This window comes from Phoca vitulina, unplaced genomic scaffold (assembly GCF_004348235.1).
Source record: "Phoca vitulina isolate PV1807 unplaced genomic scaffold, GSC_HSeal_1.0 scaffold82, whole genome shotgun sequence".
In the NCBI taxonomy this organism is placed as follows: domain Eukaryota; kingdom Metazoa; phylum Chordata; class Mammalia; order Carnivora; family Phocidae; genus Phoca; species Phoca vitulina.
Window position 1 is genome coordinate 3,512,153 of NW_022589785.1, and position 137,432 is coordinate 3,649,584.

The 137,432-nt window shown below is 51.4% G+C and overlaps 6 protein-coding genes across 36 annotated transcripts in view; 3 read left to right on the forward strand and 3 right to left on the reverse strand.

Moving 5' to 3' along the window:
* The first annotated feature begins 17,658 nt into the window (after nucleotides 1-17,658).
* EMID1 (EMI domain containing 1) lies at nucleotides 17,659-73,710 on the forward strand. 12 transcript variants are annotated; one of them, XM_032394970.1, is made up of 15 exons: nucleotides 28,586-28,713; nucleotides 34,908-35,021; nucleotides 35,404-35,507; nucleotides 43,095-43,178; nucleotides 44,210-44,271; nucleotides 46,212-46,332; nucleotides 46,688-46,777; nucleotides 47,553-47,708; nucleotides 48,728-48,817; nucleotides 48,962-49,014; nucleotides 49,516-49,578; nucleotides 49,683-49,727; nucleotides 63,597-63,641; nucleotides 68,487-68,571; nucleotides 72,998-73,218. In XM_032394970.1, the coding sequence occupies exons 1-15, from the start codon at nucleotides 28,613-28,615 to the stop codon at nucleotides 73,120-73,122; spliced, it is 1,338 nt and encodes a 445-aa protein (XP_032250861.1). In that variant the 5' UTR covers nucleotides 28,586-28,612; the 3' UTR covers nucleotides 73,123-73,218. The 12 variants fall into 12 exon arrangements, with proteins under 12 accessions (XP_032250870.1, XP_032250861.1, XP_032250859.1 ...); XM_032394968.1 differs by lacking the exon at nucleotides 68,487-68,571 and adding an exon at nucleotides 69,571-69,661; XM_032394971.1 differs by lacking the exons at nucleotides 68,487-68,571; nucleotides 72,998-73,218 and adding exons at nucleotides 69,571-69,661; nucleotides 72,867-72,991.
* A 203-nt stretch (nucleotides 73,711-73,913) lies between these two features.
* RHBDD3 (rhomboid domain containing 3) lies at nucleotides 73,914-79,382 on the reverse strand. 5 transcript variants are annotated; one of them, XM_032394983.1, is made up of 7 exons: nucleotides 78,948-79,188; nucleotides 78,615-78,763; nucleotides 76,809-76,991; nucleotides 75,789-76,172; nucleotides 74,676-74,838; nucleotides 74,299-74,586; nucleotides 73,915-74,212 (listed from the first exon to the last, which is right to left on the reverse strand). In XM_032394983.1, the coding sequence occupies exons 3-7, from the start codon at nucleotides 76,948-76,950 to the stop codon at nucleotides 74,035-74,037; spliced, it is 1,155 nt and encodes a 384-aa protein (XP_032250874.1). In that variant the 5' UTR covers nucleotides 76,951-76,991; nucleotides 78,615-78,763; nucleotides 78,948-79,188; the 3' UTR covers nucleotides 73,915-74,034. The 5 variants fall into 5 exon arrangements, with proteins under 5 accessions (XP_032250871.1, XP_032250874.1, XP_032250873.1 ...); XM_032394982.1 differs by having other exon boundaries at nucleotides 78,063-78,763; XM_032394980.1 differs by lacking the exon at nucleotides 76,809-76,991 and having other exon boundaries at nucleotides 73,914-74,212; nucleotides 77,058-78,763.
* Nucleotides 79,383-79,454: 72 nt separating this feature from the next.
* On the forward strand, nucleotides 79,455-109,202 carry EWSR1 (EWS RNA binding protein 1). Of its 5 annotated transcripts, none has more exons than XM_032394961.1 (18): nucleotides 79,455-79,548; nucleotides 83,924-83,960; nucleotides 84,104-84,155; nucleotides 85,651-85,774; nucleotides 86,199-86,216; nucleotides 90,567-90,753; nucleotides 92,782-92,949; nucleotides 95,072-95,283; nucleotides 96,469-96,649; nucleotides 99,438-99,475; nucleotides 100,012-100,044; nucleotides 100,357-100,475; nucleotides 105,723-105,852; nucleotides 106,869-106,991; nucleotides 107,473-107,635; nucleotides 108,072-108,169; nucleotides 108,461-108,713; nucleotides 108,804-109,202. In XM_032394961.1, exons 1-18 carry the CDS (start codon nucleotides 79,536-79,538, stop codon nucleotides 108,841-108,843), a joined length of 1,989 nt encoding a protein of 662 aa, XP_032250852.1. In that variant the 5' UTR covers nucleotides 79,455-79,535; the 3' UTR covers nucleotides 108,844-109,202. The 5 variants fall into 5 exon arrangements, with proteins under 5 accessions (XP_032250852.1, XP_032250853.1, XP_032250854.1 ...); XM_032394962.1 differs by having other exon boundaries at nucleotides 99,441-99,475; XM_032394963.1 differs by having other exon boundaries at nucleotides 86,202-86,216.
* A 6,116-nt stretch (nucleotides 109,203-115,318) lies between these two features.
* On the forward strand, nucleotides 115,319-120,885 carry GAS2L1 (growth arrest specific 2 like 1). 4 transcript variants are annotated; one of them, XM_032395106.1, is made up of 7 exons: nucleotides 115,319-115,442; nucleotides 115,940-116,025; nucleotides 116,210-117,059; nucleotides 118,404-118,511; nucleotides 118,600-118,696; nucleotides 118,798-118,969; nucleotides 119,545-120,885. In XM_032395106.1, the coding sequence occupies exons 1-7, from the start codon at nucleotides 115,434-115,436 to the stop codon at nucleotides 120,578-120,580; spliced, it is 2,358 nt and encodes a 785-aa protein (XP_032250997.1). In that variant the 5' UTR covers nucleotides 115,319-115,433; the 3' UTR covers nucleotides 120,581-120,885. The 4 variants fall into 4 exon arrangements, with proteins under 4 accessions (XP_032250997.1, XP_032250998.1, XP_032251000.1 ...); XM_032395107.1 differs by lacking the exon at nucleotides 115,940-116,025; XM_032395109.1 differs by lacking the exon at nucleotides 115,940-116,025 and having other exon boundaries at nucleotides 116,381-117,059.
* Nucleotides 120,886-120,975: 90 nt separating this feature from the next.
* Nucleotides 120,976-123,837, reverse strand: RASL10A (RAS like family 10 member A). 4 transcript variants are annotated; one of them, XM_032395110.1, is made up of 4 exons: nucleotides 123,148-123,837; nucleotides 122,806-122,879; nucleotides 121,929-122,071; nucleotides 120,976-121,676 (listed from the first exon to the last, which is right to left on the reverse strand). In XM_032395110.1, the coding sequence occupies exons 1-4, from the start codon at nucleotides 123,341-123,343 to the stop codon at nucleotides 121,409-121,411; spliced, it is 681 nt and encodes a 226-aa protein (XP_032251001.1). In that variant the 5' UTR covers nucleotides 123,344-123,837; the 3' UTR covers nucleotides 120,976-121,408. The 4 variants fall into 4 exon arrangements, with proteins under 4 accessions (XP_032251001.1, XP_032251002.1, XP_032251003.1 ...); XM_032395111.1 differs by having other exon boundaries at nucleotides 121,947-122,071; nucleotides 123,148-123,831; XM_032395112.1 differs by lacking the exon at nucleotides 122,806-122,879 and having other exon boundaries at nucleotides 123,125-123,825.
* Nucleotides 123,838-132,639: 8,802 nt separating this feature from the next.
* Nucleotides 132,640-137,432, reverse strand: part of AP1B1 (adaptor related protein complex 1 subunit beta 1) — an 89,669-nt gene continuing 84,876 nt past the window's right edge. For 4 of the 6 annotated variants that reach the window (XM_032394992.1, XM_032394993.1, XM_032394995.1 and 1 more), the window contains 6 exons: nucleotides 136,895-137,024; nucleotides 136,513-136,597; nucleotides 135,695-135,781; nucleotides 135,434-135,588; nucleotides 134,744-134,752; nucleotides 132,640-133,881 (listed from right to left, as the gene is read on the reverse strand). In XM_032394992.1, coding sequence (XP_032250883.1) covers nucleotides 133,807-133,881; nucleotides 134,744-134,752; nucleotides 135,434-135,588; nucleotides 135,695-135,781; nucleotides 136,513-136,597; nucleotides 136,895-137,024 — 541 coding nt within the window. In that variant the 3' untranslated portion in view covers nucleotides 132,640-133,806. The remainder of the gene's footprint in view (nucleotides 133,882-134,743; nucleotides 134,753-135,433; nucleotides 135,589-135,694; nucleotides 135,782-136,512; nucleotides 136,598-136,894; nucleotides 137,025-137,432) is intronic. The other 2 variants (XM_032394996.1, XM_032394994.1) reach the window with 1 other exon arrangement.

The window sequence follows — 137,432 nt, forward strand, 5'->3', positions numbered from 1 at the left end:
TGTGGAGCAATAAGAATTTTCATTCATTGCTGGTGGAAATGCAAAATGGTACAACCACTTTGGAAGACAGTTTGGTGGTTTCTTAAAAATTAAACATACTCTTACTGAATGATCTAGCAATCATTATCCTTGGTATTTACTAAAAGGAGTTGAAAACGTATGTCCACACAAACCGCTGAACATGGATATTTATAGCAGCTTTATTCATAATTGTCAAAATTTGGACACAACCAAGATATCCTTCAGTAGGTGAATGGATAGATAAACTGTGGTGTACCCAGACAGTGGAATATTATTCAGCACTAAAAAAGAAATAAGCTATCAAGCCATGAAAAGATGTGGAGGTAACTTAAATGCATATTACTAAGTGAAAGGAGCCAATTTGAAAAGGCTATATACTGTATGATTCCAACTCTATGACATTCTCAACAAGGCAAAACTATGGAGACGGCAAAAATCAGTGGTTTCCAGGAGTTTAGGGGGAAGGAGGAATGAATAGGCGGAGAAAAGAGGACAGTAAAAATACTCTGTATGATATTATGATGGTGAATACATGTCATTATACATTTGCCCAAACCCACAGAATGTACCACATCCAGAGTGAACCCTAATGTGAACTATGGACTTTGGAGAATAATGATGTGTCAATATAGGTTCATCGATTGTAACAAATGTCCCACTCTGCAGGATAGTAACTATGGGGAAGGCTATACATGTTGATGATGGGGCAGGGGGTATATGGGAAATCTCTGTACCTTCCTTTCAGTTTTGCTGTGAACCTGAAACTGCACTTGACTTTCATGAAGCCTATGATCATGCACCCTGAGTGGCCTTCCGGGTGTCCCTGCTCCTCCTATCACACCTGCTGCCCTCACTCACCCCTTCCATTCAGCGTTGGCCACAGGCATGGGGGAGGCCCCCTAGACCTAGAGCCTGAGTCTTGGACTCTGCCCAGTTTGCCAGAGGTCCACATTATGGAATTGACCATTAGCTTAGTTAACGGTAACATGCATTGTAGAACCTGCCAAAGTTACAGATGCCCATCCCTTCTTGACTCTTTGAGTCACAGTGAGATGGAACTTTCCAGAAATCAGGAGACCAAGGTCAAAGGGTTTTTACCGTTCTTTCCTTCTCTGCCCAAGACTGTGCTAAGCAGCTTGTAGATATGACTCGTTTCTGCTTCCTGCCTTCTGCTGGTGGTGGGATTTCTTTACCCAGGCAATGCAGGACTCTACAGTGGTGAAACTCAGCATCGCCTAGCTCTGTGGGCACAGCTCGTGGTGACTTCAAAGGACAGAGGGGACATCTTCATGACCCCTCCTCAGACAGAAAGAGTGGGCTCAGCAGAACCCTCTGACTCACTTGAGGCAGGTCACAACTTTCTTAGCTCATGTGGGACCCCCAGAGGTGAGTCTCCCTTTGCTCTCTCATCAGAACAGCGCACAGCAAGCCACAGATGCTGGGGCAGGAGGAGGAAGTTCCCACAGGAATTCAGCCCTGGTTGCAATATGTTTTATCATCTGGAAGGCCACATAAACCCTTGTGTGGCTTTCTCAGGATCAGTGGTCACAGTTGTTTAATCCCAAAGAAGGCTTGTCACCCGGTGACATCAAAGTGCAATGCAGGCTTTTCTGAGAGTCCCAGAACCAAGTTCCTATTGATTTCCTTTTTGTCAATGTCTTTGTGCATTTCACTAACTGGGGACCTCCCTGGAAGCGGGATTTGAGCATTCCTGGAGCTCCTAGCCAGACACCAGCTCTGAGAACTACAATCCCATGATGACTTCAGCCACAGGACTATGGGCAGCAGGAGCACCCAGCAGAAGCAGAAAGCGAGGTTGGTGGACGATGCCAGGTGGAGTGTGCATTTGGTGGGTGCGTCTGTAAGCGCTTGTGAGAGAGCCTTGGGATCCTCAGATAGCACACTGGGACCACCCCATCTATAGACCAGACCTACCTAAGTTACCTCTGGTTCCAGGTATAAATGCCAGGGCCAAGTAATTTAAAATAACAATCCAGAAATTCTGCCCATCCGTCCCAGGGCAGGCACCCCTGCAGTATTCTGGGCAAGTGGCCCTCTACCTCTGCTTGCACCTTCCTGCGGGAGGAAGCTCATACCCCTCCAGGCAGCTGGGCCTGCATTCGACAGGTGGAACTCATGTCTGTCCAGCCCTTGGACTCCTGTTGGCCCAGAAATAGGGGCCTTGTCCTGACCAGTCTCCCAATCCCCTCTATTACCTTTTATCCCTCTGCCACCAATGAAGTGAAGCTGTAATCATCCCTTGCTGGGTGGCCATAACAGCATCCTCAGTGGTCTTCCTCCTCCCACCTATTCTCCACCCTCCCCCACAGGGGGGTCCTTCCTGAACATAGGGCTGACCAGCTCTTTCCTGCCTAAAGCCTTCCATGGCTTCCCAGTGCTCCCGGGATAGCAGGGCTTCCAGGGCTTTCATGAACTGGCCTCAACTGGCCTCTCCAACCTCAGTAATAATAATAATAATAATGATATGATGATGATGATGATGATGATGATTGTCAACACTTACTCAGCACCTATCAAGTTCCAGGCACTGTTAAATGTCCTGAAAGCACCGACTCACTTCATCTTCTCAATAGCTACAAGTCTGGGGTCTCCAGCATCCCTAGCTTATGCCCAGCTTCAATCCTTGTACAGCCCACACTCTTTCTCCTCTGGCCCTCAGACACACTCTTCCCTCTGACCTGACCACACCTCTACCTCCTCTTTGGCAGGCTAAGACCATCCCTCCCTCAGTCCCCCATAAGGCCACCCCTGGGCATCTGTCTATCCCCATTGGAGCCCCAGGACCAGCTACAAAATCTGCAGGGCTCAGTATGACATTAAAATAAGGGGCCCTTATTCAAAAATCATGAAGAATTTCAAAACAGTGACAGCAGAGCATTAAACCAAGTGCAGGGCCCTTCTGAGCTCGGGGTCCTGTGTGACTATGCAGGTCACACACCCATGACATCTGCCCAAGGGTCCCTGCCACAATTTGGTAATAGCCTTGCATTAAGTCCTGTGCAGTTAGCCCTTTGAGAGTCTGGCCCCGACTGATACCAGTGTCCTATCTATGCTGCCAAGGTCTCCTGGCTGAGCCACTAGATGGAGAGCGTTGCTGGCTTGACTCCCCAGGAGAGCAGGGTCCCTGGATTCCCATGCCTGTCCCAGCGCTAGCTACACATTAGAGGCCCCCTGGTACTGGTTGGGGGCACGAATGAGTCCACACAGAGACCTCAGGAATCATGAGCAGGCCCACCCTGGGTCCTTGCACAGGGCATGGTGTGTAATGCCTGTGGTGGGGGCCAGCCCTCCTGAGACGCCCCACTACTCTGCACCCTGGACTCCTTAAGCCAATGGGGGAGACTCAAGGTGGGTTTTAGGGCGGACTGGCTGAGCTGGGGGAGGAGAAGGGGTTGTCTGGCAAGTATGGACAGGAACAGGCCAGAAGAGGAGGCCCTTCCCAGAGGAGAGGTGGTGAGAAGTGAGGGAGAAGGAGTGGACATAGGGATGTGCAGAAATCTCAGAGGTCCGGGGGGCAGGAGCTTGAGAAACACACATGCATGTGACAGGCACATCCAATTATCCAAGGAGAACCTTCTGAGGATATCTGGGACCCCAGAGAGTATTTTGCTAAGTCCAGAAGGGAGGACATGAGATTGGCTACAAGAACCCACCCCAACCCTGTGGATGTGTCCCTAGATGTGGCCTCCTCAGGGTTGTGTCCCCTTAGCTATATTCCTGTGGCTGTGTCATAGAACTGTGACTGTGTGACAGACACCCTTCTGGAAATAGAGAAGCCAGGACACAAACATACAGTGCCCGTACCCCACCCAAGTGGGCACAGAATCCAGTGTGACTATGTGGCCAGAGGTTCATTAGTAGCCCAGTCACCATGTCAAGGCTCTGGGCCCTCAGGAGGGTGGAAATTGAAACTTGGGCACCAGCCCAGCCCAGTAGAGAGGACCTGTGACAGGGGCAATCAGGGAGGCAGCCATGGGAGCCAAAATATAGTCAGGCCCAAGGCCAAGGTGACATTGAATCTGCACCTCCCTCCTGGACCTCTCCTTGCCATAGGCAGGTGTTTGCCCACAGGCCCTGGACAGGCCATCCCTGCACAGCCTGAACCTTCACCATGACTGAGAAATACTCCTGCAATCTCTGTAACAACCCTTGACCTTCTCTTCATTGCTTGGACTGGCTCAGGGTTTCTCCACATTCAACCTAATTGACCTTTATACAACTCCCTACCCAACAGCCGCAGAACGCACACCTCTGCAAGTGCACATGGAACATTTACCAAGACAGACCATATTCTGGGCCATGAAACAAATCTCAGTGAATTAAAAAAAGAAAAAACTGAAGAGAACTTCCACCTTAAGAAACTAGAGGAAGAAGGAGGAGGAGGAGGAAGAGGAGGAGATTAGTGAGATTAGTGAGACCCAAAGTAAGTAGAAAAAAGGCATAAAAATCAAAGTGGAAATCAAATAAATGGAAAACAGAAAAACAGTAGAGAAAATCACTGAACCAAATCTGGTTCTTGGAGAATTAGAATAAATTGATTAGCCTCTAGCCAGATTGACCAGTAAAAAAAAAAAGAAAGACACACTAGAGAAGTGACATCACTATAGATTTTGCAGATATTTAAAAGACAAAAAGGGAGTATTTTGGACAACTTTATGCCAACTGACTTGGCAATTTAGATGAAATGGACAAGTTCCTTGAAAGACATGATTTACCAAAGTTGATTCAAGAACTGAGAGTAACCAGAATACCTCTCTATCTGTTAAAGACTTGGAATATGTAGTTAAAAGTCTTCCTACAAACAAAACTTTAAGTCTAAATGGCTTCTGGGGCTGGGATTCTACCAAATATTTAAGGAAAAAATAATACCAATTCTATACAAACTCCCAGAAAATTGAATAGGAAGGCATATTTCCCAATTCATTCTAGGCCATTATTTCCCTGATACCAAACTGGACAAGGGTATTATAAGAATAGAAAAATTGTAGTCCAATATCACTCATGAACAGCAAAACAAAAGCACTTAACACAGTTTTGGCAAGTTGAATCCACTAATATGTAGCAAATTCTCTCAGTTCTTGTTTTTCTGGGAATGTCTTTATTCTACCTTCAGTTTTGAAAGATAGTTTTTGCTGGATATAAGATTCTTGGTTGACTTATTTTTCCTTTCATTGCTTTACCTTCAAGTGTTGTTTTTTTTTTTTTTTTGAAGATTTATTTATTTATTTTAGAGACAGAGAGAGGGAGAAAGAGAATGGGGGAGAGGCAGAGGGAGAGGGAGAGAGAGAATCCCAAGCAGACTCCCCACCAAGCCTGGAACCTGATGCTGGGCTCAATTCCAGGACCCCAGGGTCATGACCCAAACCGAAATCAAGAGTCAGACGTTCAACTGACTGAGCCACCAAGGCACTCCTCTAGCATTGTTTCTGATGAGAAGTCAGCTGCTAGTCTTATTGAGGCTCTCTTGTAGATGATGACTCATTTTTCTTTCTGCTGTCAAGAATTTCTTTGTCTTTGAACATTTTTACTCTGATGTGTTTGGTGTGGATCTATTCACATTTTTCCTGCTTGGAGTCCATTAAGCTTTTTGGATGTGTGAATTAATGTTTTCATCAAATCTGGGGATGTTTTCAGCCATTATTTCTCTAAATAGTTTTTCTTCTCCTTTACCTGTCTCCTCTCCTCTGGGGCTCCCATTATGCACCTTTCTGCATTCTTTTCTCTCTGTGTTCGTCAGATTGCATAATCTCCATCTGTCTATCCAAAAGTTTGCCGATTCTTTCTGAGTTGAGGTGGGTAGGGGAGGGAGGGAATGAGCCATTGCTCAAATGCTACAGACTCTTGCTCTTCTGAGATTTAGTAGATTTTCTTGAATAAATGTTTATTTGTTTGCTATATGCCCTTAGGGGCATTTTCAGAGATTTTAAATGGTTGGTTTTTTTCAAATAAATTTTACCAATTATAGTTGTTTCTCTGGAGAGAGGGGCCACAGAGCTCCTCACACCACTATTCCAGAAGCCATCTCTGAATATATAATCAATATATATAATCTATAAAAAGAGTAATACATCACAACCACGTGGATTTCTCTGAAGAATGCAAAGTTGCTTTAACATTGGAAAATCAGTCAGTGTAATTTATCATATTAACAGACTTAAAAATAAACACTATAATATCATTTCAATAAATGCTGAAAAACATTTATTCCTGATAAAAACTTTAAGCAAACCAGGAATAGAAGTGAACTTTCTTACCTAATAAAAGATACCTACAAAAACCAAAACCAAAACAAACAAAAAACACACAGCCAGCATCATCTTTAATGGGAAAACACCGAACACTTTCCCCTTAAGATCATGAACAAGACAGGCCTATCTACTCTCATCTTCTATTCAGCACTGTACTGGAGGTTCTAACCAATATAATCAGGCAGGAAAAAGAAATAAAAGGCATCCGTATTTGAGAGAAAGAAGAAAAACTGCTTTTATTTACAAATAACGTGTATATTTATGTTGAAGATCTGATGAAATTTACAAAAAAGCTACTGGAACTAGTGAATATGATAAGGATGCAAGATACAAAATCAACATATAAAAAATAATAGTATTACTAGCAACAAACAATTGGAAATTTAAAATTTTTAAATACTATTGAGGCACCTGGGTGCCTCAGTCAGTTAAGCGTCCACTCTTGGTTTTGGCTCAGGTCGTGATCTCAGCGTCATGAGATTGAATGCCGTCATGTCAGGCTCCACGCTCCACAGGGAATCTACTTGAGATTCTCTCCCTCACCTTCTACCTCTCCCCCCACTCGAGTTCATGTGCTCTCTCTCTTTCTAAAATAAATAAATAAAATCTTTTAAAAATATTTTAAATACTATTTACAGTAGCATAAAATATGAAATATTTAGGGATAAAAAAATCAAAATGTTAAACATTGTACAGAATATTCTTGTGAAAAATTTTAAAAGTCTAAATAAGTGGAGAGGTATACCATGTCCATGGGTTGAAAGACTCCATATTGTCAAGATGTCAGTTCCCCCTAAATCAGTCTATATATTTCAATATAAACCTAGTCAAAATCCCAACATGCTTTTTTGTAGAGATCAACAAGCTGATTCTAAAATTTACATGGAGGGGCACCTGGGTGGCTCAGTTGGTTAAGTAACTGCCTTCAGCTCAGGTCATGAGCCCGGGGTCCTGGGATCGAGCCCTGCATCGGGCTCCCTGCTCAGCCGGGAGCCTGCTTCTCCCTCTGCCTCTGCCTGCCACTCCCCCTGCTTGTGCTCTCTTGCTCTGTCAAGTAAATAAATAAAGTCTTAAAAAAATAAAATAAAATAAAATAAAATTTATATGGAAATGCAAATGCCTTAGAATAGTCAAAATAACTTTTTTTTTTTAAAAAAAGAACAAAGTTGGAGGACTCAAATCCCTGGTCTTAAGACTTATTTTAAAGCTATAGCAATTAAGACAGTGTAGCATTGGTATAAAAATAGACAAGCAGCTTAATGGAACAGAACAAAGAGTCCAGAAAAAAGACCCATATATGCATATGGTCAATTGATTTTTTAAAAGGTACAAAGGCATTTTTGTAGAGAAAGGGTAATACTTTCAACAAATGGTGCTGAAACAATTATAGTATGCTGAATGGTACCCCTTTTCTGAAGATATGTCCGCATCCTAATTCCTGGAACCTGTGAATATTAACTTATTTGGGGGGAAAAATGGTCTTTGCAGATGAAATTAAGTTAAGGGTCTTGAAATGAGAAGATTATCCTGGATTATCTGCATGGGTCCTACATCTGATGACAAGTATTTTTTTTTTTAAGATTTTATTTATTTATTTGAGAGAGAGAGCAAGAGAGAGTGGGGTGAAGAGCAGAGGGAGAAGCAGACTCCCCGCTGAGCAGGGAGCCCAATGCGAGACTTGATCCTGGGACTCCAGGATCATGACCCAAGCCGAAGGCAGATGCTTAACCAACTGAGCCATCCAGGCACCCCTGATGACAAGTATTTTTATAAGGGACACACAGAGGACAGGCACACGAGGGGAAGATGGTGTGAACTCAGAGGCACAGTTGGGAGTGATGTGGCCACAAGCCAATGAATGCCGAGCAGCCACCAGCAGCTAGAAGACATGATGAATGGATTTTCCTATAGAGTTCCCAGAAAAAGCATGGCTCTGGCACCACCTTGATTTCAGACTTCTAACCTTCAGAACTGTTACACAATAAATTTCTACTGTTTTAAGCCACCAAGTATGTGGTAATTTGTCTTGGCATCCTTGGGAAATGAATACAGACATCCATATGCAATTTTTTTTTTTTTTTTTAAGATTTTTATTTATTTATTTGACAGAGAAAGACACAGCGAGAGAGGGAACACAAACGAGGAGTGGGAGAGGGAGAAGCAGGCTTCCCGCCGAGCAGGAAGCCTGATGCGGGACTCGATCCAGGGACTCCAGGATCATGACCTGAGCCGAAGGCAGTCGCTTAACCAACTGAGCCACCCAGGCGCCCTCCATATGCAATTTTTAAAAAAAGAATTTTTGATCCACACCATGCACTATCTATGAAAATTAACTCAAACATAGATCATAAACCTAGATGTAAAACCTAAAACTATAAAACTTCTAGAAGAAAACATCGGAGAAAAAAATCTTTGCAACTTTGGGTTAGGCAAAGATTTTTGAGATATGACACCAAAAACACAATCCACAAATCAAATATCAATAAACTGAACTTCACCAACATTGGGAACATCTGCTTCTTGAAAGACAATGTTGAGAGAATGAAAAGACAAGTCACAGAATAAAAGAAAATATTTGAAAATCACAGATCTTATAAAAGACTTGTATCCAGAATATATAAAGAACTCTCAAAACACAACAACACAGAAATAAACAACTCAGTTAAAAAGTGTGTGTGTGTCGGGGGGGACAAAAAAATGTGAACAAATGTTTTACAAATAAAAAAACAAAAAAAACCCCATCCATTTATTAATGGCAAATAAGCACATGAAAAGGACCTCAATATCATCAGTCATTAGGAAAATGCAAATTAAAACCACATGAGGCCACTACACACAGAATGAGCTAAAAAAATTTTTAACTTTTATTTAAAGATATTTATTTATTTATTTATTTATTTTTAAAGATTTTTTATTTATTTGACAGAGAGACACAGCGAGAGAGGGAACACAAGCAGGGGGAGTGGGAGAGGGAGAAGCAGGCTCTCTGCCAAGCAGGGAGCCTGATGCGGGGCTCGATCCCAGGACCCTGGGATCATGACCTGAGCCGAAGGCAGACGCTTAACGACTGAGCCACCCAGGCGCCCCTAAAGATATTTATTTATTTATTTATTTACTTACTTATTTATTTTTAAAGATTTTATTTATTTATTAGAGTGAGAGAGAGCACAAGTGGGGGGGCAAAGGGAAGGGCCGAGGGAGAAGCAAGCTCCCCACTGAGCAGGGAGCCCGATGCAGGGCTCGATCCCAGGGCCCTGAGATCATGACCTGAGCAGAAGGCAGATACTCAACCGACCGAGCCACCCAGGCACCCCTAAAGACTTTTTATTTTTATTTTTTATTTATTTAAGATTTTATTTATTTGACAGAGAGAGACACAGTGAGAGAGGGAACACAAGCAGGGGGAGTGGGAGAGGGAGAAGCAGGCTTCCCACGGAGCAGGGAGCCCAATGCGGGACTCGATCCCAGCACCCTGGGATCATGACCTGAGCTGAAGGCAGACGCTTAACCGACTGAGCCACCGAAGCACCCAAGATTTTTTATTTTTATTTTTAAAGAATCTCTACACCCAACATGGGGCTTGAACCCACAACCTCAAGATCAAGAGTCACATGCTCCACCAACTGAGCCAGCCAGGCACCCCTAGAATGGCTAAAATTAATGACTGACAATACCAGCAGTTGGTGAGGATGAGGAGCAACCGTAGCTCTCGTGTAGACTGTTTTATAACCGCTCTGGAAAACAGTTTGGCAGTTTCTTTACAAGTTCACATACTCCTTCTCTATGACCCAGCAATTCCACTCCTGGGTCTCTCTGCCCAAGGGAACTGAAAAGTCATGTCCACACAAACACTTGTATGCAAATGATCAGAGCAGGTTTATTCATGAGAGCCTCACACTGGAAACCCCCGTCTGTATCATCAACAGGTGAATGGATAAGCAAGCTGTGGAATAGCTTTAGCAACAAGAGGGAATGAACTCTTGATGGACATTTCAATGGAGGAACCCTATAATAATTGTGTAGAGTGAAAGACGCTGGACCAAAAAAAAAAAAAAAAGAGTACAAACAGTATGATTCCATTTATACAAAATCCTAGAAAATGCAAAATAATCTATAGTGACAGAAAGCAGATCAGTGGTTGCCTGGGGTTCGGGGAAGGGTGGGGGAAGGAAGGGAATACAAAGAGCACTAGGAAGCTTTGTGGGGCACGGGGGGCAGGTGGGGGGTGGATAGGTTCATTATCTTGATTGTGAGGAAGGTTTTCCAGATTTAGACATATGTCACATCTGATCAAATTGTACGCTCTAAGTGTGTACAGTTTATTGTAGTCAATTTTACCCTCATTAACACTGCTTAAAATAATGTCATATGATATATGATATAATACAATTTTTTAAATAAAGCGGCTTCTGTGCTGAGGGTTGGAGGCCTTCTCTTCTCTCTTAAAAGGGGCATCAGGAGGTAAAGTCAGGTCATCTGACCCAAAGCCTGTGCCCTTCACTGTCTCCTGCCTCTTGATATTCACCAAGGCTGGTCTTTTTGGGGGCCAAAATGGAATCCAGATTCCTCTGAATAGCACAGCACCTGGAGCACATGAGCCCATATGAAGCATTTATGATATTTCACTTTCATCTGTGATGATGATGATGATGGTGACGATCATGATTTTGCTTTTCTTGTCCCATGTTCCTCAGTCCCTGTAAGCCCCCTTGAAAATAGCTCCTAGCTCCCGGAACAGTATTTCTACCTCAGGGCCTTTGCACAGAGTGTCTCCTCGCCCAGTGGCAGCAGTCTCTTCCCTCTCCACCAGTTAATTCCCCTTATCCTTCAGCTGTCAACTTACAAAGATTTTCCTCTGACCTGCACCCCCACCCCTAAGCCCTGCCATCTAAATTAGGTCTTTATTACTTGCTACACATACCCTGCCTCACTCCCTGCCATTCTTTCCTTATCGTGACGTACAGTTAGGGTTATCTGACTATGGGTTTGCCTCTGGTCTGTGTTCTGGGCTGGTCGTGCCTGCTCCTGCATGGCCGACACCAAACCTGAGCTTGGGCTCCGAGTGGGCACTCAGCAAACGTGTGTGGGGCGAGTGAGGACATTCCCCACACAGCGCCCGGTATGCCCGGGGCCACAGAGCCCGCATTGACTCTCCCAGGGATTCAGTCCGCCACGTTCCACCCAGCAGGCAAATATCAGAGCTGACATTAATTCAGACCCCACATACATGATTCTTACTGAGTAAGACATCAAGACAATCTCGCCCTTTGTCAGAACTGTGGGAGTTTCGCGGACGCGTAGAGAGAAGCCAGTCTAAAATCAGTTGCTTTTTGAAACCATCAGCTCAAGAAATTAAGGATTCTGTCAGCGTGCCCTGAATTTCTGGGCCCAGCAATTAATTCCTTTGAGATTAAAGGATTGTTGTGTTGCTGATACATTATTATGCGGAGTGGGCTTGCTGTGAATTTTAAAACTTTAACCAGAATCCTCATTAACTGGGACCTTTTATCTGTGTGCAACTTCTAGAAGAGGCCAGTGGCCAGAAAGTGAACTGACACATCCAAAAAAAAAAAAAAAACCAAACCATTCCAGGGGGTGTCCCGATGCACATTCAGTCTGGGCAGCTGTCTTCCCTCCTAATGGTAACAGGGCCATTTACTCTTAACGCTCCGGGCACAGTTGTACATCATCCCACTGAATCCTCGCCCGCCCTATCAGGAGGCCAGGTTAATACAATCTCCAGTTTATAGGTAAGGCGACTACAGCTGATGAAGGTGGGTCGGATGCCCCGCTCAGGCCCATGAGGGGCCCAGGTCTGTTTGACCTCCAGGCCCCATGCTCAGCCCCATCTTCCACTGCATCCCCTTCTCCCTAGACGCTGAAGATCACTGTGCAGAAGGATGACCCCAAGGCCTTTTGAGTATACCATCCTTCCAAGAACCACTCCATCTCACTTGTGTGCTGGGAGGAAGGCTCTGCTGGGCACTGGGAGCTGGACGTCAGAGGAAGCAATGCAAGCCTGGCCATGTGTGAGGCTGAGAGTGACCCAGGGGCCAGGGGCTCCATCCTATGTCTGGGAATTTGGGGGTTCTCTCAGGCAGAGTTCAGCCTGCCTGCATTTATGGCAGAACTTGAACTCAGAGGCAACCCCGAAGGGAAGATTTCTAGGACCCCTCTCAGATGCTGGCTGAGACACTCCAAATTAGACTGGGTCCCCCTAGCATTTTAGCCACTCCCCCTTATTAGTTTCCACAGATTTATACACGTAGGCTTCACGAGCACACAGCCATGTTCTCACCCCACCCCACCCCTGCTCCAGCCCCATGTGGCTTCCCAGAACCCTAGGACCTCCTTTTTTTTTTTTTTTTAAAGATTTTATTTATTTATTTGAGAGAGAGAGTGAGAGATTGAGAATGAGTACGGGGAGAGGCAGAGGGAGAAGCAGACTCCCCGCCGAGGAGGGAGCCCGATGTGGGGCTTGATCCCAGAACCCTGAGATCAGGACCTGAGCTGAAGGCAGATGCTTAGCCGACTGAGCCACCCAGGCGCCCCCCAGGACCTCCTTTTAGAAACTTTAGAAACTCAAAAGGAAACAGGTCAGGAGCTCCAGCATCCCTAAGAAAATGCCCCCTTCCAGCTCCCCAAACGAGAGTTAGGGGTGCAGGCGGCCCCAAGAGCAAACACTGTCGAGGAAGCAAGCTTCTTCCAGAACCAGAGTACCCACTTGTCCCTCAGCCATATAAGCAGAGGGGCTGCTCGGCGCCTCCACCCAAGGTGGCTAGGAGCCCGCCACAGCACAAAGCACTAATATTTTTCTCATTAAAAAAGAAAAACCAAAAGCCGAAAGGAAATGCTGACACATGCTACAACATGGGTGAACCTTGAGGACATTCTAAGTGAAGTTAGTCACAAAAGGATTGTATGTTTGGGGCCCCTGGGTGGCTCAGTCGTTAAGCGTCTGCCTTCGGCTCAGGCCATGATCCCAGGGTCCGGGGATCGAGCCCCGCATCGGGCTCCCTGCTCGGAGGGAAGCCTGCTTCTCCCTGCTTGTGTTCCCTCTCTCGCTGTGTCTCTCTCTGTCAAATAAATAAATAAAATCTTTAAAAAAAAAAAAAGGATTGTATGTTTACTGTATACTCAATGTTTCCACTGATACCTAGAATGGTCAAGTCCATAGACAGAAAGAAGAATGATGGGGGCCGGGGGCTGGGGGGTGGCGAGGGGGAATGAGGAGTTAGCGTTTAATGGTGACACAGTTTCAATCTTGCAAGACGAAAAGACTTCTAGAGACACATGGCATGGTAGCACAACAGTGGGAGCATAGTTAAAGCCCCTGAACCACTTACAAATGGTTACAATGGTAAATTTTATATTCTGTGTATTTACCCCAATTTTTGTTAAAGAATAATAAAAAAAAATCTCAAGATTTTTTTTCCCTTCATCAAGCATCTTGCTATTCGCGTTATCCCATTGAATCCTGGAAGCAACCTCTGGAGGTAAATTCTACTATTGTCCTTATTTTACAGGCGAGAAAACCAAGACTGGGAAGGTGCCACGAGTGGCCTGAGGTGAACCAGCAAGTAAGTGGCAGGGCCCAGGGCCCGACTACAAGGCCTGCTGTCTCCCCACCCGGGGCCCTGGCCACAAAGGGAGCCACCCCCTCCCTGACCACGTTCCACAGTTCTGCTCACATTCCCCTGCCAGGGGACAGCAAACAGGATCCAGATGGCAGATCCCCCGCTGACCGGGATGGGGCCGAACTTGAAACCCCTCTGCCAGGGTTTCCAAATGCATCCCAGACTTCTGTCCTGGAAGTGTCTGGTGCCCTCCTGCTGGGGTGGTGGGGAGCAGAGAGGCAGCCAAGCCTGGCCGCAGGCCTTGTCGGTGACTGTTGGGGGCTGGGGGGTTGGCACTGGCCCCCAGGTATTCCCACAGGCCCTGGAATGCCTGGTTCCCCCCGACAGTGAGACTCCTCTTATTCCCACTGGCATCAGCGCCCTGGGGCGGCCAGGACAAAGTACCACAAATTGGGCGTTTAAACAACGTAATTCATTGTGTCACAAGTCTGGAGGCTGGAAGACTGAAACTGAGGTGTCAGCAGGGTTGGTTCCTTCTGAGGGCCGTGGGGGAGAATCGGTTCCATGCTGTCTCCTGGCGTCGGGTGGCCTCAGGCGTTCCCTGGCCCAAAGATGGCCTCCCTGTGTCTTCACGTCATCTCCCCGCCATGCATGCCTGTCTGTGTCCAAATTCCCCCTTTGATAAGGACATGGTCATGTTGGATTAGGGCCACCCTAGTGACCTCATCTTAACTTGGTCTTCTGCAAAGACTACTTCTACAATAGGTCCCATCCACAGGTTCCGTGGAATTGGACTACAACATCTTTTGGGGGGACACAATTCAACCCATAACTCCGTCCACGACGCCATTACTCCACTCAGTGCCCAGGAGGCCAGAGGGGAAGGTTCTGAGGCTCGGGGAAAACTGGCAAAGCCAAATACTATTTCACATACTCTCTAAGGTTTCAGGACTTTATAACCATCGTGGTCACACACTGAATGCTTGTGGTGTGGCAGGCACCAGGCCTACGCACTCCCGGAGCCTCAGCGGCTGGGCGGCTGTCACCAACTACCTCATTTTACAGGTGAGTGACGTAGCTCTCAGTTGGAGGAATGAGGCCCAAATTATTGCCTCATTGGAGTAAAAGGCTATGCCGGGGGATTCAGGAGAGGAGGTGTGTGAAAGGTTATTTCAACCTCCTAAAAATATCTCTAGATTCTGGTGACTTCTCTCCATCCCCCATTGTGACCTCCTGTATCAGGGTCCAGGACCTGCTGTAACAAATTACCTCAAAGTGGGTGACTTAAGACATCAGAAATGTATTCTCTCACAGTTCTAGAGGCCAGAAGTCTGAAGTCAAGATGTCGGCAGCGCCTCCCTCCCTCCCAAGGCTCTGGGTGGGGTTGGGGGGGTAGGGGGTGGGAGGGGGGTGGGGTGGTCCCTCCTTGCCTCTTACAGCCTCTGGTGGCTCCAGGCGTTCGTTACCCTGTGGCTGCAGCCCTCTGTCTTCCCGAGGCCTTCTCCGCTTCTCTGTCTCTCCTCTGGGTGTCTCTTATTAGGATATTTGTCATTGGATTTAGGGCCCACCCAGGTAATGTAGGATGAGCTGATTTCACAATCCTTAATTATATCTGCAAAGACCCTTTGTCCCAAAAAGTTCACATTCACAGGTTCTAGGACCTGGGGGTCACCCTTCAACCCCTGTGTACAGCTCCGGACACCATCATCCAAGCCGGGCCACTGCAACAACCTGTCTCCCAGCCTCCAGCCCGTGCAGCCAGAGAGGTCTTACAAAACCAGAGGCCAGCCCCATATCCCTCCCGAATTAACTCTCACAGCAGCTCACTGGGCCTCGGCAAGCAGCCTGGACCCAGCGCTTGGCCCCGGGAACCCCTCAGGCATCCGTCCCTCTGCTGCCCTCCCCCAACCCCGTTCCCACCACACTGCCCTGCCCTTGGTTCCCACGGGGGGGGGGGTCTAAGCCTGCTCTTGCCCTCAGGCCTCCTCCGTGTTTCCACAACCTGGGACTGCCCTGGGCTCCACCTGGATGACTCGCTCATCGCTCATCAGCCAAACCTCAGTTCAGATGCCCCTCCCTTGCCAGCCTCGGCTGAGTTAGGGGCCTCCTCTGAGCTCCCACAGCCCCTGGGCCACCGCTGTCATGAGTTATGGCGGTGGGTTATAGCATGGGCTCACTAGTCTTCGCTGTCTGCGCGGGGAGCTCGGCCAGAGAAGGCCCATGTCGCCCACACCCATCTCGCTCACTGCAGATGGTCGCCAGCCACCATCCAGCTGGTGTCCTATGTTGTTCCTGGGGGGCATGAATGTCAGCCGCGGCTGGACCTTTCCCTCCACCTCCCACCCCTGCCCATCTTCCTTCCTCAGAGTCTTGAGGAACACTTTTTTTTCACCTTTAAAATCTTAAGTTCCATTTGAATGTGTGTTTTATTGCAGCTTTATTGCAATATAATTTACATATCATACAATTGGGCTATTTAAAGCGTACAAGTCGATGGTCTTTAGTATATTCAGAGTTGTGCAACCATCACTGCAATCAAATTTAGAATATTTTCATTGTCCCCAAAAGAAATCCTATACATATTAGCAGTCACTCCTCATTTCCCTCCAACTGCTCCTTCTCCCCAGCCCTTGGCAACCACTAACCTGCTTTCTGTCTCTAGAGATTTCCCTATTCTGGACATTCCATGGCAATGGAATCCGACAATCTGTGGTCTTTTGTGACTGGTTTCTTTCACTTAGCGTCCTGTTTTTGAGGCTCATCCACATTGTAGCATGTATCAGGACCTCATTCTCTTTTATTGTCTGACTAATATTCCATTGCATGGATAAACCATAAATGTTTACCCATTCACCAGTGATGGGCACTGGGTTGTTTCCACTTTTGGATTATGAACAAGGCTGCATGCAAGTTTTTGTGTGGTTGTATGTTTTCACTTCTCTTGAGTATATACCTTGGAGTGGTGAATGTGGGTTTTTTTTCCTTTTTTCTTTTTTTTAAGCAGACTCCACAACCAACCCAGGACCCTGGGATCATGACCTGAGCAGAAGGCGGACTCTTAACTGACGGATCCACCCAGGCGCCCCTAAAAATAACTTCTATTTTAAATTGCAAACATGATACATTAGGGATCACCCAAATGACCAATTAGAAACAAGAAAATATAGACACAGCCCATAATCCCCACAAACAAAGATATCTGGTGTCCGGCCCTGCAGACACCCTCTTTGCTCGCATTTACTCACGTTGTGCCTGAACAGGCCGCCGTGTGTGTAGAAACTGACAACCCCCGGCCCGTGCAGAAGACAGCCTATATCTGCCTCGGCCTGATCCCTCCTGTGACCATCCATAAAGAGCCATTCAGTACAGAGGAGAAATGAAACCAGATTTGACTTCAAAGGACAAACAGCTAGGAGAATGGAGGATTTTCAGCTGTCTAAAGACAGCTTTTCAGGGGGCTAAAACCTCTCTTTGGGGAAAAAGAAAAAAGGCCTTAAAAACAAAGGAGGCCAAATCCCAACAAAAACCTGGGGAATCATTATATCAAGGTGGATGGATTACAAGTGACTTATTTTCTTTTAAGAAATGTTAATGATACGATATTGTTGTTTCAATGTTTTACCACTAAAAAAGATTCTAAGAAGCCTTTGAGGGTTTCCTGATGAAAAAGAATGATTTTATAAAACTCAGCAATTCTTAAGAAGGGTGCAGCCAAAAAGGCTTTCTTGCTCCTTTATAGTTTCTTCCAAGAACTGGCTCTCGGAGACAGAGGCCGAGCTAGCAGACAGCCGCAGACCTGTGGGAAGCTGTAAAGATCTCAGCTCCAAGACAGAGCTGCTTAGGAGCATGGAGGAAAAAGCAGGTAAGAAGAGGCATTAAAATTCTCTCCCTTGGGGCACCTGGGTGGCTCAGTCGTTAAGCGTCTGCCTTCGGCTCAGGTCATGGTCCCAGGGTCCTGGGATCGAGCCCCGCATCGGGCTCCCTGCTCTGTGGGAAGCCTGCTTCTCCCTCTCCCACTCCCCCTGCTTGTGTTCCCTCTCTTGCTATGTCTCTGTCTGTCAAATAAATAAAGAAAATCTTAAAAAAAAAAAAAAGTTCTCTCCCTTATGGGGCCCTGGGTGGCTCAGTCAGTTAAGCGTCTGCCTTCAGCTCAGGTCATGATCCCAGGGTCCTGGGATCGAGGCCCGCATCAGGCTCCCTGCTCAGCAGGAAGCCTGCTTCTCCCTCTCCCACTCCCCCTGCTTCTGTTCCTTCTCTCGCTGTGTCTCTCTCTGTCAAATAAATAAATAAAATCTTGAAAAAAAAAATTCTCTCCCTTTAAAACAACTGTGGGGAAAAAAAATAAAATAAATCTACTGTGGGGAAAAATTGGAAATTTTTTTTTTTTTAAGATTTTATTTATTTGGGGCACCTGGGTGGCTCAGTCGTTGAGCGTCTGCCTTCGGCTCAGGTCATGATCCCAGGGTCCTGGGATCGAGCCCCACATCGGGCTCCCTGCTCCGCGGGAAGCTTGCTTCTCCCTCTCCCACTCCCCCTGCTTGCGTTCCCTCTCTTGCTGTGTCCTTCTCTGTCAAAGAAATAAATAAAATCTAAAAAAAAAAAGATTTTATTTATTTATCTGAGAGAGAGAATGGGAGACAGAGAGCATGAGAGGGGGAGGATCAGAGGGAGAAGCAGACTCCCCGCTGAGCAGGGAGCCCGATGTGGGACTCGATCCCGGAACTCCAGGATCATGACCTGAGCCGAAGGCAGTTGCTTAACCAGCTGAGCCACCCAGGCGCCCCAAAATTGGAAATTCTTAACCGTTCATGACCAGTAAGGAAGGCTGTACCTACATATTTTTTTTTAATGCCTTGCTGTGTAAGTATCCATTCCCAAACTGTATGTTCTTATGAGCATCCCTTCTTAAACAGTGATGAGCAATTGTAATATTTATACCCAAGTGTTTGAGAAAGAGCCCTACTTGGGCGCCAGGTGCCTCAGTCGGTTAAGCATCTGATTCTTTTTTTTTTTTTGTAAAGATTTTATTTATTTATTTGAGAGAGAGAATGAGAGACAGAGAGCATGAGAGGGAGGAGGGTCAGAGGGAGAAGCAGACTCCCTGCCGAGCAGGGAGCCCGATGCGGGACTCGATCCCGGGACTCCAGGATCATGACCTGAGCCGAAGGCAGTCGCTCAACCAACTGAGCCACCCAGGCGCCCTAAGCATCTGATTCTTGATTTTGACTCAGGTCATGATCTCCCAGTTGTGGGATCGAGCCCTGCTTTGGGCTCAGGCGTGGGTGTGGAGCCTGCTTAAGATTCTTTCTCTTCCTCTCCCTCTGCCCCTCCCCCTTCTAAAAAAAAAAAAAAATATATATATATATATATAAAAGAGTCCCACTATTCTAAAAAGTACCATTAAGTAGAAAAACATGCTTATTTACTCAACCGCACAATGTAGAGGTGGCAGGATGCCTGGCAGAGAAGCTGCTACCTTCCCCACCTTCACCCAGGACAGACATTGCTAAGTGATGACAGCACTCTTTCCCACAAATCTGAAGAAAGTCGCGGTAGCCCTGTTCTTCTCAAAAGGCAGCTTCTAGGAGTGGATGGATGTGGGTGCAAACCCAAGACGCCACCTACTGGCAAAGCTTCCTAATTGCAGGCTGAGTACCTAGAGAGGACCAGTTCTGAGCCCCCAAAGCCAGACAAAATGACAGGACGTGAACTCTTCAGCCTAGTCTTGCATAAATACGATAGCCCTCATAGAGAAGAGCTTTGAATTTCAACATGAAGTTTCCTTGCTTTAGGAAATCAAGAGATTGGCCAATAGAAGCATTTCAAGCAACAATGAGTAGTAGCAAAAAGCCTTTAGGAAACCCTAGATTTTCCCCCGACGTTCTCTTTTCCAAAGGCTGACCCTTCTGTCTGTCCCAGCCCTCAGGTCCCCAGGCTGCCCAGATGCCTCATTCTGCAAACTATGTGTCACATGCTTCAGATTCAACATGGGCACTTTTCCCTGAGCAGAGGTGCCAGCCACTGGGCAAGAAGCTCATTTAAATGCTTCTCATAGGAGGGCCTGGGTGGCTCAGTCCTTAAGCATCTGCCTTCGGCTCAGGTCATGATCCCAGGGTCCTGGGATCGAGCCCCACATCAGGCTCCCTGCTCTGCGGGAAGCCTGCTTCTCCCTCTCCCACTCCCCCTGCTTGTGTTCCCTCTCTTGCTATGTCTCTCTCTGTCAAATAAATAAAACCTTTTTTAAAAAAGTAAATGGTCCTCATAGCAATCTACCCTGGGAGGTAGCTGCTGCTATCTCCGTTTTCCAAGCAAGAACACTGAGGCTCAGGGAGGGGAAGCAACGTGGCCAAGGTCACACAGGGAGGAAGACAAAGGCAGGACTGAAACATCCTCCTGGTCAACCAGGGCTACAAATCTCACAACGTTAGCCCCATATTGGGCCCCTTCCTGAAAACAGGCTGTCCTTCTTGCTGAAGGACTCCAAGGCAGGTAGGTGTGCCCCTGGGAATGTCCCCCTGGGACAGGGCACAAGCAGCCCAGATGGGCCGGGGGCCCCTATCAGGAGGGAGATGGCCACAGGGCAGGGGACCACAGGGCCGATTCTGGACCTGGACAGCCCTGACCACACGCTCCAGGGGTCTGGAGCCAGACGTTGGGTCCCACTCTGCCACGGCTAGCTAAGCAGTTCATCAGCCTCCCTGGCTTCACTTGCTTGGGCAGAATACCTCTGCATGGGCCGCTGTGATAATGTGTGCAGTCTGCAGTCCCGTAGATAACGGCCTGGGGTTGACCCAGTAGGAAGCAGGTCAATGCTGACCCCCCTTTTCCCCACCCCCATGTTCCTCTCCACCACCCTCTCCTCCTTCAGACTCATATCTCTGTCTCTGCCTGTGTGACTCTATGAGGACCTGCCCTCTCTCCGTGTCAGGCTCAAGCTCCTCTATGCGGACCTGAGGACTCAGTCTCTCTCCATCTCTGACCCTCCTCTTCTCTGTTTCCGTCTTCCCTCCCCCCTCTCCCGCCCACCCTGGGATCAGGGGGACGACTCAGCCAATTTCAGCTTTGCGTGGCTCTGGCCTGCAGACACAGCGGGGGGGGGGGGGGGGGGGGGGGGGGGGCTGCCCTGGCTGTCTGCCAACCCAATTCCTGGGACGGGCCTTTCCCTCTGGCCCTTCCCACCTCTCTGTCACCTCCCTGAACAATGTCCATTCGGGTGTGTCCTGAGCAACCAGAAGCCCTGGGCCAGGCCTGCTGAGGACAGGAGCTTGGGGGTCCTCCCGGGGAGAGCAGGGAGGGGGCCGCCTCCCAGCTCAGAGCTACAGTTCCTGATGCAGCCTTGGTCTAGTGCACCTCTGCCTGCCCAGCGGTGGAAATCTGCGGAGAAACCTCACCCCGGCACCCAGGGGCCCCCCCAAGCTGCAGGAAATTGCTACCAGGGCTGGAATGATGACTATGTCATGTGTACTTTGGGGTATTAATTTTTTTTTCAAACCATGTCAAAGGATTCACAGTGAAAACAAACACCCTCAATCCCACAGTTCACCTTCCCAAAGGCAGCTGGTTACCAATTGCTCGTGAATCCTTCTTGAGACAGTGAGTGCGAGATCCAAGTATTCACGGGTATATATTCCTGGAATTTCCCCCCAAGCAGCAGCAGCATTTATATACAGCTCTACTTAACGTTTTTCACTTCACAGCTGATCTTGGAAAGTGTTCCCTAATCTACCTCATCTTTATATATGTATTTCACATACCACAAAACTCATCTTTAACACGTTCGAGTCAGTGGTTTTTAGTGTATTCAGAGTCGTGGGACCACCATTGCTATCTAATTTTGGAACATTTTCATCACCCTAAAAATCCAGGTAGCCGGGAGCAGTCCCTCCCCATCCCCCGTCCCCAGCCCCTGGCAACCATTTATCTACTGTCTGTCTCTATGGATTTGCCTGTTCTGGACATTACGTATGAATACAATATGTGGACTTTTTTGTCTGGCTTCTTTAACTCAGCATAATGTTTTCAAGGTTTATCCATTATCCTTGCTATAGCATGTGTCAGTACTGTTTCTTCAATGGCTGACTAATATTCCACTGTAAGAGTGTACCACAGTTCATTTCTGCCCTCATTCTGTTTAGTGGCAACTTAGCATTCCCCTGATGGATGTGCCTTGATTTACCAGTCTCCTGCAATGGGCGTTTAGGTTGCTCCCAGTCTTTTACTACTACAAATAGCGCTAGAGTCCTTCTGTTCTTTGCAAATATAGGTATAAGAGACCTTCTCGGTGTGGAATTGCTAGGTCGAAGGAGTATATATTTTGCCTTTTATTGCATATTACAAACTGCTCCAAAGAGGGCATAGGTGAAGTGACATTTTTCCCACACCCTTGCCAACCCATCTCATCAAAAATGGTTTAAGTGTGTAGCATTAGTTTTGGAGGGTGCTATCTTATCATAGCTTTCATTTGCATTGCTTTTCTTTTGAGTGAAAGTGAATGCCTTTTCATTCCGAGTGGTTTGTTCATACCTTTTGCTCATTTCTCTACTGGGTCATTGATGATATTGATTTGTAAGGGCTCTTTATATGTGGAGGAAATTAACCTTTTTTTTCTGACTGATACGTTGCTAATTTTCCCACAGTTAATCACATTACCTTTATGCAGAAATTTTAAAGTACCCAAATGTATCTTTGATGGTGTCTGGGGTATGTATCTTTCCTAGAACTCTTAGAAAAATTACAAAAGGGCCCAGCATCTATGCCTATTTATGGATCTATCAAGGGAACCAGACAAATCAACAGATGGCTCCAGCACAGAATGCTGTGAGTGGGGAAACCCAGGACACATGACCCAGTCTTGGGGGGGGGTATAGGACATCTTTCTAGAGGCAAAGGGGGTGATAGCTGAGCTGAGACTGATGGTGAGTGGGCATTGGCAGGCAGAAGGGACAGGATAGGAAAGCTGTGTGGCCAGCTGGAGAGCACAGGGTGGTCGGGAGAACTGAGACACATTTGGTGTCCCAGGGTCGGGAGCAGAGAGAGGATGAGCAGGCCAGGCCATATTCAGTTCTCAACCTGAGGGCAACAGGGAGGCCGAAGGTTTCCCCACATGGTGAATTAGCTTCATTTGCCTTTGGGAAGATCCTGAAGTACTGGAAGGGTCGGAGAGGGGGTAAGGCCACCAAGGAGACTGAGGCCACATCCCATGAAAGGGGAAGGCTGGATGGGACAAAGCCAAGGGGTGGGCAGATGGACACAGGATCCAGGCTTAGTGCCACAGGGCTAGACCAGAGGATGGGGCAGGAAGAGCCTGGAGTCCAAGTGCTCAAGGAACACACATCCCCCCATATGGCTGTCCATCCACTTAAGACTCTTCAGGCCAAGCAGGAGGCTAGGGAATCCATTTCTCTTGGGCCCAGGGGCTCTATTACACAACTGATACCAGCCCAGGTCAGCCAGTGTCAGGCTTGGGGGGTGGGGAGACAGGCTCCCCACACTTGGGGGCAGGGGGGCGGGGTTGTGAGGGAGGCCAGGGCCTGTGGGGGGCAGAGAAATGGATGAGGCTGGGCTGGTGCCCTGGTCCTCCGTCCCTCTGCCCAGCTCCCACAGAACCTGGGGTCCTCTTCCTGAAGCACCCTTCTCTCTGTGCCTTTCTGCTTGTCTCTTTTTCTGTCTCTCTGTCCATCTACTTTCTTTCTTTCTTTCTTTCTTTTTTTGTCCATCTACTTTCTACATCTCTCTGGCCCACCTGTCTTCATCTATCTCGGGCTTGCTGGCTCCCTCCCTCTCTCTCTCTGAGTACCTCTCTCTATCTCTCTGTCTTCCTCTGACTCTTCCTCTCCCCCCTTCCTCTCGTTCTCCTCTTCCCCCTCAGAAGCACTTCCTCTGAGGGAAACCATTCATCTCAGGGGTATCACATGCTCATGGCCCAGCAGGAACCACCTAGGACCGGCAGGGTCCCGGGGCCTCTGCTCTGAGCGACTCCTCTTGCCTGCCCTTCACTCCTGCCAGACCCATCTAACCACAGAGACTTATGGCCACCACTCCACATGTATCCGGGGGGGGGGGGGGGGGGGCTTCACTTCACTGTGGCTGGGAGATAGACACTTTCCCACACAGAAGGCCCTCTCACTTGGCAGACCTCGTTCCTAGACCTTTGGTCACCAGACATTCCCCTTACCAGCCTAGAAGTTCCACTACCAGTGATTTAGGACTTAAATGAGGAAGAATCTCTGTTAACTGCCCTCCAACATTTAACAATATTCAACATATTAGTCATTGACACTCTAGTGCGAAGGAGCTCACAGCTCCTCCTTCTACCTGCCCCCCCCCCCACCAGCTAGGTGGATGCTGCCTAAGGAGACCTCATTAACCCATTTTTGTAGGAGGACAGGTGTGAAAAGAGAAACAGAATAAGGGACTTCACGGGGAGGCAGATGGGACAGAGGTGGAAGACAGAAAGGAGAAAGGAGGGGGGATTTGGGGGAAGGTACCAGAGGATGGGAAGTGGGACAAATGTTAAGCAGAAGGCCTCTCATTTGTCCATCCCTTCACAGTCAACAAAGCACAGTCACAGGAGAGTCCCCAAGTCTTGTATCATCCCCACTTTCCAGATGGGAGGACTGAGGCCCAGAGAGAAGGGACCCCCTCTAGATCACACAGAACATCCAGGTCTCCTGAATCCAAATCCAGGTGCCCGGTCCTGCCACTCTGTTGTCTTGCCCCCACTCCCAAAGGTGCAGGCCTCTCCTCTCGAGGATTCCTGAGGACGGCAGAAGGCCCTCTTGCAGGGCTAATTTATAATTTTCTGACAGCTTCCTTCCTACCGTTCCCTTCTAGCTGCAGACCCAGCTCTGTGAAGAAGGAATGAGCTGGGCGAGAAGGGCAGCTCCATGGAGCATAAATAACTTGTCCAGGCAGCTGCAGGCTCTTGGAGGGGCCCCCAGCGCCCCCCACCCTGGCCCAGCGGGGTGTCCCCTGCTCTGGGTTGGAGGGGCAACAGGGCCAGGCCTCCAGATCAAAGGCACAGAAAGCAGGCATTGTTCCCCAACCTGGAAAGGCTTGGGGAAGGCCTAGCCCTCCGGCCCTACCCTTTGTCTGGGCAGAAGCTTTGAAGGCCACTGACATTTCCCCGGCCCCTTCCCTTTCATGACACCCAGGCACTGCCTGGGCCAGGAGGCCTGGGCCCCTCAGGGCTGCTGCCATGGTTGTGTGGGCACCCCTTGGCCCCCCACCCCCTTGAGCTGCTTCCTCACCTCCAGAATCGGGACGATGTGCGTACAGATCAGGTGGGGCTCCCGGGCTCAGCCCAGCTGGTATGCAAACAGGGCTGATGATCACAGGGGCACCCCTGAGCCAGGGAGGCTGTCCTGTGGGACACAGGCAGAGGAAAGGGGCCCTCGGCACAGGCTCCAGTGGGGGTTCATGGGGAAGGAGCCTGCAGGCCAGGTTTGTTTGCTATGAGAACAGCATTTCCTGTTTGGACTAGGCCGAGTGGACGTGTGGGTGAATCCACAACAGAAGGGCTGTGTTTCCTGGACCCCAAGGCCTGCTCCAGGAGGGGTGTGTGTGTGTGTGTGTGAGAGAGAGTCCGTGTCCCTGTGTGGTCCACACACGTGTGTGTGCCTATGTGTTTTCTCTCACCTCATCAGCTTCCAGACAGGCGTCTAAATCTGAGCCAAGTTCTCTTTTTTCCTAAAGAAGTCGCCGGCAGGCCTCAGGCGAGCCGCACACCTAGGGATACTAAGGCAGCCTCCCTGGGGACAGAGAGGAGGGCGGGAGACAATGCAAGCAAAATGCTTAGCACAGCACTGGCACGCAGTCAGTGCTGGGGAACGGAAGCTGCTGCCTTACTGGTCTGGTCTTGGCAGCAGATGGCACCGGGCCCTGAGGGAGGAGGCCCACGGGGACAGGCCCAAGACCTCGAGCCAACGGGCCCCTCTCCTCTCTGCCTCAGCAAACGCTGCAACCTCAAATGACCAAGCCCCAGGTCCCCGCAGCATTTCCTGCCCTTCCTGTGCAGGGAGGAAAGAGGACCAGAAAACAGGATGACATTTCCCAGGAAACTGTGCTTAAAGAGGGGGCTTTCAAAAGGCCGTGCCCCAGGACCACCACATGGAGACCCAAAGCTTTCACACTTTCCCAGAAGCTAACTCCTGAGCCAGAGGGATCTTAAAAAGGTCCAACGGCTTGTTCTTTCAGGCAGGGAAATGAGAGTCAGAGAGGGGAGGTGACTTGTCCTAGGTCACACAGCTCCCAGTGGTTGCTCTGGAATTGACACCCAGGCTTTTGGGGGGCTGACACCAGGCAGGAACCCCCAGGCAGCACCACCAAGAGGTTATAGGAGACCCCAGGGGATCCCAGCCTCAGCCAGGACAGGTCCCCCTCTGACATCCAAATGTGGATAACACCTTTTCCTGGGAGGATCCCTTGTTGAGAGGTCCCTTTTTAGAGAGGGTTCTCTTGCTGGAGAAATCCTGCGGTGGCCTGCAGCTCCCATGAGCTCAGTGGCAGTGGTAAAGGAATGTGTATGCCGGTAATCACAGGAGCAAATAGAGCTGGCAGGCTCCGCTTCCCGTGGCACCCGGCGGGGGGTCCCGGACATCTGGCAGTCCCTCCAAGCCAGACAGAAGCTAGTGCCCAGCCCTTCTCCTTCCTACAGAGCTGCATGCCCTCCAAGGTGCCCTTTGAGGAGATGGGTTTTTTTTTATCCCGCCTACTTACCCAGGGCTTGATGGGGCTCAGGAGATGGCCCCTTGGGAGTGACCAGTCATCCAGGGGATGAAGTCACTGATCTCGTTGTGGCAAAAACAAGGGCTAACCAGAGAGGCACCAAGCTGCATTTTGGGAGGTCAGACAGAGGGCATAAAGTAGATGCCCCAAAACTGCACATGGAAGAGAAGGAGGCAGCTCCCCAAGGGGGCAGAGTTGATGCTGTGATGACGTCTTCGGAGGAAGAGGGGCACGCTTGGGGGGCCAGATGATGCAGGGGACAGTGGATGCCAGGGCGTGGCCATGACATCTCATGGCCACACCCACATAAGGAACACGCCGCTGTCCTTACAAAGAGAAACTGAGGCTGGAGAGGGGCAGGACTGGCCCAAGCTAGCTTGGGCAAAGGCAGCAGAGCCAGGGTTTGAACCTGGCTCTCGCTACCTGCCCCCTTGGCTGGGGGTGGGGGGGCAGCTCCCTCTATATTGGCATGCTCTCTCCCGTCCTGCCCAGCCCTGGTGAGTCCCAGGGAGGCGGTCCCTGGGAATCCGAGGTAGGGGCTGGCAGATCCTGCTGGAGTGTTTCTAGCAGAGATCCTGGGTCTGGGTCTGGACAGGCCACAGCAGGATCCTGAAGGGCAGGCCCCTGGTGCACTGCCAAGTTGGGCAGGGGGCTCCCGAGCCCAGGACTGCCTGCTGCATGTCAATCCAGGCAGAAGAGGAGGTTAGAGACTGTCCTGAGATTTTGGAGGGGTCCCCTCTAATGAGAGCTGTGGTTCCTCCCCATAAACACACACACCTACCACAGACATCCATCACACACCTGCACACAGGCCTCACACACATACCACAAACACCCATCATACCTGCACACACACATATCACACACGTATCACAAGTACCATCACACGTGCACACATCGTGCACACGCACACTTGTATACACCTTTGAGGGATTCACACCTCTCTCCCCAGAAGCTCATCCAAGTACCCCAGTTAAAGAAACTCCACTCTAAGCCAGTCCTTACCTTGTTATAGATGGGGAAACTGAGGCCCAGACCAACATTCTATCTGCCCTCTTCCCTAATTGTGCTTAAGAGCTGACCCCTCTTTGGGGCACCTGGGTGGCGGTGGCTCAAGTCATGATCTCAGCTTGTGAGGTCAAGCCCGGCCACGGGCTCTGTGCTGGGCATGGAGTTTGCTTAAGATTCTCTGTCTCCCTCTTCCTCTGCCCTTCCCCCCGCCCGATAAAAAAGAGCTGACCTCTCTGAAGTCAGAAGATATGAGTTCAAATCCTGTCTCTTCCAACCACTGACAGACCGAGCCTCTCTGTGCCTCAGTTTCTCCATTTGTAAAATGGCAGTAAGGGTGGACACTGACCTAATGACCAGCCCAGGTCTTCTCCTGGCAGGGACGGCCACGAGTGCCTGGGCCTCAGTTTACTGCTCTGTGTAATGGGAATGATTGTGCCCACCGGCGCCAAGAGTGGTTTGAAGGTTAAACAGAGACAGGATGTGAAGTGGAGGCGAGGTGCCCCGCACACAGTGGCGCGCACTGCTCGGGAAGCCTTTGTTGCATGCATGGATGCATCCCGCGCGCCTTGGGAACTGGCGCTCTCAAAAATGTTGGGAGGGGATGAGGGCCCTGGCATCATTAGTTCAGGCGTGGCGGCTCTGGGTCCGGGCTCAGCTCCCCCGCCTGCGGCACGTGAGAGGGCACCTCCGACTGGGCCCCTGGCCCTCAAAGGGTCACGCGGCGAAGGGCGCCGGGCTCAGGTGGGCACCTGGCGGGCCTCCCGGAGGGGGCGCCCGACCCCCCGGGGCTCCTTCCGGGTTGGCAGCGGCGGCGCAGGGGGCGGGGGGCCGCGCCGCGGGGCCGGGCGAGGCCGGGAACGCGCGCGCCCGCCTCCCGCCCGCCCTCCCGTCGCCGCGCTGGGAACCGGGCTCCGCGCGTCGGGGGAGGCTGGCGGCGCGGGCGGGCGGGGACGGCAGGCTGGGGGCGGCGACGGCGAGGGGCCGCGCGCGGAGGGCGCCGGGCGCAGCATGGGCGGCCCGCGGGCCTGGGCGCTGCTCTGCCTCGGGCTTCTGCTCCCGGGAGGCGGCGCCGCGTGGAGCGTCGGGGGAGCCCCGTTCTCCGGACGCAGGTAAGGGTTGCCTCCCACCACCTCTGTGCCCTGCCAGCCCCGGGGCCGGGACTCCAGGCACTCCCCCCCCCCCCCGCCCCCCCAACCTCCGTGCAAGCCAAGGATTGGGAAGGGGACCTGGTCCCCCACTTCGGTGCCAGCCAGATGGGAGTAGGGACCTGGGCCAGCCCCGCTATCTGGAGGAGGCTCCCGGCGGTGCGGGGATCCCCGACTCCGTGTGTCCGGAGCCGGCATTCCCCTCCAGCCCCCTCCACTCCCCACCACTTCACCTCCAGAGCCCCAGAGGAGGGGGAAGGGAACAACGGGGGAGAAGCCCGCCTCCTGGGACTTCCATCGCCCTAGCTCAAGGGCCCCCTTGCCTGCACGGAGGAAAAGCCCAGCACATTCCCTGGCTGACCCTTGGGGAGCCCTGCTCCCTTTTCCCTGCTCTCGGCTTTTTTTAGTACCCCGGCTATTTATTTCCCTCGGAGGAAGAAGACTGGGGTGGAATTTCACAGATCCGTGGGTCAGTGGCCACCCCAGGGACCTGGCATTCTGTGTTCCTGCCGCTGTTTCTGGAGCTGGGGACATTCTCTCTGTTGGTGTTTGTGGAGCATCTCCCCAGGGAGGAGCCCCTTATTTGCAGTGTGGTCATTAATCCTTCAAGGACTGAGTAAGGTAGGAAGCACTGTCCCCATTTAGCAGATGAGCAAACTGAGACCCTAGAGAATCAACATAATCTTCTGGGCTCGTGGGCCATTAATAGAAGTGCTGGGATTCGAATCTGTGTCTCTCTGGCTGTGATAACAGTGTTTGAACCTGTCCCCTGTCCTGGCTGCAGCCCCCACCCCTGCTGGGGTCCCCTCTCGAAGGCCAGCCATTTGTCTGAGGCAGACAATGCTGAGTAGCCAGGCCTCTTCAGGCCTTTTCATCCCATTCAAAGGCCTTTCCCGGCCCCCGCCCCCTAGGGCCTCAATTCTTTAATTCTTTTCAGAAATTCCCTTTCCCAGTAGTCAGGGGCCAGCATGCCCCTGCTGGGCTAGCAAGAGCAGGTGACACGGCTAGGGCTGGAGGGCAGAGGTGGCCAAGGCATCTGAGGCAGGGACAGGCAGGTGGCAGATATCACAGCCGCCGCCACCTACCGTATGCTGACCGCAGCTGACCTGGGCTGGGCATTTTACCTGCATCCACCACCTCCAGAATCTTCCCAACTGCCATGGGAGGCATGCATTTTGATGGTCCCCCTTTCATAGAGGAGAAAGCTGAGGCTCAGAGGGAGAATATGACCTGCCCAGGGTATGAATGTGAACCCCGAGGATCCTAGGTGCCAAGATGACCAAGACCCTAAACTTGAATTCCCAGGGTCAGGCTCAGGATGATGGTGGAGAGGGCTTAAGGTCCAGACTGCCCTCCAACCAGTCCAGGGCAGGGCCTCGCAGCCTGGGCTTCTCACCGCCCGCCCCCCGCCCCCAGGGCTTCCTGGATCGGAGCAGGATGGTGGCCCAGGGCAGGTAGCTGGTAGTCCTGGAAGGCTCACAGTGGCCTAGCATCACCAAAGCCCTGTGGGCAACGCCGTTTTTCCCATTTTACAGATCCGACTGGGGCCCAGAGAGGGAGAGGCTGGCACCTCAATCCAAGCCAGCCAGTTTCCCAATCCAGTGTCCTTGGCACCCAAAGAGAAGGTGTCAGCTTGTGGGTCTGGGAGAGGTTTGCAGCTCGTGGTTAGGAGTCCAGGGCTCTGGCCCTGGCTCTGGCGCTCACTCAGTGTGTGACCTCGGGCAGGTCCCCTCTTTCCTCCCCTTGCCCCCTAACCACTGGCCTGTTCTGAGGGGGGACGGACCCCCACAGGAAGGACGAACAGTGGTTCCTGCTATCACTGACATTAGGTGGAGGAAGGGACCCCTAGCTGGAGGAATCTGTGGTCCTCAGCTGCCAGGACTTCCCCTTGTGGCCACGTCCCAGCATTGATGGAGGCATCACATCCCAGCCCTCCCTCCACCCCCAGCCCAGCACCCCAGGCACCCCTTGGCAGCCAAGGGATCAGAGGCAGAAAAGAGGCTTTGTGCCTGGGGAGGGGGAGGCCCTGGAAGGCATCCAAGGGGCTGCCCCAGCCCTAGGAATGTGGCAAGACTTTGAGACCCCCGGAACCAGGGTGCCCAGGGGCTGTGCAGAGCTGCCTTGGCTCACCCCTGCCCCCTGTCGGTCCCCCAATCCCCGCTGGGGCTGCTTCCTGCCCGCCCTGAGGTCCCTTCCCTCCTGAATCCCTGTTTCCTTTAATGACCCCATCTCAGCGCTGTGGTTCTTGAGTAGAAGCCGTCACCAGTGTCCTGGCCCAGGCCACTTCCTCCTGCAGGATGGGCTTCCTTGGGGCAAGTCCTAGAATCAAGGAGAGGGGAGAATTCTCTTCCCCAGCTCCTCTCCCGGGAGCTCAAACCCCAGCTCTGCGCCCACATGGGTGACCCGGCCACGTGACTTCTCTTGGAGCCCCAGGGTCCACCCCTGTAAAATGCAGAGCCTGGCAATCCCTATCCCAAAGTCAAGGGAAGGACCTTGCACGGAACATGCCATGCTGGGGTGTCTCGGGGAAGCCGATGGACCCCAGCTGTGGGGTGTGGGGTCCGCGTCCCAGTCTGAGAACAACAGCTATTAGCACGGGGCTATGCGGTGTGTGTGAAGTCTTCTCTGTCAGAGGAGATTCTGCTGTCCCCATCAGCAGATGGACCGAGTGAGGCGCCGACAGGGTCAGGGCCTTGTCCAAGGTCACCGAGTTAGGAAGCAGCAGGGCCAGGACTGGAACTTGGCCTTCAGAGTGGGGTTCTGGCTCTAATCACCCCGCCCCCACCTTGTACGTCTCCTTTCTTTCCTCTTCTTTTCATAACGGCCCTTGGCCCCTGGCCCGCTTGGCTGCCTCCTGCAATTAGCCCCTATCACTGTTCCGGATCGCAGCCTTGGGCCCCGCAGAGACAAAGTCCCCTGGGCCCCCGTGGCAGGGGGTGGAGGGCAAGTGGGTGGGGGGCCTTATGGGGCGGCCCGTGCCAGGCTGAGCTGGTCTGGCCTGTTTTCTCTCCTCCGGCAGCCTCTGGGGGCCTGGGAGGTGCTGAGTGGGCACAAGTGGCAAGCCCGGAAGGGAAGTGCCTCCTCCCAGCGCCTGCCCTAGCCCCATCCCACAGGCTCAGCCTCGAGGGTTCTCGGGTACCTTCTCACTGACCACGTCCCAGGAGACAGGGCCCCCAGGGGCAGCAGGATTGTAGGCAGGCTTCCAAGTACTGTACACATCTCTGGGAACCTGGGTCCTGGCTCCTCTGCCCAGGCCCACTGTCTGTTCTTGGTCATTCAGTCATTCAGCAAACGTTCCCTGAGCACCCTCAGGCTGAGCCCCGTTGTGGCTTGGTCCCTGCCAGTGCCCTCCCTCGGCATCTGCAGGGAAGGGAAGAGCCCAGGGCTGCTGAAGGGGACCCCTGGAGGTGCCCCACCCCTCCTGGGACCTTAAGACTGAGACCTAACGGACAAACAGGAGTTTGCTGGAGCCGAGGGAAGGGCTTTCCGGGCAGAGGGACTCTGAATGCAAACATCTGAGGTGGGGGAGAGCCAGCACTTGGAGGGAGCGCAGAAAGCTGGAAGAGGGACAGCAGGAGGGTGCAGGAGAACAGCATGCAGGACCGGGTGGTCTGGGCTCACAGGGCAATGGGGAGCCATGGCGGACTGCAGACTCACAGCGGGCAGTGGCAGCATTAAGTCTGTGCTTTAGAAAGAGGTCCTGCGGCCCTGGTGGAAAGTAGACAGAGGGTCCAGCCCTCTTCCAGGGCTCTGCAGAAGATTGGATTTATCCTGGGAACAGCGGGGGCTGGGGTCTTCAAGGTCGGGGAGGGGTGGGGTGTGGTTATTGGTGACTCCCCACGCCCCAGGGGAGGGGCCGGGGGCTGACCTTGAACCCCACATAGCCTGAGTATCCCCTTCTGGCTAGTCAGCCGTCAGCCCCATATCTCCTAAGCAGGGGATTCAAGCAAACTCTAGCTCATGGGAAGTAAACCAAGGAGCCAGGCAGTGACCCACCTGGGGGCGATTTTAATTAAGGAAGAAGAAAATTGTTTTCTCTAGCTCCCACCCCCGGTAAAGAGGAGCAGGTCAGGCAATTGTGGGCAGTCCCAGGCCCACCTCCCCCAGCCCAGTCCAGGGTGTGGGCATGGAGGGAGGGGTATGTGCGCGTGTGCGTATGAGGGACAGCACTCAGGAAGCTCCCGCAAAACTTGCACTCTGAGTTTTATGCATGTTTCTGGAAAGCAGCCACAACCGACATGACTCTCAAAGGGGTTTAGGCCCCCCCCCACAACAAACAAAACTCCAGGTTCCAAAGCACAGCTGTAGAGACCCAGGGGATCTAAAGGGCAGGGGGGCCTTTTTGAAATGTATTTTTTTAACTTTTAAAATCCCCACCTGCTCATTAGGAGAAAAATTGCCAGCCGGAGGTTAAAAGTGCAAACTCTAGGGTCAGATGGACCTGGGTTCCAACCGTGACCGTGTTGCTCATCCGGGGCGTCTGCGGCACATCCCAGACCCCAGAGCCTCAGTCTTCCCGTCTGTAAAGTGGTGCTCATAATTGGCGTGGGAAGGGCCCTGGCCCCAGCGCCTGGTGTGCGGCAAGCATGATAACCAAAGGCTACAGTTTAGTCCAGGTGACAGAGCGGAGTCTCTGCCCCCAGAGGTGGCAATTTGCCGCGAGCCTGTGATTTTTCCTACCTTTATGCACATACAGCTATGTACGTGCGTGTATGTATAAGTAGTCTTTGGGCTTTCTTATTTGGATAGAAACGCAGTCGTTCTCCGCCTGTTGGTCTGCACTTGGGTTTTTCACTTAACCAGACATGGTGGTCTGCGCGGGGAGAACTTGGGCTCTAGCTCAGCATCTGGTTTTCCGTGTCTAGTCGGCCTGCCGCTGTTTAGGCTGTTCCTGGTCTTGCATCGTTCCCAACAGCGCTGCAACAAGCCCCTGTCACCTCTCCCATGGGCTGGCTGGCCACCGGCTGCGTGGAGCTTCTGCCAGGTCATTGGTCTAAACAGAGCCATCCCTTCCCACGCTTTGCCTTTGGCGGGGCTGTTCCTGCCTCCTGGACTGATTCCAGGGTGACCGGACGGGGAGGGGACTTCCCCAGGGTCCCACAGTGAGTTAATTGGCAGGTCCCTGCCAAGGACATGGTCCTCTGGGTGGGCCAGCAACCGGGAGACTGGATTTCGGTGGCGGCAGATGCCTCTGTGATGGCCCAGACATTCCAGGCGCTCAGCAGCCCTCAGCCTGCACAGGGTCACGGGCCCTGCATTTTTTGCCAGGGCTGGGAAAGGAGGGACTGTTTTAGGTGACCCTTTGCGGCCTGAGCCCACCACCCCACCAGACTTTTCCTTTGTGGCCTCGAGCCTGGGGTCAGCAGGTTCCCAGGTTGGGACCTTCGCAGAACCACGGACCGTGGCTCAGGAGATGGGGAAGAGACAGGAGCTGAGGTCTCTGGGATGGAGTCGGCCCAGGCTGGGCCATCCACATTCCTGGGTGCAAATCCAGCTCTACCATGCGTCAGCTCTGGGACAGGAGCAGTTGTCTTCCCCTCCCTAGGCCTCATTTTACCCCTCTGTAAAATGTGGGGAGGTACCTGCCTGGCTCACCAAGAAGGTGAATGTAAATACCCTTAGCATACAGTAGGTGCTCAATATATGCAGTGCACTATGGATCATACAGTAGGTGCTCAATATATGCGATGCACTATGATTATTAATTGGCATTTGGAGAAGTCAGTCCTCCATGCTTGGAACATCTGGCTGTCCCACAGAGGGGGGACCCAAGGAGAAGAGAGACAGGGCCTCTCTTCTGTCATGCCAGGGGAGGGAGAGGGCAGACATGAATCGCCAGCTTCATTCAGCCTGACAGGGGTGCAAAGTGCTGCGGGATCCTGAGCAGGGAACCATCATTCTGTTCCCTGCAGCTCATCCCCTGAGACCTTCAAGCGCCCCCAGCACAGCTGCCCCCTCTAGAGCTCTGGATTCACCCCTCAGCCACAGTGCCACCGAGACTCCCACTGGGGCCCAAAGGACTCTGAGAGCTCAGGGGTCTCTCCATCTAGAGACTCGGGGCTCCTAGAGAGAAACTGGACCTCTTCACTCATCCCCCTGGGGTCCTGGGCAGGGGCTGTGCATGGCACCTGAGCTTCCTCACTGTGGGTCTCTTTCAGGAACTGGTGCTCCTTTGTGGTGACCCGGACCATCTCATGCCACGTGCAAAATGGCACCTACCTTCAGCGAGTGCTGCAGAATTGCCCCTGGCCCATGAGCTGCCCGGGGAGCAGGTGAGCGAGACCCTGGTGGAACAGAAGCCGGTGGTCCTATGCCCAATCTCAGCACCTCCCCTCCTGCTCCTGGGGCACCTGGAGGGCTTCCTGGGGGAAGGATTCCACCATTTACCCACATGCATTCACTTAGTGAGGCTTCACTTCTGGGGACAGGCCAGCTTGCAGGGACTCCCTGTCCAGTTAGTATCTGGATCCCCCCCCAACCTGGGGGGTTAGGAGGGATTGGAGGGGCTGAATCCCAGAATGCAGGAGGAGAGAGACTCCAGAGGGGCCCAGAGGTGGCAGAGGACCCCGGACGTTGTCCCCATGGACATCCAGGTGAGTGGGAAAGGCGGCAGAAGATTCTGTCTGAGTTCGGTCCCCTGGGCCCTTCTTTCAGCTACAGAACCGTGGTGAGACCCTCGTACAAGGTGATGTACAAGACGGTGACCGCGCGTGAGTGGAGGTGTTGCCCCGGGCACTCAGGGGTGAACTGTGAGGAAGGTAGGACCACCCTGAGGTGCAGGCCGGTGCCTTCCCTCGGGCGCGCGGCAGGAGCAGTGAACCCTTGCTAAGTCGGTGGGCGCCGCACGCTCAGCAGCGTGCACACCGGGGCCCACCAGTGAGGCATGGCTCGGACAGAGCTGGGGCCTGCTGGCCGCCCAGGTGTTGACCGCCTGCCTCTTGGGGGGCTCTCACGACCTCTGGAGAAATTCCATACATGCCGTGGAGCTCACATCTTGAGTCACACCGTCCCAGTCTTTCCTCCAAGCTTGGGGAAAACCCATCTGGACGTGTCCGTTGGATGTGCTCACAGCTCACAGAAGCAAAGCACCACTTTGGTCAAGGTTGGCACAGCTGGGATGCTTGTATCCGTCTTGCGGGTGAAGAAACCCGGGCTCAGGAAGGTGGCGGGTGTACAATTGCTAAGTGGCAGTCAGGGCCTGAGGGACGGGTGCACCACACGTAGTGCGTGTCCCACGTACGGGGGACACTCTCAGCCCAGCCCCCTCCTCTGCAGGCCACATGTGTGGCTCAGGGCCAAGCGCCCAACACCTCTGCGGTGCGGAGGACACAGCCCGGGCCTCCCCACACCCTGGCCACATGCTCACCTGGAGAGCCCTCTCCTCAAGGGCACCTGCCTCTCTGCTAAGCAGTCTGGGTGCCTCCCGCCCTCACTGCCTACCTGAACCCCACCAAGGGCTGTGTTCCCAGAATGGCCCTCCAGACCAGCCTAGAACCAGCCCCGAGAACCTGTCCTGTAGGCACCTCAGTGGAAAGGGGCATTCGGGGCCCCCAAAGCAGCATCAGTTGCAAGACCTATTCTGATTCCAGAAACAGGAACATGTGAGACATGGCCTCTGGATCAGGAGAACATAATGTTAAGAGAAATCACCATTCATAGGTGCTTCTTGAAAGACTTACATGCTTCACCTCCCTGGGACCCCATGAGAGTCCTGGTTCACAGACTGGGCAACAGAGGCCCAGAGAGGTAGAGTTCCATGCCCAAAGTCCCACAGGGTGCGGGGCAGAGCTCACCACAAAGTGGGGTGGGGAGGGGGCCTGGCAGGTTCCCCTGTGGGGCTGCGGAGTCCCCAGTTCTGGTGGGATGGCCAGAGGGAGCGGGGGACTGCCCATGCCCAGCAGCGGTTCTGTAGAGAGAGGTGGCCACCAGGCCAGTGTGGGAGGGCAGAAGTGACGGGGAACCAGGAATGGGACCCTCCCCTCCCTGCTGGGAGAAAGCGGGCAAGGCAGAAGGGCCCAGGGGGTAGGAGGTGAGCCAGCCAGGAGGGGCTCCTGCCAAAGAGGCCACAGAGGAGCTGGGGGGGGGGGGGGGGAATCCCCGGAGTGGGGGGGCCACCTGGGCCAAGCAGGCCTGAGCCCAGGCAGGGCCTGCCCAGACAAAGGCCACTGTGTCCCTGGCTTCGCTCTCAAGGGCAGACCTTCCGAGGTCTACGGGGCCATCTTGGAGCTGGTAAGGGTGGGGGCAGGTGGGGGCAGAGCCTGTGCCCTTGAGTCCCGCAGCTGGCGGCAGTGCATCCAGGATCAAGGCTGAGAGCTCTGGCAGGGGCTGGGCTGGGCCACCCCTCACATCAGCCATCAGCCTCGGCAGGGCCTCCGATCCCAGCCTGGGGACAGGAGTATCCAGGGCTTCCTGGGGCCAGGCCAGATCTGCTACACGCCAGCTGTGTGGCCTTGGGCCGGGGACTCCCCATGCATTGTGCAAGTCATTGTGCAAGGGCACTGGGCTGGGGGGTGGGGAGGCTGCAGTGCAGGTGGCCCTCGTCTCGTGCCCGCTCAGAGGGAGGGGCATCCTCTCTAACGAGCACCAAGCGGCTGTGTGCTCTTGCAGGGCCTGGGGCTCCCCCACACTAAGCCTCAGTGTTCTCACCTGTGAAACGGGCAGGATACTAGAGTCTGCCTCCCAGGGATGTTTCAAGGATGAAATGCAACAGTAAAGACCCTGCAGGTGGAGTGACTGCCCAGGGTGGGCATAATGTGATGATCGATGGGACAGGAGGGGCCTCTCCCAAACCCATACAGTCAGAGCTCAGTAAAGGGATGCCCGGACCTGGATATTCTGGAAAACTGCTCTGCTAGGAGCCCTGGGAATGGGGGTGGGGAACTGTGAGGACATTGCAGGCCCATCCCAGGCCCTGCCCTTCCTCTGACAGCTGGGTTGAACCTGAGCTCCCCCAGCTGTTTCCCCTGCTGGTGACTGACCTCATAGTCTGCCCAGCACTGGGACATGGACCTGGGGCCACAGAGCTGTGTCACCGTAGCAGCCTGGGTGGCCTGAAGGAGGAGAGGGAGCACCCATCATTCCAGAATCCAGATCTAGATCAGCCACGCTTTGCTGTGTGACCTGGGGCAAGTCACTACACCTCTCTGAATCTTGTCTCTATCTGGAAGTCACCTGGATGGAAAAGTACCCACCTTGTACTTTATTATGAGCCGAAGGCCCCTGTGCTGGGGATTCTGTGATGGCTCTCTGGGATTATCCTGCCTCTGACCTCTGAGACCACAATTCTCAGTCAGCTGCTCAGCAAACAGGCCTCCCCATGCTTCCCCACCCCCATTCTCAGGGCCCTAGTCTCCAGATTCTTCACTCATTCACAGCTCTTAGCCCTGGCTTTCCCATCTGCAGAATGGGAATGTTCGCTCTGTGATGATGAGTGAGGCTGTTCTCTGATGTTCATGACAACCTGGGAGGAAAAGACTGGAATGGGCCCCATTTTACAAATGGGGAAACCAAGGCTCAGGAAAGTGAATGGGCTGACCTGGAGTCACTCAGCATGGGAAGAGCCAGGATTGGGACCTGCCTGACCAAGCCTCTGTTAGTGCCTCCAGCCCTTGGGAAGGGGGGACTAGACGGCAGGGAGGGAGACAGACTGAGGTCTCACCCGGCTGCCCACTCCCACTGGAAAACATTTGAGGAAGGGCCAAGGCCAGAAGGTACTCTGTCTGCTGGTCCTGACCCCCTGGTGGGCCCTGCTGAGGACAGGGCTACTGTGGCCTCCCTGTGATCCTGCCTGGGGAGAGTCCCAGCAGACAGATCTTTCACCCATCAGCCCCGTTGTCCGGATGACGTAAGTGAGGCTGAGAGGGCGTAGGTCTCATCCAAGGTCACACAGCAAGTAAGCTTTGCAGCTGGGATTCTCAGAGTAGAGCCAGGGCTCTGACCTGAGGTCTGCAGCATCCACCACCGCCCCCCCCAACCCGAGACCCTCCCGCAGTTACAGTGACGAGGGGAAGGAAAGCATCCCCTGTCTGCCGTGCCCAGCACCATGACTCATACTCACTGGCGTCATGCTATCGTGTCACGGTGCAGGAGGTCCAGATGTAGAAATCGAGGCTGGGAGACGGAAATGCCTTGCTCAGGGTCACATCCAGATTCAGAGTCCATCCGTATGACCCGGGGCCAGGAGTTTTCCTCTGCACTAGCACCAGCCGGGGACTCCCAGGGGAGGACATTCAGACAGCTGGGGCATCATGAGACTGGCGGAAGCGCTTCTCAGCCCCAACCCCGCGCAGACAGAAAGATAGAGGAGCTCCCTACCCCTCCTCTCCCATGGGATCCCCTGGAGTCAGGCGACCTCTGTGTGCCCCTCAGTGTCCCCACTGTCCTTAGCACACATGTCCCTTCCCCATCTGGGGACCCCCACAGCCCTTGTCTTCTGTGATGGGGAACAAGAGAGGAAAGAAGTTTGCCCGAGGTCACACAGCAGAAAAGCTGAAGAACAGATGGGAGGTTGGGGCGGCCTCACCACCTCTCCATCCCTAACTAAATGCCAGTTACAGGGCCAGGTTTATGCTTTGCTCTGAGGATTCAGGATCCTGTGGGCTCAGTGCTGCAGGAATCTGCCCAGGTCCGCCACCCCTCTACTCCACTCCCGTCTAGAAGACCTGGCGACCCCCATCTCCTGACTCCTGCCAGCCCATCCTCCACCCCCAGCCAGTGCCCCCCTCTCCACCCTCCTGGCTGCCCCGGTGATGTGCTCCAGCCCTGCCCTCCCTCCATCTTAGCCCCGGCCCACACTGGCCCTCTCTCCCACCCCACAGCCCGGGCAGCAGCTGTCCCCTCTGCCTGCGACCTTCTTAGAGCTGCCACCTGGCTACCATGGCCCCCATCCTACCAACACTGCTCCTGTCTCTCCAGTACCTGACCTACGAATGGGAACCTCATCTTACCCTGAAGAGCGGGCCAGGCCAGACACAGACAGGCTTCCCAGAGGCCTGCCGGAGGTTCTCGGAGCTCCCGGCCCCACCCCTGACCCCATCCTTGGTTCAGGCCAACAGCAGCAAATATTTACATTTGCAATGTAACTTCCCAGGAGGACACCTGGCCGGGGGCTGGGGAGGCAGCATCCCTGTGGCTGTGGTCACTGGACCCGGCAGACCTGTGGGTGGCTTGTGCATGAGAAAGCCCCTCTCCCAGCGCCTGTCCACAGAGAGAAAGGCAGAGATGAAGCCCAGGGACACTCTCAACTTCTCGCATCTGCGTTCCCAGCTTAGCGTGGGGTTTGAATCCCCACCGCCCCACCTGGCTGTGCCGACAGGTAGCCTCTCCTCTCCGGACCTCATGTTCTCATGAGGACCCAATGAGAAGGGGCTTCTTAGCTTAACCCTGGTCCTGGGCAGAGGAAAGGGGAGCTACTTGTGGGGGCACAGGGCTCAAAACTGTCCATGATGCCGTCCTTGTGCAGATCAAGACAGGGAGTATGGAGTGATGAGAGCTTCAGGGGGGAGCTTTGGTGGGTACCTTGGTCTGTCTGGGAAGACTTCCTGGAGGAGGTGACATAGGACTGACCGCGGCCGGGAAGGGGATAGGAGGCAATGTGTGTGTGTGTGTGTGTGTGTGTGTGTGTGTGTGTGTGGTACTGGTGGAGACCTCCCAGGTGGTGGAAAGTAGCCCACTGTCAGGCTTCCAGAATGGAGCTGGGGTTTGTGATCCTAGACCCAGCCTGGAGCCCCTGAGAGGGCGAGGTTGGGGCTGAAGGGCAGCCCTTTGGGACAGACCACCAGGCTGGGGTGAGGGGGGCTTTCAGCCTACTGGGGTCTGCTCCAAGGGCCCTAGCCCAACACCAGTGGGAAGGATGTGATATTTTTGAACAACAGAAGACCTCCCCCCAACCCTCGGCCTTTTCCCTACTGGGATTTGCTATGCTAAAGGACCATTTTACAACCTGGTTTGCCCGTTAAAGTAGTTCTGTCCATTTATTAGAATTTGGAGGAGTTTGGGGGATCGTTTTTGTGAATCCTGAAACCAAAACCGACATATTCTGGGATTTTTTTGGACAGTTTTGTTATTTCTTTAACTAACTAACTTCCTTCCTTCCTTCTCTCTTTCCTTCCTTCCTTTTAAAATTTTAACTTGCCATTACTTTGAGCCAGTTACATCTATGCTGATGGTCAGACCATGTTTTCATTAGCTTTTCTAGTTCTCTCTGGCTCTCAGTGAAATGCATGAAAGCAAATTGGATGAAAAGAATTTCCAACCACAAGTGCACAAATAACTCAGGGAACCCCTCGTGTGATGTTAGAAGATTTATGCTCATTTTTAAGACCATTGTGTCTGTTGTCCACATTATTTTGCCTTTTATTTTGTTTGCTTTGCATTCGTTTTTCAGCCGGCGACTCATGCCTTCATGAACAGAAGGTGTATTGAGGCCACGGAGGCCCTACTATGCACCGGGGACTTTTCCAGGCCATGCACAGGCCAGGCTAGGTCCCTGCCCTGGTGGGGCTCACATTCCAGCCAGACGGGGGTGACGGATGATGGGCAGCGGACTTGGGAACCGACACAGTTACAGGACACGTTAGAGGAATGCCGTGGAAAAACAGGGAAACAATAGCAGGGTAGCGGGGGTGGGCGGGCTGGGCAGATGCCCTGCCAGACTTCATCCCAGAAAAAGCCCAGACTTCCACGGGGTTGGAGAGACAGCGGCTTCTTTTGTTCGGCGTCCTGCAAAGGGTAATAAAATGGCCTTTTATGTCTTCACCTGGGAGCAAAGAGGGTGAGGAGAGCTCGGGGAGCCCATTCTCCTCTGGAGCCAGCATTCCTACTGGTGCCAGGCCTCCCTGCCTCTGCGCGATGGGCTGACTCAGGGTGCAGGCTGGCTCAGAGAGAGGTCAGGCCCTGGAGTTAGGCCGACCTGGGTTCAGGTCCAGGCTCCAGCCTTCTTGTTTTCCCCCAGGAGAGAGATTCCTATTCACTCATCCATTTGTCTGAGCATAGACAAATGAGGAGCTCTGTGCCTCAGTTTCCCCATCTGTAAAGTAGAGGTGATACTAGCACCCACTTAGAGGGCTTTGGGAGGATAATGAGTTAAGACTGTATATGAGACGTGCTTAGTGGAATGTGCCCGGCCCAGAGTTAAGTGCTAGCTGTTATTACCTACTATATAGGATTGAGCTGGGGATATAAAGCACTTAACATTGGCCATGGCTCACAGTGGTATTCCCCCCTCCCCCCCCCACCTGTCCCCAATCCCTGACCCAGTCTCGGGCTGCCAACCTGCCTCTTCCTCTGTCCTGGGTGAGATTCACTCCCTGCTCTGGGGCAAGTCACAGGTCCCCAGGGAGGGCGTGCTGGGGCTGCAGGCCCAGTCTGAGCGAAGGCCCCATGGTGAGCAGGGTCTAGCGGCCTCCCTGCTGGGGGCTGGCCAGAGGCACCCATCTGGTTTGAGTTCCCGGCGCCTCACTCCCTGCACTAACCCACAGCCTGGCTCTGAGCTGCCGGGCCAGCGCCTTATTTGGGTCTTCTCCCCCCCACCCCCCGGACGGCACTTGTGGGGCCTTAAAAGGCAGGCCTGGGGGGCGGAGGGGGGCAGTTGCTACCGCTGGCTCTGGAGCCCCTCCAGCTGTGGCCCTGCCCCTGGCTTGGCCAGCCCATCCCTTTGGCTGTGGAGAAAACCAGGCCCCCAAAGCCAGACTGGCCAGGGCGGCCGGCTCTCCGTAGGGGTGGTGGCAGGGGTGGGCTCCTGGAACACAGCCCCCCTTGCCCTCCCAGGCAGCCAGCCTCCCTCTGGTTTTCATTTAAAACCAGGGCTGGATCCAATTCTGTGTCTTCTTACCAACTGGGGCAGGGAGAGGGTGGACAGCGATGTCCCAGCTGCCTACTGCGTGCCCCGTGCGCTGCTTCGCACACATCGCCTTCCTCGGGCCTCACACCAGCCTGGGAGATGTAGTGGCCTTAGGACCCCATTTTACGGATGGGAAAATAGGCGGGTCCGAAGAGGACAAGTCGTACAGGTCAGCGAGTAGCAGGGCTGGGACCTGGCCTTGCATCTGTTAGCTCTAAGTTCTTAACCCATGCAGCTTGCCGGGGTCCCTGGGGAAGCCTCACCATGGCCCCCACCCATTGCCCGCCGCTGTCCCCAACCCCATCAGGTTGGCTGTCTTGTTCCAGTTCAGCCCAGCTCATGCTGTGTGATCCCGGGAAACTGTCCCACCTCTCTGGGCCTCTGTCTCCCTCTGCGCTAAGGGGAGTAGGGATCCCTGCTGGGGCGACAGCGGCAGATGGGCAGGGCGGGGTCTGAAACAAGAATGGTGTAGGCCGGCAGGGCCCTCACCCCCGTTGTCCCTCAGTTGCAGGCTCGTCTGGCTTCATGGAGCCCAGATGGTCGGGCAACGCCATGCGACGGATGGTGCTTCGGCCCACAGCCTTCTCAGGTGGGTGCCGGGGCAGCTGCTTGGGGTCCCTCCAGTTTAGGGGAGGCCTGGTGGGGGCCTGGGCAATGTGGTGATGGTCCTGAGGCCGGCTGGGTCCCCCAGTGGAGGGTTAGGGGGCGTGCCCACCCCAGGGCCCTAGAGGGAGTCCGACCTGGGCCCAGCACCCCAAGACCCATGACCCCCAGACTGGCAGACGCGGGCCCAAGCCCCCAGTTTCCTCTTTTTATTGAAACGATGCTTTTCTAAGCGTCTGCAATGAGTGAGGCACTGTGCCAGGTGCTTTCCATTGTCAACTCATTTAAATCTCCCAGCCCCAGGAAAGCATCATTGTCCCCATGTTAAAGAGGAGGAAGCTGAGGGTCAGAGAGGAGATCTGCCCTGCCCAAGGCCCAGAGCCAGGAAGGGGCAGCGCTGGGACTCGACCCCAGACTTTGTGCTCATTAAGGACTCACCGCACCCTTGCTCTGAGCTCAGTGTCCTCAGATGTGAACTGGAGTGACACTCGTCCCAACACCCAGGATCGTGGAGAGACGAGCCTGTAAGCACTAGTCCCAGTAGGTGGCCGCTGGGAGGTTGAGGTTGCATAACGGGCCAGAACTGCTACGGATCACTTAGGGGTATCGCTGGGGAGGCCAGAGGAGCTGGCCGGTGGCTGTGGAGGGAGGGATCAGAGGGGGGCACCTCTGAGGCCAGCGCAGTCCAGGCTGTGATGTGTCAGTCCCCAAAGCCGGCAAGCCCAGGCCAGCCCCACCCAGGGGGAAGCAACAGGATTTCCTGCCCTGGCTTCCAGGGAAGGAGGCATCTTGGATGCCAAGGCTGCAGGAGGTGGGTCCCTGGTTCTGCTCTGGAGGCTCTGGAGCCAAAGGAAACCCTCAGGGCATGGCTATAGCCCCTTCCCTGCGCTGGGTCATCTCATGGGGTGGGGTCATCAGGTGTCTGTCCCCTTGCTTCTATTCTGCCCCCCACCCCGGGGCTGAGGGGCTCCACAGGGAACCTAAGACACCTGGGCCCAGCGTCCTCCCTCCCTGCAGGTTGCCTCAACTGCAGCAAAGTGTCAGAGCTGACCGAGCGGCTGAAGGTGCTGGAGGCCAAGGTGGGTGAGCAGCTGGCCCTCCCACCCCCTCCCGACACCCCCACACCCCATCGGCTCATCATTCTCACAGTGCAGCTGAGCTGAGCTTTAACACCCACGAGCAGGTGGCCTCCCTAGCAGGCGCCCACCACCCTCCAGAACAAGCTAGCCTCCCTGCCGTGCCCTTCCCCAGGAAGCCTGCTCAGAGTCAGGTGGCCTGCCTGCTCCTTTCCCCGGGGAGGCCTACGAAGGTCCCCTGTGCAGCCCCATCCCCATCCCAGCCAGAGATTTGCAGACATCCCCCAGAGTCCATGGCCGGGTCCCCTACTTGCCCTGTCACTTTTGCCCTTTATCCCCCCACACCCATACCACCATAATAATACTATCTTCCCAGTTTCCAAAGCAAAACATCTTTGGGCATCTCAAGTTATTTCAAGATAAAAAGGGTTTAGCAATTAGAAAGTAAGACATTCTAGGGGCGCCTGGGTGGCTCAGTCGATTGAGCGGCCTACTCTTCATTTCAGCTCAGGTCATGATCTGGGGGTTGTGAGATGGAGCCCCGCACTGGGCTCCGCACTCAGTGGGGAGTCTGCTTGAGATTCGCTCCCTCTGCCCCTCCCCTGCCTCTTGCTCATGCGAGCACACGCACGCTCTCTCGCTCTCTCTCTAAAATAATCTTAAAAAAAAGTAAGACATTCTAAATTTAGAAACATGAAAAACTCGGAACTGTGAAAAACCTACCAGAAAGCCATCTGCAGCAGTCACTTGTGTCCCCAGAGGGAGCAACGGTCAACATTTAAGCATTTTTTCTTCCAGATTTTCTAAGCACACATAGAGACGTATATACTTAATCTGCATATCTTTTCCTCCGTCACTCTGGGAATTTATCTTAAGGAGAGTCGATGTGAAGATGTTTATCAAAATGTTAATAACGGATAGGGAAATTTGGAAACCAGACGGCCGAAGGGGTGGTTGCGGAATTAGTGTGCATGGCTCGGTGGAATACCAGACAGACAGCCATCCACAACACCTCCATTTTGTCACGTGTCAGGGGGAAAAACCAAGCTTCTGAACAGCATGTGCTAGAACCCCGGTTATGAGGTGTGGGAGCTCCAGGAAGCCCACACTGCTCCCTGGACTTCCTCCCGAGAGAAGCCGGTATGAGGGGCTCAGTCTCAGATCTGAGGCATGGTTCTCCATTCAGGGTCTGCCCAAGAGTTTCAGCTGTTCTCTGGACGGGACCACACGACCCCCCACTCCCAGTCAGTGGGCATTCAGCCCCCCACCTTTTTAAAGATTTTATTTATTTATTTTAGAGAGAGAATGCACGTGAGCAGGAGAGGAGGGGCAGAGGGGGAGGAGAGAGAGAATCCCAAGCAGACTCTGCGCTGAGTGCGGAGCCCGATGAAGGGCTTGATCTCACAACCCTGAGATCACAACCTGAGCTGAGATCAACGGTCGGTTGCTTAACCGACTGAGCCACCCAGGCCCCTCTGGCCCCTGTTTAATCCTCGGTCAGTGGCTCAGCAGACACCTCTGACCTTTCAGAGGCTCCCCCACACTGGGTCCCAAAGTGGTTTTGTATACACCCCAGGGCCTCTAGTTCATGTCAGACCCCCCCAAACTTCCCTCCAAATTTAGTAAAAATCCTTCCAGCCTGTGGTGCTTTAAGAGACCAAGAGAAGTTTCAGATTATTGATGCAGGTCAGTGTGGGAAAAACCGCACAGCCCAGCAAACACAGCGACCCAAAGCTCCACTTGGGTGGCAGTGACCGCGTGTATTGGCTTTCCTAAGGATGAATTGTGCAGTTTGAAAATCAGTCATTTCTGAGCCCTGGGTCTCCACTCCAAGCTGGGTTCTGCTGGGTGCATGGGCCTACCGCACCCAACACGGGGGCCCCACAGCTGGCCTGTCCCTGGTGAGACCCTGGGACCTACCCTGTCTTCCTCTTCCTCCACAGGTGGCGGTGCTCACTGTCACTGAGCGGGCAGTGCTCCCAACCCCAGCTGCCCCCGGGGACCCCGTCCCACTCTGGGGCTCCCCAGCTGCCCAGGGCAGCCCCGGGGATGAAGGCCTCCGAGGTGAGTGGGTCAGTAGGGGGCATGCTCCCATGCGGGAATGAATCAAGGGAGTGATTCCAGTCCCCACCCTGCTACTGACTCCCAGCTTGACCCCCTTCTGGGCCTCGGTCTTCCCGGTTCTCCAGTGGGCCTGAGGGGACAGGGCCCGGCAGCCCCATTGCCCCTGTCCCACACAGTGGACCTGGGGGCAGGGACCCTGGATGAAACTGACCCCTGCCTACCCCCCTGCCCCAGGGCTACCCAGAGCCAGAGAGAACATGAGGGCCCCATTGCTCCCTCGAGATGGTAGGGCTGGCTGAGGGGCTGGGGCCAGGGTCGGGCAAATGCTGCCAAGCTGATGAACTTTCTCCCCCAGATCGAGCTGGTGGCCAGGGGCTTCCTGGGCCCACTGGCCCCAAGGGAGACACTGGCAGCCGAGGCCCAATGGGCATGAGAGGCCCGCCAGGTGAGTGCCCACAGCACTGCCCCTACCCCCAGCTATCCAGGTCAGCCCTGTCAGTGAACGCTTCCTTGGCCAAAGGTAGCCTGGGCCCCTTCCACCCACTTGTGTCTCAGCTCAGCACCCCTCCACTTGCGCCTGGGCTCCCTGAAGCCCTCTTTTGCATTCACTGGACCCATGCTTCCTGGGCACCTACCCTAGCAGGCTCTGAGCTGGGCACTGGGGTGGGGTCAGATCAGTCCCTGCCTCCTGGAGCTCCCAGACCAGTGGGGAGGGGGGGCCCAGGCAGTGGAGAAACAGCAGTGCCTCCCACCATGTGACCAGGGTTCTTCTGGGGGATGTTGCAGGTATGGGAGGCCCAAGGAAGGAAGCGTAGACCCAGCCTGGATGGGGTGAGGGGTGGAGAGGGCTTCCTGGTAGGAGTAACATCTTAGCTGAGGCCTAAAGGATGACTTGAAGGGGACACCAGGCAGAACAAAGGGAGGACTGATAGAGGGAACAATTCATTCAGAAGCCTGGAAGGGAGAGAAGAGAACATTCTGGAAATCAATATTTCCTAAGAATCTACTGTGCACCAAGTGTCCATTGTCCTAAAGCCCCTGAAGAGAGCTGTTCATCCCCCTACATGGCCAAGGAGGTCAGAGCCTGGACAGGCCTGGGCCTGTGGCCTCTGGAGCCCTCTTATACCCCATGCCCCCAGGCTGCCTTGTCCTGCCCTCTTGCAGCCACCCTGGGCCTGCCTGCCTCCTAGATGCCCACCAACTCCCTGGTTCCATTGTAGGTCCTCAGGGCCCCCCAGGAAGCCCTGGCCAGGCTGGAGCTGTGGGCACCCCTGGAGAGAAGGGACCTCCAGGCCCACCCGGGCCTCCTGGTCCCCCGGGGCCCCCTGGGCCCCCAGCCCCTGTTGGACCACCCCACACCCGGAGCCCCCAGTATGGTGAGTCCTTCGGGGGTCACGAGAGATGATGGTGGGGTGGGGGCAAGGTTGGCATAACCATCACCCCAGTACCGCGGCCATCTACCAGGTACCTTCTGTTTACCAGGCTTGCCTTTGGTCAGCTACGTGTCACCCAGTCTCCCAACAGATGCCACTGTCCTCCTCTCTTCTCAGATGAGGAAAACTGAGGGCCAGAGAGGGGAGATCACATAGCCAGGACTTGGGGGTGGGGGGGGCTGGCTTCAAACCCAGGCGTCCTCCAGAGCCTGTGCTTGGAACCACCGGCATGAGGCCCTCCTGCCAAGCCTTGGAGCTGGCCAGGATCCAGCCCTCAGAGCACAGGAAAGCTCAAGGCCTGGCAGCAGGAAATGAGCTCTGTGCTCCCTGGCCCTGTGCTCAGAAAGCTCCCCCCCACCCCCGCCCAGTGGGGCCCTGACGTGTATCCTTCGCCTCCTCCCCAGCCTGACCTACATGCGTGCTGCCAGTGGTCAGAGCTTGGAGGGCCAGATTCAATCCTACCTGTGCCCTATCTCTGGTGTATGGCTGGGCACCATTCCTGTATTCCCCCATCCTGCCGTTCATTCCATCTCACCACTCCTTTTCCTTCCCCAAGCCTCAGTTTCTTCATCTGTACAATGGGGAGACTGACTGTACAGTTCTCCCAGAGCTCCATGACCCCCATGCACAGAAGCCCGGCACAAAGTAGGTGGTCAACAAACAGTAGCTTTTACTATTATTCCCATTTGACATATGGCAGTTCAGGCTCAGCGAGGTGGAGTCTTGCAGGATGTCACCAGTTAGACTGTGGTAAGGTTAGAACCCAGGTCTCCCTGCCTCCTGGTCCCGTGTGACCAGTACTCTCCACACTCCCCACCCTTGGAGCAGTTGCCTGGTAGCCCCAACCACACTGCAGGTTATCCCACAGGGCAGTCCCAGCTGGCTTCGCAGAGGTGGCAGGTAAAGACTGACTGTCATACTCCAGCCCAGCCCTGCTGACTCACCATCTTTCCTCCTCCCAGGGGACCCATTACTGTCCAATACCTTCACTGAGACCAGCAGCCACTGGCCCCAGGGACCAGCTGGACTCCCAGGCCCCCCAGGGCCCATGGGTAAGTTGAGTCCAGGTCCAGGGTAAGGGGTAGGGTTGGGAAATGGCAGAGGGACTAGGGCTGTGGCTCTCAGGAGGGAGCGGATGGTGGACTTCCTGGCATTGTACTTTGTTTCAGTCCTGAGGACATCCTGTCTTATTCCAGGTCCCCCTGGACTTCCTGGTCCCATGGGCATCCCTGGGAGTCCTGGACACATGGTGGGTAGTTCTCCAGTTGCTCTCATTCATCTGTCCATCCATTCATCCACCCACCCACTTAATCAGTCCACACATCCATCCATCCATCCATCCATCCATCCATCCATCCATCCATCCATCCATCCTTCATTCATTCATTCAAGCATTTATGGAGCATTTAATATGCAAACTACTTTCCATAAATCTTTTCATTCAGTCCATGTAAGGAGAAACAAGTATTGTCAGCACATGCGGCCAGGAAAGGTAGAGGTTCTTGACCTAGGGCTGCTGCCAGCACATGGCAACTTCCGGATCAGGGCAGGGACTCTCTGACTCCAGGGCCATAACTCTGAACCCTGAGCTGTACAAAGTCACTGCTGTGTGCCAGGCACTGGGAGTGTGATAAAGAACCCAGAGGCTCAGGCCAAACTGAGGCTCCCTCCTTGACCTCTCCGCCCTACCAAGTCCCTGCCCACCGCATCCTGCCTCAGCACAAGAGTGAGGCCCTGTCTTGTTGCTCAGGGACCTCCAGGCCCCACTGGACCCAAAGGAATCTCTGGCCACCCAGGAGAGAAGGGAGAGAGAGTGAGTACTGAGGCAACCCTTGGTGGAAGATTCTGGGGAGTCCTGGGGTCCCTGGGTCACACCACCCAATAGCTGACTTCGTACCTCTCCTCCCTCCCACACAGGGACTGCGTGGGGAGCCTGGCCCCCAAGGCTCCACGGGGCAGCGGGTGAGTGATGCTGCCCCCCTTACAGCACCCCCTCCGGGATCCCACAGGTCCAGACCCTGCTCTGGCTCCTTGCACTGCAACCAGAGCTCCCGACTCTCCCTCCTGTCCAGGGCATGGCCCATCTCTCTCTTTCCTTGTCTCTGGGTCCTGTCAACCTCTTAGGATCGGGTCACATCCCTCTCCCTCACTTGGACTCTTTGTCTCTGTATCTGTTTCTCTGTCTCTCTCTTTCCTCTGTGTCTCTGTCTGACACTCTATATTTCTCTCTTTCACTCTCCATCTTTCCACCTATGATTGTAGATTTGTCTATTTCTCCCTTTAGTTTGGTCAATTTTTGCTTAGTGTGTTTTGAAGCTTAGTTATTAGGTGCATACATGTTCAGGATTTTAATGTCAACTTTATGAAATTAATATCTTTCTCTCTAGTGATACTCTTTGTTCTGTATTCTACTTTGATACTAAAATAAACACACCAGCTTTCTTATACTTAGCATTTGCATAGTATATCTTTTTCAATCCTTTTGCTTTCAACCCTGTCTTTCTATTTAAAGTATATCTCTGGTAAACAGCATATACTTGGGACTTATTTTTTAAACCATCTTGACTGTTGAGTTCATTTACACTTAATGATATGTAGAATTATTGATACAGTTCCATTTGTCAACCATCTTGCTATTTGTGTTCTATTTACCCCATCTTTTTAATTTTTTCCCCTTTTTCCTGTCTTCATTTAGATTGAGTACTGTTTACAGTCCCATTTTATCTCTTCCAATGACTTTGTGTTACTTTTTCACAGTTGCTCTCAGGATAACAATATGCATCCTTGACTTATCACAATTTGCTTCAATTAATATTATACCACTTCATGTATAAATAGGAATGTTACAACTGTATAATTTGCCCCCTTCTAACCTTGCTCTGTCACTGTCATATATTTCACTTCTGCATTTGTTATAATCCCAACAATGCATTGTTGTTATTGCTTTAAACAGTTGACTTTGAAAGAAGTTAGGAAAATAGTCTTTCACATCTACCGATATATTTATCATTTCTAATGATTTCCTGTAGCTCCAGATTCTATCTGGTATCATTTGTCTTCAGCCTAAAGAATGTCCTTTAGCTCTGCCTGTATGGGTCTGCTGGCAACAAATCCTCCCTGCTTTTATCTAAAACTGTCTTCATTTTACCTTAAATTTCTTTTTAAAGATTTATTTATTTATTTGAGAGAGAGAGAGCGAGCACATGGGGTGATGGGCAGAGGGAGCGAGTCATCAAGCAGACTCCCTGCTGAGTGGGGAGCCCGACATGGGGCTCAGTCTCACAACCCATGAGATCACAACGTGAGCCGAAACCAAGAGTCAACCACTTAAGTAACTGAGCCAACCAGGCGCCCCTCCCTTAATTTTTGAAAGATATTTTCAATTGGATATACAATGATAGTTTGGCAGTTTTCCTCCCTTTAGCACTTTAAATATGTTGTTCCATGCATGGTCTTCTGGCTGACATAGAGATTTACAACTTCTCATGAGAAGTTGGCTGTGGTTCTTGTTGTTCCCCTGCATGTAATACGTCTTTTTTCTTTGGCTTTTAAGATTTTCTCTTTACCTTTGGTTTTCAACAGGTTGATCATGAGATAGTTGGGTGTGATTTTGTGTTCATCCTTCTTTGAGTTTGCTAAGATTACTAGATCAGTAAGGTTGCCAGGATTTTTGTTTTGGTTGGTTGTTTTGTTTAATTGATAAAGTTATTTTTAGAGAGCATTTTTGGGGGTTCACAGAAAAATTGAGCAGAAAGTACAGAGAATTTCCATATACTCCCTGTCCTCAAATATGCCTAGCTTCTCCCACTATCAACATCTCACATACAACGGTACATTTGGTACAACTGAATCCACATTGACACATTATCACCCTAAGTCCGTAGTTTACATTAGGGTTCCCTCTTGGTGTTGTACGTTCTATAGTATTGATAGATGTATGCTCTTATGTATCCACCATTGTAGTATCATATAGAGTAGCTCCGCTGACCTAAAAATCCTTGGTGCTCTACCCTTCATCCCTCCCTCCTCACTAATATGCTTAAATTTAAAGTTCCTCCATGTCTTTTCATGGTTTGATAACTCATTTCTCTTTAGCTGTAAATAATATTCCATCATATGTACCACAGTTTATTTATCCATTCACCTACTAAAAGACATCTTGGTTGCTTCCAAGTTTTGGCAGTTATGAATAAACATCCATGTGCAGGGTTTTGTGTGGACATGTTTTCAGTTCATTTGGGTAAATGCCAATGAGTGCAATTGCTGGATCATATAGTATGTTTAGTTTTGTAAGAAACTTTTCTGTAAGAAACACACTTTGTGTGTGTGTGTGTGTGTGTGTGTGTGTGTGTATGTGTATATGTGGTGAGAACACTTAAGATCTCTCTTAGCAAATTGCAGTTATACAATACAGTATCGTTAACTACAGTCACCATACCGTATGTTGAATCCTCAGAACTTAGTCATGTTATAACTGAAAATTGATATTCCTTTATCGACTTTCCCATTTCCCATCCCCTGCCCCAGGCCCTGGCAACCACCATTCTACTCTGTTTCTGTTTCTCTGTGGTCATTTTTTTTTTTTTTTTAAGATTCCACATATAAGTGATACCATGCAGTATTTGTCTTTCTCTGTCTTGTTTATTTCACTTAGCATAATGCCCTCCAGGGTCATCCATGTTGTCACAAATGGAAAAATTTCCTTCTTTTTTAAAGGATAAATAATGTTGCATTATATACATACATACATATATGCATACATATATACACGGCATATTTCATTTATCCATTCATCCATTGACAAGCACTAAAGTTGTTTCCATATCTTGGCTTTTGTGAATAATGCTGCAGTGAACAAGGGAATGCAGATAATTCTTTGAGATAGTGATTTTGTTTTCTTTGGATAAATACTCAGAAGTGGGATCACTGGATTGTATGGTAATTCTATTTTTAATTTCTTAAGGAACCTCCATTCTGTTTTCCATAAAGTCTGTATCAATTTATATTCCTACCAACAGCGCACAAGAGTTCCCGTTTTCTCACATCCTCACCGGCTGTTCTTCTCTCTTGGGTTTTTGTTTTGTTTTTTTTTATAATAGACATCTTAACAGGTATGAGGTGATATCTAAAGTTATGGTTTTGATTTGCATTTCCCTGATAATTAGTGATTTTTTAAAAGATTTTATTTATTTATTTGACAGAGGAAGAGAGCACAAGCCGGGGGAGTGGCGGGCAGAGGGAGAGGGAGAAGCAGGCTCCCGGCTGAACCCTGGGATCATGACCTAAGCCGAAGGCTTAACCTACTGAGCCACCCAGGTGCCCTGATAATTAGCGATCTTGAGCATCTCCTTACATACCTATTGGCCGTTTATGTATCTTCTTCGGGAAGATGTCTATTCAGGTCCTTGCCTATTTTTAATTGGGTTATTTGTTGGGTTGTTGTTGTTGTTTTCCAATTGAGTTGTATAAATTCCTTATATGTTTTGGATATCAACTCTTTATTAGATAGGTGTTTTGCAAATATTTTCTGCCATTCCATAGATTGCCTTTTGTTTTTCTTTTTCTTTCTTTCTTTTTTTTTTTTTTTTTGGTTGGTTTCCTTTGCTGTGCAAAAGCTTCTTATTTTTTATTTTTATTTTATTTTTGTTTAAGTAGGCTCCACAACCAGCAAGGAGCCCAACGTGGGGCTTGAACTCACGACGCTGAGATCAAGAGTTGGGCACTTACGATGGACCCTGAAAAACAAACTGAGGGTTCTAGAGGGGAGGGGGGTGGGAGGATGGGTTAGCCTGGTGATGGGTATTGAGGAGGGCACGCTCTGCATGGAGCACTGGGTGTTATGCACAAACAATGAATCATGGAACACTATATCTAAAACTAATGATGTAATGTATGGGGATTAACATAACAATAAAAAAATTAAAAAAAAAAAGAGTTGGGCACTTAACAAACTGAGCCACTCAGGTGCCCCATTGCAAAAGCTTTTTAAAATTGGTTTTCTTATTGTTGAGTTTTAAGAGTTCTTTCTATATTTTGGATAATAGTCCTTTATCAGGTGTGTCTTTTGCAAATATTTTCTCCCAGTCTGTGGCTTCTCTTCTCATTCTGTTGACATAGTCTCTGGCGGAGCAGAAGTTTTTAATTGTAATGAATTCCAGCTTATCAGTGATTTCTTTCATGGATTGTACTTTTGGTATTATATCTAAAACATCATCATCAAACCTAAGGTCATCTAAGTTTTCTCCTACGTTATCTTCTAGGAGTTCTATAGTTTTGCATTTTACACTTAGATCTGTGATCCTTTTTTTTTTTTTTTTTTTTTAGATTTTATTTATTTATTTGACAGAGAGAGACACAGTGAGAGAGGGAACACAAGCAGGGGGAGTGGGAGAGGGAGAAGCAGGCTCCCGGCCAAGGAGGGAGTCCGATGCAGGGCTCGATCCCAGGACCCTGGGATCATGACCTGAGCCGAAGGCAGAAGCTTAACGACTGAGCCACCCAGACACCCCTGTGATCCATTTTGAGTTAATTTTTTGAAGGGTATGAGACCTGTGTCTAGATTCATTTTTTTGCCAATTGCATACTCTCTTGATTATTGTAGCTTTATAGTAAGTCTTGAAGTAGGGTAATGTTAGTCCTCTGACTTTGTTCTTCTCCTTTAATATTGAGTTGGCTATTCTGGGTCTTTCCCCTCTTTGTATAAACTTTGGAGTCAGCTGGTCAATATCGACAAAATATCTTGCTGGAATTTTGATTGGGATTACATTGAATCTATAGATCAAGTTGGGAAGAACTGACATCTCAACAATATTGAGTCCACCCATCCACGAACATGGAATAGTTTTCCATTTATTTAGTTCTTTGCTATCTTTCATCAGAGTTTTGTGGTTTTCTTCATAGAGATCTTATACATATTTCAATTCATTTATACTTAAGTATTTCGTTTTGGGGAGTGCTAATGTAAATGGTAATGTGTTTTTAATTTCAAATTCCCCTAATTCATTAATGCTATATAGGAAAGTGATTGACTTTTGTTTATTAGCCTTGTATCCTTCAACCTTGCTATAATTGCTTATTAGTTCCAAGAGTTTCTTTGTTGATTTTTTTCAGATTTTCTACATAAATGATCATGTCATCTGCAAACAAGGACAATTTTATTTCTTCCTTCCCAATCTGTATACTTTTTGTTTCCTTTTCTTGTCTTATTTCATTAGCTAGAACTTCCAGTATGATATTGATGACCATTGGTGAGAGCAGATATGCTTTCCTTTTTCTGATTTTAGCAGGAAAGTTTTGAGTTTCTCACCATTAACTATGATGTTAGTAGTAAGTTTATTGTAGATGTTCCTTATCAAGTTAAGGAAGTTCCCCTCTATCCCTAGTTTGCTGAGTATTTATCATGAATGGGTGTTGGATTTTATCAAATGCTTTTTCTGGACTTATTGATATGATCATGTGATTTTTCTTCTTTAGTCTGTTGATGACAGATTAATTAATTGATTTTCAAATGTTGAAGTAGCCTTCCATACCTGTAATAAATCCCTCTTGGTCATGGTATATAATTTTTTTTATACATCTTAGATTCCATTTGCTAATATTTTGTTGAAGAATTTTGCATCTATGTTCATGAGAGATATTGATCTGTAGTTTTCTTTTCTTATAGTGCTTTTGTCCAGTCTTGGTATTAGGGTAATGCTAGCCTCATAGAATGAGTTAGGACCTATTCCCTCTGCTTCTGTCCTCTGAAAGAGACTGTAAAGAATTGGTATAATTTCTTCATTTTTTTGTTGTGCATGTGAGTGTCCAGTTGTTCCAGCATCATTTTGAAAAAGATTATCTTTGCTCCATTGCATTGTCTTTGCTCCTTTGTCAAAGAGCAGTTAACTATGTTTATATTCCTGGGCTCTCTGTTCTGTTCCATTGATCTGTTTGTCTCTTTTTCTCTTTTAATTATCCTGGCTAGGAGATTGTCAGTTTTACTGATTTTTTTCAAAGAATAGCTTTTGGTTTTGTTGATTTTCTCTATTGATTTCCTGTTTTCAGTTTCATTGATTTCAGCTCTAATTTCTATTATTTCTTTTATTTTGCTTACTTTGGATTTAATTTACTCTCCTTTTTTCTACTTTCCTAAGGCCAAGGATCTTTCTTCTTTCCTAATATATACATTCAATACAATAATTTCCATCTAAGCATTGCTTTTGATACATCCCACAAATTTTGATAAGTTGTCATTTTATTTTTGTGTAGTTCAAAATATTTTAAAATGTCTCTTGAGATTTCTTACTTGACCCATGTGTTACTTAGAAGTCTGTTGTTGAATTTCCAAGTATTTGGGAAGTTTCCAGTTATCTTTCTGTTATTAATTTCTAGTTTAATTCCATCGTGGCCTAAGAACATGCATGGTATGATTTCTGTTCTTTGAAATTCACTGAGATATATTTTATGGCCCAGAATGTTCCACGTAAGCTTGAGAAGAATGTGTAATCTGTTGTTGGATGAAGTAGTTTATAGATGTCAATTGTATCCAGTTGATAGATGGTATTGTTGATTTCAACTATGTTCTTTCTGATTTTCTGCCTGTCTAGATCTGTCCATTTCTGACAGAGGACGTTAGACTTTCCAACTAACAGATATAGCAGATTCCTATATTCCTATATATTCCTATATTTTTCCTTGCAGTTCTATCAGTTTTTCGTATATTTTGATGCTCTGTTGTTAGGCATGTACACGTTAAGGATTGTTATGCCTTCATGGAGTATTTATCCCTTTATCATTATGATTTGTCCCTCTTTATCCATGATAACTTTACTTTCTCTGAAGTTTGCTCTGTCTGAAATTAATATAGCTACTCCTGTTTTCTTTTGATTAGTGCTAGCATGGTATATCTTTTTCCATCCCTTGGCTTTATATGTGTCTTTATATTTAAAGTGGGCTTCTTCTAAACAACATATAGTTGGGTCTTGGTTTTTTATCCACTCTGACATTCCTTGACTTTTAATTGGTGTATGCAAACCACTGACATTTAGGGGCACCTGGCTGGCTCAGTCTGTGGAGCATGCAACTCTTGATCTCAGGGTTGTGAGTTTGAGCCCCACACTGGCTGTAGAGATTACATAAAAATAAAATTTTTTAAAAAAATAAAAAAATAGGGGCACCTGGGTGGCTCAGTCATTAAGTGTCTGACTTTGGCTCAAGTCACGATCCCAGGGTCCTGGGATCGAGCCCCACATTGGGCTCCCCGCTCTGCGGGAAGCCTGTTCTCCCTCTCCCACTCCCCCTGCTTGTGTTCCCTCTCTCGCTGTGTCTTTCTCTGTAAAAAAAATAAAGAAAATCTTTAAAAAAATAAAAAATAAAAAATAAACCATTGAGATTTAAAGGGATTATTAAATTAATATTTACCCTATTTTCTACTGTCTTCTATTTGTTGCTCTTATTCTTTGTTCCTATATTTGTCTTCTACAATTTTTCTGCCTTTTGCGGTTTTAATTCATCATTTCATATAATTCCACTTTCTCTCCTTTCTTGGCACATCAACTGCCCTTCCTTTTTCACTTTTTGTAGTGGTTTCCCCAAAGTCTGCAATATACATTTACAACTAACCCAAATCTACTTGCAAATAACACTATACTGCTTCATGGTTAGTGCAAATACCTTATAATAAAATATTCTCAATTCTTCCCTCCTGTTCCTTACATCATTGCTGTCATTCATCTCACTCATATATAATTATATGTAAATATACCTATATACACATACACACACATGCATAAGCATACATAATTAAATACATTGTTGGTATTATTATTTTGAACAAAGTGTTCAATTTGATCTATTACATCAGTTAAGAATACAGGAAATAGGGACACCTGGGTGGCTCAGTTGGTTAAGAGTCTGCCTTCGGCTCAGGTCATGATCCCAGGTCCTGGGATCAAGTCCCGCATTGGGCTCCTTGCTCAACAGGGAGCCTGCTTCTCCCTCTGCCTGCTACGCGCCCCCCCCCTCGCTTGTGCTCTCTCTCTCTCTCTCTCTGACAAATAAATAAATTAAAAAAAAAAAAGAATACGGGAAATAAAAGTTTGTACTTTACCTTCGTTACTTCTCTGATGCTCTTCCTTTCATTATGTAGATCCCAAGTTTCTGACTTATCACTTCCTTCTCTTTGAAGAATTCCTTTTAACATCTCTTGCAAGGCAGATTACTGGCAACAAATTCCATCAGTCTTTGTTTTTCTGAGCAAGTCTTTCTTTCTCCTTCACTTTTGAAGGGTAATTTCATAGGGTACAGAATTCTAGGTCAGTGGTTTTATTCTCTCAACACTTAAAATATTTCACTCTGCTCTCTTCTTGCTGGAATGGTTTCTGAGAAGTTGGATGGAAGTTTTATCTTTATTCCTCTACAGAAGTTGATTTTTCCTCTGGCTTCTTTCAAGATAGTTTTTTTTTTTTTTAACTTTTTCTTTTTCAAGTAATCTCTGCACCCAAAATGGACCTCAGACTCATGACCCTAAGATCAAGAGTCTCATGCTCTACCAACTGAGCCAACCAGGCGCCCCTTTCAAGATATTTTTTTATCTTTGATTTTCTGAAGTTTAAATATGATCTGCCCAGGGTATAGTATTTTTTTTGGCGTTTGTCCTGCTTGGTGTTCTCTGAACTTCCTGGATCTGTGGCTTGATGTCTGACAATTTGGGAAAATCCTGTCATTATCGCTTCGAATATTGCCTCTGTTCCTTTCTTTTTCTTCTCCTTCTGGTCTTCTCATTACATGTGTTATACTTTTTGTAATTGTCCCATCATTCTTGGATATTCTGTTCTGCTTTTTTCAGTCTTTTTTCTCATTGCTTTTCAGTTTGGAAAGTTTCTAATTGTCATATTCTCAAGTTCAGAGATTCTTTCCTCTGCCATGCCCAGTCTACTGATGAGCCCTTCAAAGGCATTCTTCATTTCTGTTTCAAGTTTTTGATCTCTAGGATTTTTTCAAATATACATGCAAAAAATTTTTAACCTGAAAAATCTAAATAATAATATTAAATCATATATTCATGTGCCCAACACCAAGCTTAAGAAGTAGAACCTTATCAGTACCTTTGAAATCCCCCATGTTCCCCTCCCTTGTCACTTTCTCCTTGAAAGGTATCTCTAAAGGAATATGAAATCTTGGCCAGGAAACTGAAGGACTTGTGACTACAGGTAGTGTTTTCATTATTTTTTCCTGCTCTAGGTAGAATGTCAGGAAAGGGACAGTCTGGGAGATAAATGGCTAAAATTCTGTTTAATTTGTGTTTCTGGACCATGGCTCCTGATACTAGAAAGCAGGGCCTTTGCTAGAATTGAAGTATTTCTTAAGAAGCCTGGGAAGAATGGGATGACCCTTAGCTAACTGACTCTATGAAGAGCACCTACAACCAAAATCTAGCAGTTCTTTTTGATTCTTAGAATTTCCATCTCTCTGCTCACATTATCCATCTGTTCTTGCATGTTGTCAATTTTTTCCATTAAAGCCTTTAGCATATTAATCATAGTTGTTTTTTTAAAAGATTATTTATTTGAGAGAGAGAGAGCACGAGCAGTGGGGAGGAGCAGAGGGAGAGGGAGAAACAGACTCCCCACTGAGCAGGGAGCCCAATGTGGGGCTTGATGTGGGGTTCCCAGGACACCAAGATCATGACCTGAGCTGGAGGCAGACACTTAACTGACTGAGCCATCCAGGTGCCCCATATAGTTGTTTTTTTAAATTCCTGGTCTGATAATTTCAACATCTGTGCTATATCTGACTCTGCTTCTGGTATTTGCTCAGTCTCTTAAAACTGTGTTTTTTGCCTGTTAGTATGCCTTGTAATTTAAAAAAAATTTTTAAATTTAATTTCAATTTAATTAACATATAGTGTATTATTAGTTTCAGAGGTAGAATTTAGTGATTCATCAGTTGCATACAACACCCAGTGCTCATTCCATCAAGTGCCTTCCTTAATGCCCATCCCCCAGTTACCCCATCCCCCCACCGACCTCCCCTCCCGCAACCCTGTTTGTTTCCTATAGTTAAGAGTCTCTTAGGGTTTGGCTTCTCTCTCTCTGTTTTCATCTTATTTTATTTTTCCCTCCCTTCCCCTATGTTCATCTGTTTTGTTTCTTAAATTCCACATATGAGTTCAGAGTGGATGAAAGACCTAATTATGAGACAGGAATCCATCAAAATCTTAGAGGAGAACACAGGCAGCAACCTCTGGGACCTGGGCTGCAGCAACTTCTTGCTAGACGCTTTTTCAAAGGCAAGAGAAACAAAAGCAAAAATGAACAATTGGGACTTCATCAAGATAAAAAGCTTTTGCACAGGGGCACCTGGGTGGCTCAGTCAGTTAAGTGTCTGCCTTCAGCTCAGGTTATGATCTCAGGGTCCTGGGATCAAGCCCTGAGTCGGGCTCCCTGCTCAGCAGGAAGCCTGCTTCTTGCTCTCCCTCTCCCACTCCCCCTGCTTGTGTTCCCTCTCTCGCTGTCTCTTTCTCTCAAATAAATAAACAAAAAATCTTGAAATGTCATTAAAAAAAAAAAAGAGTGTCAAAAAAAAAAAAAGCTTTTGCCCAGCAAAGGAAACAGTCAACAAAACTCAAAGGCAGCCTATGGAATACCTTGTAATTTTTTGTTCAAAGGTAAACATGATGTACTGGGTGAAAGGAACGGCAATAAAGAGACTTTAGTAATGTAGTGGTTAGGTGTGCAGCGGGAGAAAGCGTTCTGTAGTCCTATGGTTAAGTCTCAGTCTTTCGGTAAGCCTATACCCGTGGACTGTGAACTTCACCAGCACTTCTTAATTTCTTTTTTGTTTTGTTTTGTTTTGTTTTTTGGTGGGGGTTGTTTTTCCCCCTTAATTGGGACAAGATGGCTAGCGGGGGCTGAGCTGGGCTTTCTCTTCCCGCACATGGAAGGCTAAAGCCAGCTATAGTTGGGTATTTCCCTACCCCCAGGTCAATTAGGCTCCTATAAGACCCCAGCAGGTGAGGATCCAGTAAAACAGTTTCTCCTGAGAGCAGGCCTTGCTGAGAACAACAGAATGCTCTGGAGTGTTTCAAGATGGTTCCTTTCCCTCTCCTCCTGCTGAAAGCACGAGGAGATTTTTCCACAGCATTCACTGTGAGGACTTGACAGAGCTCCTGCATAAAACTCACACAGATGTGGGGATTACCCCCAAACTGAGTCCCCCCTGGAATGTTTAACTCTCAGAGTCGGCCACATTGAGAGTTGGCTTCCAGCAATTCGTCAGTTATGTTTAGGTTTTCCTACCTGGCACTGGTTCCTAGTGAGGCTTCTGCTCAGGAAATTGTAACCCACCCCTCTCTCTGCAATTTGGGGGGGCAGTAATTTGTCCTGCGACCTCACTGCTTTGATGGCTCTAAGAAGAGTTGTTGATTTTCCAGTTTGTTCAGGATTTTCCTTTTTATTAGGACAGAATGTCAACTTCTGAGCTCCTCATGTGCCATGCCAGAAAATGAAAAGTCTGGTTTGTTTTGTTTTTAAATCAAATTTAGAGACAAAATTGATTAATATTTCCTCAACTTATTTTTTCTGTTCCTGCACTCTCGTCACTCCTTCTGGGACTTCAGTTATACCTAATACTCTCTCATGAGTCATTGAGGCTCTGTTAATTTTTTTTAAGTTTTTTATTTAGGTAATCTCTACACCCACCCCGCATGGGGCTTGAACTCACAACCCCCAAATCAAGAGTCACGTGCTCCTCCACCTGAGCCAGCCAGGTGCCCCAGGCTCCGTTATATATTTTTTTTAAGATTTTATTTATTTTTTTGACAGAGAGACAGCGAGAGAGGGAACACAAGCAGGGGGAGTGGGAGAGGGAGAAGCAGGCTTCCTGCGGAGCAGGGATCCCGATGCGGGACTCGATCCCAGGACCCTGGGATCATGACCTGAGCCAAAGGCAGACGCTTGACGACTGAGCCACCGAGGTGCCCCAGCTCCATTAATTTTTTTTAAAAAATCTTTTTTCCTCCTTGTGCTTCAGTTTGAGTTCTTGCATTGACCTGTCTTCAAGTTAAAGAAGTCTTTCTTCTGTTCTGGCCAATCTTCTGTTAATCCCAGCTAACAAATTTTTTATTTCAAGTATTATCTTTTTCATTTATCTATTTCATTTATTTCATTTCATATTATCTTTTCATTTCCAGGATTTCCATCTGATGCTTTTCTACAGTTTTCACAGATCTCCTGAAATTCCCCATCTCATCACCCACCAATATCAATTCCACTACATTCCTTAACATATTTATCACAGATATTTTATTTTTTTAAGTTTTTTTTTTGGAATTCCAGTTAGTTAGCTTACAGTGTAATATTAGTTTCAGGGACGTACAATATAGTGATTCAACACTTCCGTATGTCACCTGGTGCTCATCATGACAAGTGCCCTCCTTAATCCCCATCACCCCACCTCCCTCCCTCCCTTCTGGTAACCATCAGTTTGTTCTCTATAGTTAAGAGTCTGTTTCTTAGTATGCCTCCCTCTCTCTCTTTTCCTTTTGCTCATTTGTTTTATTGCTTAAATTCCACATATGAGTGAAATCATATGGTATTTGTCTTTCTCTGACTTATTTCACTTAGCATAATACTCTAGCTCCATCCATGTCATTGCAAATGGCAAGATTTCATTCTTTTTTATGGCTGGATAATATTTCATTATATATATACTATATATCCATTCATCAATCGATAGACACTTGGGATGTTTCCATAATTTGGCTATTTAGATAGTGCTGCTATAAACATCTGGGTGAATGTATCCCTTTGAATTAGTATTTTGTATCCTTTGGGTAAATACTTAGTTCAATTGCTGGATCATAGGGTAGTTCTATTTTTAACTTTTTGAGGAGCCTCCATACTGTTTTCCATAGTGGCTGCACCAGTTTGCATTCCCACCAATAGTGCACCAGGGTTCACCTTTCTCTGCATCCTCACCAATACCTGTTGTTTCTTGTGTTGTTGATTTTAGCCATTCTGACAGGTGTGAGGTGATATCTCATTGTAGTTTTGATTTGCATTTCCTTGATGATAAATATCACAGATATTTTAAATTGTGTCTGGGTTGGCTATGGATCTGTTTCTACTGACTTATTTTTCTCTTGATTGTGGGTCACGTTTTCCTGTTTCTTTATATATCTAGTAATTGTCCATACTGGACAATATAGATAATGAAGTAAAGAGAATCTGGATTCTGTTATCTTCCTCTGAAGAATGTTGATTTTTGGTCTAGAGTATTGGTTGGACTCAGCTTTGTGACTTTAGGATGGGTAGTTCACGGACCATCCAAGGATTAGAGGGGGATATTTATGTAGATCTCACTCCCCTACTGTGGCTCCCTGCTTTCTAGGATTTCCTTTCAATTTCTCCCTCCTTTGGCAGTCTGCACTCCAACCTGTGATTCTTCAGCCCAGTAAGACTAAAGCTTCCTGCTTGAGCTATTTGCTAGGCTAAGGGGGCTGGGGTGTGCCCTCAGGGGAAAAGCCATAAGTGTATAAATATACATACATACTTATATATGTATGTATTTTTTTTTTTTTTTTTTTTTTTTTTTTACCAAGGGCAGTTCCATTTTTTAAAAGGTCAAAGAGCCTCCAGTTTCTGGCTGCTCTTTATTATGTTCCATTGCCTTCAAATCATTGTTTTGTGCATTTAACCTGGTGTCAGTCCAATACAAGCCACTCTCTGTCTCAGTCTTTTAGCTTCTCCCAATCTCTCCTTCCCTCTTTCCTCCTCTCCTCCCCTCCACAGGCTCCCACCCTCCCTTCCTCCTTCCCTCTCTCATTCCTTCTACCTCTGTCTCTCCTTGCAGGGAGAACCTGGCCCCAAAGGAGACCGTGGGGAGAAGAGCCACTGGGTAAGCTCCAGCTGAGCACAGACCTCCCACTGCCCCTTCCTGCCCTGGGCACTCAGGAGATCATTTGGAATGGGGGCACCTCCTCCAAATCCCCACTACAACCTGGTCTCCTAGGAAGGAGCCTTGACAGATCTCCGCTCTGGCCCCTCCCCATCCTGTCCCTCCCAACCAGGCAGGGTCAGCCTTATCAGTGGACCCCACGCTCTCTGTCTCTGTCTTCGTCCCTGTCTCCGCCTTCCGTCTGTGGCCTTTCCAAGCCAGGGTGACCCTGCCCTTTCCTCCTGGGTGGTTTGGGCTAACCCAGTCCAGACTGCATCCTCTGCCTCCATAGCCCCTTCCCAGCAAGGGCTTTGGCTTCTGCTCTGTCTGCAGAAGAAAGGGAAGCATGAAATCAATATCCACACAAAACAGTGGACAGGGGGCCTTGAGAAAGCTGTGAAGCGTAGGGAGGGAGGCGTAGAAACAGTGAGGTACACTGGAGCCCTGTGGTAAAAGGGATAAGGGACCTAGATACCACCGTACACATAGGAGATCCATGGATCACGGGAAGGGAGGCCTAAAAACCATTACTATACATCGTACATGGTAAATGAGGTCAGTAGACCTAGATTCCACTATTCTCAAAAGAGCTATAATTAACACGAGGTCCCAGACACCATCACATACATAGGAGAGCCATGGGGAGTGGGAGGAGAGGCCTAGAAACCATCATACGCATGGGAGAACCATGGAAAATGAGATGAGAGAAACCACTATACACATAGGAAGCCCATGAAGATTAAGAAGGAAGGCCTTTAGAAACTGTCACATACACAGGAGACATAGCGTATATGAGAAAGGGGACAGAGAAACCACATGTGGGGTCCTAGAAACCTTTACAATCATTGGAGATAGTTGCCATGAATGAGTTCCCAGGCCTAGAAATCTGCCCACTCAAGAGATGCATGGGGGGGAGGACCAAAAGTCCCACAATACAGGGACTTGGAAACCATCGTGACATAGACATTTGGAAAATGGGTGCGGTGGGGGCAGACCACCCCTACAGGAGAGAAAACTGGGAAGCTATTCAGAAGGCTGGTATCAGGCCTCCCTTTCCCCCGGTCCCTCCCTGGTGCAGTCTGGCTGGGGTGCCCTACTTCCCAGCGGGCACTGGTCAATGAGGACATGGGATGCACCCAGTGCCTGCCTTGCCCTCTCTGCTCCTGATTGTGGGGTCAGTGATGGATACAGCCGTGGGAGCCCCTCACCCTGCACGAGCACTTCCCTGTGTCTTCCGATGACTTTGGGGGCCCTGTTACCTCTCCGGCAAGCCTCTCCCAGCCCCTCACGCTCACTCTACTCCCCACAGCCCCCTTCCCTCCCTAGTGGTTCCAGAGCCTCTTAAGCACATTGCCAATATGGGCACGAGCTGGGGGTCAGGTAGACTGGTGTGAGCCCAGCCCTCTGCTTCCCCTAGGCCCCTTCATTGGCCACTCCCACTCTGGGAACATGTTTCCTACTCAGCCCAGGAGAGGTGGGAGAGGTGAAATGAGGCTGAATTAGACTATGCAGCTCCATCCCTGCATGGGGATTCCAAGAGAACAGATGCCTGAACGGCCCCAACCCAGGCCTCGAACTCAGGACCACCTTTGGGAGGGGCCGCCTTAGAGGTAGCAGGGCCCTTGCCCATCTTCCTGCCTCCCCTTCGCCCACTGTACTTCTGCCCCTGCTTGCCACCTGCCTGAGGGGGGCCTGCTGGGCTGGGGTCAGCATGAGGCTTTGGGGACTGGGGAACCAGCTCTGTTGGGGATAGGTGGGCATGAGGTCCAGTGTGGGGAAGGGCCCTGAGGGGGCCACTCTCCACCTACCAACCCCCAGGTAGACCTGAACCACTGGCCTGACTGTGGCTCAGCAGTGACACCCAGTGGTCATGAGCATGAACTGCAGGCACTGCCCCCAGAGCGACTGAGCTGAACCAGCCCATCTAGACCAAAGCTCGTACCCCTCATTCAGACAGGAAAAACTGAGGCCCAACTCCGCAGAGCAAACTGTTGGCAGAGATGGAACTGAAGCCCAGGATTTTCAGCTCCCAGGACCGAGGAAACCAGTCCCTCCTCGGTGGGTGCCAGGCCCCTGGCTGGGCACCATAGACATATAGATGTGATTTGGACACAGCCCCCACCCTCAAGGTGCTCACAGTGGGAGGGTGGAACAGACCAGTAACCAGCGGCAACAGGACAGAGATGGCTCAGCTGTGATGGGGGAGGATTTAGCGTCCTCCTGGAAGAGGAGATGGGGGCTGAGGCCTGAAGGGTGCATTAACCAAACAAAGTGTGTTCAAGCAGAGGAGAGAGAACATCATGTTCAAAGTCCTTGGGGCTGGAGTGAGGCTGGGGTATTCAAGGAGCTGCAAATACTTGGCATGGTACAGTATGACAGTCAAGGGGTGAGACGGAGGTCAAACAGGCTTTCAGGACTTAGGAGGCCATACTGAGGAATTTGAACTTTGTCCTGCGGACAGTGGGGAGTCATTGAAGTATTTAACAGCAGGGAAGGGACACGGTCAGATTTTTGTTTGCCAACAGTTCCTCTGACTGCCGTGTGGAGAATAGATGGGAGAAGGGGGCAATATGGGAGAAGCAGAAAGAGAGACGCCAGGCAGGAGTCTGTTGTGGTCATCCTGGCAAGAGACTGTGGGGGCTGGAACTGGCAGGGGGTACGGTGAGGACAGATGGATGTCCATAGACTAAGCGATACTTGGTGCTGGTTTGACTGTGAGGGGGAGCAAGCCCTTAAGGCAAACTTTACAGTAGAGAGCCCGGAGAAGCAGCCCCACTGGGTTCTGTCCAGGGAAACTGGGAGCTGTCTGTGTTAAAGCTGAGTGGGGGTGTCCAACAGGCCCTGGATATTCAATCCAGGCCGAGAGGGGACTGGGGCGTTACCAGTGCAAACAACAGGCCACCCATCTTGGAAGGGATCCAAATAGCAGGACTTAGTTGGATGTCTTCTCTAATTTTCTTTTTTTTTTTTAAGATTTTATTTATTTATTTGAGAGAACACTAGCAGCGGGGAGGGGTAGAGGGGGAAGCAGACTCCCCACTGAGCAGAGAGCCTAATGCAGGGCTCGATCCCAGGATCTTGGGATCATGACCTGAGCCCAAGGCAGACGCTTAACTGACTGAGCCACCCAGGGGCCCCTTAGCTATTTTTTTTTTAAATCTGAGATATAATCAAGATTCATGCATTGAACTTGGTTGTTACATCTCTAGTGCCTTGTCATCTAGAACAGTCCCTGTCCTTTTCTTCTTTCTCTTGACTTTGTCTTTTTGTGAATATCCCGCCATCTAGAGTTGTCTGATTGTTTCTTGGTGATGAGATGCAGTTAAATGCTCTTGGCAGGAGCACCAGGGGACACCCTCTTAATTACATCTTTCCAGGACATTCAGGATGTCAGCTTGTCCCACCGTCCATGCCTGGAGTGGCTTAATGTAATTTTTGAAGGTCATCTATTTTTAGAGCCTGCTCCTGTAATACTTGAAGAGTGATTACTTTGGTGTGTGGCCCACGGTGACCCTAGCCATTAGGCTGCAGTGGCCTGTTAGTAGCCCGAGGGTAGCCCCAAACTGGTGATGCGGCCAGGACAGCTGGGTTATAATGGACAGTCCCAGCAATGTTACAGCAGGCTCACGGACATGTTGGGCAGACTCTCAGTTGTTAGAGGTTTTGGTGAACCCTAAAGGGTCAGATCTCTGTTGTAGCAATAGGCATATTCTACCCCATCCCTTTATTTAGTCTGTACTAAGTAAAGGCGCTGAGAGAGACTCCCAGATATGTCAGGGCTGGAATCATTCTATTTGCTGTCCTGGTGCTCTATTGGAATTAAGATATCAACATTCCGGAACTAGCTTGAGTCTGGACTAGGAGAGAGGAAGGAGTGAGGGAGTGTGGACGTTCAGCCCGACCATGGACCCCGTGCTGGGGAAGGAAAGGACAGACAAATTGGAAGTGAAAGTGAAGACTAGCAGGAGCCTGGGGTGCCAGCTGACATTGTGGCTGGGAGGGTGGGGGTGGGGGAGGGGCTTTGGGGGGCCCACTGCCACATCCCTGGGCCTGGGGGCTGCAGACCCAGAGATACTGCTTAGAAGGGAGGGTGGGGTTGGGGGCCTGATTCCAGGACATGCAGAATATGGACTTGGAATAGTCCGAGCCCAGGGAGGGATGAGCCCAAAGTGAGAAGGGCTGGAGAGTGGACACCTGGGCCTGAGCCTCAGCTTTTCCAGCATTTTAAGCACAACTTCCCAAAAGTGATGCCACTCAAACATTTTCTAATTTTACTTGTACATATTCATTTTGATGTGAATGGAAAGGATATCCGTCAGTAGCCTGTTCCCACTGATGGAATTCATTAGAGTGAGATTAATGTAGTATTAAGGCAAAAAGTGACTCAGTTTAAAGACTAGTAAGTAAACAAGAGTGCATGTGGCCTAGGGATGGGGCAGGAATCATGCAGGTGTCAGGCAACAGAGATTCAGGGGCGCCCCGTGACAGTCTCCAGGGCAGGCTCTGGGATGGCAGCGCAGCCCCTGAGGATCGGCAACCCCTTGCCACCCGTGCAGGGGTGTGGGCAGAGAGCAGCCAGCTGGAACCCATCAGGACTTACTGAGGGGGCTGCTTCCACCTGTCTTGCCCCACCCCCCTGCCCCCGTCCTCTCCTGGTCTTATCCTGGCTGTCCGCAGGACCCTGGGCTGTGGCAGGTGGTGCGGGGCTGAGGTGCATGTCCAGGGTGGGGCATGGGCCACCAACAAGCTTTGCAGGGCCCCCTCCCTTGCCCCCTTCACGGCTGCATCTGTCTCTTTCCTCCGCAGGGGGAGGGGTTGCACCAACTACGCGAGGCTTTGAAGATTTTAGCTGAGAGGGTTTTAATCTTGGAAACAATGATTGGGCTCTATGGTGAGTAGAGACAGACAGACGGACAGACAGCCCAGCCCCCACCCGCTAGCCTTCCCCAGGCCCTCCGGGGGTGGAGCTGCCTGGACCCAGCCATGAGGCTGGAGAAGGTGCCTGCCCTAGGCAGGTGAGGACCTGAGAGAGCAAGGCCACCCATCCCTTGATGGCTGGTCCCTCTTCCACAAGTGAAAAGGGGGCCCTAGAGACCTGGGCCCCCCACCTCTGTGGTCAGACCTGGGCCTCCGGGCATTGTGGGTAATGTGGCTTCCAGGCCTGCAGGGGAAGCAGAGGTTAAAGATTTTGAATTTGGAAGAAATTAGGGGCAATGGAGCCAAACTCCAGACCAGCAGGGAGTTGTGGGTAACCGAGCCAGACTGCCGCAGAGCAGGGGATCGTGGGTAATAAAGTAAGGGGGGATTGTGGTAACAGAGCCAGACTGCAGCAGAGCAGGGGGTCATGGGTAGTAAAGTCAGGCTTCATTCAGCTCTCCAGAAATCATGGGTAACAGAGCCAGTCTCCAAGCCCACAGGACAATAGGTCATGGAGCTAGACTCCAGAAGTACAGGGGACTTTGGGTGACGAAGCCAGGCTCAGGCCCCAGGGTACTCCAGGTACTATAGCCCCCACTAGTTCCGACCTCCCCTCCCCCAGAAGCCCCCAGAGGCCCCCACAGGGCAGGCCTTCCTAGCCCCAAGTGTCTCCCTTACAGCTGCAGGTCCCCCTCTGGTCCCCCTAACCCATCCTGCAAGTCCCTTCAGGGAGAGAGCCAGACCCCCACCCCAGGCACTTACCCACCAATGTTGCCACCCATCTGCTCACTTGAGGAGCCAGGCAGGCCCCATCCCCACTTAGAAGGGGAGACCGAGGTCTCGATAGAGACTCACACCCGGGCTCCTGCCTCGAAGCTGGCCGGTGCCTGGCCCCTACACCCTGCCCTCGGCTCCCCGGCCCAGCCCTCGGAGGCCGGACTCGCACCGTCTGCTCTTCTTGATCTCCCATCAGGCTCCTAGCTTACAGAGCTTCCTGCAGCAGCAGGCTCAGCTGGAGCTCCTGGCCAGACGAGTCACCCTGCTGGAAGCCATCATCTGGCCAGGTAACGGCAGGGTGGGCAGGTAGGGGCGGTCCCTTCCAGGAAGGGCCCAGGGACACAGAAGTCACCTCCCACTGGTGGCCCTAGGCCAGCAGACACTCCTTCTCTAGTCCTTCCGGCCAGCCAGCAGACAGACAGACGGGGCCTGACACCTTGTGTCTGACACACAGTGTCAGACAGACCTAGTCCTGTTGTCGGGGAGTGTAGGGTGCAGGGGCACGGGGGTCACCCTGGAACTGTTAAACCTGGGGTGAGGAACGCCACGGTGGAGTGAGTGCTATGAGAGCACAGAAGTGCCCCAGCCCCAGGCTGGGGTGTGTGGGGGAGGGCATCTCAGGGAGGGCTTCCTGGAGGAGGTATCCTCTAAATGAACCTGAAAGGCAAGGACGAGCAGGAGTAAACAGGCAGAGGACAGCACGAGCCAAAGCCAAGAGGCTAGACTGTTCTGTGAGGTTGCGAGGGAGTGACAGCTGAGGCTAGAGAACCTGGCAGGCCCCAGTTTGAGAAGGCTCTTGAAGGGAGGTAGAAGGCATGGAAGGAGATTAGACACCAAGTGGGCAGCACCCCTCCCGGTGCCTGGCTTTTCATGGTGGGGCTAAGGAGGGTTCTCCCCATTAAACCCGAGCCTGTGGGTGGCCGTGGAGAGAGGCAGGGATTGGCCGCCCTCAGGGCTGAGCTCCAGTCCTCACCTACCCACGGAGAGTCCTGTGTGGACAAAGGCCTGGAGGCTGGAAGAGGCCCCCACGGCCGCCCTCCTCCCACCTCCAGCCGCCCCATCTCACAGCCCAACCCTAGTACATCAGTGCACAAAGGCCTCGGACATCATGTCCAACTTCACATCTATTTTACAGACTAGGAAACTGAGTCCCCGAGCAGGAAGGAGGGCCAGGATGACAGCCAAGCCTCCTTCATTCAGCAAAACTGTAGGGCACACCTACTGAGTGCCAGTTCAGGGTGGCCACTCTGGGCCCATCAAGTGAGGGGGAATCCTCAGGGTCTACAGAGATGTGGGCCATGGGGGACAGGAGCACCAAAGGATGTGAGTGAGCGGCAATCCCCTCCGGCTGCAGCGTGGAGAAGCCTTCCTGGCAGAGGGGACACTTGCGTTGGGTCACGGAAGATCCCTGTGAGTGTGTGAGCACAAGACAGAAAGGGCAGCCCTGACAGAGAGTCCTGTGTGGACAAAGGCCTGGAGGCTGGAAGGGTGTGTGGTAGGCTTCCCAAGCTCTTCCCACCTTGCCACGGGGCTTCTCTAACTTTTAGAAACATCAGTGGCCACCTTCCAGACCTCCTCCCCCTCTTACAGTTCAGGGCCCAAGGGCCAAATCCCAGGCTTTTTCAGGTGTCCCCCACCTCCTCTCGGGAGGGCAGGGAGAGGACCCAGAAGGGACACACTGTAGCCTTGGACCTGTGGCCCATCTCCACTTTAGTCACCTCTGTATCCAGCAGCCCAGGGAGGGAGTGCTGGTCACCTGAGAAGGGCCACGCCCCCTCGCTGTGGCCACCAGCCTGGGAGAGTGACCCCACAAGCCAGCTCGAGTTGTGGGCCTGGAAGGGGAGGGGAGGGGGAGGGGAGGGGGAGGGAAGCAGAGAAGAAGGAACTTTCCCCATTGTCCATTGTACACAGCAGGTGCTAACTAAAGACCCAGATTGGGCTCCCATGTTTAGGTTATAATCAGTAATGAGGAGATGGTAACAGCCATCACACATCCAGCCCACCGGGCTGGGGGATTTATATCCAGCCCTTGTAACAAGCTTGCTGGGTGGGTGACACCATGCCCATTTCACAGATGAAGAAACAGAAGTACAAAGAGCTCACGTGATTTCCTCAAGAGTCACAGCAATAGTAGTGGTGAGGCCAGGGATCCACCGTGGGTCTGTCCTCAAAAGCACTGGCTCTTTTTGCTCCATCAGCAAAAGTTCGTGGACACCTCTGCTCTGCCAGGCCCTGAGTGGGGCCCAGGGGAAACCAAGGGCCCTGAATCTGATTGTGTCAGAGTAGCATCTCATGACCAACTCACAGTGGCCAGGCCTGCAGGAGAGCTGGGTCAAAAACACACCTAGTGACCATAATAATCCAGCATGGGAAAACCACTTTCCACTCCTGGTCACCTTAAACCCTTACCACAGGGGTATGACATGGTGTTATCCCCATGTTGCTGATGAGGCTCAGAGATTCTGTGACTTGCCCAAGACCACATCATTGGTACATGGTGGGGCCAGGACTTGGCCCTAGCTGATGCTGGAGCCTGAGCTCCCTGATTTAGGGCATGAAATCTCCCTTGACTGTGACCACACACACCTGTCTGTCCCAGGGGCCCCAAATTTCAGCCCAGAGGTGTATGGGAGGCTGGGGCACACAGGGTCAGAGTGCTAGACAGCTAGGATTAGGAGGGTATAGCCCACTCCCCTGGCAGTGCTCCAGTGGGAAGCTGGTGCTCACCAGAGTCCAAGTGTCTGTCCTTTTGAACAGGACTTTGGAGGCTCAGCTAAGTCCCCCATCCTGGGGCTCTGCTCTTTGAGTGTTCCTCTCCCCCTGGAAAAATAGCCCATCCTGACCTACCTGACCTACTTATTTAACTTAGAGGGGGACCGAAGTGTTAGCGGCAGAAGACTTCTTGAAGGAGGTAGGCCTTGCTTGGGTGTTGAAGGATGAGTAAGAGTTTTCCAGGTGGCAAGAATGCCAATTATTTAGTTTCACTCTTGTGGGACAGCTCATTTCCAGGTTGGGGCCAAATTAGAACTAATTTCAATAATTACTGGAGTTGGCCAGGACCTCAGAGTACATCTGGAACTGTCCTTCCTGGTTTTAGAGATGAGACAGTTGAGGCCCTGGCAGAGACTAGACGTGCCCAAGGCTGTCAGTAGGTCAGTGGCAGAGCCTGGCCTTTCTAAACTCTTCCTCACCACACGTGGCCTCACCCGAGGAGAGGGGGAGAGTGAGTCTATTCCCTGACCTTAGCTTACCCAGCTATGAAACAGGGATGATTGAGGGCACGCCTCTGCCCCCAAAATGTGGGAAAGAACTACTTTTATGGAGCATTCGCTCCGTGCTAAGCATTTCAGAAACATGGCAGCTTCATTGATCCTTACTTGACGGAGAAAATCCAGTAGAGGCCCTGAGTGCTCTCACTGGGTGGGGAGCTGATAACTCCGGGGGGCAGAGGGGAGGCACTAACCAGCTTGCAAACACCCTTCTTTCTCACAGCTCTGCCTCCCAGACGCCAGGGCAGAGTGCACCTGGCAGAGTACCGAGCGCCCCAGCCCCCCGAGGGCCGAAGGGAGACGGGCACCTCGCACAGACCTCACTAACCCTGACTCTCTCCTTCCCTCCGGCAGAACCAGAGGGGTCGGGGGCAGGCCCTGCCGGCACAGGCACCCCCAGCCTCCTGCGGGGCAAGAGGGGAGGACACGCGGCCAACTACCGGATCGTGGCCCCCAGGAGCCACAGCGAGAGAGGCTGAGGGCGGGGGCGGCCCTAGGGGTACACCAGGCCAGGCTTCCCTTCCCAGCCTGGACTTGGCCAGCTGCCTCCAGGGACCGCCCATCCATATTTATTAATGTCCTCAGGGTCCCTTCTGCCACCTAGGCCTTTGGGATGGGCAAGTCTTGGTCCTGATTCCCCGTGCAAGCCTAATATGAAGCTGAGAAGGGACAGTGGACTGAGAGGGAGGGGCAGCCCAGGCAAGAGGTGAGGCCTCGCTCAGGGCCCTGGGCCTCCATCTCCCTCTGTGAAGTAGGATGATGCAGGCCTGCAGGGGATGGGGGGCAGGTTCGAGGCTTGCCACCCCCTCCTCCCCAGCCAAACCTCGGGGAGCCCACCGTACCCCTCCTCTCCTTGATTTCTGGTGCTGGGTCCCCACCCTGAGCTCAACAGGCAGGACACTGGGGATTCCTTGCATAGGTCCTGCCCCCCTGCAGCCCCCAGCCCCTCCCATGTCCCAGGTGGGGGTGGGGGCATGGAGAGGGAGGGGCCCCCTGGAGGTAGAGGTCTCCAGCCAATAAAGGCCCCCAGTCTGATGTCCTGATGTCCCACTGGCCTGGTCTCAGTGTGTGCTTAGATGGGGTGCGGCTGGGCTGGGCCAGGAGCCCCTTCCCTCTCCTAGGTGGCCTTCCCTGCCCACACACAACACGGGGCTGGGGGCGGGGGGGGGAGGTGTGTCTCCACACATCAAGGAGCTGTTCTGTAATGGGTCATTCCTTCACTGCGCATTCATTCATCCCTCCCCCCTGCTGCGAGCACAGGAGAGTCAGACAACAGCTGCCCCCAAGGAGGTCCAGGCTGAAAAATGACCTAGTCTTTATTCTGAACAGTACCAGCGTGGGGTGCCCGAGGGGTTCTCCCGCACCACACCGCGACTCTCGGGCAGACAGGGCTAGGGGGGACCAGGACCCTCAGGGTGAGCGGGCCCACCCCTCCCCTGCGTCACCAGGGCCTCAGTGCCCACCTCCCCGCCAACCAGCAGCGACACGGCACCCTCCACTCGGCCTGTGGCTGCCAGTGCCACCACCGCCTGCTCTGTGGGGAAGCCCATGCGCTCCAGCTGCTGCAGCCTGGGGGGCGGAGGGAGGGAACGTCAGGGCCACCTCCAGCCCCTGCCCCAGGGCGCCCCCCCGCCCCCCCGGGCCACCCGCCTTACCGCAGAGAGGAGACGGACGACTTAGGCAGCCATAGCGGGGTCTCAGAACACAGGGCTGGCCCGTCAAGGAGTGAGGCCTGGATCCCCTCCTGCAGCATCTGCTCATCCAGGGCTGCCCACAGCGGGGTCCCTGGGGGGAAGCTGGGCCCGGTCCAGGCCAGGCCCACCTCTGAGGAGCCCTCCCAGGTCGGCTGCACAGGCTCCAGGCCTGGTGGGCGCTGGGCCGAGCCTTCACCGCGGGACCAGAGGCTAGGGGAGGCCATGTAAGGAGGTCCAGGGGTGGGAGGCCTGGAGGGGCAGAAGCAGAAGAGGGCCTGACTGCCAGCCCCTGCCACAGCTTCTGCCAGCAGGGCCGGTGTCTTCAGTGTCGCGCTCACCTCACTCCGGCGGGATGGGTGATGGGCAGCTCGGCCCGGCCGCCTGGGGTAGGAAGGAGTCTGAGCGGCCAGCACCCGGCCAGGGCCCTGCACAGGATGCCCTCCTGCAGTGCTTGCAGCCGCCGGTCCGACAGCTCCAGCCACTGGAAGGCCCCGGCTGCGTCTGGCTGCCCAGGGCAGGGCGGCTGGTCAAGGAAAACCAAAACCAGCCAGCTGGGGGGGGGGGCCAGGAGAGATCCAAACTGCATGCCAGGCCCCGGGCCCAGTGTGTGCCAGCCATTCCCTTGTGTCTCCTCACCCTAGTCAGCTCTCGGGAAAAGTGGAGGCCCTCGGGAAAGGAACCCACCAGAAGCTACTCAGCATGTAATAGGCGAAGCCAGGTCTATCTCCCCACAAAAGCGGTCTCCCCCCCGTTTCAGCCACCCGCCCCCCCTCCCGCCTGCTCCGTCCCCAGAGCCCCGTGAGACTACTCAGGTCCGACTCAAGGCCCACCCTGGGGCCCACTGACACCGCCCCATTGCCCTCTGCCAGGGCGACATACTCCCCATGCCAGGATTCAGCCAGGTTCGGCAGCTGGTGTCTCCAGGCCCAAAAACACCACAGGGGGGTCAGCCTGCGCCCACTGTTCTCTCCAAAGGCACTGTTTCCCCCCAACAGGCATGAAGCATCTTTGAAGCAAAAGCCTGTATTTAATGCACCACAGGTGTTCCCCCTTTCAGCGCTGAGCCCCAGGCTCCCTCCCACCCTGGTCTTGTACTTCCTGCCTGGCCGGCTCTCTTTTTCACTTCTCTTCCCCTGATCCCCTCATCCTGCACATCGTACCTCAGATGCTACCCCCACTGGGGAGGGCCAGGTTGGGTGCCTGCTTGGGCCACCCCGGCCCCCCATGGGCTCCCCTTTAAATGGTAGTTGGCACCTCCCCCTGGTCATTGGCCCTGAGCACCCCCTGCCCGGAGCCTGGCTAGAGAACCCGGAGATGCTCCCGGAATGCGTCTGAGCCACTTCCCAACATTGTTGGGCCTGAGCCCCCTGTGCCACTTCCCTCCCGGCCACCCTGGGGGCCCAGCCACAGAACCCAGGTCCACACGGGCCCTGAGCCCCGGCAAAGGATACAGGCCAGGCCAGCAAGAAGGCCACAGAACAGCTGCAGGAAGGGTGGCTCGGAGCTGAGCAGTGGTGTCAAGGCGAGCAGCAGCCAGGGCAGGAGCCATGGTGGCAGGATCCCCTGGGGCTGGCGAGGGTGGTGACCCTGCCCGGCCAGCATGGCCAGGTGGACCGGCATGTAGCCGCAGCCGCCGGCTGCACTGGACACCCCAAGGCCCGCCAGCAGCACCCCCATGAGCCCGGCAGCCAGGGCGAGCAGGGCAGAGGCATGCAGGAACCGCAGCGTGCCCAGGTGGCACTCCTGCCACCAGCCCAGCGTGGGCAGGAGCAGCAGGCTCAGGAGCAGGCCGGGTAGGGCCGTGTGGCCCAGGGCGTGGGTCAGCAGCCGGTGCGCTGGGAGAGAGAAGGAGCTTATGTGCCGGGTTAGCGGCCCTAACCCCCAAGGCTGGCCCAGGTTGGCAATTACCCTCTGCAGGATGCCCGCTAAGCCAGCCTCCTCTCCCCAGGAGCCAAAGTGCCCACTTCGAGCACTTTAATTACTCATGAAGGGGACCAAGGGCTTCTAAATGCTGCGACTGCTCTCCTGCTGTGTTAACCAGAACAGGCCGGGCCCACCAGTCAGTCTTCCCAAGAGCAATCCGACTGTGGATGAGTCACTTAACGTTTGCTGGGAAGCAGGCACTCCACTGGGGTCACCCTTTAAACTCCCAGCACCTCCTCGACATTCTCATACTAAGCTGAAAGCCTTAGTTCTTATTTTAGGGAAAGCCACCAAAAAGGGAAGCCATCTGAATAGAATTCCTACTTACAGGCTCCCACCCCTCTGCTGGCCCCTCTGCCTGGGTGCTCTGCCCTCCCTGCTTGGCTGCGGATGAGCTGGGCACGCTCCTGTCCCAGGCCAACCTTCCCCCATGCACTGGGTCCTATCCCTGCTTGACCGGTGCAGGATGCATGGCGCTCCTGAGAGCCAGTCTCAGGCCCTAGAGCAAGCCTCCTGCCTCCTCCAAGGCCTAAGGGGCCAGCCCTCACCCTGCCAAGGCAGCAGCTCGGGGGCCAGGGCAAGGCTGGGGCCAGCCCCCACCAGCCACAGGCTGCTCAGGAGCAGCATCAGGACGGAGGAGGCTAGAGGCAGCGCCGGGGACGGTAGGCCAGGGGGGCCTCGGGCACGCATAGCGTGGCTGAAGGTGTCAAGGGTGGTCTTGAGGCTGTGTGCTAGGGGTAAAGGAAAACGATAACAACAGTTATTACTGCAATTTTTATCCAACTCCTTCCACCTACCCTCCTGATGGCCCCATTTTACAGAAGCAGAAACTGAAGCTGGAGAGGCAGGCCCAGCAACTCGCCCGTAGAGGAGCTCAGATCCTAACCACATGCTTAGCCATCTTGCCATCCCCTCCGCCTGTGTGTGAGGATGGGGAGGGGCTGAGCCAAAAGGGCTCTGAAGAAGAGCCTGGGGTGGGAGGCACAAGGCCAGGGAAGTTGAACTGGGGCTCTGGACTCCCAAAAAGAGGGGTGCAGCACCCCAGGGCAAACTCAGGGCCATCTCCAGCTTTCCTCTGCCTCCCTCCCCCCTGGAGCTGCAGACCAGCCACCTTCCTCACTCCTCCCCTCCACCGGGCCCAGCCTTAGAGCTCTAGGTGGACTCGGCTGCCCTTGACGAAGGGGGTGAGGCCAGCCAATGGGCAGGCAGATTAGGAAGGGGGTGAGACAGAAGGGCTGGAGGAGGGGCAGGAATCCCACACTCTGAGTACATACAAAGCGACACTGGACAGAGTCATCCCCTCCCTCCAGCTTTGAGCACAGCCCCTCTAGCCCTAGCCCCCCTTTTCACAGAAAGCTTCCAGGATCCCCTCCACTGCTCCCTGCTGTGCATCCCTGGACAAGTTTTCCATCCTCTGAGCCTCTCCTTCCTCATCTGTAAAATGGGGATTATGAAAGTCCTCTCCTCATAAGATGAGAAAAAGGAATGGACGAAGGCAGGACCCAGCCCACAGTTCCTGCTCGATAAACTGTAGCCATCCCAGCTGACTGTGGGAGGTAGAGGTAGCCACCAGCTAGTCCAACCAGGGGAGGCCTCAGCATGGAAGCAGCTGCTCCAGCCTAGCTGGTTCAAGCTCTGGCCCACAAGGCACAGGACTTGCTGAAGCCCCCTCGCCCCTGGCCAGGCCTGTGTCAAGACTCCCAGTGAGCTGATTTCATGAGGCAAGCAGCAGAATCCCAGAGAGACAGGAAGACTGTTTCCTCTGCTCCCTTGCCAAGGGCAACCTCAGCCTCAAAACCCACCTGTCAGTTTCCTGCTGGAAAAATGGAGAAAGCTCCTTGGCCTGCAATGTCCTTCCCTCCATCTCTCCAACAGGCAAACTCCTACTCACCCCCTTGAAGCCCAGTTCAAATGCCCCATCTCCTGCTTCATGGATCTTATGCTATCTAGTAAGCACAGCTTGGCCTGTCTTCCTGGGCAGGAAGTCTAGGCAGAGGGCAGGTGGGAGTGCCCTCCTCTTACTCATCCCCAAGTTCTCCATATGTGTTCACTGAGAAACTCTAGCTTGGCTCCAGGTCCCGCTGAAAGATTTGGGTGAGCCCTGCCCTTCCTTGGACCTGGGTACCTGCCTGGGGAGACTAGATTGAGTCCAGGAAGGCAGACAGATGCCAGCCTTGCCCAAAGCCAAGACACCCACTGAAAGCCTCCTCTTGCACCCTCAAAACCACCCGCCAATAGGCACTCTACAAGGCTGAAAGACTTGCCCATAGACAAACAGAACTGGAACTGGAACCCTCTGGGCCTCAATGTCTTCATCAATAAAATGGGGCTGTGCACCATCAGGCCCTGCCTACCTTACTGGGAATCTCGGAGGACAGAATGAGAAGACTAGGATGGGGTAGATTCTTCCGAGTGATAGAGTGGGGGTCCCAGGGTGTGGGTCGGACTCAGCTTTGTGACTTTAGGAAAAGTACCCAAATTCCTTGGGCCTCAGTTTCCCCTTCTGTAAAAACAAGGGTATTGGATGGGGGATTAAGATTAAAGGGCCTTCTCAACCTTGACCGTTACGGGGAGGGGGGAGGGGTTCTCGGGATCGGGCTCTACCTTCGGGGCCTCCCATCTACCCCACCCGCCTCCGCCCCCTTCCCCTCCCCCTCCGGCCCAGGCCACGTGTCCGGGGTACTCACTGCAGAGAGCGCCCCCCGCCCCCGGAATGCCGGGTGGGGCCCCTGGCTGGGAGTCGGGACTCCAGCTTCCCGGCAAGGCCCGAGAGCCCCAAGCCCATTCTGCCTGCACTCGGGCGCGTGACCCCGGCCGAGCCGCCGCGCCACCCCCTCCCCCGCCGCCCGCCGATTAGTCAGCAGTTGTTCTAGGCCCGGGTCCCTTCCCCCAGCCCTCCCGCCGGCCTCCGTGTCCCTCCAAGGCAGACTCTTCACAGACGGTCCCTAGAGCCAGCGGACGAAACCATTCCGAAGAGCTTAGCCTTGTACGGAGAATCTCTCCGGCTTGATACCAGTACCTGCTCACCGCCGCTCCGGACCCTTCTGTGCTATTTTGGCCCGCACGTCAAGTCCAGCGCCCTTTAGAGAGCATTAGGACAAGAGCTGCGGGCGGGAAGGACGAGAAATCTGTGGTTCTTCCCTCCTTCCCTCACCCCCGTGGCCTGGCCCGATGGTAGCGCCCGAGGTTGCGGGTTTCGCGCCTGCGCAGTGCGGCGCCAAGAGGGAAAGCGAGAGGGAGACGGACGTTGAGAGAACGAGAAGGAAGGAGAGAAAATGGCGTCCACGGGTGAGTGTGGTGGAACCGCGGTCGCGCCGGCTACTGCCGGGACGCCCAAATCTGGGGCCGCTCGTCAATAGGGGTGGCTGGGACGACTGAATGGAGCTGCCGAGAAGGGTGTGAGGTACCCGCCGCGGCCCGACGAGCTCGAGGGCCCGCGTTCTTCTCCCCTCCCCCCACCGGGAAGGCCGGTTCTGGAACCTTCCGGCGCCCCCGGCGCGCGAGTTGCAAGCGGCGGCGGGAGCGCGCGGGGCCTGCCGCGGTCTCCATTGTGTGGCGGCCGTCGGGCCCCGCGCACCCGGTCGCCCGCCACGTGGGCGGGGCCTGCGGCCTCCCGGGCCCCGCGTGGGGGTTGGGGGAGGGCTCGGCAAGGCCTCGAGCCCGGCACCCCTAAGCCGGAGGTGTTGGGGGGGTCGACGGCTGCTCGAGAAGCCGCAGCAACGCCGCTCCTCTGATTCTCCCCACCCCCTCCCATTTCCAGGGAGGCGGCTCAAGCCGGAGGGCGACTTTGCTTCGCCGAGAAGCGGGCGGGGGGGGGGGGGGGGGCAGCAAATAAAAACGGCATCGCGGGTTTGTGAGCCGAGGGGTGCCGACCTATGAGCGGGCGCCCCGTAATGGCCTGGTCGGCTGGGGCGTCCGGTGCGGCCGAGCTGCCCTCTCGGCGGGTTCCAGCCCCAAACCGAACTTCTGCCCGACAGGGTTTTGGGCGGAATGTGCTTCCCCCTTCAGCGCCCCCCAATCGGCGCCCCCACCCCCGGGCTTCTTCGTTTTTACTCTTATTAATCCCACCTCCTTTCCTCCCCAAAAAGCAATTAAGTGCTTCCCAGGGCCGTTTTTCAGCAAACGCCGAGGGAGATCCGTTGTATAAAACGACCAGCCCGGATCGCGAGACCAGAAATCCCTACCGAAAGAAAATTCTGGCCTCTTTGACCTAGGAGAAACAAAAGGCCCGAGTTGGCGTTTGAATTATGCTTAAGCAGTCGTCTCGCAAGTTTCTTCGCCTAGGTTAAGCCGGCAGGCTTGTTTATTTCGTGGTTTGCTAGAAGAGAGGGAAAGGAGACGCGTGCTGGACTTTGAAAGAAAACCCGGGGCGGGAGCTCGAATGTGATGATCTAGGGTGGTCTTGTATACGGCAGTTGTTTAATCTTGTAACCTAAACATCACTTGCAGTTCGCAGCCTGTTGGTGCACTAACCTGCGGTTATTGGTAGGGTGGGGCATTTTTTGCCTCCGGGGGTATTCTTAGGCCACCTAACACCGGACCTTAGAAGCGGTGGGAGAAGTCGAGGGAAGACCGGAAAAGCTCTGCGTCCTTCCGAGATTTAATTTGAAACGGGTCGAGAATCCAGCAACTTAAAGACAATTTAAGTCTTCCCGAGCTGTGTGATCAGTAAACAGGCAGGTAAATGCCGGCGGTTAGTGCCAAGGTTCAGAGTGCCCCTAGAAGTGAGGACTCTAAAACCACAGTCCAAGACACATCCTGGTGGGAAGTGGTTTCCGAAACGCAGGGCCCTTTCCACCTTCCTCTTCCTTGCAGTGTTTGAATTTTGGAAGGGAGAGTGCTACTCTGCCTTCCCTATTGAAGCTAGGGGAGTCAAAATGTGTATGGTGAAATTTTTGCGTGGCTGGACATGCCAGTTTCTTGGTTTAATTTGCTCACTGTTTATTGGAAATCTCCATGTACTATATTAGAATTACAGTTGTGTTACACATAGACACACAGTAGTATGCCAGCTGGAGGAACTTTGGGAAATCACATACTTATCTGGACTTTGGTTTCCTTTCCTTCAAAATGAAGGAGTGAGGCTAGATCTTTTTAAGAGCTTTTTGAGCCCTTAACCTCTTGACATTATAGCAAAGCTTTTGGTTCCCACAAATTGCCCCATACTGACTTTAACTCCTTATGTAGCTTGAAGCTCTAAATGTCTACTGTCGGGTAGTGAGTACTCTATAAAGTTTCTAAAAGCCACTACTTTAGGTAATGTTAGATGTTTTTTCTCTTCGTGTATGTTATGTATAGGAAAGTAGAGTATATGTCCAGTTTAACATAAAGAATTACAACGCAAACTCCTCTAAGTCACCACCAAGAAAGAGAACATTGCCAGCACTTTAGAGGCCCCTTGGATTACAGCCCCTTCTTCTCAACCTGTCCTGTATTTTTAGTGAAGTCTTCAGCTGCACATTTGGGGGTTAAAAACAAAGCATTACTGACTGCTAAAAAATCTAACCATTGTGTAAATAACATTTTTGAGTCCATACAATGTTTGTGAGTTGTAGGTAGATAACATAAGTTTTCAGGAAACAAATTTGCTACCTCCTTTAGCCCACCAGTATGGGACTAAATGGGTTGGTTTCACACGGATCTGAGATCATTCGTTGTTCCGTATCAGCTTTGCCAGTTTTCTGCTTTACATAACTGTTCTTGTGTAAAAGTCCTCTTGCAAAGTTGAACTTCCATGTCAGCAATTTAGAATCATTTCTCACGAGACACCTCAGCAAAACGTAGGTTGAAATATTTTTTGATGCTTCATTTGTCTGTTTTGTAAATGCCTCATGGAAGAAGTGATTTGCATTTACTTTTTATTTGGTACATAGAAAGCAAGAGTTGTAGTGCTATTGAAAATGCCTTAAGGTTTAACCTTAAAATGCCATTAGATTGTCTTAAATCAATTTGTTCATTATACAAAACCTTTAGGCAGTTAATTTGATAATGTTGATGAATCAGGGTTCTGAGTTAAGGATGTACAGAGGAAGGAAAGTAGTTAAGGTAGAGTGGTAGAAAGGTGAGCCTACTTTAAAAGATGGATTCAGCACAATGCTCTCAGGCCAGGTAGACTTTGAGGCAGGCTTTGGATAGAGTGGGGGCAGAAACCCCTCCCTGAAGAGCTGAGATGTCCATTGTTGCTTTCAAATGAGGGGCTACTTTCTGATTGGAAAAGAAAGGACCCTTTTGTTCAGCACTAATGGCAGTACTGTCTTCTAGCATAGAATAAGGTATGTATTTCTTGTGGAGAGCAAAGATTGGGTAGAATTTTTAAAAATATTTTTAAAGGGGCGCCTGGGTGGCTCACACGGTTAAGCGTCCGCCTTCGCCTCAGGTCATGATCTCAGGGTCCTGGGATTGAGCCCCTCATCCTGCTGAGCAAGGAGCCTGCTTCTCCCTCTGCCTGCTGCTTCCCCTGCTTGTACACACTCTCTCTCTGTCAAAAAAAATCTCGGGGCGCCTGGGTGGCTCAGTCCTTAAGCGTCTGCCTTCGGCTCAGGTCATGATCCCAGGGTCCTGGGGTTGAGCCCCACATGGGGCTCCCTGCTCAGCGGGAAGCCTGCTTCTCCCTCTCCCACTCCCCCCTGCTTGTGTTCCTGCTCTCACTCTCTCTCTGTGTGTCAAATAAATAAAATCTTTAAAAAAAAATAAATCCTTAAATTTTAAAATACATGTATGTTTAGTTCAGTAGTGCTGTGAAAACGTCACCATTTTATTTTCTGTTTGTTTTCACTACTTGTATAGACACCTCAGTGGACTAGTTTTTAGTCCTTTTTTGTGCATGTTTTACATTTCATATGAAAAGGGAAATTATAGGAAAGATTAGAAAGAGAAGAGAGAGGAAGAAAAGTAAAGTTGTGGGCCTTTTTTTTTTTTTAGTTGAAATCATTGTGAGTTTTAAAAAGATGTTGTTACCTAAAACCAAATTACTCCCAAAAAGATTACATGCTTTGTTCTCTGCCTTAACTCTGCTGCAATTTATGTTGTGTTTGGCTTTTGACTTACTGTAGAGATGTAGCCCTGATACAGTCAGGAAAGCCTTTAAAATACTGGATTGGGATGACTTTCTTTTTTGCCATTCCATGTCACAGCCCTGCTATGGAATTATGGTTCGTTTTCAAAATGCTGAAGTGAGGGGGTGATAGAAAAACGAGTTTTGGGGGAGATGTAGCTACTATTGTAACCAGTCTGATGTTAAACATTGTAATATTGTGGCATGCCTCATTTTTATATGAAGGTAAAACTTCTGTTGGTTCATCTTGTTTTCTGTTAGTCTTAGGATGATGATCATGTATTTGAAATGACAGCCTGCAGTTAAGGGGCCCGGGAAGGAATTGTGGTCATGGGAACCTTTAAAGTATCTGCCAAATCAGCTGATCTTGACCTCATTAGCTGGCACTATATTTCAAACTTTCTGAACTTTAACTGGCTTAGACTTATTTTTTTGGTTTGGTGTTAAGGGAGAAGAGATACTCATTCGGACCTGTGTTGGCCTGTACTTACTCTCTATAAACAGTTGAAAGAATTTATCTTCTTCCACCTGAATTCCTCCTCCCCTTTTTTTTTTCTTCTCCTTGTCTCTGCTGACTTCACATTATTTTCTCTCCCTTGTTTTCTCTAGATTACAGTACCTACAGCCAAGCGGCAGCCCAGCAGGGGTAAGTCAGTCTTTTTATAACAGTACTTTGGGTGTGATTGATTATAATGTTTTTAGAATACTAAGCCTCCTGGAGTTGTAGAGGATTTTGTAACGGAATCTGAATGTTCTATATTCAGTTCTTGCATTTAATTTCTCTTACAGCTACAGTGCATACACCGCCCAACCCACTCAAGGATATGCACAGACCACCCAGGTAATCTTTAAGATATTTGTATGTGGGTACGTCCCCAAACAAAATATTTCTGTCAGCCATTAAAACAATAGCTAGTACGGCTCTTTTTTAAAAATGAGGTAATAGAAAAGTATGACGTGCTTGTATATGTGCTGCTGAAGCGAGCACTGATGTGCTTGTAATCATAAAAGGACTCAGGCGTTTTAAACTTGCACAGTGGGAGTGCCATTATAAATGACACCATCCCCAAACTGGGAGTTGCTAGCTCTCCACACCTTTCTAGTATCATCTCTCAAGTTAAGTGCCTTGCTCAGTAATTGGTCCTTCTACATATTGTATTATGTTTAAATTAATTTAATTTTACAGTGTTTCTGCAGAAGAAGGTGTTATTAGGATATTTTGCAAACAAAAAATAGCAGCGCATAGAGAGGTCATTTGCCAGTGGTCACATAGTAAATGGCAGGGTCAGCTCTGTATGGCTGTTTAGCTACAGAGCTTCTGAGCCCTTTCCAGTACATGAGTTTGTGTTTAAAAGTCTAGGCCAACAGATTTTGGAAATTAGGGTCCTAGTGTTCTCAAGACCACTTCGAATTCTGAAATGGTCCATGACTAAAATGGATACTAATAACTCTGCCATTGAAACTTTCTGGGACAGACAGAAGTGTGATGTCTCTGGCAGATCTTACATAACTGGTCATTCAAATCTAGAATGTGATCTTGCTAATAGGTGGAAGAATACCTTATTCCTTACCAGGTTTTAAGTATTACTGATGTCCAAGTTCAAAAGACAGTTCTTGGTATGTTAACCTTAAGGAGACTTGCAGTGTTCTAGTTCGTTTTCTCTGAAGTGGTGCAAGTTTTTAAATTTTTTTTTTTTTAAAGATTTTATTTATTTATTCATGAGAGACAGAGAGAGAGAGAGGCAGAGGCAGAGGGAGAAGCAGGCTCCCCGCGGAGCAGGGAGCCCGATGCGGGACTCGATCCCAGGACCCTGGGATCACGACCTGAGCCGAAGGCAGACGCTCAACCGACTGAGCCACCCAGGCGTCCCAAGTTTTTAAATTTTTATGTCAGGCTGAAAATCTGGTTTTCAGAACTAACAGATTTTAATCCCATTTTCATTTTCTTTCTCTTGGTTCATTTTGTCTTCCTAACATTTGTTTCCAGTTGCTAAAACGGTACTACACTAAGTGCTAGCAATTATACACCTGTTCCATTATTGCCCATCCCTTGAGAGTGTCTTGTTAATCTCCTGTATAGTTAACTGGGAGTTTGCCTCATTATCTCAGGAACTTTTTTGTAGTTAGGTTTATAAAAATTTGAGTAGATTAGATAAGGGAAAGAAAGCATTCATGATACTGTGATCACTTGTCTGTTTTTTACAATCTTTACTAGAAAGCAGTATTTTTGGCTTTGGTTCTTCCAGTTTTTAGAGCCTTGGAAATAAGTCAGTCTGTTTTTTGGTTAAAATATAAGGTTTATATATGAACTTCTTGCATCCATTTTCTTTGAGCAGGCATATGGGCAGCAAAGTTATGGAACCTATGGACAGCCCACTGATGTCAGCTATACCCAGGCTCAGACCACTGCGACCTATGGGCAGACCGCCTATGCAACTTCTTATGGACAGCCTCCCGCTGGTAAGGCCTGCCTTGGAGAGACTTTTGGGTCATAGCCACTGGGGTGTTTGCTAAGAATCTTGTTACTTACGCTCTCAGGTGTATATTTTGTTCCATACCTTGGCATCTGAGGATCCTTTATTCTTAGAAGGAGCTATTTTTTTCTTTTTCTTCTTCTTTTCTTTTTTTTTTTTTTCCTTTCCCTTATATTCTCCTAAAGGATTTCTGATAGAATGTGGGTGGGATAATTTCCTTTTAACTATTTCATTCAGTGTATCAAATAATCTTATAACAAAATGGAGAATATATAAAAGATTGTGCTAATGGTAATACTGGGTAAGAGTGAGCCTTCTTAAAGTGAGCTGCTTAAAATCAAACTGATTTTCACATCTGTTTGCTTCATCTGATAGTGTACCCTCTACTTTTTGTTTTGTGCTTTCCACAGTAGAAGGGACCAGTACAGGTTTGACTATCCTGCTCATTCTTGCATGGGAAATGCTTTCCATCTTGTCTAACCTTGTAATGTTGACCCTTTAGGTGTTTTCATCTGTTTAACCCTCAAACTTTCTAACATCACACACAACAAGGTGCTAATGGGAAATTGCTTCAGGTGCCATTCACAGATCCATGTCCTTTTCTTTATGTGATTTTGGGAAAGGTTTTGCTTTATTTTACATTATTTTGTGTCAAGCCTTAATAATAGTTGTTCACCTTCCCAAAGGTATTTCAGATGACTATTCCCCAGCTGATTCCCCTCTATTCCCTGAAGGAAAAATTGCATGAGTAGATTTATTTAGAGGAACAGACTGCCACCCTGCATGTAATGTTTGTCTCTTGGTTGGTTTCCAGTCCAGATACGTTTTCTTTTCTGTTTTAAATGTTAATGAATTATTTTAATTCATAGTATGTCTTAAATAACAGCATTCCAGGGAGCTAAAAAATAAACTACTCCGAGAATTAGAATAAATTGTATCCTAATGCTAGGATTGAGTGGAGTATGTGAAAAATTTACAAGGATTTTTATGTTTAATGCTGCTATGTAACATTTTAGAATCCCTACCTTCTCCCCACCCACCCATTCCTGTCTTTGTTATTATAAGAGAATATTCAATACAAAAGTCTTAAAAATGTAAAAACTTACTGTCAAACTATTTTCAGTTCCCTAAGTTATATGTAGTTTTATCTCAGAGTCTTTAGTAGGGGAAAAACCTGTATCTGTAATTTATCTCCTTGAGTGACAGTGTCCTGGATTTGATGGGCAGTATTTCCTAATCTGTGTAACTAATGCATATCTCAAATAGGATGGGAAATGTTTACACTTTTCCTGGTGTTAGCTGCAACTGTAGGAAAAGCTGGAGCTAGAACTATGCAGTTTGGATTTTTAGCACAGAACTTTGAAATTGTGAGATTGAACTTTACATAGTCAAGCTATTTTCATTTTTATTAATGATTGACATATAATATTAGTTTTAGGTATACAACCTAATGATTCCATATTTGTATATGTTGTGAAATGATTGCCACAAAAAGTCTAGTTACTACCCATTGGCACACACAGTTAACAAATTTTTTTCTTGTGGGGGGCCTGGGTGGCTCAGTCGGTTAAGCGGCTGCCTTCGGCTCAGGTCATGATCCCAGGGTCCTGGGATCAAGCCCTGCATCAGGCTCCTTGCTCAGCAGGGAGCCTGCTTCTCCCTCTGCCCCTGCTGCTCTGCCTACTTGTGCTCTTACTCTGTGTGTCAAATAAATAAATAAAAAAAAAATTTTTTTTTCTTGCAATGAGAACATTCAAGATCTATTCTCTTACCAACTTTAAAATATGCAGTACGATTTATTAACTATAGTCACCATGCTGTAGGTTACATCCTTGGATGTATTTATTTTTATAATTTATTTAATAAATACTTACTTCGTAACCAGAAGTTTGTAGCTTTTGACCACCTTCCCTCATTTTTAAGATCTTACTTATTTATTTGACAGAGAACATGCACAAGCAGGGGGAGTGGCAGGCGGAGATAGAGGGAGAAGGAAACTGATGTGGAGCTGGATCCCAGGACCCTGGGATCATGACCTGAGCCAAAGGCAGACATTTAATTGACTGAGTCATCCAGGCACCCCAGCCTTCCCTCATTTTTAAAAATAAGTATCACTTGAAAATAAATAATACAGCTTAGATTAAGCCTTTGGCATCTCTAGACCATTTTATAGGGATATGAAAAAGTCATTTATAGGAAACACGGGTCTTCTAGGTTCTCTAGAGTCCTGTGTTCTCATTGTCATTAATTGAACAAGTCCCACCATGAGGACAAAAACGTAGGACATTCTGATACAGAAACCAGTGGCTTTGATGAGCAAGAAACTGCACTTAATAAGGACTGTTTTATGGATTTTATAGTTTATGGGGAACCATACATACCTCCCTTAATGCTCCCATCAACCTTTGGAGTGTAGAGACTGGAATTAAACCTGATGGGCAAACTGAGGCTGAACCAAACTAAGTTAGGACCCTCACAGGTAGTAAGTGGCTTCAAGCACACTTTTTTCCTTACTTCATGCTGTCTTTACACATAAAAGTCATTGGATAATTACTGAAAGGAATGTAGGAAAAAAACCCTTTTCTCTCAATAGAATTTTTTTTAATTAAGCTTTAAGAGAAAGTGGCCATTTAAATCTCATTTCATTAATTAGAATAGAAACTTTAGTTTTTACTGTTCAAGTTGAACAAAAATTTTGGTTGATCTGTGTAATGTTTATTACCTTTTTCCTTAAAGTCATCAGCACAAAGTAGATGTGTTGTCTTTTGCCGTTGATCTTTTTTATTGTCATTAAATCATTTTGCTCTGTTAATTTTTGCTCATTTGCCTGGCTGTTTGTGTGGGTACTAGAGATTAATTAAAAGATTATTAATTAACCCAGTGTCTATTACCGTAATCTTTAGCACTTCAAGCCTCTAACAGTTACTGCGTAGTTTTATAATACTCAGTTATTGCTCTGATCAGTCTTTGTTGTTGCTGTTGCTTTTAATTGCCCTTGTGACTCTTATAGATGGCCTTGTCATCATGTAGGGGAAAAAAAATCTGTGTAGGAGTAATAGGGTAGGTGGAATTAGATTCCAGTTAAATTTAAATAAATGAGTGCTTTATGTGGGTGACATTAGGACTCCGCAAGGAACTTTTAAATTAAATAAACAGATGAGTGACATGCCAACTCAAAAAACTTCCATTGCTTGGGGCTCTCTGTTTTGTGCATTATGCTTTCATACACATTTCAACCTAGCAGTTTTGAGAAGGAAATTATGTCTTTGTGTATAATTAATTTCAGAATTTCCCTAAAATGTTCGGAATGGAGAAAAAAAGTATTACACTCTGTGCTACAGGAGGTGACACTTTAGGTGGTACCAAGAGAAGTTGGTATTTGTTGTTGGCTAGTAAGTTGTGTGTATAGTGAGGATACTTTATTCTAACTGAAGTTTACGGCCCTAAATTTTAACTAAAGTGAGCGATCTTAATTCAAGATTCGTCTTAAGTACTCAAACTCTTTTACTTTAGTGAGATGTAGACTATTTTTTGATGGATATAAATGCTGATAACTAGACCCAAGTTTTTATTGCATGGCTGGCTTGTGTTCATTGTCCATGAGAAGGGGTCAGAGAGAAGAGCCCAGCACCAGGAAAGGTTCTAACACATCTCACAGAATAAGGACTCGAGTTAGGAGCTGCAGTTTGTCACACTGCAAGCCCAGGTTCCAGATGAAAGGGTTTCCATCCCTGCCTGGTCTGGTAGAGGCAGGAACTAGGGAGAGAACCTACCTTGGTTTGCCTCATGCCTCTGAAGGCAGCAGGTCTTTGTGATACCTAGTTAGGGGACTAGCATGGGGCTAGTAGGGTCTCCTTTCAATATTTCCAAACAGGAAAAAGACCTTTTTGCTGGTGGTAGGTAAAAAAGGAATGGAGGGTGGGTAATTTGATGACAAGCGTAGACTCTTAGATGGTTTCATCATGTGAAAAACATTTACCTTTTAAAGGTTTATTTGGGGAGTATTAAGTTTAATTAAAATCATTTACTTGAAAGGTCAAATAAGATAACGTTTGTTGGTTATATTTAAGCAAATGTAATTTGTAGTATCTTATTACTCAAGTTCCATTTCAAAATTTAGTGCTGGTAACAAGCATCTTTTTAGTTGTTACCTGAAACAAAAGTAGCAGTTCTTGGACATCTCCCACTGAAAATTAAACACATGTTCTCTGGGATTTCAGTTTCCTTTAACTAAAAATGAACTGCCCATGCTGGAATGCTCAGGACTGAAAGCAAAGTAATAATAATGCTAAAAATATTACCTGATCATTATTTTTAGCTATTTTAGCAATGTGTCATTGCCTTTTCCCTTTCTGGGATGTTTTATTCCTGCTTGAGAGTTTTTTGGGATACTTAACTAGTTGAGGAAATTGTTAAGAAGGCCTGCTTGCAAGACTGGTATAGGATCCCCAAAAGCAGACTTTTCTCCTATTTAATCCAGAGGGGAAGGTGCAGCAGGACCCTTGTTTTCTGTACCAGCACTTTTGTAGCATACCCTGTTTCCTCCTGTTAGCTGTGATTTTAGAGCTAAAGAGAGTGCCATGCTGAAAACTGGGTGCTTTTCAGACAACGTAGGCTTTAAATATTGGTTTGTTGCTACTCATACTGGAGGGGAACTATTTAAAGGGGCTAAATATTATGATGCTTTAAAGTAGGTGGCTTATAAATTGTTTTGTTAGCAAGTGCCTAGGCAGCTCTCTGAGGAGCCAGAAATCTGACGTCGTTCTCCTTTGTTCTAGGTTATACTACTCCAACTGCCCCCCAGGCATACAGTCAGCCTGTCCAGGGGTACGGCACTGGTGCTTACGATACCACCACTGCTACGGTCACTACCACCCAGGCCTCCTATGCAGCTCAGTCTGCTTATGGCACTCAGCCTGCTTACCCAGCCTATGGGCAGCAGCCGGCAGCCACCGCACCTGCAAGGTAAGGCCACACTCCCCTAATTCTTACACTAGAGCACATCAGCCTGTTTCGGGAAAGAGAGCAATTACACGCACTTAGAGAATCCAGGACTTCATTCCTTTTTAATGGTTACTCTTAAATACTTACTTTTAGAGGTTGGCTATGTGCTTATAGTCATCACAGTAATGCTCTAGAACACGCCACAGATACATTGTTCTCCACTTAGTAGAGAAATTGTGCCAGCCAGGGGCCAAGATGAGGAAAGTCACTGGCCAGATACCTAGTTTCTAGACATCCAGTTTCAAAAGGGTGACCTTTTAGGGTAGGAGGAGACTATTATATTTACTTTACCAAACCCAGAAAAAAAAATGGAATGTGTGTTTTTCTTCACAACAGAACAACTGATAGAATTGTACTTTTGGTTTTATTGACCTTGTAAATGGATAACAGCTTTCTCTTTGGGGAAAACGTGGCAGTTCACAATACAGAGGAGGTGGGAAGTCATATACTGGTGTCTCAGTTGAAGGAATTGACATTTTTTCTGTATTATGTAGTGGCTTGGTCATCTAAATATCACAGGCAAGTATATATTCTTAACTGGGTACCCTGCTTTGGGGTGAATATTTTGGCAAACAATTTCATACTCCATGACTAATTAGCAGGTAAACAGTATTGATTATTACTTAACAGAAGATTTCAGGTCTTTGCTTTAGGCAATGCACATAGGTGGCTTCTGCATACAATCTTGAAGGAACATTGAATTCTGATTTGAAAGAAGACTTTTTAGGGAATAAACAAGAGATCAACTTGTAACCTAGACTTTTTGCCTACTGTAGAGGTAAGAACTTAGCTCTGGCAAACACTCATGAAATTACTTCTAAAGTGCACAGTGAGTAATCAGAGCTACTTGGTAGTTTACATCTACTAGACATCCTGTGCAGTAGGTAGATTAAACTAACTGACTGATTCCTATAGGGCTCCGTTTCAGGTGACCTAGGCATTTCAGAATGTTCTCAACTATTGGAAGTCCCATTTGATGATCCATTGCAACAGTATATCGAAGCCATAGATCGTGGGGGGGGTTATATATTAATTGGTTTTTTATAATTTTTTGTTGTTCCTTTTCTTTCCCTGATTTTTAGTCCTTACCACTTTAAAACTGTCTCATGATCAGTGTCAGCTACTCCCTTTTCCACTGGAAAGAGGGGGCTTGTGACCCATTTCAGCTCTGGAGAAACCAGTACTTCCACATCCTATCTGGTTTGCCTGCTCATTCTTGGCGGTTTGCTTAAAATAGCTCAAGCTCACTTTATTACAGTCTTGTTGCGAACTGTTAGGGCTAAGAGGTAATAGAAAACCCTGGGGGTTTTTGTTTTGTTTTTTCGTTTGAGACTGGGATTGGTTTTCATCATTTAATATTTCCCAGTTCATCCAAGCATTCCTGGGAGCTGGGGTTGGGAGGGGGTGGTTCCCTCCCCTACTCTGGTATTTCCATTATGGAGACTTCCAGGCAAGGTTAGATTTATTTGTGGCAGTCCAAATTAGGAAATGTATTTTCAGGTCTGTTCTTAATAAGTGAGAAACTTAAACTCACAGTAATCCAAATTTATAAATGCCATGAACTTACATAAATGTTACTCTAATGTGACACTTTTGCATTATTGTTAAGGTTTCTTGTCTGTCTTCCAGCAGTCCTTTTTGGGGGGAAAAAAAAAAGCATTTTCTTCCCTAACAAACAACCTCCCCTCCCAGATCACTTAAATTGGCAATAGAAAATACTGTAACTGCCTTTGATAGCTGCTCATGTGGAACGAGTGGAACATGTTGGTATCTCATCTGTGGATGTGATTAATTCTCCCCCTTTCTTAGAAGTGTTCTCTTCCAGCAAATACAGTTGGACCGAGACTGGGTTTGATATAATTCAGTTGACAATTGTATTTACTTCCAAGCTCAGTCCTAACATTGCACGTTGCTCAGAGGTTATAGAGGTCTTACCCAGGAGTTCTATGGTTGAGGGAAAAAGTCTTACTTTTTTATTTCTCCTTTTAGACCGCAGGATGGTAACAAACCCGCTGAGACTAGTCAACCTCAATCTAGCACAGGGGGTTACAACCAGCCCAGCCTAGGATATGGACAGAGTAACTACAGTTATCCCCAGGTACCTGGGAGCTACCCCATGCAGCCAGTCACAGCACCACCATCTTATCCTCCTACCAGGTCAGTATCTTTGTTCTCATGGCCAGTGAGCTGGTAGAATAACAGTTTTTTTTTCAGGCTGTTGACCAGCTTGCTTCTTCCTCAGGTGCAATGGGTTATCTGACTTTCCCAGTGATGAGCCTTGACCACACATTAAAACTTCAGTCTTAGGTTCCTGTAGCAGTACCTGGCAGTCAGTAACTTTTTTCTCTAAACACAACATTTTTACCACTCTAGGTTCTTCCTTTTAATTTTGCTCTTTTAGTTAATTCAGATGGATGAGAAACAGAAGTATATGAAAGCAGGTAAACCCAACCATAGAAGCCACCTCCTCCAATGCAGTTAGGATGGGTAAAGTGGAAGACATGAAAAAGAAAAGAAAGAAAGAAACTTCATTTTAATCTTTCATATTTAACTTAACTTGGAGGTCCATTCATACACAACTCTTTCAAGATTTTATTTATTTATTTGACAGAGAGCACAAGCCGGGGGAGAGGGAGAGACAGGCTCCCTGCTAAGCAGGGAGCCCAATGCAGGGCTCGATTCCAGGGCCCTGGGATCATGATCTCAGCCAAAGGCAGATGCTTAACCAACTGAGCCACCCAGGCGCCCCCATGCACAGGTCTTTTAATGATTGGGCCAGGGCCTTTCGTCTACAGATTTATTCTGCACTCTGTCTTACATGTTAACCACCCCAGCAGCTACAGTGTCTCATTTGGGTTTCTTGTAAAGTGGAGGAAGAACTGCAAGTTTTCTCACTCATACTTAATTAGAAGCAAGTTTTCAGGGCGCCTGGGTGGCTCAGTCGTTAAGCGTCTGCCTTCGGCTCAGGTCATGATCCCAGAGTCCTGGGATCGAGTCCCACATCGGGCTCCCTGCTCCACGGGAAGCCTGCTTCTCCCTCTCCCACTCCCCCTGCTTGTGTTCCTGCTCTCGCTCTCTCTCTGTCAAATAAATAAATAAAATCTTTAAAAAAAAAAAAAAAAAGAAGCAAGTTTTCAAATGAACTGTCTGAATTGTGTCCTAAAGTGTTAACTTAGTTTTGCTAGAGGTAGCACTTCCCTTTTTTGCACTCAGTTTCATTGGTTTTCGCATGAAAGTGCAGCAGGTGCGAACAGGTTTGGGAACAAAATACAGCTGGCCGGGTACATGTACAGCGTGGAGCAGCAGTGGGCAGGGCTTACAGCAGTTCTTCCACAGAGCCCGCCTGTGCCCGTGCTGCTGAGGGTAGTAAACCTGGCCAGTTGAATAGGTGCACTCCGTGAAGAGAGGCTGCGGAGTCTGTACAGCCAGGGTGGGGAATATGATAGCGGCTTAGTTTAGTAGTACTTTTAAATATGATGTCTTTTTTTATTTTCATTACCGTAGTTCATTTAAAGTTTAATAGTAGTTCTTTTAATTAAGTTTTAAAGGTATCATTGGTTAGTTTCTCTGCCTGGGGTTGACATGTCGAAAGATGAAGATCCACTTAATACTCTTGTACGGTGCCATGATTCTGAAGTTACCTTATCCATCTTTTCTTCATTAAGATTTTGTAGATGATCAGGCATGTCTGAAAGTTATAGATGATCAAGCATGTCTGGAAGTTTGAAACTGTATACAATATATAGCGAAACAATTTGAAACTTGGACAGACGTCAAGAGAAAATTGCCATGTTTGTGTGGCCACACACATACACCGGGCAGCCTTGTACCTTCAGAACAGTCACTGTCATGATTGACGGGAATTGTTGGAGGCAGGCTTAGAACTGCCATGCTTAACTGCCTCCTTTTCAACTCCGTGGCTTTCCCACTGAGTACACATGCACATATTCTTCACTTAATGCAGGAACACCAAACTCCCAAATTTGCCTTGAATTTAATTGAAAACTATGGTTTTAAGGAGGTGGGAGGTAAAAGAGAAGACTCTAAGGATTGTATAATGTATAGATTGGTTTTCAGTAGTTTTCCCCTCCTTTGCATTTAAAGCTGTATTCTGAATACAAAAATATTTGCTTATTTTAAATTCAGACTGTTGATATGTAGAAAGTAAGTGTGTTTTTAAGGATTTTTATGTCATATGCTATGAATGTCTATTATATTTAGGGGGCTTGAAGAAGTAACAAGCCTCTCCTTCCTAAAAAGCTTTTTTTCTTTCTTTCAGCTACTCCTCTACACAGCCGACTAGTTATGATCAGAGCAGTTACTCTCAGCAGAACACCTATGGGCAGCCGAGCAGCTATGGACAGCAGAGTAGCTATGGTCAACAAAGCAGCTATGGGCAGCAGCCGCCCACTAGTTATCCCCCCCAAACTGGATCCTACAGCCAGGCTCCAAGTCAATATAGCCAACAGAGCAGCAGCTACGGGCAGCAGAGTGAGTTGCTAAGAGAGAAAACCAAATAAGAATGATTATGTTTGGAGTTTCTGAACATGGGGAAATGGTCTTTACCGTTGTTTAGTTTTGGACTCTAGGGCATCTTTAGGACATAACATCCTGGCTAACCACTTGGATGTCCCACTAAAGACATGAGTGCTTTTCTCCAATTTAATTGTTAGTATGCCTTGCCAAAAAGAAAAGAGAGTTCGTAACTGACCAGAGAAAACATTTTAAGACGCCAGCCTTGCTCTCTTTAAGGAGGTTATATACACTGAGTGAAGCTGGCATTCCTGTGGCCTGCCCACCCCAACTCATTAAAAGGACATGAGCAGATAGCTGTTGGAGACTAGTGCAGTTTTGATAGTCAAGTAAATGCTATCAATTTTGGTTTTGGTTTTTTTTTTTACATCTATAAAGCAAAAAAAAAAAAAAAAAGTCTTTCTCATAGAACACTTAGTTTCACATGGAGAAGTAACCAAAAACTCAAAACTGTATTCACAATTTAATTTTTACCTGGATAGTTGTTTTTTAATGAAACTCCATCCATGGGTATGTTTCATTATGGCTATGAGATGAGTAGTGCTTCTTGATGGAGCCCAAGCTTCAGCAACATACTAAAGCCCTAAGAAACCTGCCCCTGGTTTTTGTTTCTTTTTTCTTTTTTTTTTTTTAAGATTTTATTTATTTATTTGACAGAGACACAGCAAGAGAGGGAACACAAGCAGGGGGAGTGGGGGAGGGAGAAGTAGGCTTCCCACTGAGCAGGGAGCCCGATGTGGGGCTCGGTGCCAGGACCCTGGGATCATGACCTGAGCCGAAGGCAGATGCTTAACGACTGAGCCACCCAGGCGCCCCATGGTTTTTGTTTCTTGAGGGTAGTTTAAAGAAGTAGCTTTTGGAGGCATCCTAGGATACAAAACCCTGTAAACTGTTGACCTGAGGGCTTTTTTCTTATTTGGGTGGTTTATTCTAGGCTAACTGTAAGATTACTTCAGCTTTGATGAACCAGCAGTTTTGGTTAAATTTAAAAGACCCTACTTTTAGAGGTGCTTTGTTAGGTTTAAAGAAGATGGTGCCTTGGTTAGTACCTTGCAATTGAGCATTCTGTGATTCCAGGAGAAAGTACGACAGGCAATGGTTCAAATGCTGGTCCATGGCTTACAGATGTGACTCTTTCCTCAGGTTCATTCCGACAGGACCACCCCAGTAGCATGGGTGTTTATGGGCAGGAGTCTGGAGGATTTTCCGGACCAGGAGAGAACCGGAGCATGAGTGGCCCTGATAACCGGGGCAGGGGAAGAGGGGGATTTGATCGTGGAGGCATGAGCAGAGGTGGGCGGGGAGGAGGACGCGGTGGAATGGGGTAAGAGCAAACCTTTTCTCCTTTTACCTAATTTTGTTTCATCCATAGGATTTTCAATGGAAAGAAGGGACTGAAAGACATAAGAAATTTATTTCTACATTTCCATGGACAATCTGTTGAGCCCAGGCCATCTTCTAAAACATGGAAATGTCATCCTTGTGGCATAGATTAAGTGGCAGTTCGCTTTTTTCCCTGCCAATCTACTTGGTTGGGTTGGGGAGAACAAAGAATGGTTTTGAAACTAGAGCTTTCAGTTCCCTTCATGGTTTCCAGAGGTCAAAGCCTCTGTGGGTAATAGACTCGGGATGGAACACACACAACCCTTCTAACACCCCTAGGTTTTTAACTAATTGCCTCTGAATGGTTGTCTTGAAATACCTGGTGTATATATACTGCAGAAAAGGAATGCAGCTGTTTCCCACAATGTTTGTCCCCAACTTCTGTTTGTATTTGGAATTGTTGAACGTAATGATGAAGATCTTGGTCCCGTAACTCCTGAACTATGGCCTGAGGTGCACCTGGTACAGAGAAAAGTCTAATAGCTTTTTGCAGAGTAATGTAAATAATTACAGGATCACTCCCCGTTGGAGATTTTGAGAAGTCTAAATCGGTTTGACCATTTTGATTGATGGCACAATCTGGTTTAGAAAACTTTGTTTAGATCAATAGCATAACCCTGCTACCTGTGCCTGCCCCTCCCCTCCCTTCTCCCACCCCTTTTTCCCTTTCTGGTGTCTGTACTTTGATGAAGGTGAGGTATAATGTTGGTGGTTAACATAATCCAGAAGGTTTAGTTCTGTGTGTGTTCTGTCCCTATATAAACTAGTAAAAAAAAAAAAAAAAAAAGTTATGCAGAATGTTATACATATTATGTATAAATTGGATTTGGTGCCACTGTTGGTTCAAGGAAAAATTGGGTAGGGTTTCTTTTTTTATATAGAAATGGACTTCAAAATTAGATAAAAAGTTGATCTTTAATTTTTGTGTTCTCAAATTTGTATCCTATTGAAAGATAACTGAAAATGCAGTTCTGCATATTCTGCATAACTTAAAAGTCTTTGGTGAAATCTTTATTGGAAGAAACAGTTACTTGACAACACACAAAAATTGATGAACAATTTGGTATTAAGTAAAATCGGTCTGATTTGGAGAATGTCATTCCATTATAAAGGTTTCACTTCTTTATGGATGTTTTAAAATAGACGTAGACACTTGAAATTACTATCATCACGTCTCCTCCAATCACCTAGAATTCTTAGTATTTTCCAATTGCAAAACCAATTTCAAGTTCATTCATTTTAATACTCCAGAAGTGATAATTCTACTAATTTTGCTAGACTTTGCTAGTAGAGGGATCCCCTCTTTCTGGAGAAGTCTCCTGGAGCCATAGAAAAAAAAAAAAAAGTCATGGCTTTCCCACAGGTTTTTCAACTGACTGTGAGGCAGTCGGTTGGATCCCTTGGGGACAGGACAGGGGCATTCTCCCCTCCCCTCTTTTTCACTCTGGTGTGGTGATGGTTTTCAGTGTCTTCTGCAGGTAAGGCACTCAATGTTGTTAACATGCCCTTTTTCATTGCCTCAGTATTTTGATATTTTCATTGGCTGTTAAACGTGGAAACTTTTTAACATGCTTTGTCGCATTTATATGCTACAGGTTACAAAGTGAGAGCCTTGTATACACTTCAATACTTAAAAAGTACCCGTACTCAGTACTCAGCCGGCAGCATAATGAAAAGTGGGACTAGACACGGTGTCCATATGGAGAGGAAAAATATACATAGAATATTTTTAACAAAATGTATTCATTGTATAAATGGAATCCTTCTGTAACTTTGGTAACTGCATACTTGTTATTTGGTAATGAACCAGAGGAGGTATAATACTCTAGAATTGTATAACATTAAAGTGTAAACTTTTGTGTTTAAAGAGAGAGAACATTTTATGGTGTGTACTTTTAAAAAGGAAACAAAGCTGCATGCAACAGCTTGAAAATTGTATATTCAGGTATTAAAGGTGCAATACTGGTTAGAAAAAGCTCAGGGCTCCCACTGAGGAGCTGCCTTTATTTAATCTTAAAGGAAAAATAAAAAAGGCCCTTCATGTTCCCTCCCCCTGTTTTTACAGTATGTAAAGCAGTCATTTTATACTGCTGTCATCACTGTTCTCAACTGATGTGTCTATAAAGTTGCACCCCCAGTCCGTTGAGCCTTGGTATTTGTTGTAAATTCTCCTTTCACAGCGATTGTTAAATCCATTAGTGCCCTGAATTGTATGGCTTTATGCTGAAGATTGGCTGGATGCGTCCTCTGATGTGTGTTGTAGGCGTTTAATGTGGTTGTCTCCTGCTTTATTATACTGTGACTTGTTAGGAAGCCTCACTTGGCTCTCCCCTAGGAGAGGTTGAGGGTGCACCTTTATGAACATGGAAAGCAGTTGCCCCAGCTTGCTACTCCTCTCTACAACAAGCTCTCCCTGTTTTTCAGCTGATGGGGTGGGTGTTTGGGATCGATTTTTTCCCCCCTAATTTGCCAAGTATTGCACTATTAATACCAGCCCCCGAAATGAAAGGAACCAACCACACTGGTGTGTACAATCAGACAAGCAAGGTTGTATATAAAGGAAATTTGAGCAAGCTGCCCTGAAGAAAGGCATAGTGACGAGATGAGAGAGATGCATTGTTTGGAGATGTGTTTAGCCAGTGCCCTTCTTCCCCACGAGCCCCCCCAAGGCTCAGAGCGGTACTGGCTTTTAAAGGGAAAGGCCTTCATTTCTTCGTTTATCCCCCCAGCAGCGCTGGAGAGCGAGGTGGCTTCAATAAGCCTGGTGGTAAGTTTTTGAGTATTACCATGGATAGTGTTTAAAAAAATACAGTCAGTTTTTAGAAAACTATAATTTTTTATTAGTTTCATAAGCGGTTTAAAAATGATCTATACAAAGAGACTAATGGGTACTGCCGGCATTGTCTTAGGGGTAATAAGGTTAACCTATGGTTACAAAACAAAGGGTAACTTGAAGTATTGAGCAACTGCTTCTGTAATATGGGGGAGAATACATTTTTTAAATTTGGTTTGTTTGGAGGAAAAATTTTGACTTAAATTTAACACTAATTTGGCACATAAGCATTGAGAGTGTATTTGGTTAATGGTTTAAAAGCAAACCAGCAAAGAAAAAAAAAGCAAAACCCTAGCAAATCTTTCACAAATGTTAAAGGGGCACTGCTCCATTTTAGCAGTGCGGGTCATTTTGAATTTAATGAAGCCCCATCAAACGGTGGTATAGTAGATAGCTATGTGTGTTTGTAAGGTTTATAGCTTGCAAGACGTGCACTAATAGTGTTTTATGTGATCTTTCCTGGTTGGCAGGACCCATGGACGAAGGACCAGATCTTGATCTAGGTAATTTTGAATTCTTGAATTTTGTATCATGCTTTATAAATGAACAGCACCGAAGTAAGTGCAAGCTAGAGCTCAGCAGCCTGGTAGATCAGTGTGATATTCTTGCTTTTAGAAGCAGTTTAGGGCTCCCTTTATCGTGAGCAGCTACTCATAATAGCCTTAGACAAAGGAGACCACAAGTTCCATGGCATTATTGTTAGTGTGGCTGGTAGTTCTCTTAGCTTTGTAGTAATTACCAGTGAGCAGTAGTGACGAGTGGGTTAATCAGCCCCTGTAGATACAGGATAATAACTCCTTTCTTTTCTCTGTAAGGCCCACCTGTAGATCCAGATGAAGACTCTGACAACAGTGCAATTTATGTGCAAGGCTTAAATGACAATGTGACTCTAGATGATCTGGCAGACTTCTTTAAGCAGTGTGGAGTTGTTAAGGTAAGTAAAAGCATAACCATGTGAGTTGGCAGATCTTCCAAATCAGCAGGCATTTTAAAGAGATGATGAGAGTTTCTGAAGATCTGACTGCTTCTGAAGTTGCCTGACCTTTCTTTCTGGGCATATTGTGGTTCCTTAAAATACCAAAACAACAACAAAAGGAAGACCTTTCTTTTTTTTTGTAGAAAAATGCTAAATATGGTTGGGCATACTTAACAATTCCGTCCTTTATAATTGTCAGCTAATTATAAGAATACTTACAGGGACACTTTTTTGTGAAATACGGATTATAACATACAGTTTTTAAAATAGTGAACATTAACATTTTTTTCTTTCCCAATTTTATCCCTTCTCCGCACGCCCATCCCGAATTGTACTGTTTCTTTTCATGGATGGACACTCAGTAATGGTTTGTTTCCTATAATTTTGGAGAATGTTTATTAAACACTACTATAAGGCAGCGCTATTCTAGGATATACTAGAAACGAACAGATAGGAACCCTTGGAGTTAAACATGGGTTCTTCGTTAGGTGGGGATAAATAAGAGAAACGAGGGTTTTGAGAAGGGGGATCCGGGGTCCTCAGGTCAGAAACTCAAAAAGTTTGGGAATCCTGTATTTTATTTATAAATACGTCACAAGTTATTCATATATTCTCTTAATAGACAGTTGGGTTATTTCTAAGTTTGTGAACATTCTTACACACATCTCCTGGGGCACAGTGCCGTAGTGTCTGTGTGTGTGTACAGTTGGTTCTTGTTATTTGCAGTAGTTCTGTAAAGTCACTGCAAAGACTGAATTAGTGGATTCTGAACCACTGCTTCTCAGGCAAGCGTGTGAACGGATACATACATCTCACATATATTATAATCCTAAATTTTAAAAACAACTCCCTCTGGTAGATCTGTTTTCTCTTACAAAGAGAAAATGAGGTTCTGAAGTGTTCGGTGATTTGCATGAGTGGCATACAGATTGATCCAGCTGGCCCCAGGGACGGAATTTCTTGCACTACACAGTCTCCATCCCCTGGTCATCTCTAAAGAGAGCTGGACTGAGGTGGGGGGGGGGGGGCAGTGTGTCTCATTTGAGCTCGATTGGAACACGTGCATCAGACAACTTAAATTTTTGCCACTCTGTACATGTCCGTGAGTAACCACAAAAGTACCACAAGTATTGAATTTGGAGTTACAAATTTTAGTGAGTAGGCAAATTTGCAAATAGTGAATCTATAAATAATGAGGATCGACTGTACCCAGGTGTAAAATTGCTGGTTCTTAGGCTGTGTGCGTGTTTAACTAATTAGTATGGCTGAGCAACTTAGTGGATGGCACCAGCATGCCTGAGACCACATTCACCACATCTTCACTGCTACTGGGAATCACCTGAATTTTTAACTTAATGCCAATCTGCTGGAAGAAAATGGAAACGTGGTGGGTTTTTTTGTTAAGATTTTATCTGTTTGAGAGAATGAGCATGAGCAGAGGGAGAGGGACAAGCAGACTCCCCGCTGAGTGTGGAGCCCTATGCAGGGCTCCATCTCAGGACCCTGAGATCATGACCTGAAGTCAGACGCTTAACCGAGCCACCCAAGTGCCTGGCAAATGTCGTTTTAATATCCTTTTCCCTGGTTGCTAATGATGTTTGGTATTTTTGTTTTGGGTGGTGGTGGTTGCTTTAATTTTTTTTTTTTTTTTTTAAGATTTTTATTTATTTGGGGTGCCTGGGTGGCCCAGTCGTTAGGCGTCTGCCTTCGGCTCGGGTCATGATCCCAGGGTCCTGGGATCGAGTCCCGCATCGGGCTCCCTGCTCCGCGGGAAGCCTGCTTCTCCCTCTCCCACTCCCCCTGCCTGTGTTCCCTGTCTCGCTGTGTCTCTCTCTCTCAAATAAATAAATAAAATCTTAAAAAAAAAAAAAAAAGATTTTTATTTGACAGAGACACAGCGAGAGAGGGAACACAAGCAGGGGGAGTGGGAGAGGGAGAAGCAGGCTTCCCGCGGAGCAGGGAGCCCGATGCGGGACTCGATCCCAGGACCCTGGGATCATGACCCGAGCCGAAGGCAGACGCCTAACGACTGGGCCACCCAGGCGCCCCACTTTAATTTTTTTTTTCAATTTAAATTCAGTTAGCCAACATAGAGTACATCATTAATTTTAGATGTAACGTTCAGTAATTTATAAGTTGTGTATAACACCCAGTGCTCATCACACCACCTGTCCTCCTTAATGCCCGTTAGTCATCCTGTTAATAATGTTCTAATTGCATGCTGTCTTCTATGAAATGCCTGTTAGTCTTGTACTCAATCTTCATTGGGTTATCATTTGTTGTTTTACATATAGTTCTTTAAAGAATTTTTTTTTTTTAATTTAATTTTACTTTGAGAGAGAGCAGGGAGTAGGGGCAGAGGGAGAAGGAGAGAATCCCAAGCAGGAGCCCAATGAGGGGCTTGATCTCAACCCTGAGATATGACCTGAGCCAAAATCAAGAGTCAGACACTTAACTGACTGAGCCACCAAGGCGCCCCTACATATAGTTCTTTATGTTCTCTGAAGGCTGATTCTTGTCTGATACTGCACATGTATTCTCCCGGTTTCTAATTCCTTTTCTTTTGATGAGTAGAAGAAGCTGTTAATGTAATTGAACTTATCGGTCTTGTCCTTACTGGTTTGTGTCTATTTGTAATACAAGACCTTCTGTTCCAGCAACATTTATTGAAGGATCCATCCTTTCCTTGATGATACATACTTTATCTATCACTTAAAATTCCACCCGTACCTGGATATATTTCTTTTTTCTTTTTCAAGATTTTATTTATTTGACAAGACAAGCAGCGGGGAGCAGCAGAGGGAGAGAGAGAAGCAGGCTCCCCACTGAACAGGGAGGCCAGTGCGGGGCTTGATCCCAGGACTGAAGGCAGATGCTCCACCTAGTGAGCCACCCAGGGCCCCCCCCCCTTTTTAAGATTTTATGTATTTATTTGATGGGGCAGGGGGCTGGATCTATTTGTAATGGTCTTGTGTACTTGAGTTACTTTGTATGATCCTGCACTAATAGCACAGCTGTTTTTATGCTAATTCTTCTGTTTTGTTCTTTTTCCTCAGGAATGCTTTGCTATTTACACCTTCTTCTTCTATATACATTTTAGAATTCTACTTACGAAGTTCTTTAAAAACCACAGCTGGGTGTTTATTGAATCTATAAGATAGTTTGAGGAGAATTGACATTTTTATAACACTGAGTAGTTTTTTCCATGAATATCATATGCCCATTTACTTAGGTCTTTAGTAAAGACCATCTCCTTAAAGGTTTTGCAAGTCTTTATTATTAGTTTTTGTTTTGTTTTTTGTTTTTAAAGATTTTATCTGGGGCACCTGGGTGGCTCAGTTGGTTAATCGACTGCCTTCGGCTCAGGTCATGATCCTGGAGCCCCATGATCGAGTCCCAAATCGGGCTCCCTGCTCAGCAATGAGTCTGCTTCTCCTTCTGATCATCCCCCCCTCTCCTGCGCTCTCACTCACTCTCTCATTCTCAAAGTCTTAAAAAAAAAAAAAAATTTGTTGGGGGGGAGCACGAGCTGGGGGAACGGCAGAGGGAGAGGGAGAAGCAAGCAAGCAGGCTTCCCAATGAGCAGGGAGTGCTACGTGGGGCTCGATCCCAGGACCTTGAGGTCATGACCCAAGCTGAAGGCAGACGCTTAACTGCCTGAGCCGCCCAGCCCCAGTCTTTATTAGTTTTATTTTTTTAGATTTTTAGTTGTTACTGTGAATGGTCTTTTTCAAATGACATTTGTGGTGGTTACAACTATATAGAAATAGATTTGATTTTGGTAGAGCATAGGAGATGCATAATGAAGGTTTCTCTGTACTTTTGATGTATATAGTATGTTGTTTATTCGGGTATGTGTGGGTTTTTTCCCCTGGTTAAGAAAGTAGCATATGCTGTCAGTTTTGTAAAATGAAATTTTAAAAACACATAGCCCCCTCATTCATACCGCTATTTTGCCATATTTCTTTTCAGTCTGTATATGTCCTTTATAAAAACGTAGGTATTGGGCGCCTGGGTGGCTCAGTTGGTTAAGCGACTGCCTTCGGCTCAGGTCATGATCCTGGAGTCCCTGGATCGAGTCCCGCATCGGGCTCCCTGCTCGGCGAGGAGCCTGCTTCTCCCTCTAACCCTCCCCCCTCTCATGTACTCTCTCTCTCTCTCATTCTCGCTCTCTCAAATAAATAAATAAATCTTTAAAAAATAAAAAAAATAAAAAAATAAAAACGTAGGTATTAGTATGTATATCTTATAAACGTTAGCTTTAAAAAAAAAAAAAGACGCCCTATAAATCAATACTCAGGTATCACTAGGTGTTATATAAACATGTATAGATTAGACCTTGATCATAGGCACTTTTAATGCAGAAAACAAATGAAGCCATATTCTTTTTTTTTTTTTTAAGATTTTGAGAGAGAGAACAAGTAGAGGGGAGGGGCAGGGGGAGAGGGAGGAGCAGACTCCCCGCTGAGCAGGGAGCCCGATGCGGGGCTCAGTCCCAGGACCCTGAGATCATGACCCAAGCCGAAGGCAGACACTCAACCGACTAAGCCACCCAGGTGCCCCGAAGCCATATTCTATAGTGTGGCTCCTGAATTCAAGCCAGTTGGATCTGGTGTTCAGCTGTAAAGCTATGGTGTGTTCTACCTCTGGAGGAAAAATTGGCTGTGTTAGACTTAAGAATGTTTCTAGCACACTCACAACCCTGTATACTGTACTTACTGATGTAAGGGTGATTTTTACTTTATGCTAGCCTGGCTTGTGTGATGGCATCAAAGCCTGACTGCCTCGTAAGAGGCGGCTCTTGTCACTGGGAGTCTGTTAGCGTGGGCACAGAAAATGTTGGGGCAGGTGCAAGGACACCAGGAGATGACAACTAGGGAAGCAGTGGGAACTGTACTGTTCACTTACACACTTTGGAACTTTAGGCCTGTTTTGGTTTTCATGACACCTACACCTAAGAGGAAAAAATCACCTAAGTATATATTTGTTGTGCAATTTAGGAAATAAGGCACGCATAGTTCCACTACTCAGAGATAAACTAACGTCCTACTGAATGTGTCTATGAAAAATTACTACTTTTGACAATATAGGGGACTTTTCTGAATTTCACATGGACTTTTCCCCCAAAAAGCAGTGTTTCTGGTCACAGCCTGACTGTGCTACTTTTTTTTTTTTTTTCCTGACTGTGGTATTTTATGTGCCTAGATGAACAAGAGAACCGGACAACCCATGATCCATATCTACTTGGACAAGGAAACAGGAAAGCCCAAAGGTGATGCTACAGTGTCCTATGAAGACCCACCAACTGCCAAGGCTGCTGTGGAGTGGTTTGATGGTAGGAGCCCCAGAGTCAACAGGGGGTGCTCACTGGGGCACATGAAGGGTCTTGTAGCAAATGTTGCCTATGTCAACCTGCTTGCTTATGTATGTAATTCTGTTAGAATATCATTCTCCGAAGTGGTTTTGGGGACAAGGAACAGGTACGTACACGTGGCAGAAAGGAGGAACTTGAGAGCCATAGGAGCGGGAAGACCCCCTCTCTGCACTGGAGGAGCACCGGCTGGCTGTTGGGAAGCAGTGTGCCTGGCTCCCTTCTGCCATGGGAGGGCCCCATTGCTGGCCCTGGGTTAGGAGATCCCTTATTTTGAGTCATTATTATAAATCCATCTTGCCTAAAATTGTAAATGCTTCTCTAAGCATGGGCAGAAGGTACAGATCACCCCACAAAAATCCAGTATACATTTGAGTTTAAATATATCCATATTTGGCCTTGGCATTGATTCTGGAACTTTCCTGCAGACAAAATCAACTTGAAAGTGTCAAGGGACAGATCTGGCTCTCATCTCCTGGCCACTCTGTACTATACTCCTGTCCCTACTTCTCACCCTTTTTTTTTTTTTAAGATTTTATTCCTTTATTCATAAGAGACAGAGAGAGAGAGGCAGAGGGAGAAGCAGGCTCCCCGCTGAGCAGGGAACCCGATGTGGGACTCGATCCCAAGACCCTGGGATCATGACCTGAGCCGAAGGCAGACGCTTAACCATCTGAGCCACCCAGGCGCCCCATACTTCTCACCCTTTGTGGGGCAAGGGTGCCAGTGCACTCGGCCTTCCCCTGGCTTACTTCCCTCTCTAGGGTACAGGGGTTTTGACGTATCTTTTGAAAATGTTTTGTGGCCTTACCAGTGAAGATCTTCGAGAAGGTTGTGGATGGGGCACATGCTACCATGGGGGTGGTTGAGAGAGACGGTGTGGTGGAGTCGGGGAGCTAGGAGTGGTCTAGCCTTGCCCAGTCCCTCAAAGATGGAAGAGTTGCAAGTTGGGAGTAATTGGTGCTGTTCTCTTGTTCCAGGGAAAGATTTTCAAGGGAGCAAACTTAAGGTTTCTCTTGCTCGGAAGAAGCCTCCGATGAACAGCATGCGGGGTGGTATGCCTCCCCGTGAGGGCAGAGGGATGCCGCCGCCACTTCGTGGAGGTATTTACCAGACATCTTTCCTGAGCTGCTTTTGTGTTGCTGTCAATGTTTTTTTACGCTTGTCTTTGAGAAACTTGATTTCTAGAGTGTAGACAAGCCCATGAGAAATAAAAAGGCATGTAAAATCAATACTGAACCACTGAATGCTGACAGTTAAAAGTTTGCAGGACTGAAAGAAGAGAAGAACGGGTTTCTTGGTTGGGGGGCTGGAGTGCCTGGCTGTCAACCCCGGGCTGCCATTTATTTACTCTGCTTGGGTATCTCTGTCTGCATGAGAATGCCCGTTCTGTACGGGTTGTGGGAGCGAACTAAAGTAATGTGCACAGGGGGCGTGCAGCTGGGTCCTTGAGCCTGCAGAAATGTCTGCGGCAAATGAAGGGACGGTGACAGCTGTGATCTGTATGAATTCCCTTAATGATCGAGATTTCCTCTGCAGCAAATCTAATGCTATACAGAGCTGACTGGCTCTTTCTTATTGCAGGTCCAGGGGGCCCAGGAGGTCCTGGGGGCCCCATGGGTCGCATGGGAGGCCGTGGAGGAGACAGAGGTGGCTTTCCCCCAAGAGGGCCCCGGGGTTCCCGAGGGAACCCATCCGGAGGAGGAAATGTCCAGCACCGAGCTGGAGACTGGCAGTGCCCCAATCCGTATGTACTTCTCTTGACAAATTGGGACCCTACACTAGTGAAGTCACTCTCTGTCCCACCCGTTCCCATTCTGGAGAGGAGGACTGCTGGATTCTCTTTGTCTTGTCTCGAGTATAATGACCCGGATTCATGGGGTGGGTGGGTGGCCTAATCAGTCCATCTTCAGAGCCTTCTGAAGGAAGTCATGATCCCACTGGATTCCTGGGGTCCACGTGTACATACAGGGTTGTGCATTTTCTGGATCCTACACCGGTCTTTCGGGTGCATTGCTGCATGAGGCTGTGGCTCTAGAGCCATTTTCTGTCAGCGGATCCTCTTAATGGTGTTTGACCAGGCTCCAGGGTTTGTGCTGGCGGAATACGGTGTGTGCTTGCTCACGTTTGCTTAACTGCCTTAGCTCGGTTAGCGATTTCTGTTGTGATGTAATTTTATGCAGGGGGTGTGGAAACCAGAACTTCGCCTGGAGAACAGAATGCAACCAGTGTAAGGCCCCGAAGCCTGAAGGCTTCCTTCCACCACCCTTTCCACCCCCGGGTAGGTACAGGTTTTGGGCGCATCCCCTCAGCATCTTGGTTCTAAACCTCTTTTGTTGCCTTGGTGGGCTTGGTAAACGACTGCCGTCCGCTGCTCACAGCCAGGTCGGTGTCCCAGGAAGTGTAGTCCTGGCGCTGGAGCTCCTGAGGTTCCATCGTCTGTTCTAAAGTGTGCCCCAGAGATGCAGACCTAGTAAAGCGTCTGCTTTGTGTCTGCTCTGGGAGAAGGCAGCAGATCCTGAGCAGCCACCCGTCCTCCCCGTCTTGCTGCTGATCTGTCCTTTTCCTTCAGGTGGTGACCGTGGCAGAGGCGGCCCTGGTGGCATGCGGGGCGGAAGAGGCGGCCTCATGGACCGCGGTGGTCCCGGTGGGATGTTCAGAGGTGGCCGTGGTGGAGACAGAGGGGGCTTCCGTGGTGGCCGGGGCATGGACCGAGGTGGCTTTGGTGGAGGAAGACGGGGTGGCCCTGGCGGGCCCCCTGGACCTTTGATGGAACAGATGGGAGGAAGAAGAGGCGGGCGCGGAGGACCTGGAAAAATGGATAAGTACGTGATGGTGCGGGCTTGGGGCGGGCTCTGGTGGGAAGCGCCCTCTCCTTTGCCCCTTTTCACCCCTCACCCCTTTTGGCCCTGCAGAGGCGAGCACCGTCAGGAACGCAGAGACCGGCCCTACTAGACGCAGAGACCCCGCAGAGCTGCATTGACTACCAGATTTATTTTTTAAACCAGAAAATGTTTTAAATTTATAATTCCATATTTATAATGTTGGCCACAACATTATGATTATTCCTTGTCTGTACTTTAGTATTTTTCACCATTTGTGAAGAAACATTAAAACAAGTTAAATGGTAGTGTGCCGAGTTTTTTTTCCTTCTTTTAAAGATGGTTGTTTAACTAAGACTAAACAATGGGAACCCCTTGTGAGCATGCTCAGTATCATTGTGGAGAACCAAGAGGGCCTCTAACTGTAACAATGTTCATGGTTGTGATGTTTTTTTTTTTTTTTAAATAAAATTCCAAATGTTTATAAACAGTCATCCTTCTCGGCCTCTGTTGCACAGTCGCTGCGAGTCTACTTGGAGTGCACCCTGACCACCAGATAGGCGCTCCTTCCGGCATCCTGGGAGGGGAAACCCGAAATGGTCAGGATGGCACCATGTCGGGTGTGGTGCTGCCAGCAAGGAAACGGGGGTTGCATTGTCACCTTCACCCAGAACCCTAGCTCTAGCCATGGGGACATCTGGCCCAGGTCCGGCTGATTTGCAGGGAGGAGCTCCGTGGCAAAGGGCCAGGCACCTTGGCTGACTGACTGGCTCCCAGGCCATTGTCTTGGTTTAGCGGGCGTTCCAAGTCGGGCTCCACATGCTTCAGAACGAAGGTCTGCATCAGTGACCGCTAATGGGAACCGTTTGATGTGACGTTTTCTTGATGTTACCAGGTCAGAGTTTGTGAACTTGGTAAATAGAGGCCGCTGTTCAGCTCTCTCTGATTGCCTTGTGTGAGGTCAGAAGCCAGGGCTTTTCCCCAGGAGCGTGTTTCTGAAATCGCGGAGATGAGAAGAATCCCAGACCCTTTACCTCTGGGCCTTTTTGGTCAGTCTTGTCTTTTCTTGGACTTGGTGAAGACTATTTAGGTCCAGGCCAGTAGATTTTAAGTCTTGATGCCCTCCCGTACATGCGTGATTTCAGGCATCCAGAGATTGAGGCCCTAATGTGCCTTCCTGGGAAGAGAGGTTTTCCAGGTAAGCAACTGGATGTAACCCAGTCTGCAAATAGTTGATCACCAGATGCTCAAGAAAGAAATGCAGGCCTAGACATAACCCAGTCAGCAAAGACCAGCTAGGGCAGGGCTGCACACAAGTCCTGAATGGGGGCTGGGCGCTTCTGGAAATCAGATGTTGGCAGCTAGGACTCCTGGCTCGGAAGCGCAGTTGCTCAGGGTGCTGACTTGAAGCAGTGGAGCGAGTCCTGCGTAACCTAAAGTCGCAGCTGCAGCTTCTCTCAGCATAACTTTATATTAGTCCATATTTCCAAAGTCCACAAATTGTATCTTACTCTGGTTTTTTCAGAGCTTAAAGAATGATAAAAAGTGAAACCAGCTAGTGTTTGAAGCTTTAAGGAGAGATTGTCACCTTTGCCAGGGGAAGGCACAAGAATTTGGAATAAATTATTTCCTCTCCATCCCTTGGCCCATGAGAGCAAGGCCTTGGGAAACCTCTTAGCCCGTGCGCCCCTCCCTGCTCACAGTGGCCCTGCTGTCCTTAGGGTTTGCACTACTCGCCCGTGCTCCTGAGGCAGACAGGGACAGGTCCTGGGCGCATTCCCAGCCCTCCTGGACGTACGTGCGACATCTCTGTGGCTTCATCTTTTACGTGACGAGTCATTTCTCAAGAATAGGCATTGCTCTCCCACCTCCGGGAAGCCCCTCATCAGCCCCTCTAGGTGCCAAGCCATTTTTCTGTTCCCCTAGTGCCCACCCACTCTCTAGAACCGACTTCAGTCTTGCTTCTACTGATAGGGTAGTTCTCAAGTCCCCAGTGACCACGTTGCCAAATCAGTGGTCCCTCCTCGGCCCTCTGGTGGCTGCTGTCCCCCCCACACACACACCAACCTCGAAAGGTAGGAAGGCCGCCTCTGAGCCGCGCTGCCTGGCTGGCCTCCTCCTGAGTGGTGGGCTCACAGAAGGGCTGGAGCCGGCCCCTTCCTCCAGCCCAGCTCAGCAAACCGGGGCGCCTGCCGCCTCGCGCGGAGCCTCACCGTCCTCCTGGCCGCCTTGTTCTCGTGTTGCCCCGGCCCCCGACCCAACCCAGCAGGCTCTCTTCAAAGTACAGTATCCAAGTCACCAGCGCCCCCCCACCTCTCGTTTGCCACCCCTCGCCGGGCTCCCCGCTTCCCCCGGCCCCTCCAGCCCTTGCCCCCCAGACGCCAGAGTGACTTCTTGACACCTTAAGTCACCGCAATTCTTACAACTGGCCAAGGCCTTCCAGCCCACGTGCCATGCCCCCCGAGGCCCCTGTGACCTCAGCTGCCCCGCTCAGCCTTGCTGGCTGGAGTCTGGCCACACAGGCCGGTGCTGCTCTCCAAGGGGCCCTGGCAGGTGTCGGAAGCATCAGAGCCCGGGTGCACACCCTGAGGCCCGAGTTCAACCACGACATCCCCGGGCTCGTGCGGGGTGCCAAGCACCACGTCGCCGCATTCCCTTCCCGCGTCTCCCGGATGAGGCGGCAGGCGAGGCCAGAGCTGAGGGCGGTGTCCCTGCAGAGCCTGCGCTGCCCGCACGCCGGTGTCCTATGTCTGGGAGGCCTCAGCCACCGCCCGGCCCGCAGCCCGTGCTAAGGGGTGACAGGCAGCCGTCCGGCGTTCCCTGGCTCCCGCCTGGGGCTTGTGGCTCGTGGCCCTGCCTCGAGAGGGGCTCGTCGCCAGCACCGAATAGTCCTGCGAGAGGTGTTTCTGTCCTGGGCACCCAGGCCTGGGTTCGGTAGTGTTCATGCCGGAGGGCTGCCTTCTCTCAGCCGAGAGGAACGTCTGCACCGCGCCGGCCGCAGAGGCCCTCCGGCCGCCGGCTTCCAAGCCCCGTCTCCCAGGGCGGCGCGCAGCCGGTCAGCGCCCCTGGAGCTGGACGGGGAGGAAAAGCGGGGCTGCGGCCGCCAGAGAAGTCCTGCTTCCGTCCCACAGCCTGCTCCGAACTCTCCAGGAGCTCCTGGTCGGGCACACACAAACCGTTTCCGTCACGGCCTCGTGGGCCCGCGAGGCCCCGCTCCACGGTCCCGGGCAAAGGCTGAGGCGTCGGTGGGGACAGCGACCGCGGACCGCAGCGAGTGGCTCACCTGCCCCGGGGGAAGGAACGTGGGGCTCCAGGCCTGCAGCAGCTGTGGGGCCGAGGACAGGGCCGTGACCGGGGCCAGCGGCCGAGGCAACGGGGAGCCAGGCTCCCGGACACCAGGACCCCAGGGCCCACAGCTGGCCCTCCCGCTCCACACACACACACACACACGGAGCTGCCGGGCACAGGGCAAGTGACGGGCAGTGCAGCCGAGGCAGGAAAGCGGGCCCTCTGGGGCTTTCCGGCTTTGATTTCTCTCCTGGAGGGCCCAGGAGGCAGCCCAGGGAAGCGGAGGGTCACTTGTCCCACAGCCGGGGCGGGAGCAAGCAGCTGTCATGCTCGGACCCGCGTTGGAACAGAGGAGCCCAAAGAGCTCCTCGCCCAGGGCTGTGCTCACAGGCTCAGGCTAACCCGCCGGGCTCGGGGTGGACCCGACCAGCCCCTGAGCTGCCCGGCACCAGGGCCGAGTCCCGCCCGTGAGGGCTTCACTTGAAGACTCCGTGGCCATCGTCTGACCTCCACCTGCAGCCCAGGCCAAGCACACAGTTCCCCGGCACCCAGCAGTGGAGGCCAGGAATGCGGCCACGTGCCCACGGGCAAGACCAGGTCTGCCTTGGCTGCACAGCTTCCCGCATACCCCGCGGGAGTGGGTTCGGGACAACCACAGCCCTAACCTCCTGTCCCTGCAGCAGTTTCTGTGACTTCCCCTGGTCCTGCAAGGAGCAGCAGAGGTCACCACACAACAGAGGGCGTCAAAGCTGAGGCCCTCCACAGCCTGGGCCAGGAGCCTGGCCATGCCGGTCAGCCCTACCCCTGCCACCTGTCCTATAATCAGACTGTTGGAGTCTGTGCTCTGGAGGGGGCCTCTGCGATGGCACGCCACAGCGCGGGGGATGGGAGACAGGGAGCAGCAAGCCCCCACCCCCGTGTCCCCTCTTCCTCAGAGGAATAGTAGACATCTGTCCCGACTGCTAACTAATGATACCATTTTCACAGCTCCATGATGCAACTGTCCCATTGCACACGTAGTGCAACTGAGACTCAGAGAGCTTAACCGTCTCACCCAACGGTGACCAAGAGCAGGGCCTGGGTTCAATCTGACCTCTCTTATGTCTAGAGCCCTGTCGTTGAGCAGGGTAGATATAAGCAGGAATCAAATTCCTGCACAGCTGCTGACCGCACACATCCCTTGCCCTCTCTGGGCCTCAGTGTCCCCACATGGTAAGATGAGAACACATAAAATCATCCTACCTCATAGGATTATTTTGAGAACTAAATTACTTCGTCTCCACACCTTGCTCTTCCCCCTGAAACCTGAGTTCCCTTGCCCCATCTCCAGCAGCCCTCTCTCCCAGGTTATCAGCTGTCCCAGATCTGGGAGTCATTCTTGACTCTGTCCTCACATTCACACCCATTCACCAGCACATCCCATTAGCTCTCCCCTCAAATACAGCCAGAATCCACCATTCTCCACCATCCCCACTGGCAGCACCTGGTCTCCTCCGGGGTTCCTGCCCTGCCCACCACAGCAACCACAGGGAACCGGTTAAGACCTAAGTCAGGTTACACCCCTCCCCTGCAATAAATCCCTCCATGGCTCCCATGTCCCTCCAAAGAGGCATGGCCCACAAAGCCTTACTCGCTCCGCCTCCAATCTCTCTATCCTCATCCCTCCCTCCACCCCAGCCTCACAGGCCTCCTTACTCTTTCTTGAACATACCAACCACATGCCCACCTCAGGGCCTTTGCACTGGCTGTTCCCTCTGCATGAAATACTCTCCTTCTAACCATCCACACAGTTCCTTCCCTTAGCTCCTTTCCTGACCACTGATTTAAAACTGCAGCCTCATCCCCCCCCCCCCCCCCCGCCCCCCCCCCCCCCCCGGCTCCACCGCTCTCTCTTCCCTGGTGCCTCATCCCTGTTTCAGCCCAGGGTCTGCCTCCCTACCGCACTGTGAACCCTCAGAGCTGGCTCTGTTTCCTTCCCCACATTTTGCTCTTGGTTCCCAGTGCCAGAAGAGACCCAGCACACAGTAGGTGCCACATAAGTGTCAGGCATTACTATTACTAGTCACCGGCCTTCCTCACTCTTTGTGGGTAGGAGTGCTGAAGGAGAGGGTAGATCAGAACCTGCACCGCTTGGGTATCTAGGACACTGGGCTGTGAGCCCATGAGTCATGAGGACTCAGTGAGATGATGCACGTGATCAGCCTGGCACCAGCAGGTCTGGCACACAGTAGGTACTCAACAAATGGCCCTGATCCTTGAATGAGGATATTCCCATTATAGCCGGGTTCAAACCCGGACTCCACCAGCTGCTCTCTTGAGCCCCAGTCTGGGTAAAAGAGAGTCCCTCATAGTGGTGACTTGACTAGTTTAGGTCAAGGGCACAGAGCAGGCCTGGTGCACAGGAGGAGCTTTATGAAAGCTCTGAGACTTGGCTATGGGTGGTGGTTCTTCCCCCCAGGCTGGCCCGGCCTGGCCCGCGAGGCTGCGGCCCAGCCAGGCCTGGCCTCCCCGCCCAGCCAGCAGCAGGGGGCAGGATTTCCCGCTGGTCCCAGCCAGGTCCCTCCTCTGCAGTTTGAAAAGAAACCAGCAGCAATTAACCCTCCGGAGCCAAACCGACCCAGGCCACTTCATTATCCTCCTTTCCCCTTAATTCTGTGCCTGACCTGGGCAGCCAGAGGTGGTTGGGGACGGGCCTCCCCCCAAAGGGCAGGGGCCAAGGTGTCAGATCCGCAGGCCTTAGCCACCTGCCTACCCCTCTGAGCCTCAGTGTCCTCATCAGAGAAACGGGTTCTCTTAACCTCAAGGTTAAAGATGAGCATTCAGTGAGGAGTGGCACGCCAGGCGGGCAGAATAGGCCATCCTCCCCCTCCACGAGGCCTGCGCTGCTGGTAGGAAGCTCGCACCCGGAGTCACGCTGGCCTCACTTATCTGACCTAGGAAGGTTCACTCCAGGCGGAGGTGACTTTGCAGCCCCGGTCCCTATCGCTTCCTGAGTTCTCTTGGGAACAGGCCGTGCGGCCCTCCCGAGGAGGCAGCTCTCCGGGGAAGGGGTGTAATTAAAAAGGCCCAAACCTCCCCAGGAGACCAAGGAGGTTTGGAAGGGACCACAGAGATCAGCCTGAGCGGGGATGGGGCGTCCGGGCTGGTGGGGTCGCCTGGGGGCCCTGGTCCCGCCCCCACCCCAGTCAGGAGACTCCAGCTCCTCCCTCGGTCCGCCCCGCCAGCCCTGGAACAGCTCTGGCCCTTTAAGAGCGCGCGGCCCCGCCCGCCCCCTCGGGCCGGATCCGAATTCCAGGGAGGCGGGGCGGAGACGGCGGGCGGGCGGGTGCGGAGGCCTCAGCCGCGGGACCGGATCGCTGTGGCTCGGGCGGCGCCTCCCTGCGGCGGCCCGGCCCCGCTCGGCCCCGCCGGGGCGATGCTCCCCGAGGCCGCAGGATGAGCGAGGTGAGCGCGGGGACCCCCAGCAACCCCTGCCTGGCGCGCACTCACGGGGACCTGGCAGCTGCGGCCTCCGTTCCCCGGGGCTGTGTGACCTTGGGCGGCCCCCGAACCCTCTCTGGGCCGAAGCCGAGAGGCCAGCGGGGGCTGTCGGAGGCCCTTCCGAGTCCCGGCCCCGCACGCACCCGGCCTGCGGCGCTGGGGAGGCTCCTTGGAGGAGGCGGGGCCTGGCTCCGGCACCCCCGGGGCTGCCCCTGGCTCTTGCGATCCGCAGCGCGGCTCAGGTCGGCCTGGCTCTGCCACGCACTGCTCTGCGACCTTGAGCGAGCCCTTACCCTCTCTGCTCCTCAGTTTCCTCATCTGTAAAATGGAGATAAAATCACTAACACTCAGCCCTGGGCAGGGGCATTGCGGTTACTGTTACTGCTGTTATGTCGTTGTTATAATGACACAGTCCTTAGGGAAGGGGAGCTGACGGAGTACCCGGGACTTTCGCAGAGCAGGTGGGCCGTGTACCAGCCCTGAGCGATGGCCCTAACCATTCCTGCAGTTGGGACCCGGATTCCTGGACAGGTCCTGCCTGTCCACTGTGAGTCCACGCCTGTGGGCTGCATCTCTAGGGCTCTGCTTTGCACCTACCATGGGGGGCAATAAGGATGCATGTGTGCCTGCCAGGGAGGGAGGATTCAGCCAAGTCCCCCATCACCCCCCTCCCAGAGGGAAATAGCAAACACTTACAGATACTAAGTCATTCATACAAATTATCTCATTAGGTCCTGCAAGGAAGGTACTATTATTGTACCCATTTCACAGACGAGGAAACTGAGGTACAGTGAAGTTTCTCACAGCCAGCACACAAAACCGGGCATCTGGCCTGAGATGACAGGCGAGTTGCAGGTGGTCAGCGGCTTAGTCTGTACTGAGTGCTTCTTGGGTCCTCACAGCAGTCCTGTGTCCCTGCCCACCCACAGTGACTCGGCTGGCCCGGGCATGGCGGACCCCGTGGCGGGCATCGCGGGCTCGGCAGCCAAGAGTGTGCGGCCGTTCCGCTCGAGTGAGGCCTACGTGGAGGCCATGAAAGAGGACCTGGCCGAGTGGCTCAACGCCTTGTATGGCCTGGGTCTGCCCAGCGGTGGTGATGGCTTCCTGACGGGGCTGGCCACGGGCACCACCCTGTGCCAACATGCCAATGCTGTCACCGAGGCCGCCCGCGCTTTGGCCGCTGCCCGTCCAGCCCGCGGGGTGGCCTTCCAGGCGCACAGTGTGGCGCCTGGCTCTTTCATGGCCCGCGACAATGTGGCCACGTTCATCGGCTGGTGCCGAACAGAGCTGGGCGTGCCTGAAGTGCTCATGTTTGAGACGGAGGACCTGGTGCTGCGAAAGAACGAGAAAAGCGTGGTGCTGTGCCTGCTAGAGGTGGCGCGGCGTGGGGCCCGCCTCGGCCTGCTCGCCCCTCGCCTTGTGCAGTTTGAACAGGAGATCGAGCGGGAGCTACGTGCTGCACCCCCGGCCCCCCATGCCCCCACGGCCGAGGAGGATGCCCCCGAAACTGCCACCACAGCAGGGGCTCCCGCCCGCGGGCCCCGCATGACACCCAGCGACCTGCGCAACCTCGACGAGCTGGTGAGTCCGCCAACGAGGGCGCGCGCCCATGGCCCTGCCTTACGCCCCCACCGCGTGCCAGGGACGGGACAGCCTGTCCCATGGGGTGGTGCACGTGTTGAGCATCAAGTGTATACCTGGCCCCGAGGAGATGGGCACCACCCAGAGAGGGAGAAGTGCTGGGTGAGGGCACACGGCCCCGCTGGGCCAGGGATAAAATCTGAACTGCACTGCATGATCTCCCCGCTTCCTTTGGGGGCTCCCCGTGCACCAGAGGAGTGCTGTATGCTCCCTCATCCGGGGGGCCGCATGATTTGACCCCTTCTGTATGTACTCGAGGGCTAGACAGTTGCATCCACATCACAGAGCTCGAGGTTTGAGTGGGTGCCTGTGACTCTTGGCTCTGAGCAAGATGCCGGGCACCCAGTAGGCTCTCGGTGAGTGCCGGGGAAGCTCCCCAGGGCTCTACAGGCCCCCCCACTCCCCCCTGCAGCCCTGCGCACATCACCGATCTGGGAAGCCAGGCCCAGAGCTGCTGCTAGGAGCCAGAAGTCCTCTTAGGAGGACTGTGAGCACAAGAGGTGCCAGACCGTACCCCCAGCTCCCTCCTCCTCTTCTCGGGACCTAGGTATCCCTGACGCCCCCGCAGCCTGGCCAAGAGTTTCTTTCTTATCAGGAGGTTAGGACTATGATGTGCCTATCCCAGAGGGGGTAGCCGGTTGGCCATGGGCAGAGGCTGCCGCCCCACCCCTGTCTTGGGCCAGGGTCACCCGAGGCTCCACCTGCTCATTTCCTCGGGCTCCACTGTGGGCTGGGAGGCGGGCAGGGCCGCCCACATAGCCAGCCTGGCAGCTCCCGGCCTTGGCGGGGCATGTGGGCAGATGTGTGCTTGCTGGGCGTGTGGCGTGTGTGTGTGTGTGTGTGTGTACACCCACCCTACACGTCTGCGGCACCGACGTGGTGTGGGTCCCCCGCACTCGTGTCCCACGGCCTGCCTCCTCCCAGGACCTGGCCTCCCTGTGGGGCCTCAGCCTCTGTGAAGTAGGTGAAGGGGGAGTGAGGACGGCTTCCAGGACTGCCCCAGGCTCTGGGGCTGGAGGGATGCGCCTCACTGGGGTCCCAAGCCCCGACCTGACCACAGCGCCACCATCCTTTCCTGGTCAGCTCCCTGACCTCTGACAGCCAAAGGGGAAGGGGAGCTGGGGAAAGGTCAAGTGTAGAGCCCGCACCCAAGGCTGGGGCAACGCAATCCGGGCCCCGTTTCCCCGGAAGGACCTGCTTCCTCCTGAGCCTCGAGCTGCTGACATCAGGCCCCAGGAGGAGGGACTGGATCCCTGACCACCAGTCTCTCCTGTCTGACCTCAGGTGAGGGAGATCCTGGGCTACTGCACCTGCCCAGACCAGTTTCCCATGATCAAAGTCTCAGAGGGGAAGTACCGCGTGGGAGACTCCAGTCTCCTCATCTTTGTGCGGGTAAGAGCTCGGGGCTGCCCTGCAGGCCCACGGGGGGCTGCCGGGCCCATCCGACAGGCCGTGACCTGCCCACGCTGGGCTCCCACAGGTGCTGAGAAGCCACGTGATGGTGCGCGTGGGTGGCGGCTGGGACACTCTGGAGCACTATCTGGACAAGCATGACCCGTGCCGCTGCTCGTCCTCGGGTCAGTGCCTATGGCGGGGGCGGGGGGGGGGCTGGGCGGGCAGAGCGCTCGTGTCTGTGGCATCACCCTTCACCTGCCACCTGTTCTCTCACCCCCCGCAGCCCACCGCCCGCCCCAGCCCAGGGCTCGCACCTTCTCCCCACAGAGGGTGTCGCCCACCCCCAGCCCTCGCGCTGGCAGCCCAGCCCCTGGGGGCGAGCGACGGAGCTCTCGGCCAGAAGTGACTCCCATTAGCCTACGCACCTCAAAGGAGGGAACAGAGACCCCCCTCAGGTGAGAGGCAGGACGGCCAAGGGGTGGTGGGGGGTGGTGAGGGGTCCCGAGGGTGGCGGGGGGATGCGTCCGCCCTGGCCTGGATGACGAAGGAGCCTGTGCTCCAGAGTGACTCACACCCTGGGAAAAGTTCCCGTGGGTGGGGGCAGGCCTGGCTTCCTATCTCCATGGCAACCCAAGCAGCCGAACAACACAGCTGGGGCAGGCCCTGGGGGCTGGGTGGCGGCCAGTCCTACCCGCTTCCCTCTGGCCTGCCCAGGAAGCCGGAGGCCTGGGGAGGGGGAGCTCGGAGCCTGGCTTCTTCCGCTGCCTTGGGGTGGGGGGTGGCCCCGGCTGCCGGAAGCTGCTGCCGAGTCCCTCACTTCTCTCTGGAAGTCCCCAGGAGGACCGAAGCCCTTGACAGCCCCCACCTCCACCCACCACCACCACCACCACAGGTGTCTTCCCCGCCCCCAACCACTTGGCTGCTTGTTCCTTCCTCTCCCGGCCCTTTCTGCATGTCAGTCCTGTCTCTGGATGCCCCATCTCTCTCTCTCTCTCTCTCTCTCTCTCTCTCTCTCGTTCCCCTGCCCCAGGGCCCGGGACCAGCTGCCCCCCCACCCCCGCTCCCGCCGCTACTCCGGGGACAGCGACTCCTCAGCGTCCTCAGCCCAGAGCGGCCCCCTTGGTGTCCGCGGTGAAGACTCAGGCACCGGCCCCCGGAGGGAGCGGCCCAGCCGGCGGCTGACCACAGGCACCCCGGCCTCCCCGAGACGGCCCCCCGCCCCGCGCAGCCAGTCCAGAGACCGACTGGATCGGGGGCGGCCCCGTGGGGTCCCAGGAGGCAGGGCAGCCCAGCTGTCGGCCCCCAGCCCCGCCCGGCGGGCCCGGAGCCAGAGCCGCGAGGAGCAGACCACGCTGCTGGTGCGCAGGGACCGAGACGGGCAGCACTCGTGGGTGCCCCGGGGCAGGGCCAGCGGGGGCTCGGGCAGGAGCAGCCCCCAGACTGCCCGGGCTCGCAGCCCTGCGGCGCCCCGGCCTCTCCGGGTCTCCAGCCCCAGCCCAGAGGCGGGCGCCACACCGGCCAGTGCCTTCCGCACCCCGCTGCAGCTTGACCCGAAGCAGGAGCAGCAGCTGTTCCGGCGCTTGGAAGAGGAGTTCCTGGCCAATGCCCGAGCCCTCGAGGCCGCCGCTGGCGGGAGCCCCGCAGGCCCAGCCTCTGACCCAGCGCGGGCCCCGGACCCCTCAGCTCCTGACTCGGCCTACTGTTCCTCCAGCAGCTCCTCTTCATCCCTCAGCGTCCTGGGTGGCAAGTGTGGCCAATCTGGGGACCCTGGCCGGATGGCCAACGGGCTGCCCGGGCCCCGAGGCCCAGTCCTGTCCAGCTCTTCTGATGAAGGCAGCCCCTGCCCTGGTGTGGGGGGCCCACCAGACGCACCTGGAAGCCCCCCGGCTGGCCTGGAGCTCCCAAGGACCTGGGCACGGGGCCGGATGGACACACAGCCAGACCGAAAACCCTCACGCATCCCCACGCCTCGGGGCCCTCGACGTCCATCTGGACCCACAGAGCCTGGGTCCTGGCATGCCCTGCACTCTGTGAGCCCAAGGGCAGAGCCGGATTCCTGGATGTGATGAAACAGCCCAGCTGCCCCCTCCCCACCCCAGGCCCACATTCCTTCTCTTCCTTTTCCTTCGTGGCCTTAACCCCTCTGCATCAGGGAGTCCCCCCACCCCTGTCTCTCGGGTACCAGACCTCATGGGACCAGACCCCTTGGGACCACATGGCACAATGGGACCTCTGTCGTACATTCCGGTTGGGGGATGAGCGTTGCTATTTAATTACTAATATTATTGAATGCCTTAGAGGAGGCCAATGAGGACCCCTCCTGAGGTCCTGTGGCCATGCAGAGCCTGACAGTAAAGTATTGTTCCAACCACTTGTGTCTGCTTCTTGGGGTTAGCCTTGGGGCCATCACACCTTTTGGGGAACGCTTATTACATGTTGGGATTCAGGCATTAGGTGCCAGGGAGCAATGCCTGGCAGCTCTGACCTCGAAGCTTGAGACCCTGCAGCCCATCGGAGAAATGCGAGGTGCGCTTGCATTGTTTTCCCCTTTATTACCTCCCGAGAGGTGTGACTTAAGAGTTTGTCCAGTGAAGCCGCAGGAGCAACCTGAGAGCTTCCAATCAGAATAGCCAAGTCCAATGGGATTGTAACCCAATGAGGTCCCCAGAAAGGACTGCTCGAGCCCAATGTAGCTTGGGGCCTGGCTAGGTCCAATGAGGCTCAAAGAGAGTCCTGTCGCCCAGGAGACTGACTGGAGGTTTCCTCATCCAATCAGGGAGGAGACTTTGTCCTGTCCAATCCGAGAGAAGTTGGGCAATTTCGTCCAATCCAGGTACCCGGTTGTTCCAATCAAACCACCCTCCCCCCACCATCGGCGTCGTCGTCCAGTTCAGTCACATGAGGCTGCAGCGCGCCGGGTGCAGCGCCCCCTGCAGGCGCAGGGCCGGGTGCGCAGGGCGCGCGCGCACCAAAGCGCAACGCAGCAGCTCGCGGAAAAGACGCAGCACGTGCCAATTGTACTTGGCGGAGCACTCGAGGTAGCCGCAGCGCCAGCCCCTGCGCACCAGGGCGGCCAGCGCGCGCCGAGGCCCGAAGCGCAGCCGCTGCCGGTCCCGCTTGTTGCCTACCACGAGGATGGGAGCCTCGGGTGCGCCCGCCGGCCTGTGGGCCAAATGAGGACGCGGGCTGCCGTGCCGGACACCCCACGGCCCGAGACCCCTCCCCCCCGTGGGTATCTCCCCCCCTGTGGCCAAAGACCCCCCCCCCCCAAGGAAATACCAGACCCGAGGGGCCCAAAGACCGCATAGCTGGCAGGCCCGAGACTCGGCCAGGACTGGGGAAGAACCCACCCACTGCCCTTGGGCAAAGGCCCAGCCAGTCTGGCAAAAGCTCCCCTCCTCTGCCCACACACACCTGTGGCCGCGTCCCCACCTGGTCTCCGAGATGCGCTGCCGAAGCGCCTTCACGTAGTCGAAACTGTCCGGGCTGCAGATGTCATAGACGAGCACGAAGGCGTCCGTGTCCTGCAAGCTCCAGTCCTTGGGGTCCGGCCACTCCTGGGGCGGGAGGCCAGAGTTTGCCAGAAGACCCTTTCTCACTCTCTGACTGCCAAACCCTCTGAAGGGTCTTGACGCTAAACCCACAGTTCATCCTCAGGCCCCGGCCGTCCCCACCCCCTGTGCGCCATCTCCCCCCAACAAGCTCCCTAGGCCCTTACGGTCTTCACGGTGGCCAGGGTAAAAATTTCTAACCCGGGCCTGAAGCCAGTCAGCTACCAGCCCTCCTCACTCTCGGCCTCCTCTCTGCCCACCCCCTAGCTTCCTCCTTCCAGCTTTCCAAAGCTCGGCTTGGGGCTGGCCCCTTGGGCCCTCCCTCCCTATTTACTACAGCTGCCTCTAAGCCCTGGGCTCCCTATTCCCCAGGCCCTCGGAGACCATGGATTATGGACAGCTGTACACATTCGGGCCTCCCCTGCTAAGCACATGCTGTTCCTTCCACCTGGCAGGCTTCTGCCACTTCTTTTAATCAAAACTTCACTCATCCTTCCAGGGTCAGCCCCAACGTCACCCCCTCCAGGAAGCCCTGCTTAATTCTGCATGCTCTTTCCTCTTCACCTCTCGGAGGCATCCAGCTCCAAGAATTCAAAGTCCGTCCTGGACTTCGCACAAATTGCTAAACGAGTCACAGGAATAAGGGAGCAGAGAATGACCGCCCTAGAAAGTACACCTGTGTCTGCCCCATCCTCCCCCCACTGAGGCTCTGCCTAAGGCCCCAAACATAGAGTGCTCACCCTCAGGGAGACACAACCATGCTTGCCGTACACTGATCCAGAGCCACCAGCGGAGGCAGGCAAATATACGGGCACTTTAGGCGAGTGAGAAAAAGCCGCTTTTCAAAATCGCAGGGCCTCGGGCCTGATCTTGGGCAGCTCCAGGCCGTCAAGAAGGAGAGAGACACACACAAACCCCCCAGGACACGTTCATCCTTCAATCCATGAACACAGTTGGGCACCCCGGGGCTGTCCAGGCAGACACGCACGTGTGCACCGAGCACCCGTCACGCATACACACACGCTGTTACACGCCCCTGCCCGCCCCTCGAGCCGCTACCTCTGGACCCCCGGGGTTCTGACCCGGACGAGCGCCGTCGCCGTCGCGGATGCTCAGGTCGTAGACCGCGCCGTCGAGCAGCACCGCGGGCCGGTAGAGGCGTGGCCCGTCCGTGGGCCGGTGGCGTTCGGGATAGTCACCGAACAGGAACTGGCGGATGATGGCCGTCTTGCCCACGCCCGGGGCGCCCAGCACGGCCACCCGCAGGCTGCCCCCCATGGCCCGCGCGCCCTGCCGCGCCCAGCGCTGGAAAGCCTCATGGGCCAGCGGCGCGCCGTGAGCCCCGCGTGCCCTGCCCGGTGCGCTCTGGCCCCGCGCTCCTCATCGCCGCCCGGAGCACCCTGGGCCGGGAGAGGCCGGGCCAGAGGACTGAGCGGGCGGTGGTCGGAGGGCAGACAGACAGCCGAGCAGGCCGACGGAGGACGCGCGAGCAGCTCCGGCAGGTGCCGAAGCTCGGGAGAGAACAGACCCCGCGCGCCGTGCAGACACCGCCTCCGCCCCGCAGCGCGGCTGGAGGCGCCGCCGGCAGCGCGAGCACCGAGGTCCGACCTCCTGGCCGCGCGGGTCCCGCAGCGGATCGGGGCGCGGGGGCGGCGCTGCCCCTCGGTGCTTCCGTCCCCCCGTCCTTCTGTCGCTCCGGCGCCCTGAGTCGCCGCCCCAGCCAGCGGCGCGAGCGAGCGAGCGAGCGAGCGGAGCTTCCCGGAGGCGGCGATGAGGTAACCGCCGGCCCGCCCCTCCCCACCTCCCCCCTACCCGCCCGGGACGCTCCTCCCGGCAAGGGTCGCGGGAAGGTGACTGGGGCGCAGGGAGTCGGGGGAGGGATCCAGCCCCCTCCGTGTCCCGCGCTCCTCTCACCCGCTCCAAAATAGAAGTCCCTTCCCGCCCACGTCCGCGTCCGCTCCTCCAAACACTGCTCCCGCAAGCTGGCTCCAGACAATCCCAGCCCGCTGGAGCCAGGCCGCCCGGGTCGGATCTACAGCCCCAGCTGTGTGACCTTGGGCGAGTCTCCGCGCTGCGCCGGCTCTCTGCTCCGCAGCCATCAGACGCAGGCACCTTGCTTGAGATCCTACTACGTGCTGGGCCCTTTACTAAGCTGTTGCCTAGTGATCACTCAATCTACAGCCTTATCCTGGTTATCTCCGTTTGAGAGAGGAAAACAGGCCCGGGAGGGGGCTCTCCAAAGTTGGGGGGCAGTGGGTGGCCCCTGACGCACAGCCTGTGGTCTCCTCTGAGGAGCCCTCCCACTTTTGTCCTGCACACAGAGGTGAATGTCCAGCATGAAACAATATATCAGGTGGCCATCTAACAGGTGGGGCTGGACAGAGTGTGCTGAGTCTGGTACACACTGGGTCACAGAAGCTCAGCCCCGAAGCCCTGTCCCAACAAGGCTGAAAGATCCAGAAATTGGTCAGCATCACCTCTGTCACTGCTAAGGCCAAGTTTTCTCCACCTGTAGCCTGTAGCTTCCCTCGAAGCCTAAATTCCCCCCTCCCTGGAGCTAGTGAGAAGCTCCTTCACCATTACAGCTTGGAAAGTCTGTTTGTCCAGCCCCCATCCTCTGATTCTGCTTGCCTCCTCCCTGCAGAGGGGGGCTCTCCCGTTTCTCTGACCAGATGCACAGGTACAGACACCTCTATGTTTCTGCACTGACCAAGGTTTTCACTTGGGTGTCTCTTCAACAAGCATTCCCAATCTTAAAGCTCACCGGAGAGGCAGGGAGGGAAAGAGGGAAAAATCCTACCTTAGGAGAGTAGGTTCTAGAACACATGGGATCCAGGAATTGTAGGAGCGTAGAGTGGGAAGTGGAGGAGAGAGGGGAGCTTAACCCTGAAGTGAGGAGAGGGTGCATCCTCCAGGGAAGCAGGTGATGGCAACAGAAGGTTGTGTACTGGTTGTGTTTTCATCTTCCCATACTGGGCCTGCTTTCACTCTTCTCCTCAGCCACTAGGGAGCTCAGAGCCAGACTTGTGGCTACCTCTGGCAGGTGTTCCAGGTCTTCAAGCCCAGTGAGTGGGGGACTACTGGCTTCATCTTCCTTTCCTGCCATGATTCTTTCCCTTCACCCAACTTCCCCACTCTATAACATTTCAGATTTACGGGTTTTGTGAGCTGCCTCAATTCCTTTGGCGAACAAGGCTGAGCATAAATAAACTAAGCTCGCCTTCCGTTTTGGCATTCAGGAGGGTGCGGGGCTGACATCAGGACGGTCTTCCTTAAGGCCCTGGGTGGGACCTGCATCTCTGACTGGAGCACCCTCTCTTCTCGCTCCTTGGGAACAAGACCACCCTTGGGAGCTAGTTCTGCATGTCCTTCCTCCGGAAAACCTTCCTTGCTTCACTTTCTGACAGACTGCCTTACTGGGCAAGGCTTCTTTGGAACCAGCAAACAGGGCTGTGTGTGGGTGGGTGGGGGGCATCTCTGGGTCCCAGGGTGCTTTCTCAGTGCATGGTTTGCATGGTTTGGGAATGATGGAGGACACTCTGGACGGGGAATGTCCTAAAGCTCCTAAAAAGCCCTGCAGACCGCACAGGGGTGACCCATTCCCTAGGAAACTCGTGTGCCAGCACCCCTAGCAGCAGTCCCCATTTAGCAAGGGCCTGTGAGGTCCCACGCCCCGACCCATAGCTGCATGCTCACTGAGGCCCAAGGGTGCAAAGGTTTTCCTGAGATTTCTCAGGAGAGTGGTGGCACGGGCACTGGAACCCAAACATTGAGCCATCAGGTCTGACTATCTGAGCAGCCCAGGGACCAGAGGGCCTTCAGGAAAAGATCGGCTGAAGCCTGTGACCCCGTGGGAAGGGACTTTGAGGAAGCCCCTTTCATTCGTGGTGACTGAGCCGAGCAGTGATGGGAGTGGGCCGCCCAGGTGCCAGGCTTCCCAAAGACTAGCAAGCCAGAGAACTTGGGCTGGGATGTGAATTTCTAAGTTTCCCTCGGCGGTCCCCTCACTCCTTCCCCAAGGAGAGGCAGCCGGAGTGCTGTCTGTTGCACACGGCTCCCAGGCTCCTCACATGCTTCCCATTCGGTGCTCCAGAGAGCACTCATCAAGCATCCATACATCTGTTCCTGTGGAGCACAGGACCTGGTGCTGGGCCCATGGTGGCCAGGCTGGTTCCTGCCTGCCCTCTGTGGCTTGTGAAGGAGCCGGGCATGCAGCCAGGCACAGACAGATGGAAAGGCCTGGGGTCTCTGGGGGCTGAGGCGACCCAGGGGAGGCACCAGCCTACTGAGGTTGGGGGCTCAGGAAAGGCCTAATGCCACACCTAAGCTGAGCCCTGAAGGGTTAAGCCACAGAAAGTGGGGTGGGCTGGGAGGCTGTTGGGAGGCCCTGGGCAGGGGCAGGGCAGGCACCGGGTGGAGAATCGTGAGCCCACAGCCTCCTGATGCCAGCGTGCTGAGCACCGCCCTTCCCTGCCACCTGTGCTCACACAGCTTCTCCCCACCTGGCCCGATTCCAGCCCTTTCCTGGGGCTGAGCACCCTGGACTGCATCCAGCTCCCAGGAGCATTTGCTCCGGGCCCCACCCCGACCTTGCATCATGGTCTGTCCTGACCTTTAACACTTGTCCACAAGTCCACTTGTCCCAACAGTGACTCCCCTGAGCCCTGGATGGGGGGGTACCCCTCTCTCAGATGCTTGGCATATAGTGGGTCCTTGGTCATCCTTATAATGCCACCCACTGAGTGTAGTGGTCAGCCTCTTGAAGGCCCTCAGGACACGAGGAGGCAGCACAGAGTGGGGCTGCGTTTGAGGTCTCCTCCCAGGAGTGTGTAATCTGCGCAAATTACTTAAACTCTCTAAGCCTGTTTCCCTCTCCATAATGGGATAACAATGGTCTTGACTTCACACAGTTGTGGGAGGAGATGAGATAAAACGGAGAAAAAAACAAGATAATTTAGTAAGGTGGGAGGGGTAAAAGATTTGTACATATAAAACAATTTCATTTTTATATGCAAATAGCTACTAGTTACAAAACAATGGAGGGACATGTGTGTCTACACGGGTAAGTGTGCACACAGATATTTCCTAGCTCTGTCTGCTGAGAGGTCCTAGAAGTGCTAGCCCAGGAGCAACAAACACACCTAGCACTTAGATCTTGGTTTCTAAGGCCACTCGCCAATGAAAGGCACCATGCTCCTCGGAGAAATGGCTGATGCTAGGGTCGGGGCAGGACAAATACAAGATGAGCCTGGAGCATCTTGTAATGCCAGAAAGCAAGGAAGCCGCAAAGTAATGAAAGGATGGGCCACATCAAAGGGACGCAGAGGCTACCCGAAAGAGCTCCCAATGGCCAAATCGGAACAATGTATGCAACAAAATAAATAATGCACTTTTGGATTAAATCCAAATTGGAAAATAAATATCCATTAGTCCAGACTGATATAAATGACTGAATTAATAAATAAATATGGGAGAAGAAACCAATTCTTTCCTACAGAAGGATTTCAAGTCATTCTGTAGCTACTCCCTGCCCCCACAATCTTTCCCAAGTGTAGGCTGCACTTAGTGACTTGCTTCTAAAGAACAGACTAGGGGAAGGGGAAGAGAGTAACTCCACAGTGGAGAAAGGTGGAAACACGACCTTGGCCAAGTGATCAGGCTAATGTGACAGTGATAGACCGATGTTGTGTGCCCCTGATCTGATGTAACAAAGAAGGGCAACTCTCTGGTCTTAAACCCACAGCCCTGTCTAACCACGAGAAAAACATCAGACAGACCGAAATTGAGGGCTAGTCTACAACATACCCCACCAGTACTCCTTGAAATTGTCAAGGTCATGAAAAAACAAAGTCTGAGAAACTGTCACAGATTAGAGGAGCCTGAGGAGACATGACAACCACATGGAATGTGGGATCTGGGAACAGAATGAGGACATGAGTGGGTAAACTAGTCAAATCTGAATAAAGTCTGGAGTTTAGTTTACAAATTATATATTACATAACTTATTTTATAAATATATATTATTCTTTTTTTAAAAAAAGATTTTGACAGAGAGAGAGAGAGAGTATGAGCAGTGGGAGCAGCAGGTAGAAGGAGAAGCAGGCTCCCCACTGAGCAGGGAGCCTGATGCGGGACTCCATCCTGCGACTCCAGGATCATGACCTGAGCCGAAGGCAGTCACTGAACCAACTGAGCCATCCACGCACCCAAGGACAAACTAGTTTTAAAGTTCAATTGGGACAAAGAGGGTGAATAAGAGGGCACTAAAAATATAGAAATATAAAGGTACAATACTTTTTTTAAAAAATGCAGTGGCCAATGAATAGACAAAATTTTCTGTGGCAGAACAGGGTCCACAAAAGCACTCATATACATATGGAAATGTAGTACATGTTACAAATGACATTTCAGCTCTGTGGGGAAAAGATGAATTACTCAGTGAATGGTGTGGAGACAACTGGGTAACCATCTGGGAAAAGAGAAAGTTGGATCCCTACCTTGTCCCTAACATAAAGCCCAGATGGAACAGGATTGAAATGCACAAACGAAGATCAGACAAGCACCAGATCAGGCAAGTATAAAAGAGATTAAAGGAAGATAGCATACAAAAACAATTTTGGCATGGTAAAGTAAAAGACTGTAACAAAATGGGGAGAAATAATGACAGATAAGAAGAGGACCAATAATTATACAAATGGGCAAAAAATATGAAATATGAATATGAAGCAGCTCACAGAATAGGACATGCAGGGGCACCTGGGTGGCTCAGTCAGTTAAGCATCTGACTCTTGATCTCAGCTCAGGTCATGATCTCAGGGTTGTGAGATCGAGCCCTACATCGGGCTCTGCACTCAGTGCAGAGTCTGCTTGAGATTCTCTCTCCCTCTCCCTCTGCCCCCAACCCCCACGCGTGCGCATTCACGCTCACTCTCAAATAAATCAATAAATAAAATCTTTTAAAAAAAGAGAATAGGGGGGTGCCTGGGTGGCTCAGTCGTTAGGCATCTGCCTTCGGCTCGGGTCACGATTCCAGGGGTCCTGGGATCGAGCCCCGCATCGGGCTCCCCGCTCAGTGGGAAGCCTGCTTCTCCCTCTCCCACTCCCCCTGCTTGTGTTCCCTCTCTCACTGTGTCTCTCTCTGTCAAATAAATAAAATCTTAAAAAAAAAAGAGAGAGAATAGGACATGCAAATGGCTTGCAAACACACAAAAGGAGGCACATTGAAAACACAGTAAGCGGGGCGCCTGGGTGGCTGTCATTAAGCGTCTGACTTCGGCTCAAGTCATGGTCCCAGGGTCCTGGGATCGAGCCCCGCATCGGGCTCTCTGCTCAGCGGGAAGCCTGCTTCTCCCTCTCCCACTACCCCCTGCTTGTGTTCCCTCTCTCGCTGTATCTCTGTCAAATAAATAAAATCTTAAAAAAAAAAAGAAAACACAGTCAAGTACCACTCTTCACCATCAGTTTGGCACACATCTGTACACTGGGTTGTCTGTGACGGTATGGGGGAACGGAGGCATCTCACTCCTGGCTGGCTGGAATGTAAATTGGAGAATTTTTAGCAAGAGCTATCAAAATTATGAGCGCACCTACCTTTGACCCAGCAACTTGTGCCTGAGGAATTTATCCATGTATGAAAGTGAATATTCTTTGCAGTATCACTCGTACTAGCAACACCCAAGACCAACTCAATGGGCATTGTGGGGCTTCTGGTTTGGGATGGTACCTCCATTCGATGGAAAACCACACAGCCATTATAAAAAGGCATGAGGACGCTCTCTGTAATGGGCTGATAATCTAGAAGTCTCCAAGATAGAATATGGTGCAGATCGGGGTGTATTCCATGCTACCCATTGTGTATAAAAGGGGAAAAAGCCGTATTAGACATCTTTGAGTCTCTTTGGAAGGTAACATTGGTTCCTTTGCAGAGAGGAATGAGGAGTAGGATTTTTCACTTCTTTTTTTGCCTTTTGGATTTTGAGCCATGTGAATACATTGCCTTCTCAAAACAAGAAGTACAATTTAAAACAGAAAATGCTATACTCTCCGGTCTAGCAATTCTGGAGCTAGATCCTACAGCTACATCTGTTGCCCATGAGCAAGGGCGTATGTAGGCAGATATTTACTGCACTGTTGCTTGGACTCACAGAAGATGGAAACAGCCCGAATGTCCGTCCATAGGCACCAGCTAATGGCAGCCTGTTCACACAAGAAATTCTGAGGTGGGTCTGTTTATACTGATAGGTTAAGAAAAGCAGAGTGCTGGTAGTATCTGGAATGTGCTGCCATTTGTTTGGTAAATATCTCTGTGGATTTGCTTCTAATCTAATACAGAATATTCCTGAAAAAAAACCCCGAATCTAGCAACAAAGTTTGCCTCTAGGGAGAAAAACTAAGAACTGAGGAAGGGTGGGAGGGATCTTTTGTGTGGCTTATCCTTTACCAATGGTCCAGAATCTAGCCCTCTCCATAGGAAAAAAAATTTTAAAAAGCAAACCACTAGCTGAAGATAAAGAAAAGAAAATGAGGTCACCCTGCAGGCCTTAGCCCAGTGTCTGGCACACAGCGAACCCCTCAGGCTCCTGGCTGAATTCCCTGCCTGGCTGGGAAGGCTCAGAACCTCGGCAGGATGCTAAGGCTCCCGAGAGGTGTCAGGCCCTGAGGGGGCAGGCCCGAGCACGTCAGGAGCAGGCAGTGTGACCTGAGGAGAGAGAAGAGGCACATGATGGGTCCTCAGTAAGGTGGGGGGAAACAGGGAAGCCGAAGGGCACAGAGTTGGGACTGACTGGCTATCCCCTAAAGCACGTCTCCTAAAGGCCTGGGCCTTAATGGTGCCCCTGGGTGCTTGTTTTTCTGATGCAGTGATGTGGGAAGGCCCAGGCTTGGGGAACTGGGAGTGAGCATGCTCTCTGCCTCGGTTTCTCCTTTTTTTTTTTTTTTAGATTTTATTTATTTGAGGGGCGCTTGGGTGGCTCAGTTTGTTAAGTGTCTGCCTTCGGCTCAGGTTATGATTTCAGAGTCCTGGGATTGAGCCTGGCATTGGGCTCCCTGCTCAGCAGGGAGCCTGCTTCTCCCTCTGCCGTTCCCCCTGCTTCTGCTCTCTGACAAACAAATTTTAAAAATTAAAAAAAAAAAAAAAGACTTTATCTGAGAGAGAGAGAGAGACAGAGCATGAGTAGAGGGGAGGGGCAGAAGGAGAGGGAGAAGCAGACTCCCTGCTGAGGAGGAAGCCTGACCTGGGACTTGATCCCAGGACCTGGAGATCATAACCGGAGCCGAAGGCAGATGCTTTAATCGACTGAGCCACCCAGGCGCCCCTCTCTCTGCAAGTGTTAAGACTCTGCTGGGTCCCATCATGCCAGGTGCCCTGTGAGTGGCAGAAAGGCACAATCATGGTCAGGTCCTGCCCACAATGGCCTGAGGCCTGAGCACAGCTTTACACGAGGGCAAACCCCAGGTGCTCCATTCGAGCAGGCCAGACTTTCTCCTCACCCCCAGCTACGTGGTCCTGGACCTGTTCACCCAACACCACTCCACTGCGGACAGCTTTTCCTGCACAACTCCGCCCTCGGTGGCAGAGGGGTGGGGAGCCGTGACCCTGGCAGTGCACGCACAGGGCTCTTGGGTGGGAGCCAGGCCCCCAAGCAGTCAGGAGCAGCAGGTGACAATGCAGGCCAGGGCGGAAGTCTCCTCCAGGGCTCCAAACCCCTCTCCTCTGGTCCACAGCCGGCGGTACTCCAGCTGCATCAGTGAAGGGTCTTCTGAGCCCTGGACTTCCAGGTAACCTGGATTGTGCCATCAAGGGATTTAGCTGGCTCTAGACTTTTCAGCTCCGGGGGTCAGAGGTGGGGCAGTGGAGGGCCAGGTACTCCTGCTGATGCGCTCTTCTTCCAGCCCCCCAGCGCTAGAAGGCAGCAGTGGGTCAGAGTGGGCAGTGCAGGGAAGGGCTGGGCTGAAATGGGGTGAGGGCACCCAGGCTGCTCCTCCCTTAGAGGCAGGCTGAAGGTCCCCGGGCCACCAGGCACTGAGAACCACAGGCAGCTTTGCCATCAGGGCCCTGCCCAGGGTCTGGCTGCCCTCCCCTGGGATCCAGGCCAACGCCAGCACTGGGCCACAGGGGATGTCCTTGGTGGCAGCTGGGTGGGCGCCAGCTTAGTAGCCCCACTCAGCCGGCTGCAGATTCAGGGTGGAGAGGAGCCTGCCCAGACAGGCCTGGTGCCCCGCCTACCCGACCGTTCCCTCTCTCCTGCAACGACCCCCCCACCAGAGTACCTCCCCTCGGCTCCGAGGAGCCTTCGTGATGGCAGGGAGCGGAGGAAAACCAAAACAGAAGTCAGCCCTCTCGGCCAACATCAAAAGGCGAGACAGCTGGGTGGAGTTCCGATCAAGGGCAGGAGCGGTGCCTGGGAGACCAGCAGGCCTCAGAGGTCTGTTTTTAAGGACAGGGTAGAGGGAAAGGCGCTGTCCTCAGAGTGCCAGGGGAGGGGCTAAGCACACAGCTCGAGCCCTTGATCCTGGACCCAGGACCCCACCCACAAGAGCCTCAGGACCTGACACACTGGCCAGGGACACGCTTGATGTCATCATTTTTATTCACTTTCTCTTTTTGAAAATAAGAGTAAACATACATTATATATATGTGTGTGTATATTATGTATACTGTAGTATACATATATATGTATATGTATGTGTATGTATGTATACTATGAATATTACAGTTACTGCAGGGATCAGAAAACAATCCTCCACCACTCGGAGGCAATTTTCAGTTCTGACATTTAGTGGAGGGGGAAAAAAGTGTCCGTGATTGCCAAAAGCAGAATCTTTATTATTAAACAGCAGTACAGGAAAACCTAATGCTCTGTCCGACACAACTGAAATCTGGGAGGCCAGGGGGAGGGCAGCAGACACTAAGGAGAAACCCCAAAGAAACCCCAGATGGGAAGCACCCCGCTCACCCACGTGCCCCATCCCTCAGTCCTGCCTCTGCTCCAGGAACCCAGGGGACGCCAAGGACTATATTGTAGGCAGTCACCGTCTTCAGGGGCAAGAGAAGGAGTGGGGCAAGTGGGTGTGTGCAACTGCCGGGGAGCAGAAGCCTAGGCCGGGGCTTTGGACGTTTCTGCCCATCTTGCCTGTATGGGTCAGTGCTCAGGAGGCTGAGGCCCGACTGGCACAACCACAGGGGCCCAGCCTGGGTGGATGCAGAGAGGGAGGGTAGGGGTGTAGGCCCCAGGAGCCCCAGACCCGACAGAGGGGCTCTCCTGGCACACCAAGGGACTCCACACACCAGGACAGCCTGGCCCAAGAGCGGGCATGGGGAGGCCCTCTAACGCTGACCCAAGAGAGACTGAGGGGCAGGGGGCTTCATGAGAAGCCAGGAGCCCGAGGAGGGAGCCACACAGTCGCCCTTCAGGCATTGGTCGGGAAAAGGAAGAGAAGAACCCTGGGTCTGCCTGATCAGCTTCTGTGGCCTCTCTGGCTCTATTTCCTTTGGTCCCCTCCTCACCTGACCCTGTCAGCAGCAACGGAAGAGGGGAGTCCCCGAGCACAGGGGTACACTGAGATTTCACTTCAGGAGGAATGCTGCCCTGCCCTGAGGACCCACGCGGGCCCGGCAGTCAGGACCAGAACTCCATGGTGGCCAGGAGCCTTGCTCAGCCTCTCCAGAAAGGAGGTGCTGCCACTCCCAGGGACTCCTTGCTGGGGCTGGCAGAAGGCTGGGGTGGGCACTGGATGGGGCCTCAGTTCTTGAGGATGGTCTCGTAGGCCTGGTACACGTGTTGGGACACCTCTGGCGCTCGACATTTCAGGGACAGCTGCAGGCGGAGAGAGGTCAGGGGATGGAGAGGGCTCAAAATTCCCCGGGCTCCTCTCTGGGGCTGGGAAGGAACCCAGGGAGGGAGGAGAGAGCGAGAGCCAGATGGAAGAGTGTGGTGCGCACATGTGGCCTGCTGGTGGCGCGGCTGGGACAGCTGTGTAGTAAAGCGGAGGGGGTGGCTGCCACGGCCAGCTGGGTGCGGACCAAATATACTCGCAGCCCACACACCTGCCGTCAGCCCAGCCCCCGCGGGCCTCGCAGTGTGAATCATGAGCTGGTGGCCGGCGGGGAGGGCCCGGTCCCCGGCCCACAGAGCTGCTGGGGCCCCTTCCCCCCTGGGAAGGCCTGGGGTCTCCGAGGAGGTATGGGGGCTGAGAGGGCGCAGGCCTCTGCTTGGAGAGATGGGGGCGGGGCATTGGGGAGTCTTCCTGGGTTCCGGCACACGCGGTGTTGCCGCAGCGGGAGCCGAAGAGCGGGCAGAGGAGAAGCAAGTGCCACCAGCACTTCTGCCAAAATCACTGCTGCCCCAGGGGGCAATGAGGAAGGGGAGGAGTGCATGGCGCTCCGGAAGCCGGCAGTGGTGGCCCTGCGGGGCCCCGATCTCCTCTGAAGGGCTCTGTGTGTGCTGTGCGTGCTGTGAAGTGGGAGTACCAGCTCCTCAATCGGGTTCACCTGGTTGGGAAGCTCTGGGGTGCTCCGTGCCTGCGGCCTGCACGCATGGCTGCCCGGCTTTGGGGAGCGGCAGGGGGAGGCGGGGCTAGGAGAGGCAGGGTGCACTGGAGCCAGGCCAGGAGATGGGCTGTGCAAATGTGGCTGGGGAGGGTGGAGGGGAAAGAGGAAGAGAAGAGCAATCTGCTAACCTCCAGGTCCTGCACCACGGGCACCAGCAGGGAAGGTGGGCATGCAGCAACCAAACACAGGGAGATGGAAGTTACCACCGCCGAAGCCGCTGCCGCAGCCCCCTCCCCACCTCAGAGCCAGCGCCGCCAGCAGGGCCCGGGGAGCAGCGTCTGGAGGGCCACGCCTGCCAGAGACCAGGGTGCAGGGGGAGAAGCAAAGCCCGGCGCTCTCTGGGGCCTGAACAGCAGCACGGCCGCCAGGACAACCACGCACTCCGTGGAAGCCATGTCCTGACTGCGGTCTGACACAAAGGCCGGGAAGGACACGGTGCTCGCCGGCAGCGCCCTCCCAGGCAGGCCCTCGGGCAAGGGAAGAGCAGGAGGAGGGCCAGGGCCTGGGCCCAGCAGTGCCATTTCCCAGTCAGGTGGGCCCTGGGCCATCTGGGCCACCTCACGGGGCCCAACTGTATAGAATTTTCTAGTCCAGCTCACTGTTTGGTGACAGTTTGGTGTCTTATCTGGGTAACCTGATGGGACTGAGTTGGAAGCGAGGGTCAGAATTCTGATGCTCATTCATGTCAGGTTCAACTGGGCTAGAGCGCACCCCATCAGACTGACCCCTGGTCCGGGAAGGAGACAGGGAAGGAGAGGCTGCCCGGAACATGGAGGTAGACACGCCAGGGCTGGCAGGGCAGGAGCGGGGACCCTCACCGTGAAGCTGGGGTTGCCCGGCTGGATACGCAGCTCCGCCAGCACCCAGATGCCGTTGGTCAGCTTCAGGGACTGGTAGAGCATGTCCTGGCCCTCCACGTTCCTCTTGGCGACCGTGAAGATGTTGCTGCTCTGTAGCCTGCTGCTCACAGCCTCTGAGAGTGAGAAGGGCCCCCAGTCAGCGGTGGGAGAGGGCCGGGGGTACAGGTGAGGGGCAGTGTGGGCGGGGTGGGAAGGCGGGGGAGGGCTGGAGAGTCCTACCCGCATTGAGGGGGCAGTCTCTGATCTGGAACTGGGCTTCATTTTCATTGGGAATGTCCTTCCACGTGGCCAGGAACATCTGCCGGTCTGCGGGGGGCCAGTGTAGAAGACAGGACCCTGATGAACCTGGGGCCCCACTCAATAACATCCAGCAAGAAATGGGTCTTTTGGGGGTGCCAACTTGAAGCCGAAGACAGGCACTAGCTCTGCCATGGCCCCCTCCTGCTTCCCTGAACAAACGTTCAGCTCTGTGAAAGCGGCCACCAGGGCTGCTCCCAAAAGATCCTGGGCTTCCTCCTCCCCGCCTCAGGCCTTAAATCTTCCTTCCCAGTACCCACATATGCACTCCCACCTGCTCTGGCCCAAGCAGCCTGCTCGTTAATCACAGCCTGTGTCACAGGGCTTCTGTGGTGACCGAGAGGTGACGTGGGCAAAGTCCTTTGCTCAGCTCTGAGCTGGCAGCCCTCCTGGCATGGGGATGAGTCTTCTTAGGGGTTCCAAGCAGCACACAGGAGATGGACATCGAGTGTGACATGGTCTGGGCTCCCCAGCTCGGGAGGCCGTGGGAGGACTGTCTAAGGACTATGGGCAAGGCGGAGGGGCGGGCAGAGCAGAATTCAGGAGTGACACAGCTCCCGCATGGCATGGCCCCCACTGCGGGACAGAGCTGGCCACACAACACCCAGCGGTCCTTGATGGAGGTGTGACCCTGACCCTTGCCTCAGGCTGCGCAGAGGGGCCAGCGACTCACAGACTCCACTGTGGGACCAAGCCAATCGTTACATTCCAGGGACTCTCGGGGCACCCTCAGGACTCACCCATCTTCCCGTCCTCCACAAAGAGGATGTGCAGTGGGTACAAAGTGCTGAAGTAGAAGACGTCAATGTTGTTCTTCACGGCCACCTAGGAACAAGGCCACCCAATCGGTCCCTGATGCTTGATACCACCTGTGAAGCCCCAGGAAGGGCCTGCTCCCTGTGCCTCCACCTGAGCAGGTTCCCTCACACACCTTCCCTGGTAACCACGCCCCTCCGTCCCCTCGGATCAGGTCTCCCCTGCCAGATCTCTGGCGAAGAGCACAGCTCCAAAGACACACCCCTTTGCCAACAAAGGCCAGGCCCCGGACCCCTCCAGCAGGCTCCTCCCCTGTGGTAGGTGGGCAGCTAAGGAGTGGGGTGCTTAGCCCTGCCTGGAACACACCTGGAGGTTGTTCAGAGGCTCCATCTTCATGACCGAGCCCACCGTGTTGAGAGGCAGGGATATCTCCACAGTCTGGTTGGGGCTGAGTGGTGCGTGCACCTGGAGGGGGGCAGCAGGGGCCAGGCCGAAGCTGGGGAGAGAGAAGCCCCCGCGGGAATGGCAGGGGGAGCAGGTGCTGACGTGGGATGGGTGGGCTCCTCAGGCTCCAGAGCTAGGGCAGCAGTTGGCAAGAAGCCTCTCCAGTAAGCTGGCGTCACCTGAGCTCTAGGCCCAGGATAGATGGACAAGTTCCTGACCCCCACTCTCAGTGGCTGTGTGGACAGGAGGAATGAGCCCTGGGCCAGCTGTAGGCCTAAGGCTATCTCGGCTCCACTTTCTCTTCTGGGCTACGCACCGAGCAGGCCCAGGTGAGCATGGCCTTGCTCTGTCCTGCACTTGAGAAGCTCCAGCTAATATCAGGGGCCTGAACTATTAGCTGCTTCTAACTGAAGACTCTGAATGCCCAAGTTTCTGCTACCAATCCCCATCTTCCAAGAAG

What these genes read in the sequence shown, in the direction of transcription:
- EWSR1 (XM_032394961.1), top strand. An exon ending in CCATCTTATCCTCCTACCAG is followed by an intron (nt 92,950 to 95,071) that starts GTCAGTATCTTT and finishes TCTTTCTTTCAG; the next exon opens with CTACTCCTCTACACAGCCGA. An exon ending in TGGCTTCAATAAGCCTGGTG is followed by an intron (nt 99,476 to 100,011) that starts GTAAGTTTTTGA and finishes CCTGGTTGGCAG; the next exon opens with GACCCATGGACGAAGGACCA.
- EMID1 (XM_032394967.1), top strand. Translation starts at nt 28,613, where the DNA reads ATGGGCGGCCCGCGGGCCTGGGCGCTGCTCTGCCTCGGGCTTCTGCTC. An exon ending in TCGGCCCACAGCCTTCTCAG is followed by an intron (nt 43,179 to 44,209) that starts GTGGGTGCCGGG and finishes CCCTCCCTGCAG; the next exon opens with GTTGCCTCAACTGCAGCAAA. An exon ending in AGGCCCCCCAGGGCCCATGG is followed by an intron (nt 48,818 to 48,961) that starts GTAAGTTGAGTC and finishes GTCTTATTCCAG; the next exon opens with GTCCCCCTGGACTTCCTGGT.
- GAS2L1 (XM_032395106.1), top strand. An exon ending in ACAGGTCCTGCCTGTCCACT is followed by an intron (nt 116,026 to 116,209) that starts GTGAGTCCACGC and finishes TTATCTCATTAG; the next exon opens with GTCCTGCAAGGAAGGTACTA. An exon ending in TGCGCAACCTCGACGAGCTG is followed by an intron (nt 117,060 to 118,403) that starts GTGAGTCCGCCA and finishes GTCTGACCTCAG; the next exon opens with GTGAGGGAGATCCTGGGCTA.
- RASL10A (XM_032395110.1), bottom strand. Translation starts at nt 123,343, where the DNA reads ATGGGGGGCAGCCTGCGGGTGGCCGTGCTGGGCGCCCCGGGCGTGGGC. An exon ending in ATGGTTGTGTCTCCCTGAGG is followed by an intron (nt 122,072 to 122,805) that starts GTGAGCACTCTA and finishes CTCCCGCCCCAG; the next exon opens with GAGTGGCCGGACCCCAAGGA. An exon ending in AGGTGGGGACGCGGCCACAG is followed by an intron (nt 121,677 to 121,928) that starts GTGTGTGTGGGC and finishes TTTGGCCCACAG; the next exon opens with GCCGGCGGGCGCACCCGAGG.
- RHBDD3 (XM_032394980.1), bottom strand. Translation starts at nt 77,322, where the DNA reads ATGGCCCTGAGTTTGCCCTGGGGTGCTGCACCCCTCTTTTTGGGAGTC. An exon ending in AAAATGGGGCCATCAGGAGG is followed by an intron (nt 76,173 to 77,057) that starts GTAGGTGGAAGG and finishes TCTCTCTCCCAG; the next exon opens with CGCACCGGCTGCTGACCCAC. An exon ending in TCGTCCGTCTCCTCTCTGCG is followed by an intron (nt 74,213 to 74,298) that starts GTAAGGCGGGTG and finishes TCCGCCCCCCAG; the next exon opens with GCTGCAGCAGCTGGAGCGCA.